Below are 144,179 nucleotides of genomic sequence, written 5' to 3' on the forward strand. Positions count from 1 at the left end.
GGGACTAATCCCTCTGCACCTTCCTTGGTGGGTGAAATTGTGCAACCTCACTCTACTAATATGGTAAAAAAATCTTAGAGGTTAGTGGAATATCTGGTTTTAGATGAGCAACAGTATTGCACTGATCTATAAGGTTGTGTGGACCTGAGAAAAATTAAGTTTTTGGGTGTGGGGGGTGTGGGGAGTATTACAGCATGGTCCCCCATGAGATGGAGGAAGATGAACATGTCCCCTTCATGTAAACTGCTGCATGGACTGTATTACTCAGAACTGCAATTTCACAATAAAATTTAGCATTTTTGGGGAACATAGTGTTTAGGTATTTTCATTTTTTGCCTGGCATCATGCAATTCATTGAGGTGTGGTTAATTTGTATGTAGAGAGCCCAATTTAGTGCTATTTGGTCTATTTGTCATATCTACTATTGGAAATATGCAATCACTCTAGAAAGGTTGAATTACAATTCAAGCTAGACTTTTCTGTAATATGGATAAGGACACACAGCTCTGTCATTCTGGCAACCTTCATTGCATCACTTAGATTTCACGAACCAGATCAGAAGATTTTCATCATATCGCTCAGTCCTGCCATAGCCTAAGCTATAGGTGTTATTTCCTGTTAAGGATATAACAGCCAGCCAGCTTCTAAAGCTTCAAGGCACCTTCTACATGCCCAGACTATTAGGCAGCTCAGGCTTAGCTGACTAATAGATAGGTTTGGATACCAGGCCCTTTAGAGCTTTCCTGCTGCTGAAAAGAGTGCTCCTCTAACAGCTTTTGAGTATTGATGGTTGGCTTGAGCTGTTCCATTACTGGGCAGATAAGTTCCCTTTGGGGAAAAAACTTCCAGATTTAAACTTTGCTGTTTAAATTTAGTTTCCTGGTTAGGAAGTTTCTATTTTTGTTGAAAAGCACAATACTTAACTTTACTTTTAAAATGGGAGTGCATTTTTGTTTCTGCTAGTTTAAAAGTTGTTGAAAACATTCTAAAACTAATTTTTTGTGAAGAAACTGTGTTTATTTTACTTCACTTTATTTTACATTTTGTGTTTTAACAAGGTTAAGTGACATTTTAAAGTTTTAAAATTTTACACACTTGTTCTGCATAGTTTCCCTGGGAAAGAGGCACCATTTTCAGCTTGACCTTGGAACAAAGTACTGGTCCCACAATTGGTTATTCTTTCAGCCACAAAAAGAAAAAGTAAAAAAAAAACAGCTTTTGCTACAAATGAAGGCTACCAATTTGCCACGGCCACATGTAGGTTACACTGCTGTGCACAAAGCTGGTTCCTCAGACCACTCATTTTTTTCCCCAGATCCCTCTAGTGTAGCCTATACAGCTGCTATGGATTGTGTGTTAGCCACGTCCTCTTTGGCTGTTGGGTTTTCCTCAGGGGGCAAGGGAGAGTGACTCTTGTTTGTTTTTGGAGAAGGGGCAGGGAAGATGCCCCTGATTAGTCAGAATGTTGTGTCTATTCCTGGAGAAGCTGCAGCTGCCATTAGTAAAATTACTTGCCCTAACTTTCCTGTAATAAAACAGAAAATTAAACATTTATCTTCTCCTCTACTAGTCCCACTGGACAGGAGTAGTTTATTAGGTCTGTCGCAAGGTCTTGTACAGGCTACTGACCCTTCCTATAAGGTTGTTTCTAATACAAGGAAATGGAGTCTTTTTTTTGAAGCGATTCAAGATTCAGAATCTGTGAAGGAATGTGAAGGGACAGATGCAGGGTTTTCTCCTTAGATTTCTGATTCAGATGCAGAGGAGAGCATAGCATCTGCTTTTCCTTATGAGGATTTTTCTTTCTCTGAGACTATTTCAAGGATGTACCAGTGCTTTCTGTGTGAGAAGACTGAGGTTTTTCAGTTCCTCAAAAAAGACTATTAGCTGTTAAATCTGGAATTTCCAGAACATTCAGCCTGTCAGCACTGAAGGATGTGTTTGTCACCATCTATGGTTTTACTATTAGCCGTCTTGCTGGATCTACGCAAGCAGATAGAATGTATAAAGTACCTCAGACTTTCAAGTTTTATATACTCAACCAAGACTTGATCCAGCAGCTATGGATTTAGTTAATCCTGCTGCTGTAAAGCACTTTGATAATTCCAGTCCTTTCCCTTCAGACAACGATGGTAAAACATTAATATATTTGAGAAAAAGGCATTTGCTTCTTCAACTTTGATTTTTAGAATTTTGAAATGTCAGATTCATATGTTAAAGTTTATTCTGACTAATTGTTGTTTGCGCTTAATTGTGAAAGTATGAGGAATGTTTTATTTGCAGTTCCTCCTGTAAGGAAAAAAACTGCTCGGTGTGGTTTAGTTTCTTACATTTCTTAGGTCACTATGCATTGTTTAAAGTGTGAATATGACTGTAGATACTGCATCTAGACTGTTGCCACTGGTACTGCACTGACTAGGTTTTCCTGGCTGTGTTCTTAGAAACTCTCAGAAGATGTAAAAAAAATGAGATTTTAAATTCTCCTTTGGCTAAAGCTTTAGTTTTCGGATCCTCTGCTTCAGAGATTATCAAAAATCTGATGACAGATGTAAGCCAATAAAGGGAATCTCTTCAGATTTTTCAGCCCTCCTTTCTAAATTTTCTAAGGAATTTTCTGCCCCCTTGTTCAATTTTGGAAATAAACAAAATAAACAGTCTCAGCAGAATGTTGGTGTTGGTAAGCAGATGTTTAAAAAACAACGTCATAGAAGTTCCAAAAAGAAAACAGGAAACCCTCCAGTAGCATAGCTAGGATGGGGCAAGAGGGGCAACTGTTCTGGGCACAAAGTGTTGGGGAGGCATGTTCAACTAATCCCAATCTCTAATTCTGCACTGGCTTTTCAAAACTGGTACTTCAAAGCTGAGCACTGTATTGCTCTATGTGTGGTCTAAACTGTAGCAACTGCTTGCAACATTGTACCCAACAGTTTGCTACAGTTCAAAGTAAACAAAAAAATCATTTTTTTTAATCAAAAACCTGAGTGCTGTACCATTCCATGCAGGCAGCATATAAACTGCAGCAACTGTATGTTAAATTTGTAGCAAGAGCAATTTCCTACAGTTTATGAAAATACATTTTTTTAAGTAAAACATGAGTGCCATAGTGTTTTGTGCAGGCAGGGTATAAACTGTAGCAACTATTTGCTACATTTGTAGCAAGCAGTTAGTGACAGTTTAAAAGAAGCAGAAATTATTATTTATTATTTAATAAAATTAAGGAAGGTTGGGGATAGGGCACAGAGACGGGACTTGAATGGCTGTGCAGGAGATTGAGAGAGCATTCCGTGCATCTGGCCTGGTTGGTATGCAAGTAGAACAAACATCTTTTTTTTTTTTTTTTTTTTTGTTTTCAGTGGAAGACCCAAGAGTAAAAAACATTTTTACCTTCACTTGAAAGGCTGAGGGGGTGAGGTGCTGGTCGAGCCAGCTATGGTTCTGTACATCCCAAAAGGGCAACCAAGTAAGGCAGAATGACTATATAAGGGACCTTTTCCCCCTCATTTGCTCACCCAGTATACCTGACAGAGTACTCTGTAGGGAACTTTTAAAGTCTGCTAACTCATTATGCTCTGAGAACATATGCTCTAAGGTAACTCTCTCTTTACCATTACATCTTCAACATTTACTATCTACCCGAGGAAAAATTATTTAGATTGATTGGGGTATACAAGTATCCATGTAATCACTTCCAGGCAAAAATCCTAAATCTTCTAGATTTATTTCATATTTGGGAGCCATACATATGTACTCCTATTGTTTCTTTGTGAATTGCTTATCTAATTTCTCTTCCCAATCTTTTCTGACCTCCTATGATCAATGCCTATAGTTATTGTGCAATAATTTACATGCCCTACTAATTATACCTTTTCCTAACAGCAGCGTTTATTCTAGATTCAGTTAAAAACTCAACTAGTGCAAGTCTTTCATTTAAGATTCCCCTATCCCTTTCACTTTGTCTATACTCGGATATCAATCCCTGATAAGGAAGGCAATCTCTTGCCTGCAATTCAAATTTTTTTTGGCCTATTTTCATTCTGTTATCTTTCCTGCTCTAATTATTTGTTCCCAATACCTTGGTTCCTTTGTAAGCTTCCTCCAGTAAATTCCAGACCCCACTATCATTCTCTGTACCCCTAATTGCAGTCATCCCTATCAGCAGAATTTTCTTTATCCATTCCTGTGTTGGCTTAGTTCTTAGTATACTTTCTGCTACTTTATGAATATAATAGTCTATATGACTGTTGTTATTCTCCTTAAGGATCTGCATCCAAAATTCCACTGTTTCCTTATTTCTTGAATTACCTCCTGCTTCATCCCTTTCCACTTTGAATTGTAGCTTTCTGCTTGTGTTATGTATAGGAGCCTTCACTGTGTAGCTCTAAATTTTCTCTAAAGATCAGGTAATCCTAAACCTCCTTGCTCTGTTGGGAGTATTAACTTATCCCACTTGACTCTTGTTCTCTTCCCGTCCCAAATAAAATCTGTCAGCTCTTTTTAATTACTGTCCACAGCTTCTCCTTTGGTTGATAAAAATATGCCTGACCTGTGTATAAAACTTAAGGGTACTAAAACATGCTACTGCTTGTGTCTTGCTATCCATATAAATAGGGAAGAGCTTCCAGTTTCTCAGTTTTTGTATTATCTTTAGTTTTATCTCTTCTCACATATCTGTAGCTGCCATAACAGAATCCTTTTTAATACATACTCCTCAATACTTCATTTTATCATGTCCTCATCAATATGGATATTGCAGAACCAATTCATGTGTGGGTACATAGCTTACAGTTATAGCTTTTGTTTTATCTGCATTAATTTCACATCCCAAAAAAAACAGGAGCTGTCTCAGTATGTTTTACAACACTGAGATGTCCTTTTCTGATTCCATCAGATTCAAAATAATATCATCTGCAAATAAAGCCAACTTTTTCTGAACACCATAACAATTATATCCTTGATTTTCTGAGTCACTTATTTTCTTTGCCATTGGTTCTAAGTGTAATGCAAATAACAAAGGGAAAAAGGACAGCCCTGCTTCATTCCTCTGTTCAGACACACATTATCAGAGAGGAACTCTCACACCTTGAATTTTGCCTATGATTTCTAATATATATCCTTGTAATTAACCTTACTATTGTGTCAGGAAATGCAAATGTTTCCACTGACCTTCTCATAAAATCCCAGCATACTCTGTTGAATGCTTTTTCTGCATCAAGACCCTACAACAGCAGCAGTATTTTCTTACATTCTGCTTCTCTCTGGATCATCATCGTTGTATTAATGTTGTCAAATATTTGCCTCCCCTCCAGAAAACCACATTGATCCATATCTATCAATTTTGGCATCATCTTTACCATTCTTTTAGCCATTATAGACATAAGAACTTTATCATCATGGTTTAAATTGAAATGGGTCTATATGAAGCTAGAGCTGATGGGTCTTTACCATCTTCAGGTACTACAACCATCACAGTTTTTTCCATCGTGCTGGTGCCTCCTCTCCTTTTAAAATAGTATTAAACAAAGCCCTACGGATCGTTATCACTTTTACCCTCACAACTTACAATCTTGCACCAGAATGCCATCTATTTCTGAATGCTATCCTACAGATTAGTTATATATCACCATTTGTATCTTATCTCCTCTTATCTCAGCTGTTAACAGTTGAGCCTCATCTGTCTATAACCTTTGCATATTTATGTTTTCCATAAATAATTCTATTTGCCCTTTTTCTTGATTACTTCACTTCTATGCTTTATACAGTTTTTCATAAAATTTACAAAATATCTTAATACCTCTATAGGCTCTCTGGTTATTTTGTTTGTTATAGGCTCCCTATGTTTCTCAACAACCCTTTCTACTTTCTGTTGTCTAAGTTGTGTCAAAAGTTTCTGTCCTGTCTGATTATTATCAAAAAATCTTTTAAAACTCATGAAAATTAATATTTTCTCTTTAAACCTCTGCAGTTGTGCCTCTTCTTGTTCTGTGAGATTTCCCTTATTCTGTAGTACTTTAGCCTTTGTCAGCCCCTCTAAATAATTCTTGTTACTTCTTAAACAGATCTTGTTTTCTTTTATTTCTACCCTATTTTTAAACTCCACTTTCATTTTATCCTACTCACTAGCTACATTTTCTAGAGTAATTTCTATGTTCCCTAATAACTTCAGAATAATTTCAACCTTAAACCTTACTCATTCTTTAGATGCCTCCCTTGTTAACAGGTAGGTGGGGAAGTGCCAGTGTCTTACCATTGCTTCATTAACCTACATTTTTATGTTAATAATTATTGGCACATGATCTGAAATAGTTATTGGATGCATGTCAATGTTCTCAATTAAATGCAAATGTTCCTGTGAAGTATGATTTTTGTCTGGTCTAGCCCAGTTATTGTACCCTGGGGAATAATATGTACATTCTGTCTGAGTTCTTATTACTGAATTCATATCTTTCATATCAAATATTTTCATAATTTCTTCAGAAATCCACTGTCTTTTGTTATTTTTCCCTTCTATGCTCCCTGATACATCCTCAGTGTTGCAAATCAAATTCCAGTCCGTAACTATAAGTAATATTCCCTGCTGAAAGCTGGCTATATCTCCCATTTTTAAAGCTCCATAATAGCAATTGTAGGTGGAATATAAATACATGCTGGCATAATCCTTAGTCCTTGCCAGTAGCCCCTTACTACCACAAATCTGCCATTATTATCTTTTTTCTTCTTCTGTTACTATTGGAGTACCTGTTGCAATTAATATGAGTATTCCTCTTTTTCTTTGTCCCTGATATTCTGCTGAATATTTTTAAACACCTTTATTGAATTATCATTTGTGACATAGGTGCACTTACATTTATATAAAAGTAATCAAACTGTATTAACAAGTTAAAATTAACAAACATTATGCTTCCCATATATTGCTATATATCTTATAACCTAAGCAACATTACATAAATTATTCAACTCCTGCCCCTTTTTAAGCAAGAAACATCTTTATTATACCATCACTTATGACATAAGCAATCTTACATTTATATAAATGAAAAACCACACCGACACAATCCTAGTTGCAAGCATTTTACATCGCAAACCATACTGACATACTCCCAGTTGCAAATATTATACATAACTTATAATCTACCCAATAATTTTCAAACATTACATAGCTCATTTAAGTCCTGCCTTCTTTTAAATCTAATTTTTCCTCTGTATGTACTGCTCCCACAATTTCCACTTTCCCTATGTAGTTTACTCCTACATATTTCTAAAGATCTTAATTCCACTTGTTTTATCACTGTTACTATATCCACTACTTGATCCTGAAATCCTTTCTTTATCAAATTCACATGCTCAGTTCTTTCAAAATGTGTCTCCTGTAGCATTACTATTTGCACTCTGCATTTTTTAATATAATTAAATATTCTTTCCTTTTTGTCTATACCTGTGAGAACATTCACGTTCCAAGATAATACGGAAAGTGTTGCCATTATGATAAGAAGTCATTATTTCCACAGATTATATATGGCAGCTTTTTTAAATTTCTATTTTCAGATTTTGTGTTACATGCACCCATTAATGTTTGACAGGTTAATCTTTTATTTTTATTTATCTTTTTTTATACAGTTATTTTCTTATTATCAACATTGAAACCTGTGTCACATTTTGCAAGACTCTGATTTAATAAAAACCCTCAAACTAAAAGACAAACAAACCCACAAAATGCCTCCATAACCTGTTAACTTAATGTAAACATACATAACTATGTATTTCTTCAAATAATGAAGTTCCTAATAGGAACATTTGTCTCAAATAGACAGCTGATAAGACAAGCCTTAATTAAGGTGAAATTGAGGGTATCCATCCTAAGATGCATGATTCACTGTACTTCCACTTATACTAATTGGTGTCTGTTATTTATTTATTTATTTTTTTATCTTTATTTCCTTCCCAGATGAGAAAACAACTTGCATGCTTTCAGAAAACAATAACTCCTAGCCTTGAAGAAACCACTGCTTGGCTTTTATTGCCCTATTATCAGCTTGTCTCTATGAAAACATAAAAGAAAAAATGTAGTTCTCTGCTGCAGCCTGAAAGACAAGATGAAACATTTATTGCTAAAGGAAAACTTTTTATTATATTCAGTGTTATCATATTTACTTGTTTCCACTTAAAACTTATGAGATTAAGCCAATGATCTTAATCCAGACATTCACATATGCAAAAGGAAAAAAATAACATGTCAACTCTACATATATTATGATATGTGTACTTTTGTACCCCATTCCTCATTTCAACAGCCTTTATTTACCCTTTCTTGTTTTGCACTGCAGTGCCTACATTTCTTAATACAAAAAGAAGAATGAGAAGAAGAAGAGAAAAAATATACCTGTTTACTTTAGTAATTGTATCACATACAAAAACAACCAAGATATATTACTATAAAATGTGCAATTTATGTTCTGAAATGGTTCATAGAAATACTGTTAAGAACAGAAATTGTTTTATATGCAGTTATCATTCTCCTTCTTCTTCCCCTCCCCTCAATGTCCTTTCAAACATTAGTAGTATAAAGTGAGACAAATGCTTTTGAGTTTCCCACAAGTTCAACAAAGTCAACAAAAGTCCACTCTTTCCATTTTTTTCTCATGCAACTATACTTTACAAATGTGAAAAATGTTTTGCAATCTCACATTTATTCAATAATTTCTATGTTGCTGGTCTTTTTCCGGTTCATCTCCATCTCCTGAGTCCAGATTCCAGTTCAATTCCAAGGTACCCCCTTTCTTCTAGTTAACTCCTGTGATTTAGTTTTTTCAAGAATTTTCCTTTGGATGCAGTAGGAAACATTGCACTGGCAAACTCTCTGTGTGCTTTATTATCAGAAGAATGAGAAGCAGAGTTCCCTTCTGCTTAATGGCTCACTTTTTATTGGACAAACTTTTTTCTTTCCTCCTTAACCTGTTCTGCATCAAGAAATGGTTTTGATTCTCCAGGAAAATATATTCTGAAGACAGTTGGATACAGCAGCTTGAATCTTACACCTGCTTCTTGACATTCTCTGAATAAATATATTTCTCTTCTGCCTGGTATACAGTGAATAATCATTTTCCCAGAACACTCTACTGTCTCCAACTTTTAATACATTTTTTGCCACAGTTTTGTTAGAATCAACTCTTTTTGCTGGTAGGTTTGCATCTTTACTAATATGAGTCTTGGTTACTTTCTCATGGCCAGATTTGGAACACACACATGGTGTGGCTTTCAATTAACAGTTCTTGCTGTGGAAAACCAGTCCAATTGCATTAATTGTGCCTTCATAAAATTAATACAGTCTGTTCCTTCTAGTTTCTCTGGTACAGCAGAAAATCTCAGATTTTTCCTATGTTCTCTGTCCTCTAATTCTCTCATTTTATGAAACATCTCTTCTTGAGCAGTCTTGATACTCAGCCAGTCTATTCTTCATTATGACCTCTGATTTTTGCATTGTATCATCTCATCGGAATACCCGTTTAAAGCTTCTTCCATTTTTTCCAGCCTTTTGTTATTTGCGCGTTTTTAATCAGCTCTGAGCACATTTAACTTATTTCCTCTGGATTGCTGTAAGCAATGTCATGCACCAAAGCTGGAGGTTGAACTGCCTTTTTGCTGAACAGCTGCAGGATTCTTCCAAGTCAGTGTTTTCTCTTCATCTTTTCGAGTTGATTTTCTTTCAGGCTCTTTTAGTTTCTTCTTGCTGTCATCCAGGCAGTGTACTTAATAACCAGTAACTGAAATTTACTAAAAGTGAGAGAGTATGTTTAAGTATTCGGGGTCTGGAGGAAGCAGCTCCCCATTTCAGGGGACTAGGTGCACTTTTAAATGCTGCAGAGATATTCAGAGCTTGATTCTGAACTTGCACATTTGTGACCTTACTTTTCAGTGTTAATCACAAATGAGGCAGGTTTCCATCATGAAGGCAAGTGTTCTGCTAGCTGCTGGGATAGATTACAATGATACCTTTCTAGCTGGGGTGTCACCTTTTCATTGTCTGCTGGAAATCATCAGCTGTACTATACTGCAGTCAGGATTTCAAATTCACCCTTCACTTTCTTTTCAGTGAAAATAGTGTCAAAAGGAAAATGTGTCCAAGAACATGTTTGTTTTCCTTTAGCTTGTGTTCTTCACACCATTTTGTTAAATTAAATCAGTAGTTACTACAATTAACATTTCATGGTTACCCCTTGGAAGTATATGCAGTAACATGCTAACAGATGCATGTTGTTTAATAATGACAGTTCTGCATTATTTAATTGTCCTGGTTTTAAAGCATTTACAGTAGTTTGTTTATTGGGCATGCATACTAAATCACTCATCTGATTATTGCTCTGTTCTATCTCTGTTTGGAAAGGTGTCATTAACAAGATCTCATCAATGAATGTGTGGCCTCCTTCTAAGAACACCACTAAGGATGCGTCTTTCTCATCCACACCAGAAGAATTCCATTGGAATAGTGGGAAACCTCAATGTTTCTTCCACCTTAGTAAGCATACTCCTCTGGTTTGGAGTTACTACTCATTTGGAAATGGTTCACTCCTTTTGGTAACATGGCAGGGATTTGGTAAGCTATTGATTAATCTTCCATTAATGAAACTAATGTATTTAATACACTCCTTTTCATCTCCTTTACCCATCCACAACTGAATCAAGATAGTGTCTGCAAATGGGTTTCTGAAATGAGAGTTCTGCAACCTCCTGCCTAGACTTCCTGTCAGGTTTCATATACTAATGATAGTCTCTTTCATTTCATTAATTATTTCTCTGGGAGTAAGTGCCAGAATTAGGCTTTTGGATTGATATTATATTTTTATTTTAAAAACCTTCATCACTAATACACACTTATTAGCACTGGTAACAGAGATAACCCATAAGCTTATAAATCTCTGCTTACTGAGAGACAGTTAAATGTAGTATTCAGTTCTCTTTTATCCATTTGAAGTTTTCTTCTGTTGTCTGAAATACGTTGCAGTAACATTTGCACTCCCAAGTTTACCTTATTTTACATGTTTTATGTCATCATTGCTTTGAATGTGAACATAAGTTCTTCCTTTTCCTAGTGAGAAAGGACCAGTCAAAAGCCTTGCATTATCTTCCCTAAATGTGTCAGTATTCACCACACTGTTTGTCTTTGACTGACCTGGATTTGCCGCTGATATAACCATTTTAATAGAACTGATACAACTGGAAAAATCTAAGGCTGTAGTGCAAAACATCAGCACAAAGAGCATAAAAGAGAACGTCTGGACTTTACTATAATAAAACGTTTAATATCCATTTTCATATCAAACTTCTTCAGAAGTGCTGTGCAACATTAAAGGGTGTTTCACTTGGTGTACCATTTTTTGGATGAGATGTTAAACCAAATTCCCATCTGCCTAAGGTGGCGGTAGCTCAGGTACAAGTAGAAGATCCCATGAGACATATCAGAAAGAGTAGAAGTTTCCTGGTTCTCTGAATTTAATTTTTCCTAATAAGTATGGCTACTGTATTGGGTCTCCCCTGAAACAAACAAAGGGTAAACAAATAAATAAAAATAATTAAGAATTGTTCTTAGATGAAATCAGATGAGTAGTTCTGCTTTCATTTATGTGTTTCAGATAGATAACCTGACGTGTTTGTTTGAGGATAAGAGCATCTTGATAGCTCTCCACCCTTATGCTTTGCAGTCTAACCACTAATTATGATGTTTGCATATTGATAAAGAACAGGTTGTTGCCAAGTGTTTGCATCTACAGCTGGCTCAAATGAGACAGGAATATCTGATGGATACTCAGCATTACTTAAGACAAAATTAAACAATGACAGGATTCCTCCTTGCCAGTATGAGATACCCAGCAAGTCTACCTCTCATTGTAGGCCCATGGATGGGACTTGTTCCCCACTGGACCCATATAGTGAACTGTTTGTGAATAAAAAGCCAATCTTCAGAAAGCCAGCCACTGAATTCCTCAAAGACTCCATGCTAGAACACCTAAACTGGTTTATTGTTGATAAGTTCAACATCTAGTTAATGATAGATTAGCAACCATAACTAGAGACTGCATCTATATTATGAGATGTCTAGGGTATGTTTAGATTATTACCTCAGTTACAATAAATAGCATTCACCCATTTAAACAGATATTTCAAATGGATTGGCTTATTTCAGAATTCTGGTGGAACCAGTTTCTTATTCAGGCAACCATTTTAAACATTTCTTTTGGGGGCTCACTCTTTTTTGATGCTGCAGTCCTGAGTTTGTTAAGTACAAGTTAAGTACAGGAATTTAAGAAATATAACCAGAAATGATCCTTCCATTTACTTGTACATCCAAGTTATAATGCAGATGATTTAGGTGCAGTTGTGATGGCCTATATATAATATGGCTGAAACAGTGCCCGAGGAGCATCTACATGGCAGTGGGTAAACCTGTTTTTGTTCATACACTGTTTTGGGTGACAGGATGGTGCAGTGATTGGTACCATTACCCCTTAAGTGAAAGGTTCCATCCTGGCCTCTGTTTTTTTTTCATAAACTGTTTTGGGTGACAGGCTGGTGCATTGATTGGTAGGTACCATTATCCCTAAAGTGGAAGGTTCCATCCTGGCCTCAGTGTGCCTTCTTCTGTCAGCCTGGGATTCCTTCAGGTTCATCATTTTTCTCCTACCTTCAAAATGCATGCTTTTTTTAAAGATATAATTTACTAAAGAGTAATCCACCAATGTGTATTGTGCAGCTGTCTCCCCATATCGCTACTATAAAGGAACTTTTAATCAGTGCCTAGTTAACCGAATTAAACACATTATACAAACCCAAATTCAAAACAGTCAGTGAGGTAAAAAAAAAATAAAATGTATTTACTTTGGTATATCACACAGTTCGTACCCTAACATACATTGTATTAGATAAGTGCCACAGGGCAGAATTATCTCTACTATTTCTTCAGTGTTTTCCTGTTTGTTTGTATTATTTTGAGATGCAAAGATGATAACAAGAAGTAAACAAAGCTCTTATGTGTTTTCTTTACTAACATATTCCAAAGTGTGCTTGCACAGTTTATTTACAGTTTTACTATATATTGTGAGGTTGAGGTCAAGATAGTTACATATCATGTACGTTTCTGTCACTTTTAATACATAAACTATATAAAAATGTGAATGTCTTAACATGCATAAATATATTACTCATTGATGAAGCATTATTGTAACAATATTAAATATACAGTTTTATTCCTGCTTAGTAATATTTCCAAGATAAATAGTTTGTAAATTACTAGTATACCCATATTTTCAGGATCAAATATAAACATGACATACATTTCAATGATAACTATTTTATGCTTATTCTTTTATCTAAAATAATTTTAAAATTCAAGTTTACCAAGGATAGCACAGTACAGTATATGATAATTGCTTGTTTACTGGTAAAGACAATGCAAATATCCAAATGCACTTTTTTCTTCATTGCAATTAAAAACATCCATCTACTATAGATAATGGAATATTTCCATTCACAGGTGCCATTTGCCTACTGAGCCAAGTACATAAACAGCTATGAATGGAAGCGTGAAATAAACATTTTTATTTTTCAGTAAGTGTGAGCTAACAGCTCTGAATGAATTATGTATAAAAATCATCAGTCATCTGCCATATCAATGTGCTTCCTTGAAATAAAATTAACACGATTTGATGCTGTAAGTCAAAATCAACACAATGAGCATTTATCTAAAACAACAATTGTTAATTTTATAAATACTGTATTCTCACACATTCTCTATTACATGACTGATGCTGCAGGAGTTTCAGCATATGTATTTGACAAGAAGGCATTCAGAAGAAGCTCAGATCTTTATTATTTATTGTTCTCTTTCTTTTTGAATATCTGCCAAATAGTAATTTTCTAGGATGCAAAATTTCCCGCTGGCAGTTCAGCTATAATTAATGAATAGCTGACTGTCACCATGATATGTCAAAAGCATGTCTTTAATTCAATATTAGGGACCACAGTCACATAAATCACGTCACAGGAAGTCTTAACCTATGTATGTGTTATATAGAAGAGTTCCAACAATTCAAAGAAGTGCAAGAAAGGATGCCTGCTTTAAAAAAAAGACATGCATTTGTTGAACCAAAATTCATCAGCTAGCTGTTCATGATTTTCAGGAGCAGTCCTACTTCTATTTCAAACATGTTACTTGGTTCTCATAAAAATGACATCTTTGTTGTAAAAATGAGGATGCAAAATCTAAAATGCTGTCAGATATCAAACAGGTTTGTTATTTTATCCACAAAGAGGGGAAATGTAGCAGTCTACAAACTGACTGATTCTGCAAGCTTTCTGAATGACTCAAACTCATTTTTAAGATGTGCCTATGATTTGAGGCAATTGCATTTTTATGCCTTCTCCCTGATTCAGAAGGTAAGATGTTGGGAGTTACAATATTACTTGACTAACAACCTGTGATGCTGATTCTTAATAAATTATTATTGATGATGAGAAATACATTGTTGGTATAAGGGTGCTCTGTCTTTCACTCATTACTTCACAATTATGTTTTTTACTTACCCATTTTTCTGTATCATAATACAATTACAGGTTTCCGTTATTTTTTTATGGATTTGTTCTCATCATGAGGAGATGTTAACCCTTGGAAGTATGAACATTTCAGACTGTTGGCTATGCACAACAAATATCACTTTTCAGGATTTGTGGGAAGAGATATGACAGATGTAATGAGAAGCAACTGTTTTAAGACTGCTTGACAATTAAGTGGAAGATGGTTTAACAACTCAATTTTTTCCTCCCACAATGACTGTTGTGGTATTATGAATAAGGCAAGTTGAATGGTAGAATTGGAACACCCTTATTACCAGTTTTAAGCTCTAGAGCAGTAACATGTTTTCTGTTTCTTACATAAAAATAGCATATGCATTTTCTAAATGAGAGTACATTTGGCTAATCTGGTGAGTAATACGTTAGTAATACAGACTTCCAAAAACAGGTATGCACTACTGGTATGGAATTATTGAATAGGGGATATGAAAGTGAGATGGTAGAGAAAGGAGTACTGAATGTCTTGGACATGAGCACTACTAGAGCTAAACCTTATTTTTCTGAGCCAGTGCAAGATAGAAGTAGTTATAGAAGTAGAAGTTTCAATAAAGTACGGATGTCCTTGGCATATTCGAATAATATTCATCAGTATACCAACATCATTAAGAAAAATTGGAATATGCTGACAATGAACCAACATGTTAGTAGATTCATAGATTATGTTCCACAGTTTGTCTTTAGAAATAAAAAATCCCTTAGGAGACGCCTATGCACACTTGAGGATAATTATAATTTTAGAATACAAGGGAATACTAAGCCATGTAACCACTGCTCTTTTTGTTCATATATTAACAGTGGCACTAGTTTTTTACACCCAGATACAGGTGAAATGTTCAAATTTAATATTAAGGCCACTTGTACAAGTATGCATGTAGTATATATGGCTGTGTGCAAAGTTTGCACAAAATGTTATGTCAATAAAACCGACAGAATATTGAAAGATAGGATTAGAGAACACCTGTACCATATAGGCAAGAGAAGCATGTTTAATGCTTTGGCAAAACATATTGTGAATACTGATGCCACCCATTGTTTTAGTTTTATTGTTATAGGTATGAATTTTGAAAGAAAAAGGTGAGGTGATGTTAGGCTGAAAACAGAAGAGCTTGAAGCTCAATGGATTATTAAATTGAGAGCTAATGCTGGACATGGACTAAATGATTGCATTCCCTTGAGACCTACTTTGAAATCCAGACCATTACGTAAGAAATAATAGGTCTAGATTCATGTTTTTAATTGTTTTTAATTATTTTCAACTAAGTTTCATATCTTACACAAAGTATATTCACAGTTCATTTCTTATTCTATGTTTCTTTAAGTTCTCAACCCTTTTTTGTCATGTGATTTTAAATTTGTATTTAAATGGATGTGATTTGTATGTCTCTTGATCACACCTGATGAAGCCTATGGTGAAAGCACTTGTGTGTCTTATGGATTTTTCTGTTGCTCATTAAACTTTTTTACTATTTTGAACCTGGAGCCCTGCCTCCGCTGGTTTTGTATTTGTATTCTACTTGGTATGAGCGCAGGCACCTGGATATCTGTGGTGGTTGTGTTAACAGTTGTTCTTTTTTCTTTCCTTTTCCACCACTGTTTCTTGGAATATGGCTGCCTGGTCTGAAAATATTGACGTGGACCATACTACTGTTGTTCAATATGTGACTGTATTTAATACTGAGTCGCCTTTATCTAAGGTGAGAGAGCATGTTAATCCATTGCTTGATAGTGAGTTGGAAGTGGAGACAGAGGGGAGACCAAGCATGGATTTTGTAATGTTAAGAAGTCATCTATTTACTTTGGAAAAATAACTTTTCAAATTGAAAAGAATGCAATATCAGAAATTTCATATGAAGGCATGCATCAAGGAAGGTGTTATACCAAGAGGGCTGAGAGTGTTGAAAATGCCCTCTCAGGTAAACTGTGAATCAACTCTGCATGGCAGAGATTAAACATTAATAGTAGCAACTCTTGGCTGATTCAACTGAAAGAGTGATAGAGCTGGCTTTGAATTCTGTTAAAAATAAGAACTCTGAACTGTATCAACCTTTTATTGCTGATATACTAGAAAGATATGTTAGAGAGATGCTAGAAGGTATCAGCATTTATTCAAGGAAACTTTTACAGATTAAGTTGAAGAAACTCCAAAGGGACAAACGGGATTTTGCTGCTGGAAATATTTTCACATGGCCGCGTTACACTGAGGATCCTCAAAGTGGCACTAATGCGAGTGGAAGAAATGTTGAAACCCATTCACATGCATATGTTGCAGACGTGAGAGCTACTGTCAATTCTGATGGTAACTCGTTGGTTCCTATTTCAGGAATGTCCACACTGCAAGATGGCATAGAGAAACAACCAGATGTTCGCAAAAAAAAACATTATCACTACAGCACAAGTTCATAGCACAGATGTAAGAACATCTCCTGTTCATGATGCAAATTTGGATTCTTTTTTACATGTATCTTGCCCCCAGAACATCATTTTTCCACTTCCAATGAGAGAGAGGTCTACATCGAGAGGAGGTGGGCAGCAGAGGGGCAGGAGCCAGGTGAGGAACAAACGGAAGTACGAGGAGACAGGGGTGAGTTCATACAACATAAAGAAAGCATTTATGAACACAAAGACTTAGTTTTGAACTTGTTCCAACATGTTTTAACTCAAGATGAACTTTCAGTCCTTAATAAAGGACTTTCTTTTATTCCCAGCACAGATTCAAACATTTTTGATGTCGTTTTGGACATTAAATTGTTTGCTCGCAACTTGATGTGTAAATTGATGTTTATCGGGGAAGGGGTAGATAATATTGCAGATAATATGATTAATATATTTAAGAAACCTAGCAATTTTATTCCTAAACTAAATCCTTTAGTGCAAGCTTTTGAAGAACTGTGTATTAATGATGTGTATGATTTATATCATCAGCAACATAAAAAAAATTTAAAAAGTTTTAAACAGTTTAATTTAAGTAAAACTGAATATGTAACTCTCAAGGGTTTAGAAAATAATCAGGCAATCATGATTTGACCTGCTGACAAATGTGGACAAATAGTAGTTTTAGATAGAGAAAAATATGATGCTGCTATGTATACAATGCTGAGTGACAATACTTTTTACACTATAGTTACAAGAGGGAGAGTTAATGAAGTAATGAAAGACGTAGCCATCAAAGTTAAATAAATTAACCATCAAGGAATTATTAATGAGAATTTATGTCAATATTTTATTGTTGTAAACCCCCTTATTCTTTTGATACAAGGTCTATCAAAAGTGCACAAGGATAGTTCAAATCCCCCCATGAGACCAGTTGTAGCTGGGACCAAATGGGTTACTGAACCTCTCTCTCTCTCTCTCTCTCTATATATATATATATATATATATATATATATATATATATTAAAAAATGTTAAGACCCATTTTGGATAATTCAGAATACATATTAAGAGACACTGAACACTTTCTTAAGGATCTCTGCTTGCATACTTCACAGTTAACATCAAGGAAACATTTTTTGTTAGTTGCGTTAGATGTAGTCTCACGATTTACGACTATTCCGAATGATAAAGGCATAGATTATGCCATAAAATATGTAGAATTAAATTCTTGTCTTGGTGGGAATAAGTTGGTTCAAATTAGAGAACTTTTGCGCTTAGTATTAGAGAACAATATATTTATGTTTAGAGACTCTATTTATTGGCAAGTCAATGGAGTGGCAATGGGCACTCCATGCGCAAATAGTTATGCTAATGCAGTAATGGCCACATGGGAGAGAGAACACCTGTTAGAGTGCTAATATTTTATTTTTTAAAAGATTTGTATATGACCTTTTCCTATTATGGGAAGCTACACCTGATATGTTGTTAGATTGTGTGAAATATTTGAACAACAGTACAGATTTTCTGACTTTTACAGTACAATGGTCAGATATAAGTATTGATTTTCTAGATATAACTGTGTATAAAGATGACAATGGCATATTGAGCACTAAACTTTATAGGAAAGCATGTAGAGTGAATCATTTACTCAACAGAGATAGTATGCCTCCACAGTACATCTTTAGGAATGTTGTTCAAAATCAATTTTATAGGGCTTCTAGGTTAAACATTAGTAATACAGACTTCCAAAAACAGGTATGCACTACTGGTATGGAATTACTGAATAGGGGATATGAAAGTGAGATGGTAGAGAAAGGAGTACTGAATGTCTTGGACATGAGAACTGCTAGAGCTAAACCTTATTTTTCTGTGCCAGTGCAAGATAGAAGTAATTATAGAAATAGAAGTTTCAATAAAGTACGGATGTCCTTGTCATATTCGAATAATATTCATCAGTATACCAGCATCATTAAGAAGAATTGGAGTATACTGACAATGAACCAACATGTCAGTAGATTCATAGATTCTGTTTCACAATTTGTCTTTAGAAATAAAAAGTCTCTTAGGAGACGCCTATGCACACCCAGAGATAATTATAATTTTAGAATACAAGGGAATACTAAGTCATGTAACCACTGCTCTTTTTGTTCATATATTAACAGTGGCAGTAGTTTGTTACATCCAGATACAGGTGAAATGCTCAAATTTAATATTAAGGCCACCTGTACAAGTATGCATGTAGTATATATGGCTGTGTGTAAAGTTTGCACAAAATTTTATGTCTGTAAAACTGACAGAATGTTGAAAGATGAGATTAGGGAACACCTGTACCGTATTTACGACTATTCCGAATGATAAAGGCATAGATTATGCCATAAAATATGTAGAATTAAATTCTTGTCTTGGTGGGAATAAGTTGGTTCAAATTAGAGAACTTCTGCGCTTAGTATTAGAGAACAATATATTTATGTTTAGAGACTCTATTTATTGGCAAGTCAATGGAGTGGCAATGGGCACTCCATGCGCAAATAGTTATGCTAATGCAGTAATGGCCACATGGGAGAGAGAACACCTGTTAGAGTGCTAATATTTTATTTTTTAAAAGATTTGTATATGACCTTTTCCTATTATGGGAAGCTACACCTGATATGTTGTTAGATTGTGTGAAATATTTGAACAACAGTACAGATTTTCTGACTTTTACAGTACAATGGTCAGATATAAGTATTGATTTTCTAGATATAACTGTGTATAAAGATGACAATGGCATATTGAGCACTAAACTTTATAGGAAAGCATGTAGAGTGAATCATTTACTCAACAGAGATAGTATGCCTCCACAGTACATCTTTAGGAATGTTGTTCAAAATCAATTTTATAGGGCTTCTAGGTTAAACATTAGTAATACAGACTTCCAAAAACAGGTATGCACTACTGGTATGGAATTACTGAATAGGGGATATGAAAGTGAGATGGTAGAGAAAGGAGTACTGAATGTCTTGGACATGAGAACTGCTAGAGCTAAACCTTATTTTTCTGTGCCAGTGCAAGATAGATGTAATTATAGAAATAGAAGTTTCAATAAAGTACAGATGTCCTTGTCATATTCGAATAATATTCATCAGTATACCAGCATCATTAAGAAGAATTGGAATATACTGACAATGAACCAACATGTCAGTAGATTCATAGATTCTGTTTCACAATTTGTCTTTAGAAATAAAAAGTCCCTTAGGAGACGCCTATGCACACCCAGAGATAATTATAATTTTAGAATACAAGGGAATACTAAGTCATGTAACCACTGCTCTTTTTGTTCATATATTAACAGTGGCAGTAGTTTATTACATCCAGATACAGGTGAAATGCTCAAATTTAATATTAAGGCCACCTGTACAAGTACGCATGTAGTATATATGGCTGTGTGTAAAGTTTGCACAAAATTTTATGTCTGTAAAACTGACAGAATGTTGAAAGATGAGATTAGGGAACACCTGTACCACATAGGCAAGAGAGGCATGTTTAATGCTTTGGCAAAACATGTTGTGAATACTGATGCCACCCATTGTTTTAGTTTTATTGTTATAGGTATGAATTTTGAAAGTAAAAGGGAAGTGATGTTAGGCTGAAAACAGAAGAGCTTGAAGCTCAATGGATTATTAAATTGAGAGCTAATGCTGGACATGGACTAAATGATTGCATTCCCTTGAGACCTACTTTGAAATCTAGACCATTACATAAGAAATAATAGGTCTAGATTCATGTTTTTAATTGTTTTTAATTATTTTCAACTAAGTTTCATATCTTACACAAAGTATATTCACAGTTCATTTCTTATGCTATGTTTCTTTAAGTTCTCAACACTTTTTGTCATGTGATTTTAAATTTGTATTTAAATGGATGTGATTTGTTTGTCTCTTTATCACACCTGATGAAGCCTATGGTGAAAGCGCTTGTATGTCTTATGGATTTTTCTGTTGCTCATTAAACTTTTTTACTACTTGGAACCTGGAGCCCTGCCTAAGCTGGTTTTGTATTTGTATGATTTAAAACGTATTTAAAACTTTGTTTCAGACCTGATAGCAATAGCCAATTGAAACTTATACATTTTGGCAGTAGACTGATTTGAAAGAGGTTTGCCTAATAAAGTAAGAAAGTGAGAAAATGGGTATTACAAAGTGATACCAAGATCTCTGATAAGCTACTATTTTAGGAGAATACTTTTCTGTTAATAATACGATGTTTAAAGTCGAACTGTCTATTTCTAAGTCTAAAGCTGCATTGAGGATTGTGCCGTCTTCTGTGAATCAAAAAGCAGCATGTTATGTGTTAATTTGATTCAAATATTTGGGAAAGGGTCACACTGCTAAGCAATACTGTAGAACATGCTACTAGAATAATGGTCAAAGTGAAATGCTTCCTTTAGATTAAATTGTTTGTATGGAGTGTGATAAAAGTACAGGTAGGACAACAGAGTCAGCACTATGTCATTGTTTACAACCTAGGTAAGGAGGCATATTGTATTCTTATAGGGAAGGTAGGTTTACGCTCTGGTAGATTTCAGAAACAGGATTACCCTTGTCAAGTGTCCCCCGCTGTATAATTGTAAGTTTAGTTAACAATAAAAAATGGAGGTTTCATGCATTTGTGGTGAAAGTAAAGAATATCTCCTTATACATGTAGAAATTCAAATAGTTACAGAAAACATGTTACATCCTGTGGCTGTACTCTTATTTTCACTCATGATATGACATTAGGAAATGATTTTCCAAGTTTAAAGCACTATAGAAAGTGAGACAGGAGGGAGAATCAATTGACAGTAAGAAAGAGGTAGAGAAGCATCTTGTTACACACATTCACATTAAGAATGGGAGGTGAGATGGTGTCACCCATATAGAGATCCAGAATGAAAGCCAAAAGGGAGTTGGCTAAGAAGCCACAAAGAGACCAGAATTTGATTGTGGTTAAAAAGTACCAAGAATCCTTTTTGTTATCAGAACAACCCAATAATAGAACAACATAAACTTAAAACTATAGGAAATGTTAATATAAGAACTGAAATTCAAATGATAGGAACCTTTCAAGTAAAAGCAATTTAAAATGGAAGTCTGCAAAGAGACTTACAAGGGAAGCTAACACTGAAACAGAAACAATTAAAGCTGTATACATGAATGAAGACACTGAAGGCAAGGAAATGACAGCAAATATTAAAAGTGACATAGATAAGGGAATGTAGTGTTTTGAACCGACTTTGGAAGAGTTCACGTGAGAAGTCTGCTGAAGTTGGTTCAAAACAGATATCGCTAAGCCAAGAAAGAAGTAAAACTGATGATGCATTTAAAAATATTCTTTGTAGTGGGAGGTAAACAAAGAGAAGAAAAAGAAAAGTGAGAGGATAGTATCCACTCACACTAATGTAGAGAGAGAGAGAGCACTCAATAGGCCTGCATGTGAAGTGAAACAGAAGGTGTTGTTTTGCTAAGAATTACGCTTTGCAAGGAGAGATGTAGAAGAGGCTGCGGTATCACTGTTTGTGGGGGAAGCTGCACCTTCCACCTCAAGGCATATTACTGAGGAAAGTAACCCTGAATTAATGGAGTCACAGATAGCCCACATAAACTTTCAAAAGGTAAAGTGCGAGGGTATTAATTTAAATAAGGCAAAAGATAATATAACCAAGGTTATAGGGGAAAATAATGAGCAAGGTGTCCTTTTTACTTTTTATCTCTATTTTGAATTAAAAGATGACTTAGTATATAGTATAAGTAAAGAAAGCGGAAATATTAAGTCTGCATCAATTAGTGTCCGACCGTTACAGGCTATTAATAATGAACCTGTTCCACTGTTACATGCTAGGACGTCATCAGGTAATAGATAAATACCAACGCAGGAGTATTGACCATGTTATGAATGAAACTGAAACATTTATGCGATTTTTCTGCAGTCTCAGAAAACTGCACCTCATCTTGAATTTAGGAGTCCATTGATTCCAATTCCTATCAGAGAGGTGAAATTTGAACATATTACTGTAGACATCACAGGACCACTAATAAAAGCTTAGTAAACGGTATCAGTACATACTATTAATTATGTCCATAAGCAGTCCCTTTACACACAGTTAAAGCTAAGACTATTGTGAGAGAACTGGTACTGTTATTCTCAAAAGTGTGTATTCTTAAAAATTGTCACTGACAAAGACATTCTGTTTATGTCAAAAGTAATACATCAGCTATATGAGTGATTTAAAGTTAGGCAGTTGAGAACATCAGCCTACCTCCCTCAAACTGATAGATTAGTAGAAAGGTTTAATAAAACACTGGAATCTATGCTAAGTAATGTTAATTGTGCTGATGGTAAAAACTGGGACCATTTGTTACCCTACCTGCTGTTTGCAGTCAGGGAGGTATCACAGGTTTCAAATGGGTTTACCCTAATTTATTTATATATTTATGTACTTATGTATTTATTTAATTTATTGACTGAAAATATTCTGACTGAGCTACAAACTCATTTTCTGAGGATGCCCAGGGAGCAAAGCTCCACAGTTATATATCAGAGGTTAAAAAAAAAAAAAAACTATACATGGAGATTCTTGAAAATGCATACAAAATAATTGCAAAAATACATATGTGCATAAGTAGAAAACATTGGTAATGAAAGTTACAAATGAATAAATTGACAGTATATGTCAACAGTTAAACATAAGGTTAAGAATGTAAATAACATATTGGTTAAAGGAGATAGAGGAAGACAGGGAAAGAGTAGAATGGATAAGGGTTGCAGGTAGGAGAGGTGGAGATGACATTCAGGTACAGGAACAGACCCATGTAGGAGTTAGGTAGGTTTTTAGATTGTACAGAAATGTTTTATGTTTAATCTCATGTCTTAGGTCTTGGCAAATGTAATTCTACAACCTGGCTACATGACCAGAGTATAGAGCATCACCAATGTGGTTGTTTGATTTGACAACTGCAATGGCTGAGTAGGCAAACTGATTGCAATACAAAGTTGTGCCACTGAGCATTATTCTTCCAGCCTAATATACAGTGATCCATAGTCACAGCATTGCTGACAGACATTCTGATGAGTTGCTGAGCCCTACAGCCCACCTTCACAAGTCTAAAACCCAGGTTTGGTGCTGGGAGGAGGTAGTTGTGCCACGATGAGTGAAGTAATGTGTGACCCCTGTATATAGGAAGTTTTCAGATGATGCTAGTCAGGAACGTACACCTATTAGGCAAAAATTACTTATTACTACTGTATAAATGAAAATAGACTGCTACAGAAGGAACAGCAAGACAGTTTGTCATCTGAGCAGCATCAAGGAGGAAGATCTTGTATGCATAGTATGCCAACCCAGTCGAGCCTAAAACATGGAGTTAAACACGCTGGAGTAACTTAAATGCAGAGATGGAATTAAAGCCTGGTTGTGACTTTCAGCCATGGACTTTTCAGTACAGTCTGCTCATTGGGAGGGCTGTGATTGTCGCAAATGTTTTGAAAAAAAGTATTAAGACTTTTGTATATAATTTTGAAAAGCCAAAATGGGTTATTTTCCATTTTATTTGGATTTTCACTGCAGTTGGAGTGATAAACCAATTTTTAATATATTTGTACTCCTAATATCTTTTGAGCAACACACACACGTGTTTATAGTGTGATTCATCACAGTACTACAATACTGAATGCAAAACATCTGACAATACAGAGCAGAATAATACTATAGAACACTAAAACATTGAATGCAGTAAAAATCACAAAAAGAAAGCAATTTCCTTTTACAATCTTTGCACTAAAATCCCTCCAAAACAATAGCTTCTAATTTACCTGATTAGTTGCAGTGTTCTGGAAAGAGTTTTCTAAAGGTAAGGTGTAGGGTTATGGTTAGGATCAGGAGTAGGGGAAGTGTTAGGGCTTGCATGTATTACTAATGTTGGCAGGGAGTTACTATATATGGTTGCCCCATCTTTGAGTGAGATAACATACTTCAAGTTATGCTTTTCTGAAAATCCAGTTCTAAAAACATTAATTCAAAAACCACAAAAAAAAAATCTTTTCTACATGGGGTTTATTCCCACACTCCATTAAATTATATATACCAATTTCATGACCATACCACAGTGGGATAAAAATGAAAAATCCTCCCAAAAGCGTACTGTCAGCTCACAATATAATATGCTGTACTTAAATGAACTATGACATTCATGTTTTGACAAAAAGACCAGTGATCCAACAGCCCTCAATGAAGCATAAGCATGCCTCTCTCTCTCTGTATATATATCTTCTTCTTTCGGCTTTTCCCGGTTAGGAGTTGCCACAGCGGATCACCTGTCCGCTCATGATTGGCAGTGGAGTTTTACAGTGTCGAGTTGCCAGCCCGGCGCCCAACCTTCCACAGAAGGCACACACATGCACACACTCATTCCTAGGGCCAATTTAGATTGTCCAATCCACCTACAGCATTCTTTGGGATGTGGGAGGAAACCGGAGCACCTAGAGGAAACCCACGCGACCACAGGGAGGACATGCAGACTCCACACAGAAGGCACTCCAGCCGAGAATCGAACCAGAGAACCTCATATATATATATATATATATATATATATATATATATATATATATATATATATGTGTGTGTGTGTGTGTGTGTGTGTGTGTGTGTGTGTGTGTATATATTTATATACTGTGTGTGTGAGTAGCATTTTGCAATATAAAATTTACCAAAGCTCTTGGTAATTCAACTTCCATCAATTAAAACTTATTTCAGAGACCAGATAGCCTTGTTAAACAAAAGCTTTCTGGAGGACAGTATAATACAGAAAGTGAAGGCTGCAACAGTGGCTATGGAGTCAAATGAGAAAAAGTGGGGAGCATAGTGGATATACGTGCCTCACCATGTACACACGGGCTAAGAAATGAGAATACAAGAAAAAGTGTATGCTACTTTAAAGGAGCAAATGCAATACTTAAATCTGGTTTTGGCCATGCTTAAAGATTGGAAATGGGAATATAGGGCAGTACAAAAGAAGGGGCAGCAAATACTGTAGAGGGAAACAGAAAAAGAATGAATAGGAGGCGGGAGAGGAAGGGAAGGTGGGTAATTTATTTATTTATTTTTTTTGGATAAGCACCCATTTTTTTTTTTCAAGATGGAAAATGAGAAATGATGCAAAGGAAGGTGAAACTATGGTAGGAGTTTGAGGGCAGGTAGCAGGGGCAAACACACACACACACACACACACACACACACACACACACACACACACACACACACACACACACACACACACACACACACACACACACACACACATAACAGAGACAAAAGACTGACAGCAGTAATGCTGATACACTGAAGGGAAGACTGGTTATTACTGTGGGTTGGACTACACACAGGGGAGGGTAATGACATAAAAGGGAGGGCTACACTAAGATGGGGATAGGGTGAGTAAGGTGTCCAATACTGCACTTCCTGTGTGATCTCCTGGGGAACATCAGACAGCTCCCTGACACCCTCTCCACTGTGTACTGTCTGAGGTTTGTTGGCAGGGATGGCTGAGATATGACTCTATTAGTCACAAGAGTATCCTTTCCAGGCAGCCGATACTGATATCCAGCTGTTATCCACCAGCTCTGCCACTACCTGTGCCAGCACCCTGTGAGCAACAATCTCACCACCACTGGTAGAGTAACATGCAGAAACGATGGTGCTCCCTGCCAGTGAAGCATCAACAGGGGCAGGGGATGCGGACACTTTACTTGGCAACCTGTTCAGCCACTAAGGACAGCCCCTGAAGTAGCTCAGGGAGATGCTGGGGCTGGCAGGGCATGCTGGATAACTGTGGACCCAGGTCTTGTCACTGGAAATACCATGGCAGCTCTTGTACATAATTACAAAATCATCATCATCATCATTCTTAATTCCTTTTTCCCATTTTTCACATGCAGTTAGGATGTCATGTTAACTATCACCACCTTTTGCAACTCACTGCTACTCTCCTATCTTCTCCAACAGATATGCCTGTCTGTCACAGGTCTTTTGTCATGCAATCCACCAATCTCTTTGCTATATGTCCTCATTTCCTTCTGCCATCTTCCTGTTTCTCTCACATGTTCTTCACCAAGCCATCTTCTCCTTCATACACATGTCCAAAACACAGTAATCTGCTCCCTTTGAACTTTTCTGTAATTGGACCTACTTTGGCTTCTGCTCTGATACCATCATTTCTTCATCTGTCCCACAGTGAGCAACCTACCACTTATATCAGGTACTTCGTCTTAAAATAAAAGGTGAAAAACATAATATATCAAGCATAACAATAAGTCATAAATAAAGGACAGCAACAAAGGGAGAGAGAGGAAAGACAGACATAAAGGCAAAATATAAACTCTAACACATAAATATAAATAATGACAGCATGTAAATTATAATTTTCAGCTGCAAAAACCCATAACGCTGATAAACAGTATGGGTGTCTGATATGTATTTTTATTTTTTGCTGACTGGGGCAGTCCCACCAGACTTGTGGCCGCTTTTCAGGGGACACCCAGGCTGGTATTATTCTACTAGTGTAAATTTGGACAGGGCATCGGGGAACTTCCCCTACTTTTTCCACTAGGTGCCATGGGATCTTTTCCATCCACTTGAGCTTCCACCAACTCAGGCAGATAATACCTTGGTTTAACATCTCATGTAACGGTTGCTGGGCTATGATTTTCTATCCTAACAAAGTGATCATAGGTAAGCAGTGACAGTGTACTTACCTGTGCCTAGTATACCTGGGAGAAGCACTGCAAGTCAGCTTACAAAGGGCTGGAACATCACCATGGGGTCCATATTAAAAGAGCGAAGGTTTAAATAGTTAAACACCATATGGGCGCCATATGAGTGAATATTTAAAACCTCGCAAGTGTGAACGGAGATTGCTGTAGGGAATTCTTCCCTTTACTTCAATGTAGTGTGATCTCTGAGTTGGTATATTTAAGTATCGGGGTGCAGGGGGGCTTGCTCCCCTGCTCAGGGTGATCAGGTAGGTTTTCCTTTATTTTTACGCTTTTTGTTTTGATTTCGAGGTTTTACAACTTCGCTCGTATGGTGCCACCCATATGGTGTTTGAAGTTGTAAAACTTTGATTTTATAATATAGACCCTATCTCCATGAGTCACTGAACACTTTACCTCATATAGCTATCCTGTACTGTAACATCTGCATATGTGCAGGTGTAAAACAAAAATGATCAAATAACTTCTTAGTCATGATCTGAATAGTATGCAAACATCAGAAGCAATACCTTTACATATAAACATACCCACACTTACCACCCTAGAGTCACTGATATACATGTTCCTTCTGTCACATAAGTAGTGCAATAATAACATATGTAATACAATACATTTAAATAAAGAACATAGAATAGTACACACTTCTGCACTTGGAAAGCCTTTTCATCATCCTTTGGTACAGGGGATGATTCTTGTGTATAGCTTCTTGACCTGTAGAGAAAAATAAAACAATTTGGGTTGGGAGGGTAGCCTAATGGTTAAGGTGTTTGCCTTGCAAGCACAAAATTCAGGGTTTGAGTCTCACAAGGGATAATTGGCAAGGCTTAAAATGGCTCGCAAGGGCAGTTAGCTTAGTACTAACCTATGAACCTATGAATTTTGTTATGTGCCTGCAACGTTCCATTTATTAAGCAGGAGACCAATCTCCCATATAGGTGTCATAAACTTACAGTCTCAGGTGCCCTTACTCTAACCTTTTGTTTCCTTCAGAGCAGAAGGTCAAGATGGCACCTCTACAGGTCACTGTATTGGTGCCTGCACTACTCACTAGTGCGAGTGAAGCTGGCGGCACTGGTGTCAGCCCTGACAAGACAGTGTAAGGCATCCATATTATATTGGAGAACCTCAGATGTGTCCCTGAGAAAACACTTCTGGTGGTTGCTATGCCCCAAATGAAAAATTATTTTTGATTCTTTACTGCACCACCAGGTTATCCTTCCTCAGGCATAGTCCCATTAGAATCTGTAGCCATACTATAGACCTCATTCCAGAGAATAATGGTTTGCCTTTCACAGTCATTTTCCTGTGGATGCTCTGGACCTGTCCATGAAAACCCCCCATAGTGCTGTAACATCCGTTAAGGCCATGTTCTGGCAGACATACACAGATTAAACTGCAGTACCCACTTCTACACATCTGCATTCACATGGTGACACTATCCACTCCAGAAGCAGTTTATCATAGGCCCCGACCCAACTCACATCATGCACATACTTCACAAAGGTTATTATAGTTACAACAGTATGCACACATTTCCCTGTGGATAACATCGAACATTGTGTCACCCCCCCCCCATCTGTACAAAAGTTGTTAGCTGTGAACTGCCTTCTGTACTTTGTTACTTAGATATCTTATGTCTGATGCACAGTGGAGCTAGGTGATAGATGAGTAAGGAAAGCCCAGTTGTGGGTTTGCATTCATTACATTTACTTTTTTGTATTTAATTTAAACTTGCCCAGAATTATGAGCCAGCTCTGCTTTTTGTCCAGAGCCATGGCATACTGTACTAAGTGAATGTTCACAGCAGCAACTTCCGAAAACAGGAAAGGTAGGTAGTCGGCCAACATCAGGAAATATTCCATTTTCTTCACTGCACTGAGATCTTAGAGTTGGTATATATAGGTAGGGGGATTGTGGAGGGCACAACCTCCCATCTTGGTGGGTTTGAAATGCTGGGGTGTGTGTGTGATGGTCACGATGTTGGCCAACTGTTTTCCTTCCCTGTTTTCAAGATTCGCTGCTGTGAATGTTTGCTTAAGTGAACATTAGTCCTTGTCGTCTCGATGAATGGAGATTTGCTGATGTGACCATTTGATTATGTGAATTAGACCCTGAGATACCCTCTACTGTATCCCCTGTTGATTGGTGAAAGGTACTTGAAGCTCATATTCTCATAACTGCATATACTTTGGTATCTGCTTGGATAGGTACTCCACAACAATTAATCTTGGAACAATTAGTCAGCATACCCACTAGGAGGAACAGCATCTTGACTCTTGAGCTTACTAATATGGGGGCATCTTGCATCATCCCTTGAATATCTTCATCACTTGTTAGGTCTGACCAGAAAGTCATCTCTTTTGAAATAAAACTGAAACCAGAGATCCCTTCCACTCAAGGTACATTTAGAGATTTATTTAAGACAAACTGCCAACTCCTCAGTGATATACTGGCAAGCTTAAATCCCCAGAATCCCAGCTAACTCCACTGAATATGTGGAAACACACACCACTACACTATACCAGCATGTAAACAACTGCGTAGATGCAGCAGTACCATGTAGGAACAAACAAAGGGCAAGCCCCAGAATCAAACCCCATGTGGTGGAACCATAATATCAATAAATTTTGCAAAAAAAGGAAGAGAATTTTGACCAAAAGAAAAGTAATTCCCATAATAATAGAGCCCTCTTCACTGAAATAAATAAACAAACAACTCAGGACCCTAATAAAATCCACCAAAGCCAGGTTTTAGGCTACAATATCTACATAAGCTAAAGACAATCCCAGGGCCAATTTTAGTTATGTTCATAATCTCAAAAGCACAAATTAGCAAAGAACTGATGAAATTATGAATGATGTTGCTTACACTGAGACTGAAGATATAGTGAACCTACTGGCCGACAAATTAATTATACCACTCTCTCCCCTCTGTCTGCCTCTCAAGATACATCTGAAACTGGATCACCTCTAACTATCACACAAGACCAAATCCTAAAAATGCTATCAAAAGCTGAAAACAGTGCATCAGTGGTCCTGAAAATATCCCTGGGTGCATCTTAAATAGCATGAAGCAGACTTTATCTATACCCTTAACAACACTGTCCAACCTCAGCTTCCATGCAGGTTTTGCACCGTGTGAACAGAGAACAGTTAGATATTCCCTTGCATAAAAGAGGTCCTTCCACCCAGACCCAGCCTGTTACAGACCCATAACAATGACCAGCCTCATATGTAAAGCCATGGAAAGACGTACTGTAGAACTAATCAGTCAGGACAGAGGGAAGCTCCAAACACTGGACTCATCTCACTTTAGATTTGTCAAGGGCAGGTCATGCTTACTAAATCTGGAGGATTTTTATGAAAAGGACACCAAAGCAATGGATGATGGAAAAATAGTACACACTGCATATCTTGATGTGGCCATTGCTTTTGACACAATTCAACAATCAGGAATAGTAGAAAAGCTAAATAAACTGGGAATAAACACCTATGATACCTACTGGTTTGCCAACTGTCTCAAATATAGGAAGTAGGAAATCAAAATAGAGGACATTATCTCCATAAAGAGCCCAGTCACCAATGGTGTCCCCTAGGGCTTTGTGCTAGTATCTGTCCTGTTTGGCATTTACTTCTCTGAAGTAAAAGTTAACACAAAGGGCTCTGGCTGACTAAGTTTGCAGATGACCGCAAACTTGGATCAGTCATTGAATGCCCAAATGACTTAGCTATTATGCAAGAAGATTTACTCCAAATAAATAACTAGTACCAAAACCATGAACTAAAACTAAATGTCAAAAAATGCATTGTTGTATCATTTGTGAAATCATCTTCCCCAAGGAACTACCACATTGACAATATGCCTTTAAGGGTTGACCCAGTTGTTTGGGATTTGTGAACTTATGTGGGCAGTGACCTAACTTTTGACTAACACTTGTCCATTGTTGTAAGAAATTCCTTCTATATTGCACAGCTCTTAAACAAAGGGATTGTATAGATGTCATTATCACTCTTTACTCAGCCTTCATTAGGCCAGAAATTGAATATAATGCCCCCTTTGGCATGTATCTGTCCAGACACATGCAACAACTAGAACACCCACAGAGATACCTTACTAAAAGGATATAAGGCCTAAACAATATGTCCTACATGGACCAACTCAAAGCCTTCTTGCTATACTCAGTATCCTGGTATCCTATGGACTGCTATATTATAAAAGTACGTAGCATCATGGACAAGAAAGAGAACTCTGAAGCATTATCTTTGTGGAAGGACTGATTAATATAACTACAGTAATATGATGCAGAGAATGTCCAAGATGTACACTTCTGCTGCTGTAGGTTAAAATATATCATATAAAAAAGAGATGAATGGACTTTACATTGTCTAAGAACAAATAAACATGTCTGGCATAAAAGGCATCCTCTGACTCATTACTGATGGATTTAATGCACATAATCAAGTCAAATAGCATCAGAAATACTGAGTCTATGGATCTAAACTTCTTCTGCACATCAAAAGAATGGTGTTGAGGGAAAGGTATATCTTGCAGAGGATACCGGTGCTCTGGAACAAACTCCCCATCCATGTAAAACATAGCTCATGCCTGTCCATATTTAACTGTAACTTGGATCTATGGACAGGAAACAAAGAATTGACCCCACTACTGCCTCCTATACTATTAATGGACAGATGCAGCTCCTAAATGCTTTACCCCTTGCATGCATCTCCTCAGATTATCTATGGTATGGTATGATCTCAGTTATTCGCACTCAGGGTAATATATAATTATCGAGCATGGGATGCATAAGGCCAGTCTACCATCAAATAGGATAGGTTAATTCAAGCAACAAAAGGGACATTGGCTAGGCTTAGAATGACCCTCAAGGCTAGCTAACCTACTTCTTACCTATAAACCTATGAATAACTCCTACAGGCCTACAGATGAAGACAACACATGTTATCCAACTCCTGCATGGTGACTCTATCTGCATGGTAATGGTTTATTACTTCAGTGTCATGAAATGTTTGGCACTTTTGGATGACATGGTGCCTCTAGGGGTAATGATGCACAACATCATGGCTACCAGGGGCAAATACAGCCTGTTGCATATACACATTGGTTAGTACTGTGGCTAACCGTAACATTCCATTATGTTTTTCTTTAACTCCAGCATTTTATGGCAGTCAATTCCACTGGTGGTAGCACCCACATATTTGCTGCTGAATCACTCTGCCATATTGTTTACCTTCATCTATATCTGACAAGTCCCTCACTATAGTGTGTGTGTGTCTTACACAGTAGACGCTTTAACTGAGAATCGAACGGGCAATAAGTCCCTCACTATAGTAATGTTGTTTATTATATTGTCATTTTTAACAAGGTTGCTTAGTCTTCCCTGCTTATGTTCCGTGTGTTTATAAATCATACATGTCCTGTACATGGTCACTTGTCATGTGCAATTTCCCAAATGCAATGCATCAAATATTTCTGAATCCCAGAGATTATAAAAGTACGTAGCATCATGGACAAGAAAGAGAACTCTGAAGCATTATCTTTGTGGAAGGACTGATTAATATAACTACAGTAATATGATGCAGAGAATGTCCAAGATGTACACTTCTGCTGCTGTAGGTTAAAATATATCATATAAAAAAGAGATGAATGGACTTTACATTGTCTAAGAACAAATAAACAAAGAAATTGAGTTCTGGCTTTGGTTCACAGAACTTTTAGCATTTAAAAATAAGATGGAATGCTTGCATTATTTTATTTCTCAGATTAAGCCCTGTCCTCTTCAAACATGGTTAAGTTCTCATCAACAAGTTTTAATAAGCTTTTTTAATTACTTTGGGTTCCTGTATAACCAGAAATACTCCAAGATTATAGAAGCAGACAATAGACTATTTTACAATATCCTGTTTTTCCACAAATTTTTAAGCCCATTCATGGATTTCTGTCTGAAAACAAGACATGAGACACAGACCATGTTTTGGATAGAAAAACACCAGTGCTCAGAAAATAGAAAACCAAACTCTATTTTTGCAGACAAAAAAGTTAGTCAGAGCTGAGAAGAATGAAGACACAGACATTTGTTTTGTTAGTCATTTCCTTTTTCTCACCATTGGAGGCCTCATAGTAAGAATATTTAAAGTTCTGGCAACAGGAGGAGCGTTGCCCTATGTAGGGCACAAAGGAGGGCTTTCTCCTGTAAAAACAATTGGGATAACATTTTAGTTTCCCTGCTACTTTTGATATCTGATAATTTATAATCTGAAATACATTTTTAGATTCTCAAAACATTTTTTGCCTTTACTTATAGACGTTATAAAAGAAACATTAACATAAAAATAGTCAGCAGGGTCTGGAGTGTTGCACCTCTTTCTGTTATAATTATCAGCAGAAAAGATACTACCCTTCTTTGTATCAACTAATTTCAGTTCTGGATTCAGATTGCAAATGGTTTGCTGCAATTCTTGATAACAGAATTTCTCTGCTTACATTGAATTAATTTTAGGAGTGGAGACAAATGTGGATTTTTATAAGGTATGTACATTTAGGATAAAATATCTGTGTGCGTGCACATATGAATGTGTATGAATGCATGGTTGTGTGCATGTGTGTGTGTGTGTGTGTGTGTGTGTGTGTGTGTGTGTGTGTGTGTTTGTGTGTGTGTGTGTGTGTGTGTGTGTGTGTGTGTGTGTGTGTGTTACATGTATTTTTGTGGGTGTGTGTATATCCTTTACTAATTTAGGCAAACTAAAATCACAATCATTTTCTGTTACTTAGTTTGAATGCTGAAAAGGGGAGCTTTATCAAACAAACCTTACTTAATTTAAATTTTTTTATTACCATAACATTTATATATATTTCATGACAGAAGTAAAAATACCAAATAAACTATCAGACACTCTCTACTTTGGTAGCAGTACAAGGCAGGATTCTCTCCTTTCTCTACTTTTCAGTATTATTTATTTAGAACCCCTTGTACAGGCAATCACTTAAAATCTGAGTATATTTTATGCAAAATAATTCAATTATTTTGTTTGGCAGCTATTTTTATCTTCCACACAGCTGACCATTAATAGATTTCAGTGTGTCTCCTCCATCACCGGGTCTACCTTTTCCTTCTGGTCTCCACTAAACAAACTCCAGCTAAAGACTGGGGCCGGCAAAGAGATCAAAGTATCATGGGTCCATGTCATACTGCTGCCAGTGAGTATTTCTCCCTGCTGCTATTCCTTCCTGTCCAGCACATATGAACATTAATACCATGTGTGGTATGTTTATTGGGCAGACCACTACAATCTGTTCCTGACTTCCACAAGGAACTGATGTCAGCAAGCCACAGCACCTACTTACTTGGAAGCACTATGTGATTGTTTCTCCATCCTCCACCAGGGACATCCAACTGCTCTTTGTGCTCTCATATGCTTCCCTCCCCCACCACTACTCCCATGGTCTCCAAGATGTTTTTTTCCTGCACTTTGAATTTCTAGTACTCTGTAGTTTGTAGCATAAATTAGATTTAGATTTGCTGAATCTAGGCTATTTGGTATTACTTAAGCACTAACATCAGCTGCTCTACATTAAAAAGGCCTTCTTGCACCCTGTGGCAGACGTGTGTACCCAGGACCCATCTGAGTTGGGGATTGATGGAAAAAGGCTTAGTTTTGGGCTTTCGTATTGGTAAATTTGTGTTAAAACTGTTTAACTTTGCTTGTGTTTAAGCCCCATGTTTGTGCGTAGCTGTGCACTGCCCTGTGGGATTTAGCACTGCTGTGTATAGACGCAAATGCTTAGAAACACAATTTTTCCCTTGATATCTGCTAGATAACCCTCCTTAGCTCCGCTGTCTCTCCATGCACAACACTGTTGCACATTCTGATGCACTGACACAGTCTTCCACCCTTAGCTCTCCACAGAATAGCCACCTTTGTTAGTCTAACAAGCAGACCCTGGTCCATCTAGCCCATCCCCACTAGATACTACAATATATACCTGTCAATTAGAATCAGTCCTCTCATATAACAATATACAAGACATACAACAGGTTGTCAGCACACAAAACTCCCCTCTCACATGAGATAAGATCAAGACACATAAACCCACATATGCAGAGGTACTCATTAAGATCCTACCAAAAGACCAGAGGCTTCCCAAGCACAAACAACATACACATACTGGTACACAAACAGAATCCACCACTGTACATATCAACATATATATCAGTGTCTCAATACTTAAGCTCCTAAGGCAAAACACCTCAAACCCTAATGTTCTGGTCATAGCAGACTAAACAGTAAGACACACAGATGTTCCCCTCACCAGGTTGAACAAGAAGAAGGTCACAGTCAGCTGGCAGAGTGGAGAACAGCGACAGTAATCCCTTTGCACAAAGGGGATCCATCAACTGACCCTGGGAACTGTCGACCCATAAGCCTAACCTGACTTATCTGTAAGACCAGGAAAGAATCATCATGGACCCTATCCACAAGGACATAGGTGACCTTCAAACACTTGATCTGACGCAGTTTGGTTTTATCAAGGGTAGATCTTGCTTATTAAACCTAGTGGAATTCTTTGAGAATGGCACCAAAGCCTTGGATGAGAGCAGAACAGTACATACCACCTTTCTTGATTTAGCCAAGACCTTTGACACAATCCTCCATTCAGATATCATAGAAAACCTCACCCAGCTGGGGAATAACCCATGCATTACTAGATGGGTGGCAAACTGGCTCACCAGCAGAACACACACTGTCAAAGTTGGGGAGTCCACCTCCTCCAGTAGACCAGTTACCAGTGCGGTACCACAAGGGTCTGTGCTGGGGCCTTCTATGGTTTGGAATCTATTTCTCTGAGGTCCAGGCAAAGGTAGATGGCTTGTAGCTTACTAGGTTTGCAGATGACTGTAAGCTGAGTACAGTCATAAAGTCCTCAATGATGTTAACATATTACAGAAAGGGCTGACACAGATAAATGATTGGTGCCAAACTCATGGACTAAAACCTAAAGCAAAACATGCCTCATTATCCCCTTTGGCAAAGAAGTAGCCCCTACTAATTATGACATAGATAGCGCCCCTCTAAGGTCAAACTCAGTGGTGCAAGACTTGGGAACATAGCTTGATAGTAATCTAAACTTCGAGCACCATTTTTCTGTAGTGGTAAGAAAAGCATTCTACATTGCACATCTCATAAGTAAGGGCATCACATCCAAGACCAGGGAGGTTTAGCTTGACTGTACTTGACCCTTATCAGACCACTAATTGAGTACAATGCTCCCTTCTGTATGTACCTCACCAGACACCTACAGCAACTGGAGAGACCAAAGATGTTTCTAACTAAGAGAATCCAAGGCCTCCAAAACATGACATACATGAAAAGACTGTCACTGTACTCTGTATCATGCAGGCTGCTTAGGGCCGACCTGTGCTTGGCCTATAGGGCAGTCTCAGACCCTGCTCTAATGGCAGTGCTGCACATCTGCAAATCAAATGGGACAAAACTAACTCACTCCAGGGATCTCAGCCTAGCCTGTGGCATTAACAGAACATGCTGGAGAGATAGATATATCTCCCAGTGGTTGCTGATCCTCTGCAGTAAGCTCCCATACCACATGAAGCAGAGCTCCTCAATGACCCTATTCAAGTGGAACCTTGACAACTAGATGGGTGACCATAAATTCACCCTGGGGGTGGCACCTATGTCCCTCATGGACAGGGGCAGTCAGTGCTGATCACAGAATTGCTCTGCTACCAATGACAATCTAAATATGGTCCATAAGGGGACTTGGGTTATTACACAGCTAGGCATGTAAAGGTCCTATGGTCATTAGCCTAGTAACTTTCTATGAACCTTTTAAAAGCAGATATTCAATTATAACTGGGTAAAACTCCAAATGTGAATTTATATATAGAAACTAAACTAAATTGTTTTTCTGTATGATTTTTTTCTGGATAGGAAGGATCTGAGGAAGCTTTCACAGCATAAGCACTTATACAGTAGGGCAATAAATTGCAAGGCCTCATAAAAGCAAGCTGAAATAAGGCAGGTAATGTTTCATTAGACTCTTGGACAGATAACGTACAAGTATTTGTGGTTTGTGCATGATTAAAGATACGAAGACACAGGAAAAACTGTAAAAAGCTAATCAAAAATTATTTTTGAAAAGGGTGCACTCTGTAAATGTTACTTGGAGTTTTTAGGGCACTGGTTAAATGCTCTGCATTGGTCATTTGTTACACATATGCTAATAGAGCTGGCTCACATTAGCCTACCAGGACCCTGGATTGCTCCATTTTGCCAGATTGGCTTGAGGCTAGTCCCTGCTCTTCCTCAAAATGAATATAAAGGTGAGAATTTAACTTTGTCACTTCATTAACCATTATTACTTTTTTAAAGTCCCTGCAGCTGACAGTTATGCTCATCCATCGATCAATACAGGTTTTAGATTTGCAGAAATCTACTGTGCCTTATTTCTCAGGACCCAAGGGGGGTCAAACATGGAGCAATTAGTGATGCTCTTGACTTTCCTTTTTGCTTTTTTTTTCATTTGTGATTCATAGACACATTAGCTGCAACAAGGAATGACCTCATTACTAGGTCATTTTCATATTTATGAATCACAATTAACTATTGCAGTGAAGTGAATTCAGACCAGCACTTTCTTTGGTAGTTAACACTGGAGGCTGATTGTGTAAGCACAAGCACACTTCCCCCCAAGTACTTTCCCACACACAAAAGCATGCCGTAAAATATGCAAGTTTACACACACACCATATAGCCCATATCCGTCCCTGTTGTCAGAGCATCCATTATACCTTTTCTCTCTGCTCAGGTACTTCATAGATGATTACAGTCAGTTGTTAATGCTAGACATTCATGTTTCACAATTCATATCCTTTAGAAAATGTATGCTAGAGCCAAAATGGTTTACAAGGTTGAGAGGTATGCCTAATGTTTTCTGTCCCATTATACGTCACAGCATGTTGCAGGCATTGTATGATTTCTGAGTTCTCCAATATATTGTAAAAAAAAGTCTGCTGTTCTGACTTATCAGTTAGTGCAGTGGACTAATGAAGGAAATTCTTGCATTGCAGGTACATGGTTCAAATCCCTTTCCCCTAGTGTATATTCCTGTAACGTGTATTTATTTTATACCTCAATCCCTGGTGTCTATTTGTGGTGCAGAGGACTAATACCCTCTCAGGGAGGTGGAGGTCTGCCTAGTGCCTTTCAATGAATGCTACTTCCCCTGGTGTGCAGTAGTTCCCCACATCCTGTATTTAAATACACACCTTTAAGGCACACCAAATTGAATTATCCCTGGTGTCTAGTGTTTCACCAAGCCCATGATCCCCTTTACTGTTAAAGTGGCATTAAGGCATGGGAAGTAAGAGTTATTGCTGGTGAATAGTATTTTCCCTGATTCCCATACTGTTAAAGTGCTGTTAAGGCTGTAATCCCAAAAACCACTGCTTGGACAGGGAAAATTCACCACCAAATGACTTTATTGAACGATAACAAAGCTCCACAAGTGACGAAGCCAAAACTCCAAAACAGAAAGTCCAAGGCAAAAAATCAGGTCATCAGGTTAAGCGCTTTCATCTGCATGAATAGCAGATTTCATCAGAACCAATGACAATACACGAGTGCTCTCCTTTTAAGGCAATTTTGGCGCCAAAAATACATAAAAATACATATAAATAAATACACTTCATTTCTTAACATAACAATGTATACTTAAATCTACAAGATATATACTAAGAAGAATAGCATATGATTATAAAAAGATTTGCTTGTGGTTGTTAAAAGATTGTTGGAAATTGGTTAAAAAAATTAAAAAATGTATTATTAAAAAATATATATGTATGTACATACCTAATGCCCACCCTTAGGATGCTAACTGTCAAATAGATAACCATGTACATGGGGATGACTACAATAGGAAGATGTGAATGAATACTAAAATAATTCTAATATAACTATAGATATATATAAAAAACTATAGATATATATAAAAATAAGTTAAGAACACCACCCTACACAAAATTCATCTAATATCCAGGCTGAGAAGCCAGCTTTCAGCTTGAAACCAATTTCAGGTTCCAAGTCCAAGACATATAATATAGGGGTTACCATAGATGTATGGACCAAGCACATTTATGATAATGTGAGACATCTTACAAAGGATTCATGGAATTTTTTGGGTAACCTGACACCTGCAATATGGTGTAATGATTTGATTTTTTTAACGGTCGATGTGGTTGACCTTTTTTCTAGCATTCCTAGAGAGATTGGTTTAGAGTACTTTTTTAATAGTTTAAGAAAGTATTCAGCTATGAGTTGGGACAAAATTAATCTCGTCGATATGATGGGACTGGTTTTGGATCACAATTACCTCCAGTTCCAGGGGGAATTGTTTAGACAGAGTAGTGGCGTTGCGATGGGAGCTTCTTGTGCCCCAGTATTCGCCAATCTCGTTATGTTAGAATGGGAATCTTTATTTATATTTCCCAGTGAGTATTATAAACATATGGGTTAATATACCAGGTACCTAGATGATTTATTTATTCTTTGGAAAGGACCAGTTGACTTAATTAAGAGTTTTATGGAATATATAAATAACACGACTAGTTTTTTAAAATTTACTTATAAGCTAGAGATGAAAGGCATTTCTTATTTCGATACATATGTGAATACCAACGAAAAAGAATTTGAGTCAAGAATCTACAGGAAGGATACCTTTTCTAACGATTATATATTTTATGGTAGTAGTCATCCCCCGCACGTCTTTAAAAACGTGTTTAAAGGGCAATGCATACGTGCAGCACGTATATCATCAAACAAAGATATTATGGAAAAGGAATTGAATACTATTTATAATATGTTCATTAATAGAGGTTATCCGAAGTGCATGCTCACTCCCATTGTCACTTATGTTAAGAAGGAATGGGGTCACAAATATCCACCTTTGTTGGGGCAACCATTCACACCTATAAACAAAGATGATTATAATAATAGGAATGTTTGTGTGATAATGTTTAGCCCATATACTAATTTAATAAAAGAAATTTTGTTTAAACATTGGAATCTTTTAACTATATCTGACGAAGTTAGTGAAGTAGTGGGCCCTTTTCCTAAATGTGTTCTTAAAACATCCAACAACATAAAAAATATGTTGGAAAGTATCAAAGATAAAAAGAAGGTTGGGAATAGAAATAAAGCAACAACAAAATGTGGTACATGTAACCAATGTAATAATATTAATGAAGTAAAAGTCATTAAGCTGAATGACATTACTAAGACTCATTTGTACAGTTTAGCAGGAAATTGCAACACCTCTAGAGTTGTTTATGTCGCTACATGCACTTTATGTGACGCATATTACATTGGAAAGACTGAGAGAAAATTTAAAACAAGAATTTATGAGCATTTATATAAAATTAAAAAACATGACATCAATAATGCCTTGAGTAAGCATATTTTAGATAGAGGGCAAGAACATTCTTTTCCTTTTTAGTATTATTGATCACATAGACCCTACAGTTTGCGGTGGTAACTGGAAAACTTATTTGGCCCTGTTAGAAAGCAAGTAGCAAATGTTATGTGATGCCACAACGTGCCCAGGATTAAATGATTACTTCAGCATCAAACCTTTTTTACTTTTAGAACAATAGATGGGAGTTGGTATATATTTATCACATTTATTACATCTTCAAATTATTCTAGCTGGCTTCTCAGCCTGGATATTAGATGAATTTTGTGTAGGTTGGTGTTCTTAACTTATTTTTATATATATCTATAGTTATATTAGAATTATTTTAGTATTCATTCACATCTTCCTATTGTAGTCATCCCCATGTACATGGTTATCTATTTGACAGTTAGCATCCTAAGGGTGGGCATTAGGTGCTTCCCCCCGATTCTACTACTGTTAAAGTGCTATTAAAGCATGGGAAATAAGACTTATCCCTCATGTCTGGTGTTACCCCCTGATTCCAGTGCTGTTAAAGTGATGTTAAAGCATAGGAACTAAGAGTTATCCCTGGTGGCTAGTGGTTTCTCCCACCCAATGTTGCAGACTCTGTTCATTGGTTTAGTGGTGTGTGGAGGTATGACAGCCACCTCAGTCATGCCACACACTCATACACTCACACATGCAGCCACTCACCTAGAGACACACACACACACACACACACACACACACACACACACACACACACACACACACACACACACACACACACACACACACACACACACACAAACACACACCTCCTAATCTTAACTTACCACTAAACTTCCTAGCACTTAACTCTACTGAGATGGATGAACACAGTCTTTTGGCTGTGTTCACTACTATGACATCAAAGGAACAGTCATGCAAATCTACATGGCCAAGTGATTCTGTGAATGTCTTGGCACATGCAATGCCTTCCTGAGACAATACTGGGTGAGAGAGCACATGGCTAATTAGTAAATGCTTCTCCCATGAACAGCCTCATTAGCATGTAGCATGGCCACAAAGACAGCCTACAGTAGTGCTACTTGCCTTCTCCGTACAAACACCTGTCTTTGAATTCTAAAAGGTTACCTCAAGGTGTAGTAACTTTTATGAATTCTTCTCAGGTGTATTGTTACATAAAATAGAATATAATTTATTGTTCTGAGAAGTTTCTAGATATGAGGGATGATTTATGAAGAATCTGCACCTTTAAATATTCAGTTTTTGGACACTGGAGTAATTTAAACCAAGTGGCTTCTGTAAAACAGGAAATTAAGAGTCTATTTAAAGACCAAACCTATCTTTTATTTCTGACAGATCTTTAAGTGAAGACTTGGGTTAAAAATAACATATTGTGGTACCTGAAAGAGGTACACAGGGTAACGGGGGGGGGGGGGGGTGATTTCAGTTATTTACTCCTTACTGCAGACTGAAGACCCAGCTCAGGTAGATTACTGATTCTGTTAACAGTGCTGCTGGGTCAGCAGGTATCATAATCTCTTTTAATGCCAATAGATAAGAAGGCTTTTGGTTCTATTCCCATAGGAGGTGCTTGCATATTGTTTTTTTCATTTTCCAGTACTGATACTATTGTGCTATGAGGGAGTGGGGTGCGATGCTCTACTTCTAAGTTCCTGTTCTTCAAATGATAAGTAAAACTGGGGTCCTACCTGCCTTAGTTCGTGGTTATCTCAAGCGAATGTAAAAGATTATGCAGCATTTATTAAAATAGTGTAAGGTCATAAAATCATAGCATTCGCTAGCAACAAAGAAAATCATTTACTATCAAAAGGGCGATCGGACTTCGTTCGAATTCCATATGTGCGATCGCCCAATTCAACATTCTGAAACAATAAAAAAAAATGTTGAAATGCACAACAGCAAATGCTAGTGTGCATTCGCTGTTGTGCATTTCAACATTTTGAATGTAGATCGCACTATAGTGGGGATCGGAAATGTACCCTTTCCCTCACTGTAGTGCGATCTCGGAGTTTGTACATATAAGTAGCAGGGGTTGTGGAGGGCGCAGCCCCCCACATGGGGGGTTGCAGGGGGGCTTGCACCCCTGCAAAAACATTTTGTTATTGTTGACCAGAAGTGTAGTATTTTCAGTAAAGTCGAGGTATCACAGTTTTAAATATGCCCATGGTACTTTTCTCTTCCATCATTGTCTGGTACCTATCTAACTGTTAAACAAAACAAGAACATGAATCCCAGCTCTCCACACATAAAAAATATATAGAATTTTTAATTTTAAGTGCGTTAAAATATCAATACACTAAACATTAAAACATAAACTAATCGCTACTTAAAATACCATGATCATTTAAACTGATATGGTTTTAACACTATTTAAAACCGGTAAAAATACATATATACTAGTAAATATTAATCAATAATTCAATGGTGTATATATATATAAAAAATGCACACGTGTATAAACACATGTATACATATATAACCATACAAACATGAATATTTGTGCATTTATGTATATATATTTATATATGGCTACTATTCAATCTAGTACAGTAAGCAATGCAGTTAATATATTAATAATTCCTGGTATATGCCTTTAAAGTACTAATTGATTAATGAATGCTTGTTATGGCCACACTATAAAGGGTGGTTATTTGATGCTGTTTGGAGTTTCTGAAGAAGTTAAGGCATCTGCTTTGACGAAAAGTGTATTGATATTTTAACGCACTTAAAATTAAAAATTCTATATATTTTTTACGTGTGGAGAGCTGGGATTCGTGTTCTTGTTTTGTTTGAAGTTTCAACATATTTTTTCTTGACCTATCTAATTGTTTATATTCTAAAAATATGACTAATTATTTCCTGATCTTTACATTTTATTATACAATCAATCAACACTTCCATAATTTTATATTTAATTTATGTCTTTATATGTTTCTTATGATTAGAAAATCTTCAAGACATTCCACAAAGGATGATCATACATCAGTCTTTTTTTAATAATGTATTTTTCTCATAAATTTGGGCTTAACATATAGCCCTGTCATACTCCATTTTTTATCATCAATTCATTTCCCATCTATCCATCTAACATAGAATTTAATATCTATTTTCATATATCCTTCCTACATATCTCCCAAATGTTCCTGAAAATCATTTAATTCCATCAGTTTTAACATATGTGTATGGGCTTACATTATCAGCAGCTTTTGATATGTTAAGTATGACCAACTTTTTAAACCTTCCTTTATGTTTTTGACACTACTTCTCTTAAACAGTCCAATAACCTCTGTAACTGTTTTTTCTCCCCCTACATCCCATTTTCTATAATCTATTCAGATGTCTTGAAACATTCAACTCCAGTATTTAGTCAATATTTTGTAATTTGTGCTGGGCAAAGAAAAAGATGTCTAATTTCTTTAAGTCTCTTTCTCTCTCTCTGTTAGCATATTTCTTCCAAATAAATTTAAAAAATCCTACATAATATTCTAGTTTTTCCTTGCCATATTTCTTTCCACGCCTCCCAAAACAAACTCAACTAATTATCTGACATAATCATATAAAAGGCCTATCTAATTGCACTTGGCTCTGAGTTGACATTTCTTCAAAGCTTCCTTTATTTCACTTTCAGGTATATCCACCTCTGTACTTTTCTTGCTTTATCTGCTAGCTTCTTAACTGACCACTCACAGTAGCTATAATCATCCTTTTCCTAACATATATCTTATCTAAAAATCTCTCCACACTTTCCAGTATTGTCTGCCTAACAGAATAAATCCAGTCTTATATTCTTAAAAGATTCCAGTGATACCTAGCTTTTCTGTGCATCTTTGGCTAACAGTGGTAAAAACTTTTCTTTTACTCGTTTAGTTATATGCCTTTATTCTGCAACCATACTTTATTCATGTTCAAAATGTCTTCATACAATTTCTTTTCAATAGAAAAAATGCCCCTTTCAAAAGTAATATGTAATTCACTTACATGCTCCACATATTCATTTATCTTCATATCCCCAATTATTTTATGTTGAGACAAATGCTCAGTCTTTATTTTCTTTTTGCAACTATCTCACCAGGCACCCCAAGACTCATTAAAAAACTTCATATTAACATGAATATTCCCTAAGAACTGGAAAGCCTTATTAATTTCCCCGATGCATTATTTCATCTTTTATCTTAAATAACACTTTTCCCTTAAAAATTCTCCCCCTGCCTTTTAACATATGACCTAATTGTCAGATGATCAAAGAATCCTTTAATCACATGACTAACTTTCTTCATATCTAACATCTTACTATATATTATATAGTCAGTTTTGGTTAATACCTCTTTATACATAAATTCAGCATTTGTAACTGTTTGTCTTTATTTAAAAAAAAACATTGTCAACCATGTGCATTCTTCATTAATAAATGATCATTTAATAAGACCCACCGCATCGTGCTTTTGAGTTTTCTCTTTCCTGTGTAGAAATAAATCCAATATCCTCAAGAAAAATCAAATCACATGTTTTGTTTTAAGCAACCAAAGCAGTCAGTGTTCTCTGTTCTTACAGCATTTTAATGCTATTCACAGTTAAAAGTGACAAAGAGAACTAGGGAGAAGGAATCATCTTCTTACTTTCAGTCTCTTTTGGTTTTACTCTGCTTTTTCTTTTATTCAGTCTTTCTCCTATACGTCTCCCCTGTCTCACTTCCTCATTTTACCCTCTTCTTTCCCTTTCTCCCTGCTGCAGAGTAACCCTGTCCAAGTCTATATTCTTCTTCCACATTTGAATAATTTATCTCATTAACAGATTCTTCCTCCTGTTCTGTTTCCTGACTTACTACATTACCTACACCATATTGTACTTCAGGCACCACTTTAATTCCATCTACTGACTGCTATGTCCCAGACTGCACTTCTGTGCACTCAAACCAATGTGGCCATTTTTTTCCATCCAGTTATTCCTGTCTGCCCAATAAGCCCACCCATCTTCAGTCTGAGGGCACAAATTACAGATTTATACTTAAACTTAACAGAGGTGTGGGCTGAGTGTCAAGAGTCCTACCATCATCCAAGGGGTATGGAAATTTTTGCTGGCCTATGTCCCACCCTTACATGCCTAGCTCAAGTTGCAGCTGTCTGGACTTAGGAAACTTGCACTAACTGCCTTTCCAATTACCCAGCCTGACACCCAACTTCCCTGAAAACCAGCATCCACTAGTACTCAAATGGAAATATGTCAGCATGCCCCCAGGACAGGAATAGCCCATCCTCCCTACCAGCTACGTCAGTGCCTGAACCACTAATCAAACTCAGGCTGCAGTCAGGTATTTATCCCTCTACATAACCAGAGTGGCCTAATGCATCCACATTTTTACATTTTCTTCATTCAAGTGTATGTTTTTTCCTCACATTGCCCAAATCCCTTTTTTCTCACAATTTTTCACAGTATTCCCGGTTTTCTCAGAAAAGTAACTTTATTTAGGCTGATCTAAATAGAAACTAGTATTGTTACAATTTGCCACTTATATAGTTCCTAGAAATGAATAACAGAATTGTTGTATTTTCAAGTTAATACTAACCTCCCATCCCCCAGTGCAAATGACATTGGTGTCCACTGTTTTTCTTATTTAGTCAACATTTTCACTCATATTAAGCACCTCTTGTTTTACCTGGTCTTCTTCCAATATTAGAATGATTATCTCACTGCTAGGATTGTATGAACAGTGCCTGTATTTGAATTTAGCAATCCAAAACTCATTCCTCTCAAGCAAGTTATCTCTTTCAATCTGGCATTCTCTTTTGAGTTCAGCATCTATTTGATCCATCACTTGTGACCAAGGAATACCACAGAGGGCACAGGTTCATCACATTTCTAATGCACTTGTATTTTCTAATCCCCCAGACCCCAGTTCAGTGACCAGGATTGCATCTTCACCTTCCATAATGTCTACTTCCTCTACTCAATTTTCCAGTTTTACTGGTGCTACTGGACTGGAATCAAACATCATGTAATGAGTAGTAGAATTACATTAGTATCCTTCTTCACTCCCCTTAGTAAGTGTGAATACCACCTTGTGGCTCCCCTCAAAATAAACTATACCTAGGGAGTTTACCCTAATCAAATAAAGTAAATAAGTAAATCAATTAATTAAAGAAACACTATCCCACATACATTTCTGTTTTGCTGTAGCTATCGTCTTTTGATTATTAGATTGTAGTAATTTGATTCACCAGTTGCTTTACAACTGTCCCTATACTGACTATCATATCTCAAATTCAATGAATCTGAAAGACAGCACTACAACTTTTGGCCAGCCTTGATTATTGTCAGCTCACTCTTGTTTTGGATCTGGCCATGAATCCATATTTGTTAATTTCAGTAATTCATAACTTCTCTGCAATTGTATGTCATCACAATGCACAGTATAATATCTTGTCTGATTATGATGAGCAACCACATTGTCTTGGAATGGCATATTGTGACCTTCATTCTAATTAAGGATCATCCTAACCCTCTTTCCTTCCTTCCTTCCTTCGTAATGAGTAATTTCTTTGTCATTTTGTTGTGGAACATCTCATTTTACTACTCTTTAGCAACGTTAATGCTGGTTGCCTACTCTCAGGAATTAATGATGAGAATGAGGTTAGGAGTTTTGACCTTAAACATATATTCATTAAAAGTTGTGTTGCTGTATGTCCACTTGCTCAAGAATTAATTATCACAGATTGTACTGTAGCATTAACAAAGCAATTTCAAGATACTGTATTTATTTATTTAGTTAGTTATTGATTGCACTTGTTAATCAGGTAAAGTTCAAATCCTCCTGGATCATTTGTAGACTCAGACCAGGAAGATATACTCAGTGAAAAACAAAATAATTTGCATCTAAAATATGTATAGCATGCATACAAATTCAAGGGAAAATTAAATGCCATGGCCCCCACACACCCCATAACTTAAATATCTTTCCATTCCACACTGTACGGAGATGCCAGTTCTGCATGGCCAACATTTCGAATGTCGATCATATGGTCTTAGCCATATGAATGTTGACATTCTGAAATGTCGACCATGTGAAGGGAACCTATATATATATATATATATATATATATATATATATATATATATATATATATATATATATATCCTTTGTTGATCAGGGTAGTCTGACTAGGCTAGTATCATCTTTTCAGGGGACACCAGAGGTGGTATTTATACTACTAGAAGAAATTTGGCCAGAGCATCAGGGAAGTTTCCTTACACATTGTAGAGTGCTCAGTCCTAGTGCAGTGGTGGCTGGGAGATCAGTGCTGAAGACAGAGAAGATGGTGGAAAGCATAGAGATGAACACCAATGCAGTTGTTTCTGTTAAGGAGTCAGTGCAGGATATGGAAGATATTTTTCAGCAAAATATATTTGCTGAGTCTATAATAATTGGATCACAGAAGAAAGGATGTATAATTGCAACCCTTCAGTTGTGAGGATTGCGGTGTGATATACTCAATGAGCTGATGGTGCACAGTGACTCTGTGAGTGGAAAGGAGATTTTGTGGGGAGAAATTATGGACAGGATACAAACTGAAAAAGCTGATTCTATTTTCAGCAAGTAAGCAAGAAGAGGAAATCATATACAGAGACAGTAAAGGCAAATGGAGAAAAAGTGGAGAGAAGAAAAGAAAAAAAGGTGATGTAAACACTAAGTGAAAGTTTATTGTGAGAACTCAAAATAAAAAATAGAAAGAATTAGGCAGATGTGAGATTTGGGACATTTTGATAGCACCATTAGCTATAAAGGTTCAAGAGGTAAGAGCATTCATTCTTATTAACAAGGAGACGTTTTGTGACATTATATACTTGACAGAGTCTTCTATGGAAAGTTTTCTGAGACAATTTGAAAAGAAAATGAACTGCAACTCATGGAATTTATATATAGTCAAAGTATTTAATAGGAATACAAAAAAAAAAAAAAAGAAAATATATGTTCAATTTTGATTAGAAGTAGAAAAAGATACTTTAAAGAGCCATCTAAGTAAAATATATAAATAAATTATGTACATTACAAATGTTTATGACAAAAGGTGCCTATAGACTGGGAGATGGGATTGTGACATTGTGTTGAAAATGGAAAAATAAAAAAATCATTGTATTCCTATTGTGATAAATGTAGAATGAAGAAAGGGTGTAATAAAATACTGGAAGCAGTCCAAACATGTTTTTTTCCCCATGGAAAGGATGATCTCTTAATAAATAACTGTGGTATTTGTGGGGAAATATGTCATGATGCAAAAACAATTGAATTGAAATGTTGCACATGTAAAAAAATCTGGGCATTTAGGGATGACTTGTAAAATAGAAAAAAATGATGAACAAAACAGAAAAAGAGGAAAATGTACAAAGAGAAGAAATAGAAGCAGAATATAAATGAAATGTAGAAAAAGAAGAAAAGACAAAAATAAAAAAGAATATGAAATAAGCAATGAGGAAGATATGAACTGGAAATATAGTGAAAGGAAAAGTAATTCTATCAGGTCTATATTAGAACATTGAAGTTTCAAAACTTTGAATGTTCTAATATTGACCCCTATTCAGTGAAAGCTGAAAACATCGAACATACAGAACAGCAAATTTTTTCCTAGGGAAAGAATTTGCTGTTCCAAAACACATACACACAACACAAGCACACCAAACAAACAGCAATCCATACACATACATCTAAAATCTTACACCTAATCCTACACTAACCTATACACACACCACTAACTATCCACTTACCTTAACCCAAATCCTAACCCTAAGGTCCATCACTACTGCATACTCACCTCACCTGCACTCTAAACCTAACTCACCTACCCTGCCCTAACCCTCATGTCCACACAATCGCACATTTACCTGACCCACGCCCTAACCCTAACTCACCTAACCTGCCCTAACCCTCACGTCCACACAATTACACACATACCTAACCCGTGCCCTAACCCTAACTCATGTAACCTGCCCTAACCCTCATGTTCACACAATCGCACACATACCTAACCCGCACCCTAATCCTAACTAACCAAACCTACACTCAATCGCACACTTACCTGAACCCAACCTGTAACTTTCCACCAGAGTGCTGAAAATACCAAAGCAACAGAAATGGGCAACCAAATTCTTTCCCTAGGAAAAAATTTGGTTTTCTGCTGCTTTGATATATTCAGCTTTTGCTGAATAGGGGTCGATATTAGAACATTCGAAGTTTTTATCAGTAAAAGAGTAAAAGATAGGAAAAGAAAGTTTAAAGGGATAAGTATAAAAGAGAAAAAGAAAGAAAATGGATAAAGGTAGTAAGATGGATGGTGAATTTTCAAAGTAAAATAATATCTAAAAAGTTCAAAAATAAAATCAGTGACAATTTTGGAGTACCTTTGGTTAATGTAAATCATATTAAGAACATAGTTAGAAAGACAGGAGTCTTAAACTGGTGCAGTAAGAGTACCATGGATGTAATAATATTGAAAGATGTAAGATTTCTGAAGGTCTATATTATTTTATCGAAAAAACAGGTCAGCAAACGGCACTTACATCTAAAATGCCATTCAGCAAACTGTTCATAGTGAGATTGTTGTACAGTGAAGATCAGAAAATTTGCCCTTTCCTCACTATAGTGCAATTTTGGAGTTGGTATATATAATTAATGGGGGGTGCATCCCCCCACAAGAGTGAATACACTGATTGGTATTTTCGATGTAAGTGCCAGTCACTGACCATCTTTTTAATAATATAATACAGACCTGATTTCTGACAAAGGAAGGAAGACTGCAAACAAAAGCTTTAGGGAACAGACACAATATAGAACTTGAGAAATGAATGGTGTTCTGGAATAGTGATGCTTTCTAAAAAGTGAAGATATTAAATATAACATTAGTAATGGTGGGAAGATTAACTGTTGTAGATTTCAGATTGAGAACTCAGGTATTTAGAATTATAACATTATATGCCTATATTACAGGTAAAGAAAGGGAACATTTATTTCTGAAGATTTTGGATTATGTAGTAATAAATATGAATATTATATTGATGGGAGATTTCAATTGTGATTTGAGAGGAAAATGAAGAAGAGAGGGTATGATGTGAAAAATGTTAGAAGTTATGAAATGTGGAAAGTTAAGCATTTGGAATAATAATTATTGGATAAACAGTCAGGGTACATACAACACTGAAATAGATTATTTCATCATATCCAAAGGATTCAATATTACAGGAGGAGAAAAATTTGCAACTGTTTTTTCTGATCATTTAGCAATATGGATGTAGGTAAAGGAAAATAAGGAATATATAAGAATAGGAAAAGGGATAAAAGGATAATGACAGTGTATGGTATGAAAATGGAAAGAAAATAACACAATTATGGAAAGATCACATTACTATGAGAATATTTTATAAATATTGGTCTGAGTGTTAGCTTACTTTTAAGGAGTAATATAAAAAGTGATTTTAGAATGGCAGAAAGAGGTAAGAAAAGAAGAAAAAGAAAGTATGAAATAATATGTAAAGATTATTAAGGATTTAGGAAGAAACGATAAAGAATATTTTGCTAAAGAAAGAAAGAATGAGATATAAAATAAATCAAGAGAAAATGAAAGCACTATTATTTAAGCAAATATAGTTTTTACAAGGTAAAAAGGAATAGGTATCAGCTTATATGAGTAGGTTAGTTAAGGAATATAGTAGCTTATATGTGAGAGCTTTCAACATTTAAAGAGGAGAAATAAAAAGAACCCAGGAGCAGATTATGAATATTGTAGTGAATTATGTAAAAGAAATGCTAACAGGTAAAAAGAAAGAGCAGGAGAAAATATGGAATGCTAAAATAATATCATAACAAGAAAATAAAAAATTGGAAGGGATATTTCTTTATACGAGTTAGATAAGGTACATGGACAAGTTAACATACAATAAACTGCAGGATTGGATGGGATAGAATTTAACAGATTGGGAAAAATGAGTATTTGTTTAAGGTTCTGAGTGAATGAATGGTTAAATTAAGGTTTTATGTATATAGTGGAATGCTTACATTTATATGGAAGAAGGAACTAAACAATGAAATTAAACATTGGATGCCAACAGTCTTGTACAATGAAGGCTATATCATTTTTATGAAGATAATTCAGAAGAGAATGGAAAGTAAAATGAAAAACATTATGGAAGATTGCCTATATAGTATAAAGGGAAAAGGATGCTAAGAATTATTATTTATACTAGGGGAATTGTGTATGGTATTATACACAGAAAGGAGGAAACTAAGCTTATGATAGGAGGTTTGAACAAAACATTTGATACAATACAGTATGAAATTTGTGGGCTATTATGAAAGAATATAAGCAAAAAAGTCAGAAATGTATGTTGTTTGGCATACAATAAGAATAGAGTAAGAATGTTAGTAAATGGATGGTTGAGTAAAGAAATAGGCATAAGGAATGGCATAGGACAGGGATTCCCAATGAGTATTACATTATTTGCTTTAGTTATTAAAGTTACTAGTAAGAGACGTAAATGTGAAAATGAAGGATGCAAGTTATATAACAGATGGGGGAATAAAAATTCCAATAATGTTGACTTATGCAGATGATATTAAAGTGAGTGCAAAAAATAAAATTTGTATGAATGAAATATGCTATTTATATGAATGTCTAAAAGCAATAGGCATGTCTTTCAATAAAGAAAAAACAGAGGATTGGGCAACATTTCGATGGGAGGGATATATGTTTCAATGAATGAGGTTTCTGTGCTAGGCATAAGATTTGGAGGTAAATACTTAACAGGAGAATAATGGAAAAACAACATTAGAAGAAATAGCATAGATTTGTGTTTTTTGGAAAAAAAATAAAAGTTATATTTTCAAAAAAGTTCATTTAATTAACTTAGTTTTAATAATGGGAAATTGTATATTTAGCAAGTAGATATATGATGACAATAGTATATGAAAAAGAGATATTACAAGTTATGTATTTCATTTATATGGGTGTTTGAAATTGAATTTGGTAAAAAAATGAATTTAGAATATGAACAAAGAAGATAGAGGGCTAGGATTAATAAATCCCAGTTGTATACACTGCTTCACTGAATCTGTATAAAGTGCTAAATTGGTTAAATGAGAAAAATGAGAAGTTAGTTGTAATTTTTTAAAATGTAAATATGAAAGATTTTGGGAAATGTTGAAAGATTTGCAAGAGGAAAAGAATGTATAAATGAAAAAAATAAATGTTATCAAGAAAATATTTTTATGTAAAATAAAAAATAGAGGAAACTGAAAAAGAGAGAAAATGTGATTTAAAAGTATAATAATACAATATTATTATGTCAAACCATGGGCATATTTAATGAAAAAAAATGAAAGCTATAAAAATAAGAAATGCATGGTGTAATAAAGAAGTGGAGTGCCAGGATTTTTATGGAGGCTGGTGATTAATAAATTGCCAGTGAAAAGAAACATGCAATATGAAAAGAAAAGTAAAAGAATATGTGTATATATTTTGGGGAAAAAAGTAACCACAGAGCATGTTTTTTAATGTACAAGAGTAGTAAAATTGTGGGATAACTTATGTGAGGAAACTTTTGTTGAAATATAAAGAAAGTGGGTAAGATAAAAAGGGACACGATAGAATATGGATATTACTGTAATAAAAGTAAGGAATATGTCAAAAAAGACATAAGAAAATATTTTATGTTATATGGACTCTTGAATGAAAGGCTAAATGAAATTATGTTTAATGGAAAATGGATACTTGCAACAATATTAGGAAAAAGTAGATGGTGGTTATAGAAGAATGAGTGGGGTCTGACAGGGGAGACAGAAAAAGAGGTGAAATATTGAAGAAAATATGACAATTGTTAACATCTGATAATAAGGGAGGAAAATACAAAATTATATATATTATATAAGTTGTAAACATGTAAAAATTGTAAATAAGATTGTATATAATGCTGTAAAAGTGTTTTTAAATAAATGTCCCCAAATGTCTTCAATAGGTGCCATAAGAATTTTACAACCACCTGAGCTAATACCAACTCAAGCAGATGGGGCCTCAGTTTAACATCTCATTCAAAGGATGGTACTCTTGCCAAGGACATGATATTGTGATATTTATTTATTTATTTAACATTTGTTTGATGGGAAAATCTGGCTGTGCAATAACCCATTTTCAGCAGAGGCCTGGAGAGTAAAGCTACATCAATCAAAGTCTTTTTACAATGATATTTGTAATACTATAATTCAAGTTAGTATAAAACAGTTAGATACAAAAAAATCATTTCAGTACAGTAGAGAAATATCACACAACAGTACCTAAGAAAGGATGTCTGTGTACAATGTTTATAATGCCTATTGTCTCAACATTAGCAAACATAGCAAATACATTATTTACACATGTACATTTTAGGGAAAGAAGAGGGTGTCTATGTACAAAGCTTATAGAAATAGCAATGATGTATAGCAAAGATGGAGAAACAATCAGATTTGTAGACTCATTGTAATGGGAGTAAGGAAAGAAAGTTATTAAAGGGGGTGCAGAGGAGAGATATATAGTGGAGTAGCACATGGAAGGAAAAGGAAAAGGTTTCAAGCAAAAAGACTGGTTTGCTTTGTCTGAGAGAGCGGTATGAAAAAATAGTGGGCTAGAAGCATGAAGAGCTACAGAAGTAGTAATAGTGTAGTGTATGTTGTACAGGGGGCTGAAAGAAAAGATTATTATAAGGGAATTGAGAGAGGTCATTGTAATCACCCTGAAGTGTTACAAGTGCATAGTCAGGATCTGTAGAAGGTTTCTTTTAGGAATTATTTAAAAGAGAGAGTTTGGAGTATCAGTCTAATGTCCCTAGTGATAGAGTTCCATTCTTTAGCCACTGAGTTCGAATATAGACCCTGACCGATGGATTTATTTGATTTATAGACTGTTAAGAATTGCCTTTCACAAGAACAGACGGGACAGTTTGGAAGGTAATGACTAAGTATGAAGGTAATTGCGAGGCAGGAAGAAGGCTTGTATATCATACTATAAGCATGTTTGTGGTAAAGTAGAATATGAGGTAGTTCTAGCCAGTTTAGTAATTTTAGAGCAATGTAGTAATGGGAGTTGTTAGGCAGGCTGGTTGCAGAACTTGCTACTTTTTTGTACCATAGCTCAAGCTGTGATCTGAGGGGCTATGTGTATCTATACACACACACACACACACACACACACATATGTATATATATATATATATATATATATATATATATATATATATATCTATAGGTAAAGTATGGAGAAGCACAAAGTAATGAGGGGAGGAGGTAGGCATTTACAAGAGTATCTCTACAATGCTTATTAAGGAATTTTTTGATCTGTAGAGCATCCCAAGTTTTTGGTGCATTTTTCTATGTTGATTTGGATATGAAAGCCAATTTTTAATTGGTCATCTATCATGATCCCAGTAGCTTGGTGTGGAAGGCGATGCCAATAACGATGTGGTTTAATGGAGATACTTTGAAATTGTCTTTGAGGGATGTAAGTGCTGTTGGGAAAAAGATGATTACTTATGATTAATTATGTTTTTTTTGTATTGAGAGAAAGTTGGTTATCTGTTAGCCAGTGTTTGATGGTGTTAAAGGTATTTTGAGTTATGGTTTGTAGTTTGGGAATAGTGTTGGCTTTGCAGATAACATTAGAGCCATCTGCATACTGTATAAGAGTGGCCTGCCACGAGGAACTATACAGATCATTAATAAATATAATGAAGAATAAAGGGTTAAGGAGAGATCCTTGTGTGGCAACAGTATTGACAGGGTGGAAAGGAGGTTAAGCAGACAGCCATTTAACTGACTGCTGATGGTCAGATAAGTAGCTGGAGAAACATTTGTGAGTAGTTCCATTAATGACATTTTTAAGGGTAGTTTGGAATGAGACTGTGTCTAAGAAGTGAGAAGACACTAGTTTGTTTCTATTTCTGGCTTCAATGACAGGATCAATGAAAACTAACAGGGCAGTTATGGTGCTATGGGTTTGACTGAGTAGTTTTTCTGAAGTATATAATGTATTAGTTGTTTATGAATGTACTTTTCCAGTATTTTAGAGAGGGGTTATAGGATAGCGATGGATTTAAAATTAGTTATTTCAGTGGTGCTACCATCTAACTGGAGTGGAATGATGTAGAATTATTCCAGAATGATGGAACATAGCACTCTTGAATGGAGCAATTTATTTATATTGACACTGGATATTCAATTACACAAGAGGCAGGTTTCAGGTATTTTGATGAGAGATTGTCAACAGATGGAGAGCCAGGCTTGATATTTTGTTTAGTAAGTGTTGTGTAAAAGAGGTAGAGACAGGTTTCAAGGAGAAAGAGGAGTTTTTGGAGTTACTAGATTGTATGGGCGTGGTATGGGCATTGGATATGTTATGTGTGACAGTGAGTATGTATTCAATGAAATGTGAGATGAATTTAGAAGATGTGTCTGGTGGAGATTTATCTGGGTGAGGGTTAAGAGTAGAGTGGCTACCTGGTGGTAAGATTTTGTTTATTGAAGTCCAGAATTTATTTTGGTTATTTTTATGGTTGATTTGAAAATTTGAATAATTTTGTTTTGTGTGTTGTGAATATTTTTTGTATTATTTCAAAGTTGTTGTAGTATTATAAATTAATATAAATTTTAGTTATGCTTAGATACTTGAAATAGTAGTCAATACACAATAACACGTTAACATTGTTCAACTAGAACAGATCAGTTTCTAACTTCATCTAGAACACTGAAAGAATTTCATGTTGAATTAGCTTCTCTACTTGATTTTTGGTTCCTAAGCATACTACAGCCATAAATCCCCTGCTGAATGTTTACATATTTACAGCCAAAGCATGATGTCACATGTCCTGTCCTTGTGCTTTGTTAGTCTAAGATGTGACTTATACAGCTTCTTCATGATTTTTTTATTGCACAACAGATTCATAAATCCCATGTTAACACTCAGTACAACAAAATAGTTGGATATAGATATAAAAAAAAGCCAATATGCTACCTAATCTATAAGCATAATGACAACTGAAAATTGACTTGAAAAACAGTCTGATCTAGAAAAAGACATACAGATCTCAGCTGAATAAAGTACTACTTAAAGAACTTGAGGAACAAGTAATTTTACCAAGAGTCAAGGAGTTGGAAACTATATCTGACCAAATACTTTTGTCCCAGCAGATGACAAGTTCAGCCTGGTAATTGTTGCTCATAATGATGACTGACACAAAACAATCCCATGTACATTCTCAGTGAGGTAGTGATCGTTGGTACATGCTAAAACTGGTAAAATTAACATACCTTTTTATAAATGTCTGTAGTTTTGTGGAAGATAATAATACTGCAGTTCTACATTTGGAAGCAATATATGCAGGCCCTGATTCCAAAAGATTTGGCTCAGAGTAAGTGACCACTTACACTGACATCAGGGTGACAGCATGTGTTTTGGAATCTTGTCTCCACAGTATGCTTATTTATAGCTAGGCCTTACACTGAAGTAAGTCACTTATCCTGACAGCAGGTCTTTCTGAATCAGGGTAGACTTACACTGAGATCGATTCTTTTGGATTTGGTCCGCATTCTAGTTATTACAGAAAGTTAAAGGAGACTATTTTTTTGAGGGGCAGTAATCTTAACTTAAGTGGGTAGTCTCCCAGTATCTAAAATGAAGCTTTGAGAGAAACTGTGAGGCATAAGATGTCAGCTGCTAAAGTGGTTATTATAGCCCGTAGGTTTCTAAACTGGCAACATCTCCAAAATATATGGGCTTCATCTGCCACCTACCCTGGGCATATCTGACATATATCTCAATTATAATAACCTTTTTGTGTCATACATTCTGGGGTCGAGTACCCCTGAAAAATCAGTGTCAGCTGATGTGTCAAGAGTCTAGGTGTCTTAGCGATCCAGCTTCATTATGATGTGACTATGCAGTGCAATAATGCTATCACCCTTGGACATGAGCCCTTGTATGTATTACAATTATTTCTTGAAGGGGAAAGTATGACTGAAGTAATAGATGTAATTCCCCGATTCTATCTGGCCTTTCTGTCATGACACCTCTCAGTAACAGTAGTTCTAAGTCATCACTTGCAGCAATGTTCATCACTTATAATTTTGAATGATAATTGTAATGCAGTCAATAATGCATCTGTTTTTTCCCTCTAGTAGGTTTTCTTTGCATTTCTTTAAATGTATTCTCATCTGAGAGAATCAGCACTATGCTTAATGTTCATAGACTTATTTTTTACTTGTAGCTCACAATTCTGCAGTGTTAGTGACATTCTTTGCAATTTTCTTGGCACATTTGTGTAAAAACTTCTTAAAGACTCTTTGAAATTGGCTGTGGTCAGACTCCACTGTAACATTTCCAACACATGTAGTCATAGAACATTTGACATCCAAATATTAATGCTTGCATTTCTTCTTCATTATGGGCACAAGGTGTCTGCACATTAGTTAATACCCCGATTAATAAGCAGCAGAGTTGGTTCTATGGTTAATGACTTCTTTAGCAACTCAAAACTCTTTTCTTGATCACTAACCAACACTGCATCATGCTCTAACAAGTTCCTCAAAGGTAATCTTTGACAAACGTAGAATACATTTTGTCAGATAAAGTATCATTCCTAAGAAACACATAAGTCATTTGTCTGCAAGTATTTGCATATTCACATTTGCAAGAACCTTGTGAGGATCTATCCGTAGACTATTTATTTATTTACTTACTATGTGGTAAACTGGGTAGGTAGGCTAGGCTAGCCTGTAGACCTTTTCCAGCCACAACCTGAAATTACATAAACAAAAGCAAACAACATGAATATTCAAGAAACATACAATAAAGAAGAACAAATAGAAAATTAAATATTTTTAAAGAGCCTTGGAACAAACATATGCTTGTTGCAGATCCTTATGCTTGTTGCAGAGCCTTATGTACAGAGAAACATTGCAGAGATAGAGTTAACAGTAAAACCAAAATTATGTACAATATTTACAGTATATGCATGAAGTCCATTGGAATTTCAGCATTGCAGGAAACAAGCAGGCCAACATTTAGGACAGGAAGCAGGGAAGACAGTTATGCTGAAAGTAGCATGCTGGTAGAAGTCAATATTTTACAGAGATTGCCTTGCTGGAGGTAGTATGCTGGTAGCACAATGTTAGATAGCAAAGGTGAGGTAAACCAGTGTGCATAAAGAGCACTTGCTGTCAGTTTTCTTGTGCAAGTTGTGAAGACTGGTAGAGATGGGTGAAGGCTGCCAGCCTAGTCAAATAGAATTTGGTACATAATTCTGTCATTTGTAAATATAAATGTTGAAATACAGGCTTGTTTTCTTGAATGAAAGAATATGCTGTGAAATGTTGAACTTAAAACAATGTAGCAGCATTGCCCTCTGCTGTAAAAAAAGCTAAGTCAAGCATTTCTTGTCTGTCCTTTGAAATTGGAATTATTTCATAACTGTCTTTGATGTTTAGAATTCGACTCTGGCCGGGCTACATGAAGGCTTCCTGCCTATTGTTTTAAGGCTAAAGTTAATGACCAGAATTTACATGTGGAATGTCCTTTATTGCTCTGGTTTCTGCCTAGGTGTAAAAGAATGTAAATGCAGTTTCTGACAGCCTTGGACCACCAGGAAAGTGTAAAAAAAATGATGTAATGGGAATCAGGACTGCAGTAGCAATTTAAACAGAGAGAATCAGAAGGCATTAAGCATTTTTGTCTTGATCATCCAACTCACAGCACTGTCCTGCTCATATGAAAGTTATCTTAGACTTGTGTTTTCTTTTAGAAATAGCTAGGAATTAGAAAGATTAGACTAAATGTTTTTCTGTGATGTCAGAACTGTACTACTGAATTATTTTAAGTATTTCTGTGTGATCTCTGAACTCTTGACTAGCACTGTGTAGCAAGTAGTATTGTCTTGTGTTTTTATTATTTATTATTAAATATTTTAAAACCTTTCAACTGTGGCTGTTTTGTGTAGAGATAATTTAAGCTCTTAAGAGTACATACATGCCTTTGATAAAATTGTACAAAGCCATTCCTATAGCGTTAGCCCTGGGCGATACTACCAATTGAATAATAATATTGCACAGTAATAATTGGACACCCTTTTAAGGGCCTTTGGGTAGCTGATAAATATTAGCTGGGTGGTGGCAGTGATTACTACCATATAGTCTGGGTAAAAGGGGCACAGCTGAAGAACCTGTGCCAGCCTTCCCCAGAAGTGTCTGTGTGGTTGTATAAACTTTTATCTCAGAGTGTGTGTGTGTGTGTGTGTGTGTGTGTGTGTGTGTGTGTGTGTGTGTGTGTGTGTGTGTGTGTGTGTGTGTGTGTTAGCTACTTGGGCAGGGACATGAAGCACTGGTTGGACAGAGAGGCTGCTGGAGATTTTAGCTTGCCCAGCTGGCTGAGATCTGGACCCTATAACTGTGCCAGTGGGTAGTCTTATTGGGGACCTGGAGAGCAAGGGAGTGACCAGCCCCAGACTGACTGTGATCTCTGTGTGCTCTTAAGGGAAATTGCACTTTACTGTGTGTATTTGTTATCCTTTCCTCATATATGAGATGCCCTCTCTGGTGTTAGTGGTGAGGATTGAGGCTCCTTGATTGCTGGGCCATGGCACAGGCATCACACAAGTGTTCAGAGAAGTCCTTTTTGAACTCAGTAAGAGATTCCAGGTCCATTAATTCAGGTGGGAGTCTATTCCATAATGCTAGGCCTAGTCAGGAGAAGGCATGTTTTCCAGTAGCAGTTTTATATGGAGGTGTGCTTAGTGTGTCTTGAATGGGTAGTTCCTATGTCAAAGGTATGCACTGGCCACTTTCCAATTTTCCCTTCCCAATGAATCATTTTTTTTTAATCTGTTAAAATTTTAAACCAAACGGCTTGAAAATAAGTGATACAAAATAATACTAAAGAGGGAACATTTCACAAATGAAATAGGACATTTAGAAGCTTTTTTCTGCTTAGAGGATGTTAGTATCTCTATCATTGCTGAAACAGTTTAGAGCTCTGGAATATGTTGTAGGAGACAAGTTGACCTTTTAGTGACTGGCACAGCAGGAAATTACAAAGGTGAGATCTACTGTCAGCAAGGAGGGAAAATTTGCAAATTTTATTTTCTGTGATCTGAAGTCTTTGTGAGATTTGTGGAGAGTAAGAGGTACTCAGAGGAAGACCATTTGACAGTTTAAGGAGAAGAACATTTTTGGTGGACTGAAGGGGATAGTAAATGAGTGATTCTATAGCAGTGTATAAGTTGAGATAATATTGTGTTAGTCATTTTATCCATATGATTTGAAAAGGCTAAAGAACTTAGCTCTAGGGTGCTGTGCATTGCTGGTGGTGGAGTAAATAGGGTTTTTAGCTGCCCAACCTGGTTTGCCAGTAGTAATGAGGACTTGCCCTGCCTGCTGAATAACAACTTTTTCCACATCATACTGCGGTCTCCCCATACTAAGGATCTGAACCTATCCTTCCCTCTGCAACAGTCCCCCCAAGGGAACAAATTAATAAGTGAAACTGTCCAACCTGGTTTGCCAGTAGTAATGAGGACTTGCCCTGCCTGCTGAATAACAACTTTTTCCACATCATACTGCGGACTCCCCATACTAAGGATCTGAACCTATCCTTCCCTCTGCAACAGCCCCCCCCCAAGGGAACAAATTAATAAGTGAAAGTATGTACTTTATACCACTGTCTATAGACATATAGTGTGTTATATCCTAGGTTGTAAATTTACTCTCACCAGCCAGGACAGTCAGCAACCAATACTATCTGTTCCTATACCTTGTCTCCCTTTTCCTTCTTATACTACAGGTCATTGACTATTATCCTATCTAACCTGAATATTAAACTTACTGCCCTGCATTCTTTCTTTCAATATACATTACCACTGCTATTCAGCCTTTTGTCCACTAGATGGCAACAGTTTCCTTTAGACCTACATTCTGGCACTAAACTTAACTTACAGGCTCTCTGATTCCCATATATTGTAAGAGCTTACAATCCCACTCTATCTCCCTTTCTTCTTACATTCCTCACTGTCTATCCTCTCAGTATACTCTAACTACTATCAAGGCTTTGTGTCATCTCACCCTCCCCACCTATACTTACCTTAGCTTACTGCTCCTCTGATTACTCTCCTAGGGTGAACTCCTCTGTGGCTCATCCTGCTCCGTTCGCCCTGCGGGCTCACTCCGCTCCCCTACCCTGCCCCCAAATCCTACCCGCCCCAGTGATCCTAAAGTTATACATAAACTGCCACACCCGTATACATTAACACCAGCCTCTATCTCCTCCCCCTTAAAGTGCTATCACCTTAACTATGCATTAACACCAACCTCTATCTCCTCCCCCTTAAAGTGCTATCACCTTAACTATACATTAACACCAACCTCTATCTCCTCTCCCTTAAAGTACTATCACTCATTTCCCATTATCCATTACCTTACCACTCTATCTTACAAGCATCCCTACATTCCACCTTCTATGCCTACACTAATGGCCCAAGGATACCACAAACCCTTACCTTTATTAATACTCCTAACTATACTAATTATACCCCATCTACTGACTCTCTACAAACACCATACATATCTAGGACTTCACACCCACAACAGGCAAACCTCTATTCCTACACTTAACCCCCCTCACAGTCTCAACAACTTCTCTTGCCCAGCAAAGTACTCAGCAGCCAAGTTTCATAGACTCACTCACATCTCTCATTATAACCCAATAGCTAGAAAAACCAAGAACCTAATTTTTAAACTTTTACAACTCATCCTAAAAGTACAGGTCCACTCCCTTTTAGATGGTGATATAAACCCTGGTCCTACTACAAGCACAGCTAAACAGTCTGATACACCAACTCCTACTAACACACACACGCTTACCAAGCCCCCCAACTCTCTCCTGATAGCTCATCTTAACATTCGTAGCATCAATAATAAAGTTGTTCACCTGCATGCCCTTATAGATGTACATTCTTTTGACATCCTCTGTCTGTCTGAAACATGGCTTAATCCATCAATACAAGACAGTGCAGTTCTACCCCCTGGCTACAATATCCTGAGACTTGACCGTAATACTAAGAAAGGTGGAGGTGTAGCCATACTTTATAAGAATGGATTACAAGTTACCTTGCTAGACCCCAAACCTCCACTTTCCAACAATGCAGAGATTCTTCTAACTAAGATTCAGCTTAACAAAAGTACAGCCATATATCTAATCTGTGTCTATCTTCCCCCAGGCAATAACATCAACACATTAGAGGCTGTCCTCAGCTGGCTCTCAAGCAATTACCCCCAAGAAACCATTATACTTGGAGACTTTAACATAAACTGGAACTCCTGTATATCTGAGCAGCCTTCTACTCATATCAACCTATATGGTTTTACCCAAACTATAACATCCCCTACCCATACCAATAAACTTAACAACAAAACAAGTACCCTTGACTGGATACTCACTAATACTCCCCAACAAAACTATAAAACAGGCACCCTCCCAGAGGACATAAGTGACCACTTGCTTACCTACCTAATCAGATATAAAACTGAAGTTCCAAACTCAACCATCTGCAGAACTATTCGAACTAACAAAAATTTTAACCCTGCTTACTTTCAAACTGAACTAAGCGCCTGTGACTGGTCACCCATGAAACACCTCCCACTAGATAATGCAGTTAAATACTTTAATTCGAAATTTCTTTCCATTTTAGATTGCCATGCCCCATTACGCAAAGTTAGAATCAGAACTAAACCAGCACCATGGCTCACCAAAACTACCAAACAAAAAATCCTCCAAAGAAATAAACTATGGGCAAAATGGCATTCAACAAAAAGCCCCTCAGATCACTTACAATTCAGACAGCTGAGAAATGAAACAAAAAAGCCATATTATCCGATAAAAGAAACTATAACTACCAGCTTCAACAAACCCACCAAAATAATCCTCAAAAATTCTGGCCAAGCATCAGAAACCTCCTACACCCCAGAAACTCAAGCACTCCTACTCCCTCTGGCTCTGGTCTCAGCAATCCCATCCAAATAGCCGACTCTTTTAACACATTTTTCACTGAAACAATACAATCCCTAGCCAACCAGCTATCCCCAGCACCTCATGCTCTACCACAACCTCTACCAGTAATCCTCCTCTATTTCATTTTCAACTAATGCCCACATCGCTCATCTTTAACCTCATCCAGAAACTTAAACCCACCACACTCTTTGCAGATCTACTACCTGCAGAATACCTGCAAAAAGCTGCTAATGTCATAGCCTACCCCATATCCATCCTCATTAACAGAACTATTTCTGAAGGAACTATCCCCTTAATCTGGAAAGTCTCTCACATTATCCCCCTGCACAAAGGTGGTAACTCCAAGGACTTCTCCAATTACAGGCCCATAGCCATACTATCTCCTTTGGCAAAAATAATGGAGAAATGTTTTCATTTACAACTGTTAACCTACCTACTTGAACACAATTTACTAGCACCCTGTCAACATGGCTTTAGACCATTTCATAGCACCACCTCTGCTCTCTTATACTTCACTAACCAAATTAATAGTAATCGTAATAATGATACTCTATCCTCAGCCCTTTTTATCGACCTATCTAAAGCATTTGACATGGTTAACCACCACCTCCTCATAGACACACTAAAAAACCTGTCATTGGATGCCCTTACTATACAGTGGTTCCAATCATACCTAGATAATAGGCAACAGGCTGTACTATGGGATAATACTTTATCTTCCCACCTCCCAGTTGCCATAGGGGTCCCTCAAGGATCCATATTGGGTCCTTTACTCTTCTCCATCTTTACAAATGACCCCCATTCTGTAATTCCACAAGCTGACTGTATCGAATATGCAGATGACTCCACACTCGTATGCTCTGCTACTTCCCAATCAGAACTTCAGTCACTAACCCAAAAGACCTTTAGCACAGTCGAAAACTGGCTCCTATAAAGGTGTCTTATCTTAAACCCCAAAAAAACTAAAATGCTACTATTCATCCCCACCCGCAGAACCTCCCCACTTAACTTTACTGTCACTTCAAATAATGGAACTATAATATCTCCTGAGCCAACCACCAAACTACTCGGAGTACTAATAGATAATAACTTGTATTTTGAGCCTCACATTAATAACACCATAAGAACAGTGATAAGAAACTAGGTTCCCTCTACAGGATCAAACCCTTTCTAACTCCTCTAGCCAGGGTCAACATTGCTCACACTAACCTTATCTCTACCCTTCTCTATGCCTCCCCTATCTATACCAAAATATGGAGAAGTAATCTGAGTAAGCTGTCATCCTCATACAACAATATTGCCAGATTTGCAGCTGGGTCCTCCTATAGAACTCATCACTGTATCAACCTGAATCAATTTGGATGGTTAGAGTTGCCAAATCTAATACTTTTCAATCAACTAATAGTAGCCCATAAGATCCTGTATCTACCTCAAAATGCACCCATACTTACATCCCTAGTCATCCCCTATAACAATCTCAAAACCTTACGCTCATCTAATAAACTACTTGTACAAATATCTAAATCCAACAATTCAGCTGGTGACACTCTGTTCTCTAATACAGTAGGTAAAACCTGGAACAGCCTCCCAAGTCAACTAACCTCACTATCCTCAGTTAACCTATTTAAAAGCAAGCTCAAACCCTACCTCAAATCACACTGGCTATGCCCCTGTGATAACCCAGACTAACCACCATACCCTTTTCTAGACTCCCTTGATTCCTAGCCTCTTATGAACATTATTTTGTGTTTACTCACTGATAATAGTGTGCTTGACCATTCTGAGGATTATTCCTCATGTAAATATGTATATACAATTGAATGACTAACCATTTTCATATAAGACCACAACTCTTGTGAGACTGAACACTATAATTGTATCCTTGTATTTTGCTTTTGTATACTCTATCCACTTAACACTAGTGTTTTTCTTTTGATAGTTTGTGTGACTTTAGTATCTATAGTATCTCTTAGATATAATTTCCATTATTAATTCAAACTACTGTTGTATCTAGGTTAATTTTACATCAGATTTTTCCCTATTGGAATACAGAATATAAAATCCTAGATATGTAATATGTTATAAAGTTTTGTAATGTACCAATTTCTATTGTAAATATCATTGTCTTGTCCTATTTGGTTGTTGTTTGTGGAGCTTTTCTCCCCGGGCCTCCACTGAAAATGGACATATATCCAGCTGGACTAGCCCGGTCAACAAATGTAAAATAAATAAATAAAATAAATAAAATAAAAAAAAGATGAAGTCCTATGTGTTTGTATTCAGAAATGAGGGGAAGGATGTTGTTGTGGTCATCAGTAAAATGTTAATAAGAAGTAAGTGATAGAGTTTTTGAGGGATTGTAAATCACATAAGGTTAGTTATTTTGTGCTTAATTAGAAGGTGATTACAAGTAGCCCCAATGCATAGCTTAGAAAAGAATTGTAGTAGTTTTTTTTTTTGGAGATCAGAGGGGCATTTACTGGCTTGTAGTAGAAGGGTGCCATCTGCATACAGTGTGACATTGAAGGAAGGGAAGTAATCTGTAAGATCATTAATCAATAATGGAAACAGAATGGGACTCAGAACCCTGTGGCACTCCAGTGTTTAGGCTGCCAAGTGATTACATGAGTTTGTTAGAGTGGACTTGGAATGTTCCATTCTTCACGTAACTTTGGGACTATGTGATAGTGTTGTGGTCAAAATTAAGTTTGTTTAGTTTCATAAGAAGATTGTAAATAGTTTAGAATGTCCTGGTCATAGCTGTAAATATCCCAGCAGTGACCAGACTATTGCTAATGTTACAAAAAATGGAGTCCTGTGTAGTGAGTAATGCAGTGGTGGTACTGACGTTATTTCGCAAACCATGTTGTTTGATAACAAGGTATAGCTATTAATATGTTTTATTATTTGTTTGCACAGGATTTTTTCAAATATTTTATCATGTAGGAAGTGAGCTACATCTAAAGCCCTTGATAGTTTTGGGGGAGGGCATTTTAGCAGGGGAATTATGAGGAGGGTTTTAAGGCTGGAGGCACTATTCCTGTTGTAAGGCAGAGAGTGTTTTAGTAGGGTAAGGGTTTGGCAATTTTATCAGTTGCTGTTTTAGGAAGGTATGATGTAACTGTCATTTTAAGATGTGTTTAACATATAGCCCTTATATTTCAGAGAAGTGATATGAGTTTTAGACTCTGTGACCTCAATCTGTCCAACAACATGATTAATCAACTGTCATGTTTCTGCTTCAGTGGACCCTAAGCTAGAATGTTATTGTACATACATCAGACAGGTAACATAATGGACTTTAAGAGGTGTTTATATTAGGGTCATGACTGTCTGAGGCCAAAATGGGGGGACATTTTATCTAGATTAAAAATGATTTAGGGTAGATGTGACATGGTTATTGTTCATTTCATAGTCTATGCAGGTCTTCCTTCATAAATATCAACTTATCCAGACCCCCACCAGGGGCAACAATATCCTAGACCTAGTCATTACCAACATGAGTGACCAGTGTTTCACACCTGAAGTCAACTCCTCTTTGGTCAGATCCGACCATAAGCTAATCATCCTAGATATCCACATCCTGCCCCCACCCCCCATTAAGGAAACCATGATAAAAAATGTCTCCAAAGCCAACTTCATGCTTCTTAAGACAGAAGTGGTGAACTTCATGACACCCATGCAGATGGACAATACAGTTACGACTGCTGAATCATACACAAATGCACTCTATAAGCACTTACACGAGCGCATGGATCATGCTATCCTCCAAAAAAAGGAAGCCAATCTGGTGGTCCACTGCCATAAACAAACTCTACAACAGAAGGAAGAAATTGTTGCAGTGGAGGAGCTCCCTTGTCAGCCTCAGCAAGAAGCTGAGATCCCTTATAAGATCCTCCAAAGCTAGCTGTGAAAACAAGATTGCCACTGATTGTAAGGACAACCACAAAGCATTCTATAGCTATGTCAAGAATCTCAATGGCAACACCCAGATCTGCTCTGAGTTACAGCACAATGGCACAAAAAATATAGAACCAACTGATATTTCCAACATCCTGGCAGATAGGTTCAGTGCTAACTTTACCCCCTCTCACCCCCTAAAGGGCCCATATCTATACAGGAAGAATGCAGAGCCCTTGTAATCACAACTTCACAGGTAAAAGCAGCACTCTCTAAAGCCAAAAACACAGCATCCATGAGACCGGACAACATCCCAGGCTGTGTTTTACATGAACTTCAGAACGAACTGGCTCCCCACCTAACCACCATGTTCAATCAGAGCCTCACGCCAGGCTTTGTGCCCACTGAATGGCGCACAGCAACAGTTATCCCTCTCCACAAAGGGGGAGCCACCGCCGATCCTGTGAACTATCATCCTATTAGCCTGACGAGCATGGAACGTATCATCATGGAATTCATAAACAAAGACATTGGTAACCTCCAAACTCTGGACCCCTCCCAGTTCGGGTTTGTGAAAGGTAGATCTTGCTCCTGAATCTGGTCGACGTGTTTGAGGCAGTCACCAAAGCTGTAGACAAGGGTAAGGTGGTTCACACAGCCTATCTTGACCTCGCCAAGGCTTTGACACCATCCCCCATTCTGGAATTATAGCTAAACTCACTAAACTAGGTATAAATCCCTATGTCACAAGATGAGTTGCTAACTGGCTCACTGACAGAACTCACACTGTAAAAGTTGCAGACTCCAAATCTGACCTCAAACCAGTGACAAGTGGAGTACCACAGGTTTCAGTCCTGGGACCTCTCCTGTTTGGTATCTACTTCTCTGAAGTACAGGCTAACAGAGAAGGCCTCCGGCTAATGAAGTTTGCAGATGACTGCAAACTAGGAGCTATAGTCAAGTCCTCAAATGATGTGGACATCCTACAGAAGGGCCTCACTGAGACAGATGCCTGGTGTCAGAGCCATGGCCTCAAGCTCACTGCCAAAAAGTGCATTGTTATCTCCTTTGGTAAAAACTCTGTACCCATGAACTACCACATAGGCGGCAGTCTTCTTAACACCGAATGTGTGATAAGAGATCTTGGGACCCAGGGGGATAGTAGTCTCTCCTTTGATAATCACATTGCCACAGTAGTCAGGAAATCCTTCTACATAGCACACCTCATCACAAAAGGGTTCTCATCCAGGAAAAAAAGAGGTCATTGTTTCCCTCTACTCAACACTCATTAGACCCATTATAGAGTACAACACCCCTTTTGGAATGTACCTCACAAGACATCTGCAGCAGCTGGAAAGTCCACAGAAGTACCTCATAAAGAGAATTACTGGCCTCAAACAGTTGCCCTACACTGATCATCTCAAAAAACTCCAGCTTTACTCTGTAGCATATCATCTACTCCGAGGTGATCTCTGCCTAACATATAAAGCTATGTCAAACCCAGAGCTGTTGGACATGCTACACCTAAAGAAATTCCAATCCCTCTGAGCTACACGTTCTATGGACCTAAACCTTGTCACCACAATAAACAGGACTTGCTGGAGGGATAGGTTCCTGTCCCAGAGACTTCCCATACTCTGGAACATGCTACCCATCTATGTCAAGCAAAGTTCCTTATTAACACTCTTCAAGAAAAATCTTGATGAGTGGATGGGAAATAGGAAATACACCCTGGGAATCACTTCTGTAGCTCTGCTTGACAGGGGCACAGGAAATTAACTTTCTTGGGTTGGCGTAAGCCAGGGAACTTTGTTGGCTAGGCTTACTTAGGCCCTTGAGCTGATAGCCTGGTTCCTACCTATGAACCTAATATGGTACTAGATATGGTGGAAGTATTAAGCATTTTCCTAGCAAGGATGGGAAAAACACATCTCCTTAGTAAAATCCATCATCCCATATGGTACCTGCATATAATGAAAAGATGCTGGCATTCATTTAGAGCCTAGTAATGCAATATCATAGATGAGGAATTTAGTGCCTGTTGGCATGTAATGAGATGTGCAAGCAACCACCAAGCTTTAAACATAACAAGCTTCTCCCCAAGTACTGTACGGGGCACTTTCTAATGTTCCATTCCTAGTGATTATTTTTTCTTAAATCTGTTCAAATTCTAAAGAAAAAGATTCGGAAAAAGAGATAATATAACAATATTGAAAATACTGGAAGTTTCACAAATAAAATACAACATTTAGAATTTTTTTTTCTGTTTGGAGGATATTGGTATATGTACTGTTACTGAAACAAAACATAATTTATGGATCTGAAATATCTGTTATGCTTTCCTGTAACCTTGCATTATTGTACATTTAGTGGGACAAATGGTGATGTTTCAGTGTTTGTAAAAGAATTTATGTGATATCCATTTCCATGTAAAATGGGAAAAAAGTGGATTGATGATAATGTGGCTACAATATAAAAGTATGAAGGAAGGAAAATAAGTCACAACTAGAAATTGCTGAAGCAATAAAAAATTACAGCAACACTGCAAATATTATTATAGGAACCTAGGATACATTGTTACATGGAGCATGAGGCTTTCCTGAATAAAATCCATGGTACTAAATTCAGTGAAAACATAGTTCCTGTGAGAGCTCTTAGTTACCCAAAGAATGAGTGGGTAAACTAATGAACCAAAAACAAGAATGTTCAAATGTTAACTAACTGTATTAATAAAAGTAAACTGTAATAAGTATGACATTGAAATGGAGTGGTAGCATCTTAGACATCATAGTGACAAACTTAGGACATTTTCCACCCATGACAAAGGTGTTTGCAATTAACACACATCATGATACCATCATCTTTAATCTAAATCAAACTGTCTCAAAAGTAAATCATCCTTCAAAGACTTTATTCCTGGAAACTATGATGCAGTCAATAATATGCTGTTAAAAACAGGCAAGGAAATTACCTTCATTTCCTCACCCATAAAACTGTGCTTGTATGAATATGTACAGGCAAATTCAACACAAAAGCCTTTGATGTAATCACCCGGTGAATAAAATACACAACAGGAAAAAAGGTACTCCTTAGCTTTCAAAATTTACCCTAGTCATACGACAAGTATCTTGGCATTTCATGGGAGTGAAACATGGTAATTAGCCATGAGGTGTTCCTCCAAAAGTAACTGTGGCAAGTGCTTTACACGTCCAAGCAATTCACAGAACTGCTGAGCTGCATAAATCACCACTAGCCTGTGTGCGTGGGGGTGGGAGGAGTGGCTGTCATACCCAAACTCCCCCTTTACTAGCAAACACATACTGCAAAACCTGGGGTGTGGGTGAGCAGTGGAGACGAGGGACACACACACACACACACACACACACACACACACACACACACACACACACACACACACACACGTTTTGCAACATGAAAGGCATGGGGAGAACAATAGACATCATGGCCACACTTTCACATTACCCTACTCCAATTAAAAGATTAATAGAGCTCAGGTTTTGCAGCACAAAGCACATTGGGAAAAATGAAACTCTAATGCCTGGCATTATTGCCTGACTGTAATGGTCTGTGATGTACAAGGGCCATGCTCAAGACTTTTAGACAAAACTGAGGGGAGCACTAGACCACACCAGGGAGTCTTTATACATATTAATAATCCACATAGAGAGTTACTGAACAACAGGACTTGCATCACAGTGCATTTTTCTGAACAATATAAAACATGAAACTCTAATGACTGATATTATTGAGTGACTGTAATCATTCATGATTTATTAGGGATGGAGAAAAATAAGAGGTAACATCAGGTACATTCTGTAAACTCGGGGACAGGTATGAGATGTGGTAGTGTGTCTGCATATGTCTGTGTGTATATATATTTGTGTGTGTGTGTGTGTGTGTGTGTGTGTGTGTGTGTGTGTGTGTGTGTGTGTGTGTGTGTGTATGTTGGGGAATAAATAAGGGAGGTACTTGTGCATTAGCTGCCATTGTTGGTATCTGGTAGGGCATGTTGCAATTACCAAATGATTCAGAGCTATATAAATTAGCTGAAAACGAGGTTTTCCCTCATTGCCGCTAATATGTCTATGAATTACTGGTTTCTGCAATCATGCAAACAGACCTTTTTTGCCACACTTTTACCACTCATGGCTGGGCCTGTTTCTGAATTCTGGCCCAGATTTTTATATGCTCACAAAAAGGATGCTATAAATTTCACCTCAAGAGTGGATAAATAAATATATACTGGTACTGTACAAATTACCTTCTCTTTAAGGTTAATTGTTACTAAACTTGCAGCCAAAACAGACCATCAAGAAGTTTAGCCACATTACCCAGTACTGGTGGGAAACTAGCAGTGCCCCCCATTATATAGGCATTTTCCACATATTCCTGGTGAAAATTTGTGATCACCTATCCAGTCATTCATACTGATTTAAAAAGTTGCTAGGGAAGTACTCTGCGTGATAGGTAACAACAGCCTTTTCCAGAAATAGGATATATGGTGAGTTAGGTATCTGTCACACCATCTTGTCTTGTTGATGTGATAGTGTAAGTTTAGGTCTGTAGAAGAGGTGTTAGTTTACCACTCATTCTGTTTAGGTGAAGGAGTGGTGGGTCATTCATAGCACAGAACGCTAAACAAAGATCACTCCTCTGAGTAGAGTGACAGAGCTTTTAGTCTATTAGAGTAAGTAAGGGTACTGAGACCTAAGCTCTTTCCACTGGGGAAAACTTTGAGGTATCTTAAGCTGACTTGGTTGCTTGGTGAGGTACATGCCAAAGGGTGCATTCAATGACAGTCCTACTAAAGGATGATGTGGGATTGTAACTTCTTTGCACCTTGAGAAGATGCCACAAAGGATAAGCTCTACAAGGGAGAGGTATGGTAGTGTGTCTGCATATGTGTGTGTGTGTGTGTGTGGGGGGGGTGCACGTGCATGTGTTTGAGTGTGTGAGTGCATATGTGTGTGTGCGTGCACGCGTGCATACGTGTGTGTGTGTGCACGTGCATGCGCGCGTGCGTGTGTGTGTGTCTGTGTGCGTGCGTGCATGCGTGCATGCATGTGTGCGTATGTGTGTGTGTGTGCATGTGTGTGAATAAATATTATATTCTGAGACTTGGAGAAAAGAAAATAACTCATGCTTACATGCTTACAAAGTAAATTGTCAAATCATAAAAAAATGCCATTAAAGATATGAGGACAATGGTAGTTGATAATTTCTCCACTGTATATCTTCCAAGTTTTGAAAAACATTTTGCAAATTCCATCTGACTATAAGGGGCATGACTCCAGAGATCGCATTTTATAACTCGCTCACTCTGTCCAGTTATTGAATACAGTGCTGCATTCTGTGTTCTTCAAACAAGCCATCTAAACTGGTTTAAAAGAATGCAGTGATTTTACTAGGAAATCATAGGGGTGGGAAACTTGAACTATTCAGGGACGCTTCAGGAATTGTCACTGTATTCTGTCTCTTACATATTACTTAGATGTGAACTCTGCTTCGTCTTCAGGACAATGGCTGATCCTGTTCTACTTGAGATGCTGTACCTGGAATGTTCCATTGTGTGAGCTAACATAAGATCCACTGGGATTAGTAAGCTCTATCATGATTTGGTGATAAAAAGCATTTCAGAGATAAAATATCATTAGCAACTAAGAAATAGGTCTCTGAACTGAACAGAGCATACTTAGAAGCAACAGAGATGGTGTTCTCCCAGCAACTTATGCAACACTGTTGCACAGGCACCTAAACACACACACACACACACACACACACACACGCACGCTGCCTTGCTACACACACACACACACACACACACACACACACACACACACACACACACACACACGCACGCACGCACGCACGCGCGCACACACACACACACACACACACACACACACACACACACACACGCACACACGCACACACAAAATCCTTGTAATACTTACCTGCTGTGGTCTAACCGCTCTACTCCTACTACAGTCAATAATGAGTGTACTCTATCTTTTACATGTTTATTGCTTAATTCCTTAAATGGCATGGTGGAGTTTGTCTATGAATCACTCTCATGTGCTATGTTAATCCCAGCAAAAAGCTTAGGGATAATGCATGTAAAAAATTTGCTTTAGCCACCTCCTTGGAGTGCTGTATTTGCATGTACTGCTCTTTAGAAAGACTACTAGTGCTATATGCTGGAACGTTCTTACTAATGTAACTCTACTGTTATCTTCAAATTACTCTCATAAAACATTGAGAAAACCTAGAAAACAAGATTGCACAGTACATTATGTGGTTCTGATTGAGTAACCCAGCCAGGAAATCAGTACTAAAAAAACTTGCCATCTTTTATCCACAGAGCTACTCACTCCTCTCCTCACCTACACCAATATACCCACACACGTAACCTCACAAACTTCAACCCCACAACCTTCTTGGATGCCCTAAAACAAACAATCTGGAACCCCCTAAAAACTCTACCACTAGACAATGCCGTAGAATTCTTCAACTCTACCTTCTTAAGCATCCTCAACTCCCTAGCTCCATCAAAAGCAAGGAGGGTCAAAACTAAGTACACCCCTTGGCTAGCCAAAGACACCAAAAAACTTATGCTACAAAGGGACAACTCTTGGAAAACCTACCACCAAAATAAGCAGCCAGAAACTCTCCTTATTTATAAACAACTTTGCAACCTTGTTAAAAACATATCATTAGAGATAAAAAGTCCTACGATATTAAACTCCAGTCCAACCAATCAAACAACCCTAAACATTTCTGGGACTCAATTCTCTTCTCAAACTAGGTACCAAAAATAACCCCTGCCCTGACTCAAACAAATCTGACTCTGAAATAGCCTCCCTATTCAACTCCTTCTTTACCAACTCCATCGCTGATCTGACCAAGACCTTCCCTAATAACAAACCACCCTCCCAACCTATCCAGTCTTCCATACCCCCTACTCAACCCTCTGCTTCTAATCCCCCACCAATATTTGAACTTAATCCCATCTCTACCTCCCTCATAAAAAGATTACTCACTAAATTAAAACCATGCTCCAATGCCCCTGACAATATTCCATCTTCCTTCCTAAAAATAGCCGCAGACAGTATTGCTCTTCCCATCAGCATCTTAATCAACAGATCCATGCAGGAATGTTATGTGCCCAAACTGTGACAAGCTGCCTTTATCCTACCCCTCCATAAGGGAGGCAAAAATAATAGCATCTCTAATTTCCACCCTCTCCCTCTATCTCTAAAATCCTAGAGAAATGTATCCACCTACAGCTTATGCCATACCTAGCCTTACATCAACTAATTACTCCAACCCAACACAGTTTCCGACCTGGCCATAGTACTATCACTGCCCTGCTCTCATTCTTAGACACAGTAAATCTAGCCCATGACTCTGATAAAATTGTCTCTACAGTTCTACTAGACCTGGCCAAAGCATCCAATACCATTTCCCACATCCAACTCTTAAACCACCTTTCTAGACTCCATCTCTCCAAACATTCTTTATCTTGGTTCTCAAACTACCTCTCTGGTAGGTCTCAGGCTGTGAAATGGGGAAGGGCACCTCCTCCTTCCTTCCAACCCCCAATGGGGTACCTCAGGGATCTATACTTGGTCCAATGCTGCTCAACATCTTCATTAATGACTCCCACAATGCCATACCCAATACCAAAATTGTACAATATGCAGACGATTCAACTTTAATCTGCTGCACCTCCACCCTCCCTAAGCTACAAATAATAACCCAAACTGCCATCTCCTCCACTGAACAGTGGATGCTCCAAAACCACCTCTCACTAAATGCCAACAAATCCAAAATTCTGTTGTTCTCTCCATCAAAAGCCTCCCCTCTTGATAAACATTCTTTCCAAATTATAAGCCACAGCAACACTGCCTTAGAGGTCTCTCCCTTCACTAAACTTCTTGGGGTAACTATTGATGAACACCTAAAATTTGACACCCGCATCCAACAAAACATTAAGAAAACTCACATTAAACTTGGTATGCTATACAGAAACATCCACTTCCTTTCGCCTCTCACCAGACAAACCCTTGCCACTACCTATCTGCTCCCCTCACTTTTATATGGTGCTCCTCTCCTATCTAACCTATCTGCATCTCTCTCCTCCAAACTGGAAGTCTGCTATAATAAAATTTCTAAATTTGCCACCAAAGCCAAATTCTCCTCCCATCACTGAACTGCCCTTCATTTGTTAAACTAGCTTGAACTCCCCAACCATCTAGATTACCTCCAAATTACTACAGCCCACAAACTAATTTGTCATCCTACTAAGTACCCAGCTCTAACCAATATCCTCCAACCATACTCCCCTCCAAGATCTCTAAGATCATCCCACCAAAACCTAATCGCTGTCTGTAAACCCAATCATCCTGATGGGCAGTATCTGCTATCCTTTCCTTTAGCTAAAAAATAGAATTCCTTGCCATCCTCACTAAGGACTTGTGGAAGCTTTGAAACCTTTAAAACTCTTCTACACTCCTACCTTTCTTCCAAATGGAAATGCAGTTGCTCTCTCTCCACATAGCCTTATGCCGCTGTCTCCCCATAAGCTTTTCTCTACCACTGAGCCTAAACCTAACCTGACATAATAGTAAAAGTAAACACCTGTACAACCCACTTTAACCTCTACCACCTCTGCTCTCTTTCACTTCTCTTCTCTTTCCCCCCTCTTTCCCAGTTGCCTTTTCCTCCCTACACTTCAAATACTTTCTAACCTGGGAACATACTCCTGTTCTTTAGCTGGGAACTTCTAACCTAACTTCTTTAGCTTAAAATATAATCTGCAACATCTTATTCCTGTTCTTTAGCTTAAAATAAAATCTGCACCCACAATTTCTTCTCAATAAATTCCCTGTTTCTACTCTGTCATACCTTCATAAATACTTGACACCATGAAACCATATAATTTTTGTTGTTCTTGACTTTTAATCATTTTTGAATTGTGTTTCTTTTTACTTTGACTGTAACTGTGAGCACACTGTGTAACACAATCTTATTTAATTGTTCTCTTACCTCATTTAATTTTGATTTTTATGTAAATAACTGTTATAACTGTGTATATATTCTTACCTCATTTAATTTAGATTTTTATGTGAATAACTGTGTATAATCACTATGTAATGCAGAGCTTTTCTCCCCGGGCCTGCACTAAAAATGTGTTCCCTGAACCCAGATGACCTCCCTGGTCATCAAACTGAAATAAATAAATAAATAAATCAGACCAAGTCAATATTTTATTTAATTAAAAAATAATTTTGGCAAGTATATGATCATTCGAAAATATCAAAAAGGGGTTGCATCAATCAAACTTCTTTAAGGTCAGTAAGTGATAAACGATATTGAAATCTATAAGCCTAAGATAGGTGCCTAAAGTCACTTTTTACCATGTTTTCTGTTACGTTTTTCCTTTTATGACAATGTTTTCTACAGAAAGAATTTTAGCAGATCAGCATAAAATTATAATTGAGTGGCAAATATTAAAATTAACATTGACTCCCCAAGAACTTAAGTTGCACAAGACATGTAATTCTAATACTGTTGCATAGCATTCTGTGATTTTTGCCATTCATTTTATATTGGTACAATTGAAAGAGCTCTAAAAAATGTATATATGAACATTGTTATGAAATTAAAACTCATCAAGAAAGTAATGCCCTGTACAAACATAAGCAAATCTGCCCAAAGAATGTGAAGTTTTTATTTTTCATTTTGGAGCAGGTTTTACCGAACCCCAGAGGAGGGCACGGGGAGATACACTGGAGTATCATGAGCTCCATTGGCAACTTAGATTAAATGCCAGTACTTTACTTGGTTTAAATGACATGTTCTCTATAAATAATGTGATAAAATTCAGAGCAGCTAATATGTAATATTTAAAGACTTTTTAAGAGGTGCTAATGTTTTTGTTTCCTATATAACGTTTACTATTGCAGCATCTGAATTTATCTAGTGTTTTGATTGGTTAGCTTGTTGATTAATAGGTTCATAGGTTCATAGGTTCATACTAGGCTATCTGCCCAAGGGCATTTATAAGCCTAGCCAGAGTGTGTATGGCTTTCGCCACCCATTTTAAATTAATTTTGCTATGCCCTTTTTCAAGGTTAGTATACTGTGCCTCTGTCTAACAGTGACACAGAAGTGATACCCGGGGTAAACCTACAATCTCCCATCCACTCATCAGGATTCCTCTTGAAGAGAGTCAATGAGGGACTCTGCCTAACCTGGATGGGGATTTTATTCCAGAGTGAAGGGAGCCTCTGGGTTATGAACCTGTCCCGCCAGCATGTCCTATTTATTTCAGTGCTGAGGTTTAAGTCTCTCGAGCGCGTAGCTCGATGGGATTTGAATTTTCTGAGGTGCAGCATGTCTATTAATTCCGGGTTGGACATGGCTTTATACATCAGGCACAGATTGCCTCTGAGCAGGCGGTATGCCACAGAGTAGAGCTGGAGTTTCTTTAACCGGGCAGCATACGGCATCTGTTTGAGCCCCTTGATCCTCTTGGTGAGGTACTTTTGGAGTCTTTCCAGTTGCTGCAGGTGTCTGGTAAGGTACATCCCAAAAGGGGCATTGTACTCAATTATGGGCCTGATGAGGGATGAGTAAAGAGGCACGATGACCTCCCCTGATCTAGATGTGAATCCCTTCATGATTAGGTGGGCTATATAAAATGTTTTTCTAACCACTATGGCCACGTGGTTGTCAAATGAGAGATTGCTATCAACTTGGGTCCCCAGGTCCCTAATTACTTCTTCTGTACTTAATGGATTACCACCTATGTGCTAATTTGTGGGCACTTTGTTTTGCCAAAGGGATGACTATACACTTTTCGGCATTTAGCTTGAGGCCATGGCTCTGGCACCAGTTGTCTGTTTCTATGAGGCCCTTTTGGAGGATGCTTGTGTTGGCTGGAGAGTCTATTATGGTGCCCAGTTTGCAGTCATCTGCGAACTTGGTCAGCCACAGTCCTTCCATGTTGGCCTGTACCTCCGAGAAATATATACCGAACAAGAGAGGTCCCAAGACTGAGCCTTGTGGGACGCCACTTGTAACTGGTTTGGAGTCTGACATGGCTCCAGCTATTCTAACCATCTGGGTTCTGTCCTTGAGCCAGTTTGCAACCCATCTAGTGACATAGGGGTTCATATTTAAGCTGGAGAGCTTATCTATAATGCCCGAGTGGGGTATTGTATCGAAGGCTTTAGCGAGGTCTAGGTAGGCTGTGTGGACCACCTTCCCCTTGTCAATGGCCTTGGTGACTGTTTCAAAGAAATCTACCAGGTTTAAGAGGCAGGATCTGCCCTTAACAAAGCCGAACTGGGTAGGATCCAGTGTCTGTAGGTCCCCAATATCTTTATTTATAAGGTCCATGATGATCCTTTCCATAGCTTTACAGACCAAGCTAGTGAGACTTATGTGGCGATAGTTTCCAGGATCCGTTGAGGCACCACCTTTGTGGAGAGGGACCACTGTTGCTGTACGCCACTCTTTGGGTACATATCCTGTAGTAAGGCTGAGATTGAACAGTAGTTTTATGTTTGGGTTTAGCTCTTCTTGGAGTTCATGTAGGATGCAGCCCGGGACACTGTCTGGTCCCATTGATGCTGTGTTTCTTGCTTTGGAGAGGGCAGCTCTTACCTGAGCATCTGTGATGTCAGGGGGGCAGCACTCTGCTGGGATAGATATTAGCCCTATTGGTGGGGAGGGGGGGGAGAAGTTTGTGCTGAACCTGTCAGCTAGGATGTTGGCAATGTCTGTGGGTTCGGTGTATTTTTTGTCATTTTGGACTAATTCTGAGCATATCTGGGAATTCCCACCCAGGTTCCTAACATAACTAAAGAAAGCCTTGTGATTATCCTTAGTGTCCTGTGCAATTTTTCTCTCAAAGCTGGCCTTAGACGATTTTATGAGTGCCTGTAGTTTTTTGCTAATACTGATCAGAGATGCCTTCCCTTTTTGGGATTTTGCTCTGTCATGTAGTAGCTTTCTCCTTCTATTGTATAGTTTGTTTATGGCTGGGGTCCACCAGACAGGATGTCTGCCTTTGGATGATTGGGTCTTGGTTTTATTTGGGATTGCATGATCCATGCATTCCTGAAGGTGTTCATAGAATGCGTTTATAAAGGATTTTGTGGTCTGGGCAGATATCCACAGGCCCGGGGCTTTGAAGGATTCCACCTCGGTTTTGAGGAGTGTGAAATTTGCTTTAGAGAAGTTTTTCACTGTGGTTTTCTGGGCATGGGGTGGGGTCGGGATGTGAATATCCAGTGAGATTAGTTTATGGTCTGATCTTACCAGTGAGGGATACACTTCTGGTCTGGAGCATAGAGTCCCCATGTTGGTGATGATCAGGTCCAGTATGTTTTCCCCTCTTGTGGGAGTGGTAACAAGTTGTTCCATAGCATTTGAGTTTATAAATTCTAGGAACCTTTGGGCTAGGGTGTTGGAGCTAGAGTAATGCTCCCAGTCTATGGTTGGGTAGTTGAAGTCACCCAATATAATGGTGTTTGGAGAGACCTTCATATTTTCCAGTGTTCTCAGGAAGGCCGAGTGGGGTTCCTAGGTTTGGGAGGGTGGTCTGTAGCAGGCTATAAACTGGAAGGCAGTTTTACCCACTGTTAGTTGCACATGGATAGTGTCTGATGCTTTGTGCTGTGCCACCAACCTGGAAGTGTGGGTATCTTTGACGAATATTGATACTCCCCCTCCTTTTGTGGTTCGGTCCAAGTTTTGGGGCCGAAAAGCATGGTATGAGGTATAACCTGGTAGTGCTGGGGTGCTCTAAAGAGCCTTGAACCAGGTTTCTGTTACTGCACAGATATCGATGTTCTCCATGCTAAGGAGAGTTTCGAAAAGTGCATCTTGAGGTTTAGACTTCTGGCATTGAGTAGCATTACTCTTAGTTTCTTATCCCTTGTGATACCTATGGAGGTGGGTTTGTCTTTTGAGCCTTGCCTAAAAAAGGCACTATGGGGTAGCAAGAGCCTTTGCCAATATCCAAAAGCCCAGGGGTGACAGGTGCAAGCCGTCCCTAGCGAAGCATCGTGGCTTGTCGAGCATGTCATCCCAGGCTGACAGGCATTGGATCCCCTTTGAATGACACCAATACTTAAGCCAATTGTTGAAATTGATAATCTTGTCTTCATACTGTGGCATCATTCTTGGTGAGGGTAAGATGCTACTCAAGGTCAGGGTCATACCGGCCTGGGCTACATGCTCATAGAGCTCCTCTATGTCTCTTTTCATGTAGTCCAGGGAGGTACGTCTCAGGTCATTCACACCAGCATGGACAATGACTGAGTCATATTTGTACTTGCCTTGGAGTGACCTGAGTGCTTGTGTTATGTGGTGGATCCTAGCGCCCGATAGGCAGCTCACCATGACCTTCTCCTTGTTCAGCCTGGTGAGCGGGACGTCAGTGTGCCTGATGATAGAGTCACTTATTACAAGTGTATCAGGTGTGTTGTTTAGCCTTAAGGGCTGTGACTGTTCAGCACACTGGCTTTGTGAGCTATGTGTTGCATGTGTTTTGTTTTGGGGTAGTGGTTGCTTGGGTGTCTGCTTTGGAGGTCTCTGCTGCTTAGGCAGATTTTTATTTAGAGCTTCCAAGTATGTTTTTGTGTGTTTATGTGTTTGGTTTGCTGTTGTGGTAGGTCTATGTGAGACTGGAATTGTAGTGAGTGTGGTTTCCTTCTCCTTCTGACTGGTTACGCCAGTACTGAGTTGAGAGAGCTTAGCCTCCAGTTTGGCTATATGGTTGCATCTCTCACATGTGTTGGAATTTGTTGGGAGGAGGAGAGGGTTGTCTGTGTACATTAGGCAGTTGTAACATTGCCTCAAGATTCCCAGGTTCACTAGCTGGACCGGAGAGGAGATTGACAACTGACCTTTGTTCTTGCTAGAATAGTATTGGGAATTCCTTTATAATTGAAAAAAAGGGCCAATGGGGAACATGTTACTCAAGGGGAGTTTGTGAGGGTGTAGTGCTTTTAATTTTTTAGTGCTGACTTATATAATTGCTTTAGTGAGCAAGTGCTAGGCTTTAGCGTAGGAATAGGGTGTTTATTATGAGAGCTAGATCAGTTCCAAGGCTCAAACTCAAATAAGCGGCGCTGCTCAATGCCGCGCTATGCACAAAATCACAGCGGGTTTTATACAGGCGGACTTGAAAGAGCTAGAAATTGGCCCAAAACAGCCAACAGACTACCAGATTCCTGTGCTGGGAACACTCCTCCAGGGACAGATAGGCTGCTCCAAGCTCCCTACTGCCACTGGTGAACAAAGAAGCCTCCCTCTATCCAAGAAAGGAAATGGCAACACAGGAACTTTCCAAAAGTCCAGAATACAGCAAAGCCTGTATTTGGACTACTCTAGGTCAGGAAAGATGGGAAACAAGGATAACTTTTTTTTCTTTTTGCAACAAACAGCAGGAAATTGCAATAAATATGTAACACAGGCTAGCGCACTTGAGTGTGTAGCCTCAACAAGTAAATGCAACAAACAGGAAAAACTTTAAAAGTGCAGGTGCAAAAACAACTTTAGACAGTTTAAAGCAGTTCAAGAAGCAGAAATATTTGCAGTTTAGCTAGATCGGACAGTCACCCAGGTAGTAGCAGGAAAAAACACTTTTATCAGGTTAGCAGTCGCTCTTTTAGCCTCTCTGCTGCTAGCACCACTCTGCAGGACCATGAGAAGCTTGGCTGAGTAGTAACAAGTGCAAAAACCTCGCCAAAGTGGGTTTTATACAGGGGGATTTGAAAGAGCTAGAAAGTGGCCCAAAATGGCCAATAGACTACCAGATTCTTGTGCTGGGAACACTCCTCCAGGGATAGATAGACTGCTCTAAGCTCCCCACTGCCACTGGTGAACAAAGAAGCCTCCCTTAATCCAAGAAAGGAAATGGCAACACAGGAACTTTCCAAAAGTCCAGAATACAGCAAAGCCTGTATTTGGACTACTCTAGGTTAGGAAAGATGGGAAACAAGGATAATTTATTTGTTTTTTTTTTTTTTTTTTTTTTTGCAACAAACAGCAGGAAAATGCAATAAATATTTAACACAGGCTAGCGCACTTGAGTGTGTAGCCTCAACAGGTAAATGCAACAAACAGGACAAACTTTAAAAGTGCAGGTGCAAAACAACTTTAAACAGTTTAAAACAGTTCAAGAAGCAGAAATATTTGCAGTTTAGCTAGATCGGACAGTCGTCCAGGTAGTAGCAGGAAAAAACACTTTTATCAGGTTAGAAATCGCTCTTTTAGCCTCTCTGCTGCTAGCACCACTCTGCAGGACCATGAGGAGCTTGGCTGAATAGTAACAAGCGCAAAAACCTCGCCAAAGCGGGTTTTATACAGGGGGATTTGAAAGAGCTAGAAATTGGCCCAAAATGGCCAATAGACTACCAGATTCTTGTGCTGGGAACACTCCTCCAGGGATAGATAGGCTGCTCTAAGCTCCCCACTGCCACTGGTGAACAAAGAAGCCTCCCTTAATCCAAGAAAGGAAATGGCAACACAGGAACTTTCCAAAAGTCCAGAATACAGCAAAGCCTGTATTTGGACTACTCTAGGTTAGGAAAGACGGGAAACAAGGATAATTTTTTTTTTTTGTTTTTCTTTTTTTCAACAAATAGCAGGAAAATGCAGTAAATATGTGACACAGGTTAGCATACTTGAGTGTGTAGCCTCAACAGGTAAATGCAAAAACAGGACAAACTTTAAATTACAAGCGCAAAAGTGCACTAAAGCTGGCTTTAAAGCAGGGGGTTAGAAAGAGATAGGAAATGGCCCAAAACGGCCCATAAGCTACAGGTCACTGGGCTGGAACCACTCCTCAAGGGACAGATAGGCAGCTCAGAGCTCCCCACTCTCACTGGTGAACAAAGAAGCTTCCTCCTATCCAAATAAGGATGTGGGCAACACAGGAACTATGACACAGCCCAGAGATCAGCAATACCTGAAGACTGGACTATTCTAGTTCAGTAAAGGTGGAAAACAAGGATTTTTTTTTTTTTACAAAGTAGCAGAAATTAGGTACAGAAACATAGTAAATGCTTTAATTCGGCTAGCGCACTTGAGTGTGTAGCCTACCAATTAAACTAAGCAAAAACAAACTTTAAAAGTGCAAAAAAACCCTCAGAAATACAGGCAGGAATGCAATAAAACAACTTTACAGAGCTTATTTAGTAAAAGAAACAGAAAAATCTATATATATATATACAGAAAAGCAGCTAAAACACACAAACACGTCAGATGCAGTGCAACCTAGAGCACTTGAGTTGTAGCAATATTAAGGCTATTACAGTTATAATAAATGCTCTGAAATATACTGTATAGTTCCAAAATGTTTGAGAAGCACAGTCAGAACACAAGGAGGTAGAGGCGAAAGAAAAAAAAAAGTTTTGTTTTACTTTTTGAAAGGGAAAAAGGAGGAACAGAAGGCCTTATCAAATGTTCTCTCTGTATTAGGCAGAATGAGCTAATGACACTAGACTGGGAGGAGTGTCACAGTAGGGGCGGGCAACTGCAAAGCCACCAGGTATAAGAGCAAGACACCAACAGGGAGTGAGGGTGGGACAAAATAGCCTATAGACAGCAAGCACTAGAGACACAAATGAAAGTTTTTAAACAGATAAGGATTTGTAAAGATACAGAATAGACAAAGTGCTATATATATATATTAAATTTTAAAAACAGTAATCTGTAAAAATAATAAAAAAAATCAAGATACTTATATTTTCAGCTCAGTTGCGGTCAACAATGTATCCAGTCTGCACTGTCTGTAAAGACAGAAACCCTATCAAAGTTAGGGCTTAAATACCAGAACAGCTTTTTTTTTTTTTACAAGAACACAAAAGAACCAGCCCCCACTATGTAATTAATTGCTATATAAATGGACTGTGGAGAACATCTTACTGTTCTGATGAAGTCCTGTTTGTGGCATGGATGCTCGTAGCTGCAAACTATATCACATCTCGAAACTCATCATTTATTAAATCCAGAAGTCAAACCATAAGTGCTTTCGTCTTAAAATGTTATTAAAAAACTTCATCAGACAAGAAGTAACAATAAACAACCCAGTTTAAAAAGTTTCATAATGTCATGACTGATTTACCATTAAAATCCTTAAAGATACAATGTTGCAGAATTGTTAATACATACATTATGATACTTTTTAAATAGAGTTGTTTATTGTTACTTTGTATCTGATGAAGTCTTTTAATAATGTTTTAAGGTGAAAGCACATATGGTTTGAATTCTGGATTTAACAAACTGTGAATTTTGAAAGATGATATAATTTGTGACTACAAGCATCCATGCCACAATTTTATTTGTTTTTTTTTTCTTACTAGTTCATCGAAGTCCTGTTTGTTATTAGAGATGAAAGCACTTTAAGTTTTTTGCATTTTGTATATTATTAAACTCTTAGACTACATCAAGTTCAATGTTTTACTATTGCTTCCTATTGCCTCCTTCACTTGTACATGCTAAGGACATTTCAGGGTATGAACCTCGGTATTTCTTTGATTCTGGTTTTTATTACCAAGGGCTGTTTTGTGAGATCATCATGGGCTTATTTATTTGATTAATGGAACTGGAACTTAATGCACCTGCCTAAATCCATGATCACTTAACATAAAGCTTGGATTAGTGAAAATCTTCAGATTGGTATCAGAAAACTGCTTGCTGCTTTAAGCTGAACTGAGGGATAGAAAAATAACTGAGGGGGTTTGTTTGTATAAACTTTCCTCTCACACCCCTAACCACCCCTCCTTGAACTAGTGTTTCTTATATGTATGCTATATTGACAGACAGAAAGAATTTGTAGCAGCAAGACTATATTACCTCTATGGCACCCAGGAAAGCATTTAATCATTTAGTGTTTGGATGTTTACTTACTACTAGTAAAATATCAAACTATTAGGAAATGCAGCAAACAGAGCACCACAGCAGACATCTGCTGGAATTTATTTGATGTAAATGACTCATTCTTTGCATAGCACATACATTCATTTAAACATCTATTAATATGTATTAATAGTTTTCACTAGTTTTCTTTAAACACTTTGTATCAAGTTGCATAACTGTAGTTGCTGTTCCCAACAAACTGTGCAGTGTTAAATAACAAATTATCATTTCCTAGCTAAGTTACAATTATTGATGTTTGTTTCCACCTATCCACAGAAAACTGAGTGAAGAATTTAATTATACTAGCACAGTCCTTTTGCAGAATGAGGACTTTTCAGCAATTTAACCATCATATCCTGACTTATGAAAGGTATCTCAAGCAGTGCAGCAACTAATTGATGTTTTCAGATGACCATTCAACTTTTGATATTAACTGTAATATCTGTGAGAGGTGTAAATATTTGTGTGTCCTTAAGGCAAAAGTTTATTTAAATATGGACGTGAGTGTATCGTTATCTCCAGACATAATTCATAGGTTCTTAGGTTAGTACTAGGTTAGCTGTCCTTCTGGGCCTGTTTAAACCTCGCCAAGTTCCATTTTTATGCTTGAATTAATCTATCCTATTTGAGTAGATATTTACCTTATCCATCTCATGGTTGATAACTATATAGTATTCTAAATAATAACTGGGTTTGTACCATAGATAATTTGAAGGGACCTGGGCATGGAATACAAAATTTAGGAACTGAGTCTATCCATTGTTTAATATAGATGGACAGTCTGTTCCAGAGCAGCAGTAGCTTCTACAAGATATACCTTTCTCTCCAAAAAAATATTTTCTGGTCTAATGAACTTAATATCTAAGGCACTATCTCTTTTATGTAGACTTTTAACATCTAAGGCAGTATCTCTTTTATGTAGAATTTATCATCTAAGACCCGTATATCTTCTATCTATCTATCTATCTGTCTATCTATCTATCTATCTATCTATCTATCTATCTATATTAATTAACTACTACTGCAGCCAGGGTGATATCAGCAGAAACTGAAATATATATATATATATATATATATATATATATATATATATATATATATATATATATATATATCTGTATATATATATATATATATATATATATATATATATATATATATTTTTTTTTTGCCATGACGTTCTACACAATCCAAACCTGCACAGTAACAGTGTATTACTTATTTCAATTTTCTTCTAACATTGACTGCCTCAGTTTGGGAAACACCCTGATGTGATCTTATTTTCTTGGAAAGCTATTTTTGGCTCATAATGCTCTATGAGTGCACATGTGAGATTACAGTGCTCCATTCTGTCCTGTTAGATCACAGTCCTATTCCATTAGAATGAAAGTAATAAGAAATAATGTCAAGTCTGAGAATTCTCAGTAAAAAATATGAATGACTTTGTCATAGTGAAGCCTATTTGTTAAACCACATCAATTGTAAAAAGTTCATAAAATGGGAAAATAAAATAGATGAGAATATATATTCTTTATCAAAAGTGATATTTTGTGAGTTTTAGATTCTGTTTTCCTGCTATCGTACTTCCCTGCATCAAACAAAGTGTCACATTTCCTGGCTTTCAAAGCTCAGCTAATTAATGTAATTCCTTGCAGAGGTTATTAGGTTTAGTCACCTTCAGACTACAAAGGCTCAGTAGATTTATAGCCCCAGGAAAGGGGAATAATGCGGCTTTATATGACAGTACATAGTTGAAGAACTATAGGTTCATATGTTCATAGGTAGGTACTAGGCTATCTGCCCAAAGGCATTTATAAGCCTAGCCAGAATGTGTTGGCTTTTGCCGCCCCCTTAGATTAGTTCCCCATGCCTCTGTCCAGCAGAGCCACTGAAGTGATGCCCGGGGTAAACTTTCTGTTTCCCACCCACTCAGCAAGGTTTCTCTTGAAGAGTGTTAGCGAAGAGTTCTGCCTAATGTAGATTGGAATCTTGTTCCAAAGCATGGGAAGTCTCTGTGACAGGAATCTGTCCCTCCAGCACATCCTATTTATTGTTGTGGTGAGGTTTAGATCCCTAGAGCATGTGGCTCGAGGGGACAAGCTTTTCTTTAGGTGGAGTATGTCCATCAGTTCTGGGTTGGACATGGCTTTGCATGTCAGGCAGAGATCACCTCTGAGTAGGCGGTATGCAACCGAGTACAGCTGGAGTTTCTTCAGTCGAGCTGCATAGGGCATCTGTTTGAGGCCAGTAATCCTCTTGGTGAGGTACTTCTGTGGTCTTTCCAGCTGTTGCAGATGTCTTGTAAGATACATCCCAAATGGGGCATTGTACTCTATGATGAGTCTGATGAGCGATGAGTAGAGGGGCACAATGACCTCTTTTGATCTGGATGTGAACCCTTTTGTGAAAAGGTGTGCCACGTAGAAGGATTTTCTAACCACTTTGGCAATGTGATTATCAAAGGAGAGTTTCCTATCTACTTGGGTCCCCAGATCCATTATTACGTGTTCCATATTTAGGGGACTACCACCTACGTGGTAGTTTGCCGGTTCTTTGTTTTTTTCAAAGGGGATGACTATACATTTTTTGGCATTTAGCTTGAGGCCATGATTTTGACACCAGGTGTCCATCTCAGTGGGACCCTTTTGGGGGATGTCTGTGTCAGCCAGAGAGTCAATTATAGCCCCTAGTTTGCAGTCGTCTGCGAACTTGGTCAGACATAGTCCTCCTGTGCTTGCCTGTACCTCTGAGAAGTGTATGCCGAACACGAGGGATCCTAGGACTGAGCCCTGGGGAACGCCACTTGTAACTGGTTTAGAGTCAGACCTAGCTCCCACAACTCTTACCATGAGGGTTCTGTCCATGAACCAGTTGGCAACCCATCTTGTGATGCAGGGGTTTATGTTCAGGCTGGTGAACTTGTCTATAATACCAGAATGGGGAATGGTGTCAAAGGCCTTTGCGAGGTCTAGGTAGGCTGTGTGTACCACCTTTCCCTCGTCTATATCCTTGGTAATTGTCTCAAAGAAGTCCACCAGGTTTAGGAGGCATGATCTGCCCTTAACAAAGCTGAACTGGGTAGGGGCCAGAGTTTGGAGGTTCCCAATGTCTTTGTTAATGAGTTCCATGATGATGCACTCCATAGCCTTGCAGACCAAGCTAGTCCGGCTTATAAGGCGATAGTTCTCGGGATCTGTTGTGGCTCCACCTTTGTGGAGTGGAATAACTGTTGCTGTGTGCCACTCTATGGGTACGTAACTTGTGGAGAGGCTGAGTTTGAACAGTGTGTTTAGGTGAGGGGTTAGTTCATCTTTGAGCTTGTGTAGGACACAGCCTGGGACACTGTCCAATCCCATTGATGCTGTGTTTTTGACTTTGGAGAGGGCTGTTTTAACCTGAGTGTCTGTGATTTCAGGAGCAATACATTCCTCTGGTATGGTCATGGGCCCTTTTGGGGGTGAGAGGGGGGTGAAATTTGCACTGAACCTGTCTGCCAGGATGTTGGAAATATCAGTCGGTTCAGTGTATTTTATACCATTCTGCACTAACTCTGTGCAGATCTGAGCATTGCCACTTAGATTCTTGACATAGCTAAAGAATGCCTTGTGGTTATCTTTGGAGTCCTTGACAATTTTTCTTTTAAAACTCGCCTTGGATGATTTTATGAGGGATCGTAGTTTCTTGCTGATACTGATCAGGGATGTCTTCCCTTCTTGGGATTTTACTCTTTTCTGTACTAGTTTCCTCCTTCTATTGTATAGCTTGTATATGGCAGGAGTCCACCAGACTGGTTTCCTTTTCTTAGAGGAGTGAGTATTGGTTTTGCTTGGGACAGCATGATCCATGCATTCTTGTAGGTGCCCATAGAATGCATTAGTAAAGGATTTTGCAGCTTGGACAATGTTATCCTTTAGCATGTGGGCTTTGACGCTTTCCACCTCGGTCTTAAGTAAAGTGAAGTTTGCTTTTGAAAGGTTTTTGACTGTGGTTTCCTTATCCGGGGGTGGGGCAGAATGTGGATATCCAAAGTGATTTGTTTATGGTCAGATCTAACCAGTGAGGGGTTGACCTCCGGTGTGGAGCAGCGGTCGCCCATGTTGGTGATGACCAGGTCCAATATGTTGTCACCTCTGGGGGGAGTGTTAACCAGTTGATCCAGGGCATTTGAGTTTATAAATTCTAGGAAATGTTGGGCAAGGGAGTTAGTACTTGAGTAGTTCTCCCAATTAATGTTTGGGTAATTGAAATCACCCAATATTAGGGTGTTTGGTAGGATCTTTATGTTTTCAGAAATGCAGAATGGGAGTCCTAGCTACAATTTGAATTGCAGTTTTGCCCATTGTTAGTTGCATGTGGATGATCTCTGAAGCATCGTGCTGTGCCACTAACCTGGAGGTGTGGGTATCCTTGATGAATACGGATACGCCCTCACCTTTTGTATTTCGGTCTGAGTTCTGTGGCCGAAATGTATGGTATGAGTTGTAGCCTGGTAGTGCTGGGGTGCTCTCTGGAGCCTTAAACCAGGTTTCTGTTACTGCACATATATCGATTTTCTCCATACTGAGGAGTGCCTTGAGTTCGTGCATTTTGAGGTTTAGACTTCTGGCATTGAGTAGCATTACCCTCAGTTTTTTGTTACTTGTGTTATTTATGGCAGTGGGTTTGTCTTTTGAGCCTTGCCTAAAAAAGGCACTATGGGAGTGGCAAGATCCTTGGCCAGTATTCGAAAGCCTAAGGGTGACAGGTGCAAGCCGTCTCTAGCGAAGCAGCATGGCTTGTCAAGCATGTCATCCCAGGCGGACAGACACTGGATCCCCTTTGAATGACACCAGAAACCTAGCCAATTGTTGAAATTGCTAATTTTTTCTTTATACTGTGGCATCATTCTTGGTGAGGGCAGGATGCTACTCAGGGTCAGGGTCATACCAGCCTGGACTACAAGATCAAAGAGCTCTTCCATGTCTCTTTTCATGTAGTCCAGGGAGGTACAGCTAAGGTTATTCACACCAACATGGACAATGACAGAATTGTATTTGTACTTGTTCTGGAGTGACCTGAGTGCTTTTGTTATGAGGTGGATCTTGGCACCCGACAGGCAGCTAACAGTAACCTTCTCCTTATTCAGCCTAGTGAGTGGGACGTCAGTGTGCCTGACTATAGAGTCACCTATCACTAGTATGTTGGGTCTGTTATTTTGCCTTAAGGGCTGTGATTGCATGGCACACTGGTTTTGTGAAGTATGTGTTTCATGATTTGTGTTGGGGGGTGGAGGTTGCTTGGATGTCTGCTTTGGAAATCTCTTTTGCTTGTATCTGAATAGCCTTATGGTTTTAGTGGGTGTGAAATAGAAAAGGAGATAAAAGCACCTTGCTAGGTTTATTTTCCTTAGCATTCAACTTTCAGGTGTGATAGGTGAAATGATACATGAGCAAGGGTGACAAATTCTTAAAGAAAGAGTCATGACAGTTCAATAATCCCTAACACTGTGAGGATTTGGGAAGTTGGCAGGGAGAAATGACACAGCGAGGAGGAATCATGTCCCAGCATGGAGATCTTTCTCTCTGGATGAAAGTACACTGAGGAAAAGAAATATTTTGCTTAGTGCCTAGTTGTCATTTAACTACTAAAACACATCACAAAAAAAATGCCAGAAATCGCTCATCACCCTTGCTCTTGTTGATGCTGCTGCCACAATCTCAAATGCCATTTTGGGTTTGTTTTCAAGCTGAATAATAGTATCACCATTGATTTGTGTTTCCTTTCACAGAGATGTAGAGCAACACAAGTTTCAAACAATTGTGGGGAACATGATGCCAACAACAACCTACTCACCAGCCCACAGGACATCAAAGGCAGATGGAAGGAGTACTTCCAATAGCTTCTAAATGAAGAAATCCCCACAAAAGCTGTTGTGCCCCAGACACAGCCTACAATGAGGGATGAAGAGGAGCATGCCCTAGAAGTAAGAATTGCACTTAGAAAAATGAGTCAGAGAAAACAGCAGGCTCAGGTGAGGTCACAACAGGTATGATAAAGATGTTGGGTGAGACAGGGTAGAAATGGCACCTGACAGTATGGAGAGAAAGAAAGGTGTATCCTAGATAACTGGAGAATAAGCATACTCATGCCAGTGTACAAGAACAAAGGGGGCATCCACAACTGTGGGCAGCACAGTGGTATCAATCTCTTGTCACATTGCATGAAAGTTCTAGAGAGGGTAATTGATAAGCAGATATGCAGAGTAGTAGAAAGTAAGGTGGGAGGTGTGCAGTTTGGATTCAGATCAGGATGCAGCACAACAGACCCAATGATTGCAGTGAGACAAATAGTTGAGAAGATGCTAGAGATGAGAAAAAAAGAGTCCAACTGGCCATTCCTAGACTTGGAGAAAGCATATGATGAGGTCTTAAGAAAGATGATTTGGGCAGTACTGAGGTGGTTCAAAGTCCGAGAAATGGTGGCAGAATTATTGGGGTCTATATTATAACTCAAATTTTATAAAGTTCGAATGTTATAATATCGAACCAGTTTTGTCAAATGCTGAAAACAGCGAAGGTGCAGGACACCAAATTCTTTCCCAGGGAAAGAATTTGGTGGGCCATTGCTGTGGCTTCGCTGTTTTCAGCATTCGATATGTTGGAATGTTATGGGTCGGGTTCAGGTAAGTGTGCGATTGTGTGTAGGTTAGGGTTAGGGGGCAGGTTAGGTGAGTTAGGGTTAGGGAGCGGGTCAGGTAAGTGTGCGGTTGTGTGTAGGTTAGGGTTAGGGGTGGGTTAGGTGAGTTAGGGTTAGGGCGCAGCTGAGGTGAGTGTGTGATAATGACGGACCTTAGGGTTAGGGCTGGGTTAAGGTAAGTGGATAGCTAGTAGTGTATGTAAAGTTTAGTTTAGGTTTAGGTGTAGGATTTTAAGTGTATGTGTGTGGATTGCTGTTTTTTGTGTGTGTTTGTGTTGTGTGTATGTATCTCGGAATAGCGATTTTGTTTCCCTGGGAAAGAAATTGCTATTCTGACTGTTCGATGTTTCGGATTTCAGTGTTTAGGGTTCGATATTATAACATTCGATCTTTCTAGATTTCGATGTTATAATATAAAACCAAATTATTGTAGGCTATGTACAAGGACCCAATGACTCAAGTGCAAACAGTGTTGAGTCTCACACAGGGTTCCCAGTGGGAGAAGGTGTAAATCAGGGTTCAGCTCTGAGCCCACTGCTGTTCATACTGGTGATGGACTACATTAGCAGACAGGTCAGAGGGGACAGATCAACTAAGTTGCTGTATGCAGATGATGGGGCATTACAGGCAGCCTCTGAGCAAGAACTTCAGCAAAGCATAGGGGAATGGAATGCAAAACTGAAGGCACATGGGATGAAATTAAGTACAGATAAGACAGTGGTAATGGCAGCAAATTTGGAAATCAGAAGAAGCTGAGAATCAAGACAGAAGAAAAGACAGTGGAACAGGTTAACAGCTTCAAGTATCTGGGGTGTTGGTGGAGGAGAAGGGACATCTGAATGAAGAGGACAAAGCTAGAATCAGAGGAGCTGCAGCCAACTGGAATAGAGTGTCATGTGTAGTGTATGATAGAAGAATGCCAAAAAAGAAACTGAAAAGTAAGGTGAACAAAACAGCAGTGCAGCTGGTACTACTGTGTGGTACAGAAACCTGGGCAGTAAAGGCACAGCAGATGAGGAAGCTAGAGGTGATGGAAAGAAGTGCCTGGGATGGGTGGTAGGATGCACACTGTGGGATCAATGAAGAAATTAGGACATAAGAGCAGAAGCCAAGGTAGCTCCAATTGCGGAAAAGATCAAAAAGAACAAATTATGGTGGTTCAGGCACATGTGCAGAAAAGCAGAAGACAATCTGGTGAAGAAGATTTGGGACAGACAGAAAGAAGGTAAAAGGAAACCAGGACATCCAGCAAAGAGGTGGATGGATTGTGTGAGAGAAGATCTGTGACACTCAGGCATGAGTGTCAAAGAAGGCAGGAGTGTAACATTGGATCAAGAGAGATGGTGACAGTTAACATAACACCCTGACCCCATGTAGAAAAATGGGGAAAAGGGGGTTGATGATGATGATGATGATGATGAGATGGGAACTAGGTAGCCTTGGGAAGCCTGTTCTGTGGGTGGACATTTTGAACAGATTACATTGTTTATGGTCATCACTGTATATGTTATATTAGTTCATAGGTTCATAGGTAAGTGCTAGGCTATCTGCCTGAGGGCATCTATAAGCCTAGCCAGAATGTGTTGGCTTTTGCTGCCCCCTTAGATTAGTTCCCTGTGCCTCGGTCCAGCAGAGCCATTAGTTCCCTGTGCCCCTGTTAAGCAGAGCCACTACACTGATCCCTGGGGTAAATTTTCTGTTTCCCATCCACTCATCAAGGTTCTCTTGAAGAGTGTAAGTGAGGTGCTCTGCCTAATGTAGATTGGAATCCTGTTCTAAAGCATGGGGAGTCTCTGGGACAGGAATCTATCCCTCCAGCACATCCTATTTATCATTGTGGTGAGGTTTAGATCCCTAGAGCGTGTGGCTCTTGGGAATTTGTTTTTTGTTTAGATTGAGCATGTCCATCAATTCTGGGTTGGACATGGCCTTGTATGTCAGGCAGAGATCACCTCTGATTAAGCGGTATGCAACCGAGTACAGCTACAGTTTCTTCAGTCAGGCTGCATAGGGCATATGTTTGAGGCCAGTAATCCTCTTGGTGAGGTACTTCTGTGGAATTCCAGCTGTTGCAGGTGTCTTGTAAGGTACATCCCAAATGGAGCATTGTACTCTATGATGGGTCTGATGAGTGATGAACAGAGGGGCACAATAACATCTTTTGTTCTAGATGTGAACCCTTTTGTGATTAGGTGGGCCACATAGAAGGATTTTCTAACCACCTTGGCAATATGATTATCAAAGTAGAGATTACTATCTACTTGGGTCCCCAGATCCCTTATTACATTTTCTGTATTTAGGGGACTACCATGTATGTGGTAGTTCGCGGGTACTTTGTTTTTTCCAAAGGGGATGATTATGCACTTTTTGGCATTTAGCTTGAGGCCATGGTTTTGACACCAGGTATCCATCTCAGTGAGACCCTTCTGGAGGATGTCTGTATCAGCTGGAGAGTCAGTTATGGCCCCCAGTTTGCAGTCGTCGGCAAACTTGTTCAGCCATAGTCCTCCTGTGCTTGCCTGTACCTCTGGGAAGTATATACCGAACAGGAGGGGTCCCAGAACTGAGCCTTGGAGGATGCCACTTGTAACTGGTTTAGAGTCGGACCTAGAGCCTGCAACTCTCACTGTGTGGGTTCTATCCATGAGTCAATTGGCAACCCATCTCGTGACGTAGGGGTTTATGTTTAGGCTGGTGAACTTGTCTATAATACCAGAATGGGGAATGGTGTTGAAAGCCTTTGCGAGGTCTAGGTAGGCTGTGTGGACCTCCTTTCTCTCATCTAAAGCCTTGGTACTGTCTCAAAGAAGTCCACCAGGTTTAGGAGGCATGATCTGCTCTTAACAAAGCCAAACTGGGTAGGGTCCAATGTTTGAAGGTTCCCAATGTCTCTGTTAATGAATTCCATGATGATGCCCTCCATAGCCTTGCAGACCAGGCTAGTCAGGCTTATAGGACGATAGTTCCCGGGGTCCGTTGTGGCTCCACCTTTGTGGAGCGGGATAATGGTTGCTGTGCGCCACTCTATGGGTACATAGCCTGTAGAGAGGCTGAGTTTGAACAGTATGTTTAGGTGAGGGGTTAGTTCATTTTGGAGCTCGTGTAAGACACAGCCTGGCCCCATTGAAGCTGTATTTTTGGCTTTGGATAGGGCTGTTTTAACCTGTGTGTCAGTGATTGCCAGGGCACTACATTCTTCTGGTATGGTTATGGGCCCTTTAGGAGGTGAGAGGGTGGGTGAAGTTTGCACTAAACCTGTCTACCAGAATGTTGGCAATATCAGTCGGTTCAGTGTATTTTGTACCATTCTGCACTAACTCAGAGCAGATCTGAGAGTTTCCACTTAGGTTCTTGACATAGCTAAAGAACGCTTTGTAGTTATCTTTGGAGTCCTTGGCAATTTTTCTTTTGAAGCTAGCCTTGGATGATTTTATGAGGGATCGTAGTTTCTTGCTGATACTAATCAGGGATGTGTTTTCTTATTGGGATTTTACTCTTCTCAGCACTAGTTTCCTCTTTCTATTGTATAGCTTGTTTATGGCAGGGGTCCACCAGACTGGTTTCCTTTTCTTGGAGGAGTGAGTCTTGGTTTTGCTTGGGATAGCACGATCCATGCATTCTTGCAGGTGCTCATAGAGTGCCTTTGTAAGGGATTCAGCAGCTTGGACAGTGTTGTCCTTTAGCATGGGGGCTGTGAACCTTTCCACCTCGGTCTTAAGTAACGTGAAGTTTGTTTTTGAAAAGTTTTTCATGGTGGTTTCTTTGATTGGGGCTGAGGGCGGAATGTGGATATCCAGAGTGATTAGTCTATGGTCTGATCTAACCAGTAAGGGTTTTACCTCCGGTGTAGAACACCGATTGCCCATTTTGGTGATGACCAGGTCCAATATGTTGTCACCTCTGGTGGGGGTGTTGACTAGTTGATCCAGGGTGGTCGAGTTTATAAATTCTAGGAAGCGTTGGGCAAGGGAGTTAGTACTTGAGTATTTCTCCCAGTTAATGTTTGGGTAATTGAAATCACCCAATATTAGGGCGTTTGGTAGGACCTTCATATTTTCCGGTGTCTCCAGAAACATGGAATGGGGGTCCTGGGTCATGGTGGGTGATCTGTAGCAAGCTACAATTTGAATTGCAGTTTTGCCCGTTGTTAGTTGCATGTGGATGATCTTTGAGGCATTGTGCTGTGCCACTAACCTGGAGGTGTGGTTATCCTTGATGAATATGGATACACCCCCACCTTTTGTGTTTTGGTCCAGGTTCTGTGGCCGAAAAGTATGGTATGAGGTATAGCCTGGTAGTGCTGGGGTGCTCTCAGGAGCCTTAAACCAGGTTTCTGTTACTGCACAGATATTGATGTTCTCCATACTGAAGAGTGCCTTGAGTGCATGCATTTTGAGGTTTAGACTTCTGGCATTGAGTAGCATTACCCTCAGTTTTTGGTTACTTGTGCTATTTACAGTGGTGGATTTGTCTTTTGAGCCTTGCCTAAAAAGGCACTATGGGGCAGCAAAAGTCTTGGCCAGTATTCGAAAGCCTAAGGGTGACAGGTGCAAGTCATCTCTTGTGAAGCAACATGGCTTATCAAGCATGTCATCCCAGGTGGACAGATACTGGATCACCTTTGAATGACATCAGAAACTTAGCCAATTGTTGAAATTGATAATTTTTTTTACTTTATACTGTAGCATCATTCTTGGTGAGGGCAGGATGCTACTCAGGGTCATACCAGCTTGGGCTACATGATCAGAGAGCTCTTCCATGTCTCTTTTCATGTAATCCAGGGAGGTATGTCTCAGGTCATTCACACCAACATGGACAATGACAGAGTCGTATTTGTACTTGTTCTGGAGTGACCTGAGTGCTTGTGTTATGTGGCAGATCCTGGTGCCCGACAGGCAACTAACTGTAACCTTCTCCTTGTCCAGCCTTTAGAGCCTCCCGAGTATGTTTTCATGTATTTATGTGTGTTATTTGCCAGTGTTAGTTTAGTAGGTCTATGTGAGACTGGTGGTGTGTTCCAAGTATTTTTCTTCTCCTCTTGACTGTCAGTTCTAGTCTTTTGTTGAGAGAGCTTTGCCTCCAGTTTGGCTGTATAATTGCATCTCTCACATATATTAGTGTTTGGTGGCAGGAGGAGAGGGTTGTCTGTGTACATGAGGCAGTTGTAACATTGCCTCAAAATGCCCAGATTCACCAGTTGGACCGGAGAGTACACCTGAAACTGCCCTTTGGACATGCCTGGATAGGTACAGTGAACTGTTTTACTGATTGGCTGGTAGGGACAAATAGAGAGCCTTGTCCTTCTGGACAGTATAGGGAGTCTAGTGATAGGGTTAATTAGTGCTTGCTATGAGTTTTGAGCAAGTGCTGGGCTGTGAAATGAATGGTTTGAGTGCTTAAGTTGAAAGGTTGTCAGAAATGAAAGAGATAGAAATTAACCCAAAATGGCCATTAAACTACTAACTTCTGGGCCACAGCAAACAAGGCGCACAAATTTCAGAAAGAAACAGATCACATAAGCAGGCACAATAAGCCTTTAACCAGAAATTCCCAGCTCAGAATGGCAGAATCTAGCCTCTCCTCCCACAAGAGTGCAAACTACAAACCTTCTTAATGTAAAATAACTGGCCTGGTGCCAAAGTGCGTAAACCAGAACTAATGCACTTTTGGAATAACAGACACTGAGCCTTCAGTCAGCAATCCCCAACTTAGAAGGATGTAAGCTACCTATCCTGCCACAACAATGCAGTCCAAAAATCTTCTTAATGTAAAACATGTGGTTTGAAGCCCAAGTGCTTAAACCAAAGGCTTAGAATAACAGTTACAATTTAATCAGGCTACTATCAATCAGAAATAACTGCAGCAGAATAATACAACTGAGTACTTTTAAGAAGAAGCACAAGCAAAATAAGGTAATAAAGTGAGAAGAAACACAATTTCAGTAAAAGCAGATGAATAAAGTGCAATATTTTTTATTTTTTATTTATTTATTTTTTTAGTGCCAGCTTCCTTTTTTCTTGGGCTACATTGTTCCCAGCTTCCTAATTGTAACTAGTCTGGATACATTAATGTTATGGGTGGTTTGTGCTTAATCAAGCTGTCTGGTTTGCTATTTCTTGTAAACATTAGTTCCAGCCATGTTGGTGATGGGGAGGGGATTCATTGGGTTCATTTTGAAAGATTGCAATGATTGTATAATTTAATTTCTACAAATACTTAGTTCTTTTCATATCTTGATGAGCATGGACCCCATTCCTACGTCAGGGTATGATTAGAGTTTGGTGTTAGCTAAGAGGGCTCTTCTTAGCACTCACAATGTAACCAGAATTGCCTTCTTCTGCAGTTCATATAGGGTTACACATATTGGTAAGACTTTTAAGTATAACCGTAAATTCTTTTATTATTGGTCCTGTTGCTCCCATTACTATTGGAACTATATGGGTATGTTTCTTTTACATTGCTCTCATTTCTGCTTGCAAATCCTGATATTTTATGTCTTTGTGTCTCTCTGTACATAATATAATCACTGGTATAGCAATTTCAGTGATCAATGCTACTTTTGTATTTTTTCTTGAACTACTATATCCTGTTTTCTTGCATCTATTTTTGAACTGTTGGAAATGGGTATTGCCATGTGACACAAATTCATTGTCAATAATGCCCTGTGGGTCATTTTTCCAGCTATTTCTATATTGTATTGTTTGCATGATCCTCAATGCAATAGTAGTGCCACGTTATTTTACTTTTCAGTGTGCTGACCTACAGCCATGAGTGTAAGAGTCTATATTATGAGATAGAAAAGACTGGAGAGCGAACTGCTTAAACATTGAAAACGCTGTACCTCGAAGTCACTCTTGTGGGGGGCTGCACCCCCCCACCCCTCCATAATTATATATACTAACTCTGACATCGCACTACAGTGAGTAAAGGGCAACTTTTCTGCTCTTCCCTGTACTGCGATCTCACAAAAAACACATCGATGAACGGCATTTCCGATGTTAAAACAATTTGTGATAGGAACCTGAGTTTATCACACCTAGCAACAAGATGTGCAACTGTTTCCAGTTCTGCTTTACAGAACATACATTTGCCAGTTTCGCCTACTTTTTCTATACACTTTGTAAACCAATATGCATGTAGCCCACTATCTTGGGCTGCCATAATTAGCTTTTCTTGTTTTGGTTTCAATTCTCCTCTACTTAGCCATTCCTTCATCACATCTTGGTCAACATAAGGTTGTTCCAGAAGATCTCTTACTTGCCAGTATAATTGTGGACTTTCTGATTTTCTTTCCTTTTTTTCTGGTCCTTTTTTTCATATCCTTTCTTTTTTTCCATTGCACTTTCATTTGCTCACTGATTTTTGTCTACTTGTGGTTTCATTTTCATTCCAATTGGCTCTGAACTGTTTCTGCTAAGCAAAGCAAAGATGTCATCATAGACTTCTCTTCATGCTTAAGAACTTTTACTATGTTTGTATCTGATGAAGACAAGCAAATATGTATGTACTGTAGTCCTGTGACTACAGATCAATATCTGTAGTCAATTTCAAGGAGGCCCATACCTCCTTCAGAACAAGGGATGTATAGCATTGGTATGCTCTGTTTTTTTTTTTTATATATGTCATTTGATAAGCATGAAACGCTTTTCTTATTTTCTTGTCTAACTGATTCAGTGCATTTGCAACCAGTCAATTACACCAAAGCTGTAAGTTATAACAGGAAGAGTTATTCCCAGATATCAAAGTAGGTCTTGATATTAGCTGTAGTCGGGTCTATATTAATGCCGCGAAAGATGTATTCATCGAATACATCTTCCGTGAACAACCGCTGAAAATCATAGGTTCATAGGTTCATAGGTTGGTACTAGGCTATCAGCCCTATGGCCTATACAAGCCTAGCCATAACAATTCCCTGGCTATTTCTTCCCTCAATATTTACTTCCCTGGACCCCTGTCTAGCAGGGCGACTGACGTGATCCCCGGGGTGAATTTCCTTTCTCCCATCCAATCGTCAAGGTTACTTTTGAAGAGGACCAAAGAGGCACTTTGCTTGACATGTATGAGCAATCTATTCCAGAGTCTGGGGAGTCTCTGGGTCAGGAACCTATCCCTCTAGCATGTTTTCTTTATTGTGATGACAAGGTTTAGATCCCTGGAGTGTGTGGCTCTGAGGGATTGGAATTTCTTTAAGTGTAGCATGTCCAACAGCTCTGGGTTTGACATGGCCTTGTATGTTAAGCAAAGATCACCTCTGAGTAGACGATATTCGACAGAGTATAGCTGGAGTTTTTTAAGGCGGTCAGCATAGGGCATCTGCTTTAGGCCTGTGATTCTTTTAGTGAGGTATTTCTGCGGCCTTTCCAGTTGTTGCAGATGTCTTGAGAGGTACATACCAAATGGGGCATTGTATTCTATAATGGGTCTAATGAGGGATGAGTACAATTGGACAATGACCTCCTTTTTTCTGGATGAAAAGCCCTTAGTGATGAGGTGTGCCACATAGAAGGATTTCCTGACTGTTGTGGCGATGTGGTTATCGAAGTTGAGACCACTGTCCACCTGTGTCCCTAAGTCTCTTATCACACTTTCGGTGTTTAGTGTACTGACACCTATATGGTAATTCACAGATACATGTTTTTTCCCAAAGGGGATAACTATACATTTCTTGGCATTGAGCTTGAGCCCATGGCTCCGGCACCAAGCATCTGTTTCTGTAAGGCCCTTTTGTGGAGTATCCACATCATTTGGGGATTCAATAATGGCTCCCAGTTTGCAGTCATCTGTGAACTTTGTTAGCCAGAGTCCCTTAGTGTTGGCCTGTACTTCAGAGAAGTAGAGCAAAAACAAGAGCGGTGCCAGGACTGAACCCTGAGGTACTCCACTTGTCACTTGTCTGGAGCTGGATTTGGAGTCGGCAACTTTTACAGTGTGGATTCTATCAGTAAGCCAGTTAGCAACCCATTGGGTGATGTAGGGATTAATGCCCAGCTTAGTAAGTTTATCTATGATTCCAGAGTGAGGGATGGTGTCAAAGGCCTTGGCAAGGTCTAGATAGACTGTGTGGACCACCTTACCCTTGTCCATGGCTCTGGAGACTGATTCGAAGAAGTCCACAGAATTTTTCCAATGGTTCGCAGACATTTGCCCACCAACCATCCAGAACACACAATGGACTAAATCAAATCCCCCCACACCCCTTATGTGGGGGGGGGCTGCAGCCCCCTCACTATTATATACCAACTCCGGGAGCACATTACAGTGGGGAAAAGGACAGAGTTTAAGTGATGGCTAAGTGTTTGCAAACTGTGGGAAACATTCCGCAGTTCACTGAAGTGATTTTCAGCGGTTGTTGTTCACAGAAGACGTATTCGATAAATACGTCTTTTGTGGAATTAATATAGACCCCTTTAGTCTTCTGAAGTATTCCTTACTGGGCTTTGTTCTCATTTGTTCATGTTTTATCATTGACCATCTGATCATCTATTCCCAAATATTTATTCATTCCCTCCTGCTCAAGTTCCTTTATATCACATTCCTGTCAGAGACTGATATTTTCTTGGTGCTGTAGCTTTCCTTTTATAAATGTTGCTTTAGTCCACTTATCAAGACCAAACGTCATACTTACATCATCTGAGAATGATTTAATTATTTATAGTTGTGCTTTCAGATCCTCATCAGATGAACTATACAATTTTAAATCAACCACAAAAAGTAGATGAGATGTCTCTAAACATGGCTGGTTTCTGGGAGTTAATAAACACAGCCTAATCTACTACCTAAACAACTTAACATGTTAAGTGCAGTAACAAAACAACAGCGATGGCAAAGATTCACCCAAGAATATCCTCAGTAGAAATTTTATCCCTGAGGTAATAGTTTGTCCTTTGTCATAGATTAGCTGTAAAATGGTTTGGCTGTAGTTCATAGTCATGGCAATGCAATTGATCAATGCAGTTGTATCTTACACCTCTGTAAGCATTCCATTATCCACGAATATCGGATGCTATTGAATGCCGTTTTGTATTTTCTTCATAGCAGATTCTTCCCCTTTTTAAAACTCTCTGTTATGGCTTTGTTTAACAACAGATGATCCTTTGATCCATATGACTTTTTCATTACCTTTTTGTTCTATTGCCATGGCTGATTTTTTTTCTAGAAGGCTATAAACTCTGTCTGCATCAAGTCCAGTATATAATCTACATATTGTCATAAGGCACGTTATTGGTCTATAGTTCTTAGGAATGTCTTGTAGGTTCACTCTTAAGAAAAATGTATAACTTTTCCTGTTGCTGACCAGGTTATTGTCTGTTTGGAATGTGGATATAAGTAATTTTTACTCAGGGCTAAATCTTTGTGTAAGTATGTACCTTTAGCCAGACATTATTTACTGCTCCTGGGACAGGGGGTTTCTAGTTAGAAGTTTTTAGTAATTTTGTCTCAATTTCTCTGGCTGTTACTTCATCCTATTTCATAGCCTCTACATTAGAGTTCCTTAGTGTTTTTTTTTTTTTAATTTTTCTATCCATTCGGCATCTTTGTTACATTCAATTGGGTCTCCATAAATACTTCTCCAAAATGCGCCTATTTCTTCTTTTCTTGGTGGTGCTTCTATTCCTTTATTTCCCAGTTCTCTACAAACCATGTTTGAAACATCAACAAATTGATTATTTTGTATTTTCCTTTATATTTATCTGCATACCTCCTAGGTTTTTGTGCTTGTGCTGGTATTTTTAGTATTGAAAATAGTGTATGATAAATCCTGGTCTACTTTGATTCTGCATGTTGCTTTTGCCACATCTGTCTTTCCAAGGATATTTGATGATCTGTTCCCTTTCCTATATTTTTTCTAACAATTATACTTTTTATTTTGCTTTATAGTTTTCTCTGTTCAGTGCTTCCATGCTAACATTCTGCTTGTTCCTTTCCTTTCGTTTGTTGCGCTTATGTTTTTTGGTAACACACTAACTGTTACTAGTTTAGCTGCACAATAGTATAAACTATTTATTTGTTATACTATATGATTTCCTCTTAATAGCCCTTATTACCTTGTTCATCTGTTTTAACAGTCTTCTAACATTCTGGGTCTTATTTACCTTTGGTGCTCTTATTTCTTTCATCTGTCTTAACATGTCTAGCCATCTCTATTAAATGAAGCAGATCCTCCCTTAGTTCATTTTCGTCCAGGCAGAGAACGTCTTCTTTGCTCTGTGTTTCCTGTGAGTCTCCCACAGGAGCTTCTAGAATATCATCCTCTGACACATCCTGTTCAGATACACCTTGCTACCCCACTGCTCCTCTGTCTGGGGACCCACTGGTCCATCATCTTGTGACATTGCCTGCACTGGAGTTTCCACACTCAACCCTTCACTTCACATATGGTCCATCACTTCAGTTTCTATTTGTTTAATTTAGACCTCACTTCTTCTTCTCCTTTCAGCTTTTCCAGGTTAGGGGTCACCACAGCGGATCACCTGTCTGCTCATGATTGGCAGTGGAGTTTTTACGGTGTTGAGTTGTCAGCCTGGCGCCCAACCTTCCACAGAAGGCACACACTCATGCCTAGGGCCAATTTAGAGTATACAGTCCACCTACAGCATGTCTTTGGGATATGGGAGGAAACTGGAGCACCCACAGGAAATCCATGCGACCACAGGGAGGACAATGCAGACTCCGCACAGAATGCACCCCACCAAGGATCGAACCAGAGAACCTCTTGCTGTGAGGTGGCAACGCTAATCGCTGCACCACCGTGGCTGCCCCTTAATTTATACCTCACTAATCTTCTTTTTTTACATTACCCCCTTGTGATGGCATTTTTTTGTATTGTGAAATTTGCCAATATATTGGTGTCTTTGCCTGCATTTCTCTTCAGATATCTTTGGAGCTTTTTTTTTTAATTGATTAGTTTGGCTTTCTTTGCTGCATAAATATTGTGCCATATTAGATCTCTTTTTCTTACCAATGTCCATGTTTCTTTTATACCTTTCTAAATCTTCTGCCTTTTATTACCCTTTCTCACTTTTTCTGTCACTTCTTTTTTTAAGGTGGCCCAGTGTTCTTTCATTTCTTTATTTATTGACATTTGTTTACCAGGAAAGTCCGACTCTGTCATGAGGCCATTTTCAGAGGATAATGTTTTTTCCGTGATCTGTTGCATTAAGGAACTGCATTAAGGAACATAACTTCTTTATCTGTAGCTTTTAGCAGTTTGTCTTGTGCAATTATTTTTCTTTTCTCTGTTTTCTCTCTTACTCTTGTTTCATGTCCTCTGTCTGGAAATTCTGGGCTTCTTGCCCAGTAGTAACAGTACATCATTTCTTTCTTATCCTCAACAGTCCACTTTATAATCTCTATGCTTCTTGTTGGCCTGTTAGTTTTGTATTTTTCATGGACTACTTCTTCCTTCTCCCCCAGTGGGACCACCTTCCCACTGAGCTTGGCTAAACCCTGTGGTAGGAATGTTTTCATATCCCAAGGATTCTGCGATACCTTTTTTTTCCAGTCCTGGCACCACTGTGTACACCCAGTGTGGGCACCTTCTTATCCTAGGGCCTGATCACCCAGTCTTCTTTTTTATCTTTTAACCTGTCATTCTCTAAGATATATAAAATACAGTCTATATATCAGTATCATTTTGGTGAGATTTTGTAAAACAGGGTCCACCATGTGAAGGAAGTCACCAAGATTTGAGGATGAATTCAGTTCCAGCTGTAATGCTTTCCTTTTCTTGTCAATTTCATCTCTTCATTGTATAAGTGTGTGTGAGATGGAGGTTTGACAAAATGGCTGTAAGTTCTATAATTTGTTAATAAAGTCAAACATTCTCGGTTTTACAACCTACTCATTATGATTGTGATTGCTGTGACACTACAAACATGTCTGGTTTCCCATTTGACTGATTATATCAGTGGCAAGAGACAAATTAATTGTGACTATTGGTTATCATCTGACTATTTTTATTTTATGATGAACTTTTTATTTTTATGAGTACTTTGTTTTAGTAAGATATTACTGTTTTACTATTTTCACTTCATATATTTAAACATTTTTGTTATGATACAGCTCAGCAAGCTCCTGCCTGTGCCCTGCAGAGTTCTACAGCAGCAGAGAGACAAAAGAGAGACTTTGGAGTGATTAAGTATCATTTTCTGCATTTTCTTGCTGCCTTTAGCTAATTCCGCCTAAAACGCCAATTTTTTTAGAGTTTCTGTGATTTAAAAACTTGCTTCAGCTACATATTGTACTTATTTTACTGCCTGCATGTTAACAAAGTCATTTTTGTGTTTAAATTACCTGTGTGACTGTTGTAGGCTACACACTCAACTGTGAGAGCCATTTCTGTGCATTTAAAGTGTCTTTTTTAATTGTATCTGCTTTATTTTCTGAAAAAACAAAAATACAAAAAAAAAAAATACTTGTTTTCCCGCCTTTCTGAGCTAGTATAGTCCAGTTTTAGGTTAGTGTTGAATTCAGGGCTGTGTTACAAGTTTCTGTGTTTGCCCATACCTTACTTGGATAGAAGGAAGCTTCTCTGTTCACATGTGAGAGAGGAAAGCTTTGAGCAGCCTATCTGTCTCTGGAGGAGTGGTTTCAGCCCAGAAATTAGTAGTTTATTGACCATTTTGGGCTAATTTCTATCTCTTTCATTACCCTGCTATAAAACCCGTATTTGCAAGGTTTTTGCACTTGTATACAGCTCAGCAAGCTCCAACCTGGTGCCCTGCAGAGTTCTACAGCAGCATAGAGACAGAAGAGAGACTTTGGAGTGATTAAGTATAATTTTTCTGCATTTTCTTGCTGCCTTTATCTAATTCTGCCTAAAACGTCAATTTATGTAGAGTTTCTGTGATTTAAAAAGCATGTTTCAGCTACATATTGTGCTTATTTTGCTGCCTACACTTTAAAAAAGTCGTTTTTGTGTTTAAATTACCTGCTTAACTGTTGTAGGCTACACACTCAAGTGTGAGAGCCATTTATGTGCATTTAAAGTGTTTTTTTTTATTGTATCTGCTTTATTTTCTGAAAAAACAAACAAAATATATATATATACTTGTTTTCCCACCTTTCTAAGCTAGTATAGTCCAATTTTCTGGTTAGTGCTGAATTCAGGGCTCTGTTACAAGTTTCTGTGTTTGCCCATACCTTACTTGGATAGAAGGAAGTTTCTCTGTTCACCTGTGAGAGAGAGGAGCTTTGAGCAGCCTATCTGTCCCTGGAGAATTGGTTTCAGCCCAGAAATTAGTAGTTTATTGACCATTTTGGGCTAATTTCTATCTCTTTCATTTCCCTGCTATAAAACCCGCATTTGTGTGGTTTTGCGTGCAGGGCAGCGCTGGTTAGCTAGAGTATAACTATTCCTGGCTCTACAAAGTCTACTCTTCAATTTTTCCCTTGGAACTAGACAGACTTTCAAATTAAGCACTCAAACCATTCACTTCTCAGCCCGGCACTTGCTCAAAACTCATGGCAAGCACTAATAAACCTTAGCACTATAACCCCCTATACTGTAGAGAAGGACAAGGCTCTCTATTCAACCTTACCAGCCAATCAGTAAAACAGTTCACTGTACCTATCCAGGCATGTCCAAAGGGCAGTTTCAGGTGTAGTCTCCGGTCCAACTGGTGAATCTGGGCATTTTGAGGCAATGTTACAACTGCCTCATGTACACAGACAACCCTCTCCTCCTACCACCAAACACTAATACATGCAAGAGATGTAATTATACAGCCAAACTGGAGGCTAAGATCTCTCAACCCAAGACTGGACCAGACAGTCAGGAGGAGAAACAAATTACTTGCATCACACCACCAGTCTCACATAGACATATGAGACCAGCACCGGCAAAAAACACATATAAATACACAAAAACATACTCAGAGGCTCTAAATAAAAATCTGCAAAAGCAAAAGAGACCTCCAAAGCAGACATCCAAGCAACCTCCACCCCACAACACAAACCATGAAACACATACTTCACAAAACCAGTGTGCCATGCAATCACAGCCCTTAAGGCAAAATAACATACCGAACACACTAGTAATAGGTGACTCTATAGTCAGGCACACTGATGTCCCACTCACTAGGCTGAACAAGGTGAAGGTTACTGTTAGCTGCCTGTCAGGTGCCAGGATCTGCCACATAACACAAGCACTCAGGTCACTCCAGAACAAGTACAAATATGACTCTGTCATTGTCCATGTCGGTATGAATGACCTGAGACGTACCTCCCTGGACTACATGAAAAGGACATAGAAGAGATCTCTGATCACATAGCCCAGGCTGGTATGACCCTGATCCAGAGTAGCATCCTGCCCTCACCAAGAATGATACCACGGTATAAAGAAAAAATTATCAATTTCAACAATTGGCTAAGCTTCTGGTGTCATTCAAAGGGGATCCAGTGTCTGCAAGCCTGGGATGACTTGCTCAACAAGCCACGCTGCTTCACTAGAGACGACTTGCACCTGTCACCCTTAGGCTTTTGAATAGTGGCCAAGGCTAATGTCACCCCTATAGTGCCTTTTTTATGCAAGGCTCAAAAGATAAACCCACCACTGTAAAATAGCACAAGTAACAAAAAACTGAGGGTAATGCTACTCAATGCCAGAAGTCTAAACCTCAAAATGCATGCACTCGATGCACTCCTCAGTATGGAGAAAATCTATATATGTGTGGTAACAGAAACCTGGTTTAAGGCTCCAGAGAGCACCCCAGCACTACCAGCTTACAACTCATACTACACATTTCGGCCACAAAACCTGGACCGAAATACAAAAGGCGGGGGCGTATCTATATTCATCAAGGATACCCACACCTCTAGGTTAGTGGCACAACACGATGCTTCAGAGATCATCCACATGCAGCTAACAATGGGCAAAACTGCAATTCAAATTGTAGCTTGCTCCAGATCACCCACCATGTCCCAGGACCCCCATTCACCATTTCTGAAAACACTGGGAAACATAAAGGTCTTACCAAGCACCCTGATATTGGGTGATTTCAATTACTCAAACATTAACTGGGAAAACTACTCAAGTACTAACTTCCTTGCTCAACATTTCCTAGAATTTATAAACTCAAACACCCTGGATCAATTGGTCAACACCCCCACCAGAGGTGGCAACATACTGAACCTGATCATCACCAACATGGGCGACCGGTGTTCCACACTGGAGGTAAACCCCTCGCTGGTTAAATCTGACCATAAACTAATCACTCTGGATATCCACACCCCCCCATCCCTGGTCAAAGAAACCACCGTGAAAAACTTTTCAAAAGCAAACTTAACATTACTTAAGACCAAGGTGGAAAGTTTCAAAGCCCCCATGCTAAAGGATAACGTTGCCCAAGCTGCAAAATCTTTTACTAATGCACTCTACAGGCACCTAAAAGAATGTATGGATCAGACTATCCCAAGCAAAACCAAGTGTCACTCCTCCAAGAAAAGGGAACCAGTCTGGTGGACCCCTGCCATAAACAAGCTATACAATAGAAGGAGGAAACTGGTACAGAAAATAGTAAAATCCCAGGAAGGGAAGACATCCCTGATCAGTATCAGCAAGAAACTGCGATCCCTCATAAAACCATCCAAGGCTAGCTTTGAAAGAAAAATTGCCAAGGACTCCAAAGATAACCACAAGGCATTCTTTAGCTATGTCAAGAATCGAAGTGGCAATTCTCAGATCTGCTCAGAGTTAGTGCAGAATGGCACAAAATACACTGAACCGACTGATATCGCCAACATCCAGTGCAAACTTCACCCCCTCTCACCCCTAAATGGGCCCATAACCATACCAGAAGAATGTAGTGCCCCTAAAATCACAGACACTCAGGTTAAAATAGCCCTCTCCAAGGCCAAAAACACAGCATTAGTGGGACCAGACGGTATCCCAGGCTGCGTCCTACATGAGCTCAAAGATGAACTAACCCCTCACCTAAACACACTGTTCAAACTCAGCCTCTCCACAGGCTACATGCCCTTAGAATGGTGCACAGCAATGGTTATTCTGCACCACAAAGGTGGAGCCACAACAGATCCCAGGAACTATTGCCCTATAAGCCTGACTAGCTTGGTATGCAAGGCTATAAAGTGCATCATTATGGATCTCATTAACAGAGACATTGGGAACCTCCAAACACTGGACCCTACCCACTTTGGCTTTGGTAAGGGCAGATCATGCCTCCTAAACCTGGAGGACTTCTTTGAGACAGTTACCAAGGCTATAGATGAGGGAAATGTGGTGCACACAGCCTACCTAGACCTCACAAAGACCTTTGATACCATTCCCCATTCTGGTATTATAGACAAGCTCACCAGCCTAAACATAAACCCCTACATCATGAGACGGGTTGCCAACTGGCTCACGGACAGAACCCACATGGTAAGAGTTGCGGGAGCTATGTCTGACTCTAAACCGGTTACAAGTGGCATTCCCCAGGGCTCAGTCCTAGGACCCATCCTGTTTGGCATATACTTCTCAGAGATACAGGCAAGCACAGGAGGACTGACCAAGTTCACAGATGACTGCAAACTAGGGGCTATAATTGACTCTCTGGCTGATACAGACATCCTCCAAAAGGGTCTCACTGAGACAGATACCTGGTGTCAAAACCATGGCCTCAAGCTAAATGCCAAAAAGTGCATAGTCATCTCATTTGGAAAAAACAAAGTGCCCACAAACTACCACATAGGTGGTAGCCCCCTAAATATGGAAGACGTAATAAGGGATCTGGGGACCCAAGTAGATAGTAATCTCTCCTTTGATAATCACGTTGCCAAAGTGGTTAGAAAATCCTTCTATGTGGCCCACCTAATCACAAAAGGGTTTGCATCCAGATCAAAAGAGGTCATTGTGCCCAACTATGCATCACTCATCAGACCCATCATAGAGTACAATGCCCCATTTGGGATGTACCTTACAAGACACCTGCAACAGCTGGAAAGACCACAGAAGTACCTCACCAAGAGGATCACTGGTCTCAGACAAATGCCCTATACAGCTCGACTGAAGAAACTCCAGCTGTACTCAGTTGCATACTGTCTACTCAGAGGTGCTTTCTGCCTGACATACAAGGCCATGTCCAATCCAGAATTGATGGGCATGCTCCAGCTAAAGAAAACCATATCCCCTTGAGGCACATGCTCTAGGGATCTAAACCTCACCACAACAATAAATAGGACATGCTGGAGGGATAGATTCCTGACCCAGAGACTTTCCATGCTCTGGAACAAGATTCCAATCTACATTAGTCAGAGCTCCTTGCTAACACTCTTCAAGAGAAACCTTGACGAGTGGATGGGAAACAGAAAGTTTACCCTGGGGATCACTTCAATGGCTCTACTTGACAGAGGCACAGGGAACTAATCTAAGAGGGCGGCGAAAGCCAACACATTCCAGCTAGGCTTATAAATGCCTTCGGGCAGATAGCCTAGTACCTACCTATGAACCTATAAACAATATGCTCTGTTTGAGTTGAAAAATGTTTTGCAAATAACATTAAAATATAAATGAACGTTTATTTCCCTGACTAACCTCATATTTCACAGCTGCTAAAAATGGAGATAAAGCATGGGAACGGTATAGAGAAGACCCCCAATAATCACAGCAAACACCAACTGTATCTGAATCTAAGAAAAACTGCAGGACTTACCACTAATTCTTCAAAACCTAACTATGTCAGGAAAGTGTAACAGTCCCAAATGCACAGCCCAAAACAATTTTGGAGCACTATTAAAAAGTTATCTAGTGATAACATTCTAATAAAAAGGGGAACACTTGACACATAATACCTCAAACAAGCCAAAACATAAAGCATAAGATAAGCAACTCTCTACAACACTCAGAAACACCATTCAACCTGGTCACCATGCTTAAAACTATGGAACCACTGCACAGTTAATGCATCAATCCCCATTTCCACCTTAGAGCCACGATTAAAAAAACAGATTCAGCATGAGCTTAACAAAATTCCCTGTAATTCTTTGACACAATTTTGCACACTTCTCCCTCTTCTACTCAGACTATGAAGAAACCAGTTAGTCAGACCACTAACTCACATAAAAATTTCAAGAGTGCCATCATAATCCCTCTACCAAATGTACTGCCCAAAAACATTTGACGACTATATGCCAATAGCCACTTTAGATTCAATAGCTAAACTGTTTGAAGAAATAATTTATGCACAAATGTTAGACTACATCAGTCAATACAACATCCTCACTGCAAAACCAGAATTCAGGCCATGTTCACATAATAGCGGAGACTTCAATCAGGCCATTCTGAAGTCAGTTCTACCATATTACTATCAACATGTGGATTTTGCATTTAGGGGTGAGAACATATTGGATAAGGTCTATACCAATGTCAAACTAGCATTTAAGGCAGTGCCTCACTCACACCTGGGAAACTGAGACCATCTCTTTATAATGCTAGTTCCAGCATATAGGCCATTATTAACCAGAGGGAAGCCATCCGAGAAACAATTAAGGATATGGCCAGAGGGAACAGTCTCAGCACTCCAAATTGTTTTGAAAGCACAGATTGGAACATGATCAAAGAGATGGCCACTGTAAACCATCACATCAACCTAGGTGAGTACACAGCATTTGTGATGGGATCTATATCAAAATGTATGGATGATGTGACAGTCCATAAGAACATCACCATACAGGCCAACCAGAAACCCTGGCTTGCAAGTGGGGTGTACAAGCTTCTGAGAGCACACAATGCTGCCTTTAAGTCGGAAGATAAGGATGCCCTTAGGTTAGCCAGAACAAGTCTAAATAGGGGTGTGAGAGATGCCAAACATGCCTATGGACAGAAAATTCAGGGTCACTTCACAGACCTAAAAGACTTCAGGCATCTGTGGCAAGGAATGCAATCCATAATAGACTAGAGGCCCTCATCTTCTCAGTGCGATGACAGCATTGAATTTCTCAATAAGCTTAACATATATTTTAGCCAACTTGAAGAAAATAACAACACTAGAGCAATAAAAGGTTTTACCAGCCAGGACAATGAAGTGCTCTGCCTCAACCCAGTTGGTGTTCGGAGGACTTTAAGCTGGGGTATACCCAAGGAAAGAGGCTGGACCTGACAACATTCTGAGGTAGATACTCAGGGACTGTGCTAATCAACTGACAAGCATCCTCACTGATATCTTTAACACCTTTTTGAGTCAGGCCATCATACCCAAATGTTTTAAAAACATAACCATCATACCATTGCCCAAGAAGTATGTACCATTAAGCTTCAATGTCTACTGCTCCATGGCTCTCACCTCCACTGTAATGACGTGCTTTGAAAGGCTGGTCAAGGACTATATAATATCAAGACTTTCTGCAACTTTTGATCCACTCCAATTTACATGCTATTCTAACTGCTCCATGGTAGATGCTATTTCATTGGCACTACACTTATTTCTGGTCCACCTGGAAAACAAAAACTGCTTTATGCATATGCTATTCATAGACTTCAGCTCTGCCTTCAACACAGTCATCCCCCAGCATCTGAAAAAGAAACTGGTTCAACTGGGTATCAGCACCCCACTGTGCAATTGGATACTAGACTTCCTCATAGATAGACCCCAGACAGTATGCATTAGCAAGAACACCTTGGAGACCATCATTATGAACATCGGGGTATCACAGGGATGTGTCTTGAACCCCTTGCTGTTCATTTTGCTGACCCATGACTGCATCGTCAGGTACAGTTCAAATCATATAATTAAGTTTGTAGATGACACAACAGCTGTGGGTCTCATCAGCAATGATGATGAAACAGCCTTCTGAGAGCTGATTGCGTGGTGCAACAATAACCTGGCACTGAATGTGAACAAGACCAAGGAGATAATTGTTGACTTCAGAAGGAAAGATGGAGTGCACCCTCCACTCACAATCCTCAGAGAAATAGTGGAGAGGATACTTAAGGGGAAATATTACGGGGGACTTGTCATCGTCCATAAACACAAATTTCATTGCAAAACAGTGGCAACAGTGTCTCCATTTTCTGTGAAGAATGAGAAAAGCAACCCTTCCACTTCCTGTTCTCACAACCTTCTACAGGGGCACTATAGAACAGATCTTGTCAAACAGTCTTTCAGTATGGTATGAAAACTGCTCCTGCTGTGGATCGGAAGTCTCTCCAAAGGGTGGTGAAAGTGGCCATGAAAATTATTAGGACCACTCTTCCATTTATTCAGGACATATACTTGTCTCGATGTCTCAGCAGAGCCACTAAAATAGTCAGGGACTTCACTCACCCTGCCCATGGACTGTTTTCCTTCCTACTCTCCCCCCTCAAGTCTTTAAACCCCATAAATCAATTACTACAAACTAATCATATTTAACTCTTCTGCCTGCTATCCTTCTTATACCAGTAGGTGGCAGCATCTACAAACAAATTAGCTAGTACTACAATATATCTCCTGAGGCTTTAGTACCCTAACTGGTGGTATTTTTCTTATCTATTTTCTACTCCTTACCTCCTTAAACTCTTGTATATCCACTCCCTTCCTTGCTAAACATCACAAACTTCATTTTTCAGTTTGTTAATCTAGCTTTTTTCTTCCCTTACAGTAATCATTTAACTGCCCACTTACCTTAGTTATAGTGCTACCATTGCTGATACTTTTTCTTCTGCACTCTCCTCATTTGCTCTAGCCCGCTCCGCTCGCCCTATGGGCTCACTCTGCTCCCCTACCCTACCCCCAATTCCCACCCACCCCCACCTCAACTACATTTATACTTCTCCAGCCCCTCCCCCTAATTATCCAACATCCAATCCACATACCTCCTACCCCCTTACAGATCCAACAACCACTCCAATCCCTTCCAACCTTGATACATCTGTTCAACTCACTCCTATAAATTCCATATAATTAACAATACTCCTTAACTATGAAGACTTTCTTCCTGCACATGACCCTACTACTCTTCTTAGCATGTACCTACAACATCACTTCATATAACTACCCTGCACAAAATAACTTCCCCTTACCCATAGTTCCACTGCCATTATCACTCCCATCCCAGCCAATTACTCCCTAACAATAAACCCCACCTTATTCAACACTACTACCATAAGCTATACCCATCTTAAGCCCATCACCACCTACCCCAAATCAATAGCAACCCATAAATACCTAACAATACTACAAAAACTAGTTAAATTATTGCAAAACAATCAACAACAACTCCTAAATGTTGGAGATATCCACCCAAACCCAAGACCTTATGATATAAATCCTCTGGCTAAAGCACAACATCTTCCCAATCTAACCCAAATTAACATCAGGCCATTAAATAGTCTACTCCTCCTAAATCTAAATATTAGGAGAATAAACAATAAAATACATGAGCTTCATACTCTAATCTCACAATATTGCCCAGATATAGTCAGTTTAACAGAAACATGCCTTAAACCAACTACCAAAGAATGAGAGATCCTTCCACCTGGGTACAGTATCCTTAAGCAAGATGGTGGTGGCATTGCCCTGCTTTACAAAAATACTCTGACCATAACTAAATTTGAGATATCCACACCCCCTTTGGATAATGTAGAAATACTCTTAACTAGGCTCAAAATATGTAACAAAAAAAATCAAACTAGTAACAGGTTATATCCCCCCCAGGCAATAATATCCCTACCATGGAAACATTACTTCAATGGCTATCACTATCCATGCCTCAAGAGACCATAGTATTAGGAGACTTTAATGTAGACTGGCTCACATGCTCCTCCTAAGCACCCACAAACCATATCAACCTGCTAACCTTCCCTCAAGTAATCAAACAGCTCACTAGAATAGCCAAAAATAGTAATAAAGAAACACGATTAGACTGGATACTACTAAATAAAATACCTTGTTCCTACTTAGCAGGCACCCTTCCTGCCTCATTAGGTGACCATCAAACTGCCTTCTTACTTAAATATAATTCCCACCACCCCCAAATCCCAATACTTCAAACAATCAGGAACAAAAACCACTTTAACCCAACTAACTTCACACAAGAGCTAAAGTAATACAACTGGTCTGAAATGTATTACCTACCCCTAAATGAAGCCTCCGAACACTTCAACACCATCTTCTTAGAAATACTGAATAGGCATGCCCCCGTAAGAACTACAAGAGTTAAAGCTAACACAGTTCCATGGTTGACTAGGGAAACTAGGCAAAAAATAACAGAAAGGAATAGAGCCCGGACAACCTGGAGGCCCAACAAAACCCCCAAAACACAACTAGCATACCAACAAATTAGAAATCTCACCAAGAAACTAGTCATGCAAGATAAAAGACATTACTTTATTACCCATCAAAAACAACACATGAATAACCCCAGGAAATTCTGGGCAGGTTTAAAGAAGTTACTACACCCTGCAAAAGCCATTACCCCACCCCCAACTACAGGTCTAACAAAAGAAAGCATAGCTGAATCATTCAATATAATCTTTACTGAAACCATACTTGCCCTAGCACAAAGGCAGCTCACTGCCAATACAACAAGTGACCACCCTACATCCAACAACAGTCCCACTTTTAAGCTACAACCCACCCCAACCTCCTACATAAGAAAACTACTCTCCTAATTAAAACCAACAACACTAGGAGCTGATGCCCTTCCCGATGAATTCTTAAAACTGGCAGCAGCTGAAATAGCTACACCATTCTCTATACTAATAAACAGATCAATCTCTGAAGCCACAGTACCCCTGATTTGGAAAACTGCCTACATTATACCCCTTCACAAAATGGAAGTTCCTATGACATATCAAACTACAGACCAATTGTAATCTTATCCCCACTAGCTAAAATATTAGAAAAAATGTATTCACCATCAGTTAATGTCCCACCTTGTTAATCAAGAACTCATATCTCAAACACAACACGGTTTTCCCCCAGGTCATAGCACAACTACAGCCCTGTTAGCATTCACAGATATCATAAACCACAACAGTAACAACAGTAAACTTTCATCAGCCCTTTTCTTAGAACTATCAAAAGCATTTGATATGGTTAACCATGATAAATGCATCTCCCACCTTGTAAACCTAGGCTTAGATAACCAATCAGTCTCCTGGTTCAAAAACTACCTCTGTAATAGGCAACAAGCAGTACTATGGCACAATAACATGTCTCCACTCTTACCTGTCACACTTGGGGTACCTCAGAGATCTATACTGGGCCCCTTGCTGTTCTCAATTTTTTACAAATAATCTCCACTCAGCTGCAAATAGTTCTAGCCTTATCCAATACGCAGATGATTCAGCTATAATATGTAGTGCCCCTACCCTGGCAGATCTACACAATAAAACCAGGATAACTTCCACTCAGTTGAAAACTGGCTTATTGAGAATGGCCTCATACTTAACCCCCAAAAAACCAAGCTTCTGCTATTTCATCCCTCACAAATTGCCACTCCTATCTCCTCCTTCACCATTCACTCTAAAATGGTACCCCTATTTCACCTGAATCCCACACAAAACTACTCAGTGTTACCATTGATAACAAGTTAAAATTTGATATAAACATTAACCTGGCTATTAAAAATACAAACAAAAAGCTAGGTAGTCTCTACAAACACAAATCCTTCCTGACCCATAACACTAGATCCACAATGGCTCATACCCACCTTCTGTCAACACTACTGTATGCATCTCCAATCTTGACCAATCTATCCAAAACAGAAACCAACAAAATGACCTCCTGCTATAATCAGATAGTCAAATTTGCTAATAACAGCTCTTTCAGAACCCATCACTGTCACAACCTAAAGGAATTGGGCTGGCTTGAACTGCCAAATTTACTAATTTATAATCAACTTCTCATCACTCACAAGCTGCTCTCCCAACCACATAAAACACCTTCACTAAGTAACATAATCCAAAAGTACTCCTGTCTTAAGCAACTCCGCTCCACAGAGAAGTTACTGTTAACAGTTACTAGAACCCACAACCATGCTGGTGACTCCCTCTACTCTTCTTACATGTCCAAAGTCTGGAACTCCCTGCTGAATCTATAACCCTGGAATCTTCCCTACCTAAGTTTAAAAGGTCTATCCAAATTCACCTAAACAACAAGTGGCTATGTCTCTACTCCATACCAGACTAACTCCAGTCCCACTCCTATACTAATGCAACTCTTGACTCAACTGCATAAACTTGTACACCACAACAAAAGAATTAGAGTATATTTGTGTTAGTTTGCTTGCTTTATTGTTGTTTATAAATCTACTGATAACTGTACCTATCTATAGCATGACACTGAAAATGTGTTCTCAACTAGATATTCTTAGTGGACCTAGTTGAAATATGTTTTTAAGCAGTCTGTATGTCTTGTAAATTGTCTCTTTTGAGCTTTTCTCCCAGGGCCTCCACTGAAAATGGACATTTATCCAGATGGACTATCCCGGTTAACAAATGTAAAATAAATAAATAAAATAAATAAAATCATCTGGCAAGCGCTATCACAGTATGCAGTGCAAAACTGTTAGATTCAGTAAGATCTTCTTTCCACAGGCCATCAGACTACTCAACTCTACTAATAACATGCATGATGATGGCCATCAGGTGTAACAGATGTCTGTGTTGATGTAATAACATGCATGATGATGGCCATAAGGTGTAGCAGATGTCTGTGTTGATGTAATAACATGCATGATGATGGCAATCAGGTGTAGCAGATGTCTGTGTTGATGTAATAACATGCATGATGATGACCATCAGGTGTAGCAGATGTCTGTGTTGATGTAATAACATGCATGATGATGGCCATCAGGTGTAGCAGATGTCTGTGTTGTAATAACATGCATGATGATGACCATCAGGTGTAGCAGATGTCTGTGTTGATGTAATAACATGCATGATGATGGCCATCAGGTGTAGCAGGTGTCTGTGTTGATGTAATAACATGCATGATGATGGCCATCAGGTGTAGCAGATGTCTGTGTTGATGTAATAACATGCATGATGATGGCCATCAGGTGTAGCAGATGTCTGTGTTGATGTAATAACATGCATGATGATGGCCATCAGGTGTAGCAGATATCTGTGTTGATGTAATAACATGCATGATGATGGCCATCAGGTGTAGCAGATATCTGTGTTGATGAGAACTCATATTTTTTGTGCAATAACTCAAATGCTAGTTTCTACTCATATTTTGGTGCAATAAATAAACCAATGCGAAACTAGCCTTCTTGTGCAATACTGATAACTGTTGGAATTATGTGCAATAATGAACTGTTTAGATTTGTACAATATTTTGGCTGTTATGTCTGTAATGGTTTGCTGTGATGTAGCAACGCCTGTTGTAATACTTCTTGTAATGTTTTGCACATTGAGTCTAGGGAAACAAAATTTCATTCAGTTTGCACTGTTATGTGAAGTCTGGATGACAATAAAGTTTACTTTGACTTGACTACTTTGACTACTAATAAGCAGCATGGCTTTAGACCAAAAACACCTCACCTGCCATAATCCTGCTAACCAGCACCATTTTCAATAGCAATGATAATGGGAAACATACCGGGGCAATGTTCATAGATATCAACAAGAGCTTTCAAATGTATTGACAATAGCATACAGCTGCAAAAATTTAAGAAATGTTATTTCTCTGAGAGATGTGCAGATGGCTTCAAAATTATCTGTTGGACAGAACACTTATTATGGGGTCTATATCAGAACATTGAAGTATTAAAACTTTGAATGTCCTGATATCGAACACTATTCAGCGAACGCCAAGAGAAAGAATTCGGTTGGCCGTTTCTGTGGCTTCGCTATTCTTAGCGCTGTGGTGGAAAGTTACTGGTTGGGTTCAGGTAAGTGTGCAATTGTTTGTACATTAGGGTTAGGGGCGGGTTAAGCGAGTTAGGGTTAGGTCACCGGTTAGGTGAGTGTGCGATAGTGATGGACCTTAGGGTTAGGGTTTGGGTTAAGGTAAGTGGGTAGATAGTAGTGTATGTTTAGTTTAGTGTAGTGTTAGATGTAGAAATTTAAGTGTATGTGTGTGGTTGCTGTTTGTTTGATGTGCTTGTGTTGTGTGTATGTGTTTCGGAGCAGCAAATTTTTTCCCATCTGAATGTTCAATATTTTCATGTTTAGATGTTTTGGGGCCGATGAAATAGCATTCACTATTTTCATCTTTCGATAACGTGATATAAACGGTTATTATGAGTACTGACAATTCTGCCACTAACGCAGTGCCTGCCTAAATGACCATGCCCCACTGATCAGTGCTAGGACCACTTCTGTTCTCATTACTCATTAATGACTTCCTCTGGGGAATATCTGACCTAAAATAACATCTTTTATGTTGATGACATTGTGATTACTAATCAACAACATCTCAAAATGAATTCACCAACTTATTTCACTTTGCTCTGGAAATGGTTGCACTCTGTTAAACTAACTCTAAATACAAGGAATTCTACTTAGGTTCATAGGTTAGTACTAAGCTAACTGCCCTTGCGAGCCATTTTAAGGCTAGCCAATTATCCCTTGTGAGACTCAAACCCTGCACCTTGTGTTTGTAAGGCAAATACCTTAACCATTAGGCCACCCTCCCGACTTGTATGTTATTTGGGACTAACAGAAGACTTAACACAACCCCTTCACATAGTTAGCCCTTCCCACTTCTCTATGTCCTTTGCTACTAAGGAAAAATACCTAAACCTTCTGTTAGACCAAAGTCTTTCTTTTCTAGCTCATGTAGAAGCCCATTTAAAAAAGGTACTTACTCAGCTAAGAGTCGCATTACAAAAGTTCCAACTTCCTAATAAAAGAATCAGTGCAAGCAATAATGATGATGTTCTAATCCTGAGGTTAGAATATTCTGACTCCAGAGGACAGAAAATAAAATATTAAGATTTAGTCATATCACTGCCTCACAGGAAAACCACTGCACCACAGTAACAAATGCAACTGGCTTCACATGAAAGATCAACCCTTCATTCTGCTGAATATACTGGCCTTTAAACTTAAGAGAAACATTACTGTTTCCCACTTAAACATTTCCTCCACAACAGAGGTACAGCCTATTACTCAAAAATGCTGACAACAATCTTCTTATTTGGCCGCTATACACCAAAGCCACTGCTGAAAAAATGAAATTATGGAAGTTAAAAGTAAGTGAGGTTGACAGAAAAGAAAAAAATGATATAATACAATTTTAGAAAAAAAAATGTTTTGCTGTACCCATGGAAGGAATTAAAAGATGAAAACAAATGCAATAAAAGACAGAAGGGGTTGGGGGGCTTGGTATAATGGTAAAGGTGTTTATATCACAGACACAAAGTACAGGATTTGATTGGTGCATCTGGATTGGGAAATTTGTCTAGGGTTAAAATGGCCGACTAGGGCAGATAACCTAGTATTAACCTATGAACTTATCGGTAAAAGGTTTTTGGAAATCACATCAAAAATCTTATGAATGTCAAAGCTTCAACAATCATGGCTAAGTAGCTGTTATTGGTCTAAGATCGATTATTACTATCCCTTCCCATAAAATCCTGGTTAGCATTTTGGAATGCATCAGGGGCCACAGCTGATACTTTTTTTTTCCATTTCTTACTCCTTCCGTTATATCCAAAGCTCCAATTAATTCAGTCTTTCTCTCTTCCTCAGACACTACAGCAGGCCTCTGAAAGCTTGTATACTAAGTTTAGACTAACTTTGAATGTTCTTTTTTCTTTTGGGTTAGTATTCTGCACCCTGTATGGCCCACCATGTTATCCTATTTCATCCCTACAGTAAGGGTGTAGCTTAAGTTTCTACTTGCTTATTCTGTATTCATTTTTAGTACAGTCAATAATGTCATAGCTCTACATCCTATCTACCATCTCCTCTTCACTTTTCCATATTCTGCTGTGCTAATTCTCATACTCCTATATAGTCAGTATATTAACAGTAAAATCAGTACTCCACTTTGCAACTACCATACTGTTTTGATATACTCTAAATGTCTTTCACTAACATCACCTTCCACAGTAAACATTTATGGTAAGTACTGCATCATATATGCATTGTGCAATTATCTGTGATTGTAATTTTTTTTCTGCTTTTGTTTTTTTTCAGTTTTTGTAAAGTACTGTTTTATTTTAGCCTTATAGCTAAATTTTGTACATCTACTGTAATTATTTTGTGTTGTTTTTGCCTTCCAGCTTTTGTAAAATGCTGTCTTACTTTGCCTAATGGCCCAGGTCATACCTGAAAAGGGTCTACAGATCAGCATGCTTACCTGATTGACAAAATGTAAAAATAAATCACTGGAACACCTTGAGAATAAAAGCACCTACACAAGGGTACTATTCATTGACTTCAGCTCTTCTTTTAACATGGTCACTCCTCTTTATCCAGTAATGAAGCTACTCCAACTAGGCATCAACACTCCACTTTGTAACTGGATTCTTGACTTTCTCACAGACAGACCTCAGAAAGTGTGTGCATGAAATAACTCCTCAGATAGCATCACTCAACACTGGAGTCCCCTGACGATGTGTACTAAGTCCCTTGCTGTTCACCCTGTTAACACATGATTGTACAACCAGGTACAATACAAACCACATCATCAAGTTTGCTGATGACACAATGGTGGTGGACCTCATTAGTAATGACAATGAAACAGTGTATAGAGATGAGATGGAACAACTAATTACCTGGTGTGGAAATAACAACTTAGCACTAAACGTAAACAAGACAAAAGAGATAATTGTGGACTACAGGAAAAATTGCAAGTGACATTCTCCCCTCACCATCAATGGGAAACAGTGGAGAGAGTGAAAAGCATGAAGTTTCTGGGAGTGCACATTGATGAGGACTTGCCTTGGAACACCAATACAAATGCCATAGTCAAGAAAGCGCAAAAGAGATTGCACTTTTTGAGAAGGCTGAGGAGAGCAAATCTTCCATCAACAGTTCTCACCACCTTCTACAAAAGTACCATAGAAAGCATCCTGATGAGCAACCTCGTAGTATGGAAGCTGCTCTAACTCTGATTGCAGATCCCTCCAGAGAGTGGTGAAGACAGCCGAGAGGATCATCAAGACCACCTTACCATCTATCCACAACTTGTACTTATCCAGATGCCTCAGCAGGGCCAGAGGAATACTTAAAGACTGCACTCACCCTGCTTACAGACTGTTCTTGCATCTATCATCCAGAAAGCACTTCTGAAGCATATGTTGTAGAACTATGAGATTCAGGAACAGCTTCATCCCTGATGTCATCAGGCTGATGATCTCTAGTAACAACTACATTCCATGATGGCCATCTGGGTCAGTAGAAACTGTAGTAGCTTGTCTCAAATTGTGCGTTAACATGGTTACCTGTTTCATCTAATACTTAGTGCAATATTCATCATGACTGTTACTTATAGGCCATCTAGAGCAGTAGCAATGCAGTATATCTCTTCTTTCAGTAGAATACATGTTACGAATTTGTAAATTAACCATAGTGCAATACTCTAATCATGACAGTGCAATACTGAAATATCTCTTTCTGTGCAAGGATCAATGCAATGTCTTAACCAAGTACCTGTGCAATACTATAGTCTCATGCAAGTAAGTGTTCACTGCAAAATGTGTTAAACTGTGTTTCTAATTATGTGTAGTATTAGCCTGTCTACCTGCATGTCTGTGATGTAATAGCTAGGTGCTAGGTGTTATATATGTAAATGTGGGTGACAGTAGTTTATAAGTTATCTGCACATTGAGTCCGGAGACACGGAATTTCATTCAGTTTTTGCACTTGTGTGATTTCTGAATGACAATAAAATTTACTTTGACTTTGATAACATTTGGTCTTTCTCCCCTTTGCAAGCCTTTATCTTGGATCTAAAGCAGTTATTAAATGTTTTGTGAACTCCTAGAATATAACCAACTCAGTAACATCACTTCCTGTCACTGTGGGCTATGTAATTCTGGACAGATCAGAAAATTAGATTTTTAAATAATTATCTTACTGTTATCTTAAAACACAGAATCACTAGGATTAAAATCAACTGTCTATTTTAGTATTTTTCAAATATTCTCTTAAGGAGCACTGTCAAAATCTACAGCTTCTACCGTTCACTGAGTGACAATATCGGTTACAACTGTTGGCCCAACAACTCACGGTTCTTGATATTCAGCATTAAGCTAAGGCTAGATTTCTTGTATCTAAAACCCCTCAATCTCCAAAGTCATTTTGTTGTTATTAAAAAAAAACATGTTGGTCTTATTTTTTTTTTCTTTCCAGATTTTTTTTTTTACCAGGTATGAGTTCATCTTTTCTTTACCCAGTTTGTTGAAAATCCATGATAATTTAATAGGTGAGTTGCATTTCCATTGTGCAAGATAGTACATTATATTTTAAAGTATTGAGACATTTCATTTATTTATTTAGTTTTGCAATAAGAAGAAATAGAGGAAATGTGATGGTGTGAAAGGGGTACTGGCTTGAGATTGCATTATAAAAGTAATAGAAGAGAGGATACAATGACATCAAAACAGGATTGACAACTAAAGCATGCACAATGCATTCCAGGTACCCATGCAGTGCTTGATTTACCCAAAGAGCTATGAAGTAATCTGCTATCATCAAGAGGCATATGTTTACCCCGTTACAAAAATATCTTAGTATTATAGATGAGGAGGGAAAAGAGAAAATATTATTGATATATTCAATACTGCCAGTCCTACTGTGAGAATAGAACTCTGAGTTATTTAAACATTGTTCAATATTATTTATTTATTTATGGATTACCAAAACAGGTGCTATGGATGTTCAGTATTTTCTTTTGCCATTGGTCCAAGGTAGTGTGTTAGTGAATGGGATGAATTTAAACACAGAACTGAGAAAGCAATCCTAATGTGTTAAGCAACATGTATATCTAACAATAGCCTGAATTTTTAACTAGAAAAGGCAAATCGGATGTTGGATCATAAGCATTTGTTTACTGCATGAATCACAGTAACAGAGAGCTTCTATCATTCTACACATACTACTGACAGCCAAAATTTAAAATGTCAGAGACCGTCATGAAATCTTGAATGTGCCACATATCTGAAACAAGGGACATTGACTGTGAAAATCTTAAAATGGCATTCCTACAATGTATAATATAAACTGTATTGGTTGTATTCAGAAATAAATATTGCATTGCATTATGCAAAATAGGGGTTCCTATCACATCATCGAACTTTTAAAAGTTCGAACTACATATGGTCGAGACCATATGTTCGAATTTGTACAAGTTCGAGCGTGTGAATGGAAATCTCCATAGTTGGAGGTTTCCATTCACTTCAATGTGGTGCGATTTCGGAGGTGGTATATTTAAGTAGTGGGGGGTGTGGGGGGGTGCAGCTTGTCCCCCTGCTTACAACAGTTTATTTTGTCTGTTGTGGCTTTTTGTTTTTTTTTTAGGTAGTGGAAGTTATGTAACTTCGAACATAATGGTTCGACCATTAGGTGTTCGAAGTTACGTAACTTCGACTATGTGATATAGACCCGCAAAACAGCACTGTCCAAGAAATGGTGTGCAGTGAGGTGGTGATTCAGAAACGCATAAAATGAGAATACACCACCAGAAAAATAGTGTAGTATGCACCATAAGCAAATGACTACAAAATGATATGCAAATGAGTGTCAACATGTTAATGAGACCTTACTTCATTTAAAAAAGTTAAAATCTGCTTCTGGACATTTTTTTTATTTTATTTTTCTTAGTTTTTCTTAAAAAGCAGACTCAGAGTTCGGATGTTGTTTTGCATTTTATATACAAAAATAAAAATAAAAAGAATCCTTTTGAATTTATATTTTACTTAGTCGTTTGACTAATTTTCAGGTGTGCATGCAGGATTATTTATGTATTTGCATTTAGTTAATTAGAGTGGCGTACTGATCTATGTAAATGTCTTTCAGGTACAGCTGAGAAGCACAGTCCACTTAAGTAACTTGCTTATTGTTACTCAGTAGACAAACAGGTTCTAAGAGAATCAAACCATGTACTACAAGGAAACAACTTTTTAACAGCCGATAGAGTTAATCCTGTGCACTAACTGCTCCACATTCTGAACGCAGACACAAAAAAATGACAAGTCAACCATTTAAAAATTATTTGCAGCACCCTGTACTAAAAAAATCCAAAAAGTGAAAACCTAATGGTGAAAAATATACTACTGCAAAATTAACAGTTACAAATAAAACAATAAACACCATTTACAGTAATGATGTAGGCAGCTCTAGTAAATGTATTGGTGATTATGACAAGGTATGAAAATACCAGAGGTCACCATAAATATAAGTGTTTTCTCAGCATTATTCAATTAGCAGCATAAGTATAGTTTTACCATGGGTTAGGGTGGCAATTGCCATTGAGACGCTATATATCATATGGGAGTGGCATTATCCTAAAGAACAGCAGTGGTGCAACAGTGCAGTATTCAAGGCTAAGAAAACAGTTAAAGGCAGCTCTGACTTGTATGAAGGAAAAAGACTTTTTTATACTGAGTGGCCGACCAATATTTTCTTAAACTTGGAATAAGTTTTAAAAGGAAGGAAAGTACCATGAAAGAGAATGCTTTTCTACCTGGTTCAATGCACAATTAGATGTGTTGGAAGCTGTTGAAGGCTGGGGGAGGGGGGCGGAGGGTGACAGGGGCACTTAGTGATCTAAAAAGGGCAGTTTTTTTAAATATTATAGTGAAAAACATTGAAATAACAAATTTGAGGAAGGACTGGGCAAGCAAAACCAGAGCCGTTACTGAAACATCGTGGACAGCTAAGGTGTACGTTTCGGTGCAGCTTCCAAGGACATGGAGCAGAGAACCAATTAAAAATCCTCATTCACTGTCACTGTTTGTTTTTACACACTGAAAAAAGCTTTAGTTAACATTGATCATCTATAGATAACTACTAATAAGCAAACCATTCTCGGAAATTATATATTATAATCCTAAACCTATTAAGTGTATATTTTTTTTCAAATAACTTTTTATTGTATTTTTAAATAGGAAAGACAACAATGTATACTCAGGAAGTTAGAGATGACATATGTAAATACATAAAAGCAAAAAAAATGACATCCATAAGTATACAAATCAAGTCAACACAACAATTCAACAATTAAAACTGTACAATATCTACAAGGATGCTACCATTATACAAGGTTGACTAGTAATGAAATGAAAGGTTGTACAAATAAGGCATACAATCATGAGACTTTATGAACAAACCTGGAAAATTGAGTTGTAGACTATTTATAACATCTGGTTGAACCTCTACAAATATATGCTTCCACACTTAATTTTATTAAACATTTAAAATCTGGTCAAGCAACAGATCCCAGAGTCTCTGGTAGTATAGTCTTTTATTGGTGTTTCTTATTATGATTTTTTGTGCAGTGATATAATAAAAAGCCATATTTCTAAACCACTCCAGCTGATTTTGGTTCTATCCATCCAGTTTTTAGTTATATACAACTTAATTAGAGAACAGAGTGAAATCAGAGCATGTAACTTTAGTTTAGAAATTTTTAGGTCTGAGATGTGGAGATTTGCTATCTCCCAAGATAGGGTCCATTTCTGGTAATCCATTTTCTCTAGACGCACTTTAAGAGAGTTCTAAAGTTTGTCGGTATGTTTGCAGAAACATAAAACATGTATGAAGTCAACATGTGGATAAGAACAACATGAGCAAGAAGGGGACATATTAGGGTCAAATTTATTAAGGGTGGAGGGTGTATAGTAAGTATTATTACTGATCATTAATTGTGTGCACCAGAATTTTTTAAAGGGAGAAAGTTCCATGGTAATTTTGAACGCCTTGAGTTTTTGATCTTCAGTGAATGTGACACCTTGTTGATCTCAGTAATTGGAAAACAGGCATACTGAGCTATGTCTAATATGATTTATCAGATTATAAGAATTTTAAAGCATTTTCTCCTTAATGGATAAATTTGACACAACTTCAATTAGTATGTTAATATCCTGTTCAACAATAGGTATAGTTTTAGTCAGATTGGATATGGTGTCCCTTAGTTGACGTAAGATTATGGTATATTTATTATTTACTTTCAGTGTTAGTTGTAGATCTTGAAGGATTTTGTCCTTATGTTTAAGAATATCCCATAGACAGCAATCCTTTATGAGGGAGTATTCTATAAGATTAATTGGCTTATTATTAATTTTGATATTTGGATTGAGATGAATTGGTTGAAGGAGGGGAAATACTTTATCCAATTTTATAGATTTCATCAGCTCCTGAGTTATTTTGATTTTATGTTTCAGGATTTTGTTTAGATTAATATTCTTGAGGCCAACTTGATTTATGAAAGAAAGGGCTTTTAGGTTGATATTATTTCTAATCACATGTTGGTACCAAATTCTTACCCAAGCAGGGCACTGCCTGTCAATGCTAGGGTGATAGTTTGAGATAAAAATAATTCTGTTGGCACATGGAGATGTAGATCAGGCCAGCTAATTCCTCCTTTTTCTTTGGAATATGCCAGTTTTGAGTAATTTATCCTTACTGCTTTGGGAAACCATATAAATTTGGCAAGCATCTTATTAATTTTATGAAATAAACTTTTAGGAATGATAAGATTTGAAGCATTGAAGTAATACAGCAGCTTTGGTAGTACATTCATTTTAATAACTGCTGCTTTGGATAATATACACAGCTTCAGCCATTGCCATCTATAAAGATCTTGTACGATCACCGACCATGCCTTTCATAAATTATTCTGCAACATGGAGGCCTGATTATGATCAAAGCATATCCCCAGGTATTTAAATGAATAAACTGTATGGAATGGGGAGTCTGGAAAATAATTTATAGTGTGTTTGTTTGGGTTAATGGGAAAAATATGTGACTTATTTTATGGAGGGCAATACCTTCTTCAGTCTTTCAGCAAGGAGAGAGTAAAATTTTTTTATGTCGACATTAATCAGTGATGTAGGTCTGTAGTTATTTGGATCAGTTTTGTCGAAATTGTTTTTCGGGATAAGTATAGTTTTGGAAGTATTCCAATATGGATCTGTTATACCTTCCATTTTAATATAATTGAAGACTTTTAACAGGATAGATGATAAATTCAAGTTAAAGGTTTTTTAAAAATCTGGAGTATATCTATCTGGGCCTGGGGCCTTGCCTAGCTTGAGTTTATCAATAACATCCAGTATCTCTGTTTGATTAATCAGTGCTATGAGAGACTTAATTTGTTCTATTTGCAGTTTTGGAAAAATTATTAATGAAATTCTTCATTTCAAAGGTTAAAATTTTGTCAGTATTCATACTATATATTTTGGTGGGATCTATATTAGAACATTGAAGTTTCAAAACTTTTGAATGTTCTAATATCAAACCCTATTCAACGAAAGCTGAAAACATCGAACATACAGAACAGCAAATTTTTTCCTAGGGAAAAAATTCTCTGTTCCAAAACACATACACACAACACAAGCACACCAAACAAACAGCAATCCACACACATACACCTAAAATCTTACACCTAACCCTACACTAAACTATACACACACCACTAACTATCCACTTACCTTACCCCAAACCCTAACCCTAAGGTCCGTCACTATCGCACACATACCTAACCCGCGCCCTAACCCTAACTCACCTAACTCGCCCTAACCCTCACGTCCACACAATCGCACACATACCTAACCCGCACCCTAACCCTAACTAACCTAACCCGCACACTTACCTGAACCCGACCCGTAACTTTCCACCACAGTGCTGAAAATACTGAAGCAACAGAAACGGACAACCGAATTCTTTTCCTTGGAAAAAAATTGTTTTTCTGTTGCTTCCCTCCCATAATATAATATAGGCCAATAAAATTTATTAGTATATCAAAATACTATGGAGTTTGTTGTGAGATTATAAGTAGCCATAGGATGGTATAGTGATTGATGTTGACCTAATAATTTAACTAGATAGATAAGACACAGTTCATAATCCTGTAGTCAGCTCATCCCCTACTAATTGGCTTGTTAAAAGGATTATAGTATGTAGGAATCAAGATATACTTTACCAACCATAAAATGAATAAGATATTATAGTTTCTACAAAGAAACGCTAGACAACCTACTAAACTTCTGCTGGAACATTCAGTAGCCAAGGGTGATACAAAAAATGTTTAAAGCATGGCCAGACGTCCTGAGATGTTTAGCAAACTATTTAGTCCTGATCCATACAATAAAGACCAAAGGGCTACATATAAACACAGTCAACATACTAACCAAAGTATGACTGCAGCGTTTGCACTCTTCATAAACTTAAGTCATTCACTAGGCTCCCGAGAAATAATTATATTCATCAAATGCATATTCTCTTCTGTTTTTCTCTAGGCCTAGGGTTACAACCATACCACCGATAAGTAGCAAATGAAATCATGCATGCTCAGCAGACACATAACTGAAACATCTATGGAACAGGAACATAAAGTAACAATACAAAATTCCTGTAATACAAGTGGAATAATTCTTGGCATAGTGTCCTATGTCATTGTGGAATTTCATTATGCCTGGCTGAATTGAGAGCAATCAAGCCATACAGGCAGAACTAAATACTGCATTATTTTTCCACACTTGCCCTATATTATTCATGGATTAAAATGTCCACTTTTATCCCCTGACAGATAATATACAAGGACTATGATTTCCAGTAAGTCCTGTGAAATCTGATAAAAGCCAGTAGTCTGTGTTGTTTGGGCAGTGCTAAAAACATTTAAAGAGACCTGGAATTGGGACAAGACCACTCTGTGATGCAGAGTATGTATTTATTTAATGTCCTGTGTTTACAGATATCTTTATTTGGCTTATTTACAGGTATGTTGAGAGATAGCAATGAATTCTGTTTAGTGCCTGAAAATCAAGACTAAAAAACTAGTATTGTTTCAATGAATACGGCTAGGAGAAAAATAATTCACTGTAAAACAATGGTACAAAACATAATGCAAGTACCTCCTCAATAATTCTGTGATGGAAAACATTATTATAATTCCATGACACATTAAACCTGCCTGTTGAACAGGAGCAGAGACAGAAATAGAAATTCTTTACACAAAATTTTGAAAAGTACTTTTGAAGGAGGTAGCACCAATTCATCTAGACTTTTCAGCTGCTAGGCCATATGGAAAGGTTTCTAGTTAGCAATGTACGGATGGGAAATCATCCTTCCCAATGTCAGATAGTTGGCTCACACTATGAAAGGGAGGTAGACCCTCCTTTCTGTCTCACTGGTCCCATAGTACAGCTGTGGAAGGCAACAGAAGGAGAGCAGACAGGGTTTTTAAGTCCACATGGTATAAAAAAAATGAAAATATCATTCAAAAAAAGTGATGAAGATAAAGCACTATCTGCTGAGAGAGTCACCAAACTAAACTATGCTTATCCAGCTTTAACTGCATTACCTCCTTTTGCCCCACATTTCTCAACAGACACCACATCACTTAGAAAAGCAAGGTGATGTCATAGCATTACATTCTTACAATGGGAGTTGACCCTTACTCAAGAAATCACTAGAAAAATAGCAAAACCAATTATCATAATTGCATCATTAGAAATTCTATATGTCTTCTATAATTTTTAACTAGAGTCTTATGTAACTTCGTAGAAATTAAGTTGATATCCAATGGTTCTCTCAGACTTAGTGGATAGAAAGGAAAGAGAGAATTATCCAGCTGACTGCTATAATTGACCATTCTGATAGTTAAAAAATATAGAGTGCCACTGGTATCAGACAAACCAAAAAAAGTATATGCTGCAGCAAAAAAGTTGTCAATTGCTGAGAGAAGGGTAAAACACTTTAAATTATTTAATAGTCAACAAACAAAGAGTATAGGTAAGTGCTTTCACAGTTACTTCTCTTTCCTTTTTCATAAACTTCTCCCATTTTCACTAATTATTTTTATTTCTTTCTTTCTTTTTTTTTTTTTGTGTCCTTCTAAGATTGGAATGTTATTAAATTGTCTCAGATAAACACAATCGCTGGATTTGTCTGTCTACTTAATGGCTAAGAGAGATAAGTATTGACACCTGAGATGGATCTTTTGGCCCTTCCGACCTAATTGGCTGTTTACTTACAAACTGGTTGCATATTGTAGTCATTGGAGTCCTCCTGGGTTCATCTGGAACCAGCATTTCCATTTGTAGTTTAATAATTTCTTTGTCAACACCTGATTATGTTCTTCTGGCCCAAACTTGCAGATAACACCAATAAGCTTATAATCATATTTGCTTACCGAGATCCCTGCTCACATTTAGCCCCGGGGGACATGTTTTAATGGAACAACAGGAAGGTGTATATTAAATAGGATCCCCTTGTGCAACAGACACCATAACTTTTGTTCTTTAATTAAAGTTATATTTTGGTGAACCAGAAACACATTAAACAGACACTTATTAAGCAAGGAGATGTAAATGAGCAAGAGGAATGGATTTGCTCACAGCAACTGTAAATCACGTTCCAGTTATAGGATTACTGGGCTGGGGATTTACCAAAGCATTTAATGAAGGGGTCTTTAGCTTCTTTAGGTGAGGCAACAGTTATTTTAGTGTCTTTATTGTAGAATATCAATGTGTTCAGGTAGCGCATCTCGAAGTTGATTTTTTTGGATATTAATTCCGCACAAAATGGTGAGAGCTTTTGCCAGTTTTCTTTGATGGCAAGAGGGAGGTCTTGGGAAATACAGATCTTGTGACTATTCCAAATGACATGTTTCTGTTTTTTTGGCAGCTGATAAGATTTTCTGAACATCTTGGAATTTTAATACTTTAACATATATTTGTCTTGGAATGGAAGAGTCTTGCCTTTTAAGTAGAGAGCGGTGGGACCTCTCAATCGTGATTTCTGTGACATTTCCCTCAGGGCGTAGCAGTATCTCAAATATTTGCTTAGAAATATTTATTAGTTGACTATTTTCACAGGATTCTGGTACTCCTCTTATTGGAATGTTGTTACAATGACTTCTCGCCTCTAGGTCAGTTAATTTTTGTTGCATTTCTTTAAGAGCATTATTTTTGGCGCCAGTTTCCTCTTTTAATTTTCTATCTGGAATTCATTAGCTTGGGATTTTTGTTCCAGATGGTCAATTCGATTGACTATTTGATTTATTGCATTTCCAAATTTAAAAAGTTGGTCAGAAAAACTCTCAAGTGCATTTTGTATTGGAAGATGGGCTTGCTTAAGTTCATCCATTTGAAAACTCATTTCTGTTTTCTGTTTCATACTGGATTTATTTGAGTCCTGTTGTTTATTTGTTTTCTACCTCTTAGCTGTAAGTTCTTTTTCAGGTGAGGCTATTGTTGATAGTTTTGATTGTTTGTGTTTTCATATTGTCCATTTCCTTTACGATTTTCCTTTTCTAAAGTTTTACTGCCAGAGATAAAATAACTTCTGTACTGGAGATGTCTTCAGGCATGGAAATTTCATGTGGCTAATATCCCCAGAGCAATCAAGAGACTTTAAAACATTTTTTAAAGTAAGATCCAGAAGAATAATCTTATTTTTCCAATCTCTTGGTAAAGGTAAAGTTATTTCTTACAGCTTCAACTCCTATTTTATGACGTTATTTGGCTCTTTCTTAGATTTAATTGATAGTATTTAGGAGCTCCATGGAGAGGGTGTTTACTGGGCATCCACCATCTTGGCATCCTCATTAAGTGTATATATTCTATGTATTTTGGAAGCAGTCATTGATAAGCTGTGTTCAACTGAAAGGTCAAAATACAGCTTCTTTGTGGGGGTTATTAATATAATGAAGCCGGCTGTCCCTGACATTTCTTGTTTGATCTTAGCAGTATAAAATAAGCAGGAACTAGCTAAAAGTAGATTTTAAAAGCAACTGTTTAAAACTGGAACATGGGGTGCCTGAAACTCCCTTTATAATGGTTAATTATTAATAAAAAATACTACTAAAAGATAACATATTTAGAATATGGTCCACAGGCATTATAGTTTTCTTTTTGTTTATTGTTGAATAATAACAATGTAACACATTAAGATTCAAATAAATTCTATAATCAACTGGTATAAAATAACTACATCCAAATATCAAATACAACCACATATATCGTATCCCACAAATCCTCTGCTATAGCAATTCCATATTCCAAGCAACTGAAATATCCTTTAACTATTATAAAACTAAATAAAATGTGTTCTTTTTCTGCTATATACAAATAATTATGTTTGGACAATCTTGAAGAAGTGACTAGATTAAAACTTGTGTCCCACTCTCTTTCTCATCCATCAAGCTTTGTATCTGTTTCTTGTCTTTGCCAACAAGTGGATTAATCCTTGTTCCTTACCTTATTTAACTTAGTTACACTTTTCTCCTGGCACAGTGACATTTATAAAATGCAATGGGGCTGGTCGCTGTGCTAGTAATAATCCAAAAGAACAAATAGCAATAAGCAGTCCATAATATCCAAAATAGCGTTTATTCACGTAAAACCACAGCAATCTCCTGAGCGCTTTCGTTTGGCTCCTGCCAAACTTTTTCAAAGACGATGACACAACTACGTATTTGGTATAACACCAATAAGTAGCAACAACAATTAAACAATTAATGTGCAACAAATTATTAACCTCTAGCTTGCTGAGACATTTTTTTCTTTTTACAACGCATTGTAAATGTAAGAGTAATGGAAAATAGAAAAATACATGACAGGAATAGATCGTTTGATGCATCAGTGCACAAACCTTCTGATTGACCATAAACGATATTTTCATGATGTATGAACACTGTTTGCATAATGCATGAAGTATTGGGACACAACTATAATAACCTAAATGTGTATCTAACATATACAGTATAAATTCTTTGATTATTTATCTCTATAACCATTTTAATAAATAATAAATTGATGTTAAACACATAATAAATAAAACTCAATATAATAATAGTATAACATGTATAATATTATTTCATATAAATATAAATATAAATATAAATATGTAAACATACCCTCTCATTCAATTTAATGCAAGTGATATACTACCATATATGTATGTAATATTTAAACTATACATTTACTCTATAATTATAAATATTTTATTCATAAAAACTCTAATAGACATGTATATGTATACATAAAATGTCCATATAAAAATTAATATAAACGTTAAAATGTGTTGTATAAAAGTTTATAAACATTTATATGATAAAATTTGTATATATATATATATATATATATATATATATATATATATATATATATATATATATATATATACACATGTATAATATGTACAAAAAAGATGCACATTAGACAATTCTAATATTCAATTTTACTAGTATGGTTTATGGTTACCTGGATAAAGATTTTAATTTTAAAATACTGCTGATAGAGGTATGATTATTCATGCCTGGCCAATTATTGGAATTCAATCTTAATTGCCATTCCAGTTTGTGTTTTTCTAACAGTGGTTGCCATGCCCCCCCTCTCACATCTTGATTTAATACATCTAATACAATAAACTTGAAATTGTGTTCAGGATAATATTTCGTGTTTCGAGGGCATTGAATTCATTATCATCTCTTCACATGTTCACTTATTCGCTCCTTTAATTTCTGTTTTACCCACGTAAAACATTGGGCAAAGACAGAGGGCACAGTATACCACCTTTTCAGTTGAACAACATGCTTTATGTTTTAAAATTATCTTGTTGTTACCTATAGTTATATTATTCATTTCATAAATATATTTACAAAATTTACATTTCCCACATTTAAAAGTTCTCCCTACTTCATAATTTCTAGTCTTTTCAAACATATGTTTTATGTTCCTACCCCTTTTATATACTATTTTTGGTTTGTCATCCATTAAATTATGCAAAGTCATATCATTCTTTATAATTTGCCAATTTTTATTCATAACCTGTCTAATGGTATTGCTATCCATACTATAATCTGTAATAAATGAGTTTCTAAAATCTTTTTTATTATTATTGCTTCTTAAACTTGTTCCCAGGGGAAAGTCCTCCAAAAGTTCATCATTTTCAGTAGTAGATCCAACAAGTTGTTCATTTTGTGATCCAAAATCCATGCATGTGTCAACCTGATCATCTGTTGAACTCACATTTTTATATTCCAGTAATGGTCTATAAAAAAATTCCTCTCTTTTCTTTACAACCTCTCCCATTACCTCAGTAATTAAATAATCCGGGTAACCTCTGTTTTCAAACATTTTAAATAAACACTGACATTCATCAATAAAATCCCCATCATCCTTGCAGCCCTCACAAATTGACCCTTTATCACTGCCTTTTTCTGAGGGAAAGGATGGCAGCTGCTGTAATGTAGAAGAGTGTTACTATATGTCTTCTTGCGGAAGATTTTCGTTTTATATTTTCTTTTCAATCTGTCCTTTTCTAACATGACATCTAAATAAGCTATTTTATTGATATCATAACTCATAGTAAATTTTAAAAATGATGTTGTCCCATTTAAAAATTCTAAAAATTCATGTAATTGTTCATCATTTCCTGTCCAGATAATAAAAATATCATCCAAAAAGTGGAGGTACAATCTACAATATTTAAAATAAAGGGAGTTAAAAACATGGTCATATTCCCACATGTACATTACGGTATTGGCATGGTGATCCCATCGCTACTCCCTCTTTTTGTAAGTAAATATTTTTGTTAAAATATATAAAATTATTCCTAAGTACAATATCCAATAGTTGTTCATGTAAATTTATTATATTTTGATTAATGCCTTTCCTTGTTAAATAAGTAGTGAACATATTAATTCCATCACTATGTGGTATTGAGGAATAAAGATCTTTTACATCTATAGTTACCAACCAGTCGTCTTCATGATAATCCAATGTATTTAATATGTTTAGAAAATGCCAGGAGTCCTTTAACAAGTGCTTCTCTGAATAAATATAATTCTTTAATTTGTTATCTATAAATTTAGCAATCGGATAAGTAATTGACCCCTGTGCATCAACAATAGCCCTAAATGGTGGACATTCAATACATCTATGAATTTTTGGAACCCCAAATATTGTTGGGGTTCTCGGATAATCCATATTTAAATAATTAAATTCATCACTGTTTAAATCCCCATCTATAAATAAATCATGAATAATACCTCTAATTCTTCTGTACAAGGTATTTTTTTCGTTAATTGAACTTAAAGAATATGTTTCACCCTCCAAAATGGTCATCATTTCATGGTTATAATCGCTCATATTAAATATTGTAATACCTCCGCCCTTATCAGGTGTAATAAATCTCACAGTATTCATATTTGCCATGTAAGTCAAAACATCGTTTTCCTGTTTTGTTAAATTATATTTTGTATTACTCCTATTATTATAAATATATCTAAAATCCAATTCACATGCCTTTTCAAACCTCTCTATCGTTGGATGTAATGGGGGATTAAAGGAACTTGATACATAAAATGGTCCCACTATTCGATCATTGTTTTTGAACATCTGCGAAAAATTCAATTTTCTAGTATAAATCTTTAAATCTATAATACTCTGCACCATATTCATTTTCCTACTAGGAACAAAGGATTGACCATGTGCCAATATTTTGCATATGTCAGCATCAAAAACCAAATCAGAATAATTATACACATTAAAGTCCCTCTTGATGTTATAATACAAGGTATTATTTATATTTGTTGTCGCTTTCTACTCTACCTCTCCAAGGTCCCCTCTGTGTTTGTGGTTTCCCCCTCATGTGAAAACCACAATTGTTCCCCTGATACTGCTGGACTTGATTGTTTTGAAAATTGTTCTGTTGCCTCTGCTGTAGTCTCTCCGACCTTCGTAGTGTTGGAAATGAACTCTCCCCTAAAAAATCATTATTGCCATCACAAAATTCATCATTGGGAGCTATGGTTTCAACAATCTCCTCCTCATTGTGATTGTCGAAATTAACAGTATTTGATTGTTTTCCCCATTGTTGTGATGAAGGAGGTTGCGGGTATGCATACCCGTGACTATAAGCTTGAATGTCCCGATCTAATTTTTTTATTTTCCTCTCCTTAATGATTTTTACTTTTTCGTCAATAGATTTAAAAATCCGCTGGTAATCATAATCAAATTTACTGAAAGATACATCTTTTTTTATCTTATTGTCCAATTCATTAGCTTGTTTAAATAACTGATTAAGCTGGTTATTATTGTCCTTAATGACAAGGCCCATATAATCAAAACCAAACTTATCAAAAAGTTTCAATAATTCCTTGTACAACAGTGAATTTGCAATGAGTCCAGTAGGGAACCTCCAGACACGAAGCCCCTTGGGTACTATGTTTTTATTCATACATTCTTGAAAATACAAATTATCCATTTGTATCTTCTTTATTTTTAGTAGAATGTAATCTAATTCAGCCAAGTTATCTGAAATAGATGTTACAGTACCTGTAGTTGACGTTCCGTTGGTATAAAACCCACTGGTATTTTGTATCCACTTCTTCAGTTCTTCCGTCACTGTTTCCTGCCTTTTGGTGGAAGTAGAAGGCTGTACATCTGTTTCCCTCTGTCCCGATTGAATTTCATTCTGTTGAATGTCTAAAACCTCTTCAGGTACATCCTCGATTATGTCCACAAATGGATTTTTATGCAAAGTAAGATTTGAACACTGAGATAGAGAACGCTGTTCAAAACGATCCATCCTGTCACACAGCGTTTGTAAAAGGCGCGAAATTGATTGTAAGGAAATGTCTTCATTATGTTCCGGTGATAACTCCACAGCACTCCCAGCCGAATCCATGCTACACCAAACCAACCAGAATCCAAGACAACAAACTGAAAAACACTAAGAAATGCAATGGGGCTGGTCGCTGTGCTAGTAATAATCTAAAAGAACAAATAGCAATAAGCAGTCCGTAATATCTAGCAAGCTAGAGGTTAATAATTTGTTGCACATTAATTGTTTAATTGTTGTTGCTACTTATTGGTGTTATACCAAATACGTAGTTGTGTCATTGTCTTTGAAAAAGTTTGGCAGGAGCCAAATGAAAGCGCTCAGGAGATTGCTGTGGTTTTACGTGAATAAACGCTATTTTGGATATTACAGACTGCTTATTGCTATTTGTTCTTTTGGATTATTACTAGCACAGCGACCAGCCCCATTGCATTTCTTAGTGTTTTTCAGTTTGTTGTCTTGGATTACAGTGACATTTATAACTCTCCGAGCACCTTCCGACTTCTAATAACTACCCCTCACAATTCTCCCCTAGAGCTATCTTCGTCACTTAAAGCTTAATTCTGACATTGAAAACCTCTGGTATTTCTCCCCCTTTCCAACATTTAGTCATTTCTCTTTTACCCATTTGTTATACATCTCTTTTGAACTTCCTCAGGGGTAAATTGTGTAAGTTATCACATCACGAATATTTTGCATCATCCCATTTCATTTTATGTCTTTAGGGTCTTATACCGTAAGCATTTTCACCAGCATATAAACCATAATAATAATAATAATAATAATAATTGTATCAAAAACGGCATCTCTTTAATGTTCATCATGTTACCCTGCTGCAGTCATCACACTTGAGTTATCCTGCCATCAGGTGGTCCCGCAGTCGGCCCGAATTCCAAAGTCTTGGTCCGGCGTTGGTTGCTGTCGCTTCTTCCCTGACATCAGTGCGTCAGGGGTATATAAGAGGCATCCGATGCCATTTTCTCCAGTCTTTCTTGCCGCCCGGTGCCCAAAGCAGAAGCAGTTCACAAGTGCCGGTCGGCCGACACCTGAGATTTTCGATTTGAATTTCAGTCCGAAGTCTTCAATAAAGCTAAGTACCCCGTTGGGGAACATTTTCTTGCCTCAGTCTGATGTCAGAAAAAGTTAACAATTGCATTTCTTGTGGGAAGCAAATACCTCATAAGGACTTCCATTCCTATTGTATTCCTTGCCTAGGCCCAGACCACGACATCACAGGTTGTCGGTTTTGCGCTAAGTTTAATAAACGCACTATCAAACGCCGTTTTGACTTCGCACTGCATTACTTTGGTAGGAAATTCAATTATATCATGCCGTCAGAGCAGCTGACGAACGCAATTCATAAAAAATGCAAGGATAAGGACAGGCAGCCTAGGAATAAGCCAGACCCCGAGGCCTCAGCTGGGCCTGTCGCTGGTTCTCCGGTTTTCAGTGAGGCGCCTACGCAGCCCCTGACGACCGCAGAGCTGGAACCCCAGACAGCTGCCGACTCCCAAGCGGAGTCTACTAGGCCGATGCAGCCATCTACCGACACTGGAGCAGATTTAGACACCGGTGCAGAGGAAACACCTTCGGTTGCAGAAGGTGTCTTCAGACTGACTACACTCACCATTAAATCTTATGCTAAGCTTAAAACTCCTTTAAAACCTAAGAAAACTGTTCATCAGTCTACAGGTCAAGACCCCATGCCTAAGAAACAGAAGCTTAAGATGGCTGAAGATTTAATTACCCTTATCAGGGGTTCCCATCCCCTTCCTGATAAAAGACCAAGACAAGAGGAGGATTATGCATCCTCTGACCAGGTTTCTCTCTCCGCAGATTCTTCTGAGGAACAGGATTACACTTTTCCACCTTATGTGGATTCTGATGCTGAAGACTCTATTCCCTCAGCATCTCCCCCTGAGGACTACTCCTTTGGGGAAACATTACATACCATGACGGAACATTTCCACTGGGAAGGCCAGGATTACTCAGATTCTAAGAAAAGGCTCCGAGAGTTCCTTTTATTACCCCCAACACAGACCTCTTGCTATCCCTCCTGTTTTAGATATTGTGGATGATGTCTACTTGGAGTCTAGTTTAAATCCAGACTCTCTACCTCCTGCTCCAGCCAAACCAGACAGATACTACAGAGTACCTGACTCACACAAATTCCTTTATAAAAGCCCTGTAGCTGACCCAGAAACCATATCTCAGGGTCCTAAGGGAGAAAAGGCTTCTATGGCTAAAATCCTGTGCTCTCTGAAAGAGATTCCAGAGCCCTAGATAGATGGGGAAAGAAAATATACACCTCTGCAACTCTGGCTAGCAGAGCATTAAATTGCAAGTTTCACATGTTGAAATATCAACAATTCCTGATGTCTCAGTTAAAACAAAAAAATGAGCACACACTCAGAACAGCCTGAATTCAAGGAAATGCAGGATCTGTTGCATGCAGCTGAACAGGTGGGCAAACATACTTTACAATGCGGATTTGATTCATTGGAAGCTTCCTGTAGAGCAGCTGTTACTGGCTCAGTCATTCGTAGATATGCTTGGTTAAAAGAGCAAACCTTCCTTGACCATGTTAAAGCAAAATTATTAGATGCACCTTTACAACAAGGATGTATTATTTGGTGTCAAAGCAGAAGAGATTTTAAAGAAAATGGAGGATAAGGCTAAATCTATGCAAACGGTCAAGGATTTCTTGCAGGTACAACCCCCTCACTTCAGCAGAAATTGGCCAACAAAAAATTCGTCCTTTCCAGCTTCAGACAGATCACAGAGGGGCAAATACAGATGCCCAAGGGGCAGAGGTCAGTCACAGGGCCCTTACAAACCTCGCCAATGGGGTTCTGCTACCCAGAAAGGAGAAGAAGACAGGCCCCAAGCTAGCAGAAGGCAGACACAATGACTCTATCCTCAAACTACCAAGCAAATCTCTCCTGGCAACACCCTTGGGTGGAAAACTATCATTTTTTTGCAGACAACTGGCACATCATCACAAAAGACAAATGGGTTCTAAACATTGTCTCTCAAGGATACAGATTCCACTTTCATACCTTACCAAGGATCAAAGGAATGCCAAACCTGCCACCAAATCAATGGGCAGAGGCACAAAAACAAATTACAGCTCTCATGAACATGAGAGCCATTCAACAGGTACCTACACAGGAGCAGGGACAAGGATTTTACTCAAGACTCTTCCTAGTTCCAAGAAAGGACAAAGTATGGAGACCCATTCTGGATCTTTCAGTTCTGAAAACCTATCTGCAAGTACCAAAATTCAAGATGCTAACACTACAGCAGCTTCTTCCCATGCTGGGCAAGAATGCTTTGCTAGTCATTTTGGACCTCAATGAGGCATACCTGCATGTCCCTATCAGACAAAATTGCAGAAGATACCTCTGCTTCATTGCAGGTTCAACGCATTATCAATTCTCTGCACTGCCTTTTGGCTTATCTACTGCACCCAGGGTCTTCACAAAATGCCTGGCACCAGTAATTGCATACTGCAGACAAAGAGGAATTCAAATATACCCATACCTGGACGACTGTCTTATTCAAGCAGAAAGCAAGGACATTCTTTTACAGCATCTGACATTTGTCAAACACCTTCTAAGTTGCCTAGGGTACACAGTAAACGAAAAGAAATCAAAACTAGTGCCCTCACAAACATAACATTCCTGGGTGCCAGCTTGAATACAATGGCCCAGATGGCTTATCTCACGCCAGACAAACAACGACAGCTGTTTCAATATTTCAAAATAATGGCAACAAAGACCCAACTCTCTGCAAGAAAAATTCTGCAGGCCTTGGGATTCATGCCATCTTGCATACTACTAATACCATTTGCAAAACTGCATATGAGGAAATTACAATGGTACCTGAAAAGTGTATGGACTCAGCACAGCCACAGCTTGGAAACAATGACTCCACTCATTCCCTGTCTTCAACAGGAGTTTCTATGGTGGGCACACTCATGTCACCTCAACAAGGGTCAGCCTTTCACCTTACCCACAGCCAGGCAAACTATGACAACAGATGCATCGGACTATGCCTGGGGAGCACACATGGCAGGACAGTGCATTCAGGGCAAATGGACTACAGATCAGAGACACCTGCACATCAATCAAAAAGAAATGCTAGCAGTGCAGAATGCCCTAACAGCTTTCAAGGACCTTCTACACCCAGGACAACTACTAATAAGGACAGACAACACCACAGTATTCAGGCAAGCAATGACCTTGTGGAACACTGCACTGTCTTACCAGGTTCAATTACAAGCACAATTCCTGCCAGGAAAGAAAAACACATTGGCAGACGACCTAAGCAGAAACATCATGGACCTACATGAATAGAAACTAGATCCACAAGTATTTGCAATGATAGCTCAAAAATGGGGACGCCCAGACATAGACCCGTTTGCAAGCCCCCACAACCACCAACTTTAAAAATTTTGCACAAGGACCTTCCATCCACTAGCTTGGAAAGTGGGCGCTCTCTCATTCAGTTAGAAAACATTAACAGTGTATGCCTTCCCTTCACTGCCTCTTCTAGCAAAGGTACTGCTGAAAGTCAGATTAGAGAGGCCACAAATGATTCTCGTTGCACCAGACTGGCCACGCCAACACTGGTACCCAATTTTAAGGAACATGGCCCAGGGCCCACCATGGATTTTGCCACAAATTCCTCACCTGCTCACCCTGCGAGACAATCTGATTCTACACAGCCAGCTTAAGACTTTAAACCTGGCTGCATGGCAAATTACCTAAACAACCAGCCAACACCTTTATCCAAAGCTGTTATGGATGTCATTCTGGAGGCGAGGAGGACCAGCACCAGGAATACCTATTCAGACAAATGGAAAAGATTTTGCTCCTGGAACCAGGCTAAGTGCCTAAATCCCCTGGAGCCGAACATTCCTCAGATTCTACAATACTTAACTGAGATGTTACACAAAGGACTTTCCTTTTCATCTATTAAGATCCATGCCTCAGCAATTTCAGCTCATTACAGCATGGATCCTCCTTTATTTTCACATCCACTCCTAAGACAGTACCTCAGAGGGGCTAAGAACGTAAGACTGCCAAGGAGAGCTCCAACACATACTTGGGATCTCAACTTTGTCCTGGAAAAGCTTACACTGCCGCCCTTTGAACCAGCTTTTTCAACTGATTTAAAATTTCTTTCATGGAAAGCTGCCCTACTACTAGCAATAACCTCAGCTAGAAGAGTCTCAGAGCTACAAGTACTAATGGCAGTGGAACCTTTCCTCATTTTTCATCAAGACAGAGTTTCTCTATGAACTAATCCTTCCTTTATGCCAAAGGTGGTATCCAGTGTGGCCCTAAACCAAACCATTCACTTGCCCACCTTCTTCCCAAATCCCCAGAACAAAGGAGAAAGACTTCTGCACTCTTTGGACATTCACAGGCAATTACGTTACTACTTGGATAAAACTAAGGCTTTCAGAAAAACTGACCAGCTCTTTGTAGCCTATGCTACAGGATCACAAGGAAAAGCTATCTCAAAACAGACCATTTCTAATTGGATAGGACATTGCATACGTTTCTGCTACACACATCATGGGAAACCAGTACCTGCTAACATTAGGTCCCACTCCACCAGGGCTACAGCTACATC

The sequence above is a fragment of the Protopterus annectens genome, chromosome 3.part0 (genome assembly GCF_019279795.1).
Source record: "Protopterus annectens isolate FY-2018-M chromosome 3.part0, PAN1.0, whole genome shotgun sequence".
Lineage (NCBI taxonomy): Eukaryota > Metazoa > Chordata > Ceratodontiformes > Protopteridae > Protopterus > Protopterus annectens.